The sequence below is a fragment of the Pleurodeles waltl genome, chromosome 3_1, assembly GCF_031143425.1.
Source record: "Pleurodeles waltl isolate 20211129_DDA chromosome 3_1, aPleWal1.hap1.20221129, whole genome shotgun sequence".
Taxonomy (NCBI): domain Eukaryota; kingdom Metazoa; phylum Chordata; class Amphibia; order Caudata; family Salamandridae; genus Pleurodeles; species Pleurodeles waltl.
In genome coordinates, this window is record NC_090440.1 from 979,632,626 (window position 1) to 979,776,804 (window position 144,179).

Genomic DNA, 144,179 nt, shown 5'->3' on the forward strand with positions numbered 1-144,179 from the left:
AAGGCTGTGATTATGCAACATGGCGTAATGGTGTCATTTTGGGAATTTAGCATAACAAGCACAACTTCTGAAATGACACAAATTACACCAACATAGTTTTCGCAAAATTCTCACCTGGGCCTAGAGTATAGTGCATCAAGAATTAAACTGTAATACTCTTCTAATATATATAACTATGTTCAGCCGGATTGAGGTTAAGTATGTGAAGTGAATATTCATTAATGCACACAGTTCATCATCTGCAACATAATGAATGCTTATTAATATTAGACTATCATTTCTGGCAATATGCATTCACTTCCCCATCACTGGTAATAGCTTAATGCCATATGTCTTTCAAGTGAAGTTAATGAAGTCTTACAATAGAGTTCATAACGTAGAAAGATGACCTCAGCACAGAATACGTATTCCCAAACAAGATGACTTCAGCACATACTGTGTATTTATATCCAAGATTACTCTGGTACATAGTTTGTGTTCCCAAACAAGTTGACTCCAGGATGCAGTTCAAATTCTAACAAGACCATTATAATATAGAGCTGAAAATCCTACACAAGAGGACCACAGCATTGAATTGCTATCACTGTCTAATCCTTAATCTCTAATGACAGCTAGTTTACTTTTCTGAGTATGAAGCTCTCAAGCACTCTGAAATGAAAGTTTAAAGAAATCCAAATCTTGGCAACAAGGTTTGAGCTGCAACAACTATTGTACTTAGTGCCTAGCACAGAATGTTCTGAAATAGGAGGGATTTCTACCAGTTGTATGTGGTTTAGTAGAAAGAGAATTTCATGGAATACCATTGCTTAGAAACCATTCCACCTAAACTGCTTAATGGAAATATGCAGGATGAATGGCATTTCATAAAAATAAATATATAGAATGTCTTTTTCTAAAATTATCTTTAACATGCTTATTTTTTAAGGTGAGAATGCAATGATTGTAGGTCGTAATTTCAGAAACATTTCTGTCAGTTATTTATTTCAGTGCTTTACATCAGGGGACATTATTTCAAATTTGTATATTTTACATTGTCAAGCAATTACTTCAGTTTTTAGTTCTCTGATCCCTCACCACCCCTACACACCATCCTTTCCTGCCCCATACACAACCCCTGGACACCTTTCATCACTGTACTCTAAAAACCCTTCACCACGCCTAATGCACCCATCCTTGACCACTTAATTCCACCCTCACCTGATCCCTAAAAGCCCTTTTTGCTCCTAAACCCCACCCATACCAGTACTCTAAAACGTATTTACTAACCCTAAACCCCGCCCATCCCTGAGCCATTAAAACCCTTGACCACCCTTGAACTTCACCCATCCTTGAAATCTAAAAAACCCTCACCACTTATAAATTCCACCCACCCCATAAGCCTAAACCCCTCTCTACATTTAAACTGCACCCAGTGGCGGCTCCTCCGTTAAGGAGGAGAAGCATAGCCCCACTGCTCTCTCAGTAATGAAAACATTGAAAAATAAAATCATAATAAGCATTTTATTTTTGCTTGCTGAGTTGAGTCAAGGGCAAGGCCTGATGTACAGCAGCTGCAGCAGGGGGAGGAGTGGTGGGCACTGTTGCAAGTGCGCATGTCAGTTTGGCTGGTCATCTTAGGACGGTCAAACAGACATGTGCACTTAGATCTCTCCACCTGAGCTGTGGTGCACAGCCGAGTGGAGACCAAGCACAAGCTCCCAGGCCCTAACTAAGCGCCAAAACAGCCCACTCAGGCCTATCACAGAATTGCTCTCATGCTGGTAAATAGTATCACCAGCATGAGAGCAGTGTCTGGATTGGCACAGGGGACTGGGAGCCTTGCATGGACTACCAGGAGTCGAGAGAAGAAGTGCAGAAGAGCATCGAGGCAGTGACCAGCAGGTAAGTGCTTTTTTTTGTTGTTGTATTTTTCTCCCCTCGCGCTGCCCCCATTTTCCCCCTGTGCTGCCCCACCACTTTTGTTTCACAGTGGCCGCCACTGACTCCACCTATCCCTGAACCCTTAAAGTTGCTCACCACCCTAAACTCCACCCATTCCTGAATTCTAAAACTCTAGCTTCCCATAAAGCCTACCATCCCCGACCCCTAAAACCTCTCACCACTTCTTTTTTTCCCAATATATTTTATTGCATTTCACAAAGACATTTGTATCCAACTGGCATCACATCGATAAACTTTTATCACATAAATTGAGAGGGTCAGTCTCACATATACAAAATTTGAATCACATAATTAAAATGGTCAACAATATTAAACCACAAGAACAAATTAACTCATCCCCCCAACCCGCCAACCCACAATCACAACACCAAGACAGTAAAATAGTCAGCCAAGCCTCTTAATACAGCAGGAGTATGCAAAATGTCCGTACCTATGCCAGATCTAACATTGTTCAAACAATTTAAATTATCATGGTCAGGGGAATAGCAGGAGTAAAAAGTCAAACATATAATGCCCAAAGTATCAAGACATATATTAGATGGGTGTCATCTCCTCTGCTTTAAACTGTTCCAGTAATGTGTTCCACGTCATGGGTACTTGCATAGCCCTCTATATTCTTCCCTCCTCAAAGACAAGCCTCTGCCGACCTCCAACGACAAACCTCCTCATACCAACTCTGTTCTGTAGGAGGAACAGGGGACTTCCAACAATGTGTTATTTGACGCATAGGAAGGAGGAGGACCAAATCCACAAAACAAGATTCTGACAAGGAAGATTTAGGCCGAGGATACAGCCTCATTCAAGCAGTGTACCATAGTATCCCAATGGGTGTGTTCAGTAAGGGAGCAGAGTGTGTCCCAGACTCTAGTCCAGTAACCAGCAGGCTTAGGGCATGTCCATATCATATGGATTAGATCAGCATCTGCTGAGTGGCATCTTGGACAGCTGGATATAGCCGTCTGAAAACTTTTGTGCAGTGCCAATGGAGTCAAATATGCTCCATGGAGAAGTGAATAATGAATTAACTTAAAGAGAGTGTTACAGGGTATTTTATTGGGTTCATCCAAAATAAACCACCACTCTTTATCGTGAAGTGTGCGACCCAAATCAGTCTTCCATCAGTCCCTCAGAGGTGTAAGGACAATACAGAGATGGGACCGTAGTCCTCTGGATAGCCACTTAATCAAATGCCTCCCCATGCCCATCTCATAAAGGGCCTGCACTAATGCATGTGTACTTGCTTCCATCCCATGTGGATCCCAATGTTGATGTATATAGTGCAGTATGATGGTACGTGTAAGAAATATAGCTTCAGCTAGATCATGAGATTGACTAAAGTCACAATGTTAAACCAGCTCACCATCTTCAAAAAGGTCTCCAGTCAATGAGATTCCTGCAGCCTCCCAGTATGCTAGCTAAGCAAACATAAGAGTACCCATAGGACTGGGAAGGCTGCATAGCAGAATGTTTGAGGCATAAGCAGGGGTGGTGCATGTGATACGTAGTGCAGTATTCCAATATCTGATGGCATTTTGGGGAAGTAGCGGTAAGTCGGGCAGAGGTTGTTTATGTCCCGGTAGGAGTATTGACTGCAGGCTCCCAGAATGGAGTGAGGGAAGTGTATAACCTATTTCTTGCAGATATATTCCGGACAGCCAGTGTGAAAGCCACTGTAACTGAGCTGCAAAACAATATGCACGAAAATCAGGAGCTCCCAACCCACCACTGTCTATTGGGAGCTGCAGCTTACGAAGATCAATTCGGTGACGGCCAGAGCCTTAAATGAGGTAGATCAAAAGAGAGTCCCGGAACCAGCCGATTGGCGAAGGAGGAATAAAACTAAATAGGTAAATCTTCGACGCCTAAAGTTTTATTACTTTAGGCATCGAATCGCAGTTCGCAATTCCTCTGGTATAATAGGGGATACTAAGGATGCGTATGCTGCATCTGAAACCCTAGGGAATCTCAAATGGCTAAAAAAAGTATCTCCCTCTGTTGGGAGTGGCTGTGGGCAAGCCCTGTAGATGTGCATAATAGGAACAGAAAGCTTCATTTATGTCGAATTGTGAAACACAACGTCTGTTGGCCAAAGTAATGATAGCTATAATCAGTGCGGGGTCAACTGTGGTTTAATCATTAGAGCGAGCAAAGTACCCGTCCTGTCAGCCACGGTATGTATCCTTTGCGTGTATGTTGTGCAGTCCGAAATATGCAGTTGTTCAAAGTGTTTGTCATGTTATATCCTAGTTTACTGTAAGGCTGGCTGGCGCGAGGGGTCATGTGTTATTTCCTGTTCAAAGGAACCTAGCAGGCCCTCTAAGTTTTGTGAGTTCCGGACAACAGTCTGTCGAACCAGTGTGGCACTTGCTATTGACACCCCCCTAATTACAACCCTGAATGCCTCCCATTCCAGTAGCTGTGTAGAGGCCGTACCTTCAGTAAAATAAGTGTTAGTGGCATTATTACCCAGTGTGCCTCTAAATACAGCATCTTCTAACATTATCGGTGGCATGCAGCATGTGGGTATAGGTGTAGGGACCCTGCCCCAGGACAGAAGAACCTCCATTGGGTTATGATCAGAGAAGGTTTTCCCCAAGTAAGTCTCATTAGTGAAAGATCTGGCCATATTGCCCGGGCAAAGTATACGGTACAACTGTGAATGTAGTCTATGTGGTGGAGAGAAGAAGGAATATTCTTGCACACCAACATTATGGGCCCTCCATATATCTATGGGGGACCAGTGTGACAGCTAGTTTGCAAGAGACATAGCTTGTTTTGCCGAAATAGTATTGGGCAGTGGGGGTGTGTGAGCGGTCCAAAGTGGTATAGAGGACAGCATTAAAATCACCACCAAGAAACCAGGGAAGGGGGGCCACTGAGACAAGGCAGCAGACACCCTCTGTCAAAAAAAACATCTTGTTCAGTGTTTGGTGCATATATACTACCCAAAACCACTGACCTCCCATCTAATAACCTATTCACAAGGACATAGCGACCTTGAGTATCTGTTTTAGTGATTTGCACTACAAATGGAATTCCCTGCCTTATCCAAAGTGCTGCACCCCGAGCGAATCCGGAGTATGTAGTTGTAAACAACTGCCCTCTCCATTTCATATGTAGTTTAATTGCTTCAGGGGCACAGATATGGGTCTCCTGTAGGCGTACTATAAGTGCTTTCCTACAGTAAAATTGTGCTAATATTCTATTTCGTTTATGAATCAACCCCTGTCCCCTGACATTCCATATCAGTACTTTGCATTGCTGTACAACAGTGGACGTCATATTATTTGAAGAGGAGCCTAAAGGTTTGGTGTCTTAGCCTGTGTAAGAAAGAACAGTTCCCCAATACTAGGTCCAGCATGAAAATCGTGTTCGACCAAACAAATGTAAACCATTGAAACATGCTAAACATGCTAAACAGATAAACTAGCTTGCACTCGCTTAACAGTGGGGGGAGGAGTTAGGGAAGGCCCTCTCTCTTACAGAGGACTAAAAAGCACAAACGTACTGACTAGGACACCTGCGAACCCCATTTAGAAAAAGACAAAGCCATCTATAAGGATATGTAAATGACATATGACAGTAGGCTGAGCATCTAAGGTATTGCATACATACCATCCCAGGGGTAGTCTCGTAGCCCTAGAAGAACAAACCTCAGACAAGAGGATTAGATATCAGGACAAAGCAGACAGTTAGATGTATAATCATAAACCAGTCATGGTGATGCTCTACATAATGATGAAATCATAGTATCTGCAGTTTGCGCTGTCACAGATGGAAAGAATGCTATACTGGCATTCGAAGCAGAGTCTGAATTAACACTTGTGGATGAGCTCGATGGGGAGGAACGGCGCTGCCGTAAGTCCAGGGATGCCGCCGTAGTCAACACTGCTACACTCCCCTCCAATGCCTGTTAGGGGGTAGCTGCAGCCCTCAGGAGAGATTGCTCTTCTGAGGGGCCTCCAAGGGCGGCAAGCGTGTGGGTATTGACACTCCAGCCAATCCCAGGCTGCATCTGAGGTATCTAAGAATAATAAGCGTTCATCATGTATGATCTTTAAGCAGGCAAGAAACATCAGAGCATGCGTGAGACTATCGGTCCTCAGCTGCTGCTTGACCACTTGAAAAGATGCCCTGCATCTCTGTACCTCCAGTGTGTAGTCTGAGAACAGAGACACCATAAGGTTATCCAGCTTGATGGGAATCATCTATCTAGCCTTCTGCAGGAGATAGTTGCAGTCCCTGAAATTGAGTATCCAAGCTACTATTGGCCAAGGAGTAGTTCCTGGAGGGGGGTGACGGGTTGGAACCCGGTGAGTTCTTTCCACTACAAATATTGGTAAAAGGCCCTGGGGGGGGGCTACTGTATTCTCAAGCCAGCGTTCAGTGAATAATGTTGGGTTAGGGCCCTCCGAGACACCCACTATATGGATATTATTACAGTAGGCACGACCCTCTGCATCCTCAGGCCTCTCATGCAGATAGTGGCACTGCTGCTGGAGATCCATTACAGCAGCCAAATAGATACCTGCTTAGGGACAAGTTCTGTCATAGCAATTTCTGCTGCATGCACTTTATTGGATAATTTGCAACGATCATCTCTCAACGTGCCAAGGTCTGCCGAGAGTCAAGGCGATGTTCAATTGCCGACCTGGAGTTGCGTATCTCCTGGAATATGACATACAGTTTGTCCTGTGGGGGAGCTCGGTTCGTGGGCAGAACACAATCCTCTGCCATGTAGGCGGGGGAACCATCAGAGCAGCTATGCGATGTGGCAACGTGTGCTGGGGCGAGGCACCCAGCTCGAAGTTAAGCTGCCCAGGCCGGTATCAGCTGACCACAGTACCAAACATACAGTCTTAAATATGGTAAGGCGCAGGTAGGTGTGATGGCAGTACAGTTCAGTAAAATCTGTGATACAGCAGCGCCGAGGGCTAAGACAGTCAGGGACCACTAGTAAAGGAGAAAGCAAGACAGGTCAGGTCTAAACAGCCAATACACACCCCAGTAATGCGTGAAAGAGAAAGGCAGCCTTTCTGTGTCCCAAAAGTACCGTATATACACTTCCCACAAAGCGTCACATCCGTGCATTAGTCAAGAGAAACAACACCTCATAAGTTATGGGACCATTTCAGTGGTGGTCACACAAAGTGAGAGCGACAGCGCCTGAGTATGTGCCTATGTAAAAGATAAAGTGAGATTACGAGGAGAGCCTTCCATATGCCTGGGTCGTGAGGCCCAGGGTGCTCACATCAGTGCTGTGCCTCATTAGCTCCAAACTTATTACTCCTTAGTGACAGCGTGTTGTACAATCAGGCCCCCAGACTTCCAGCACAAGCAACAGCCCTGCACTGTACCTGTATCCAATGATAACATCTAGGAGAGAGTGAAGAATGCCCTTCATAAGTACAGAAAACTCAGTACAGTTCTAAATGAAATTCTACAGAAATGTACATGTTTTTTATAGTACTGCAGGCAAAGACATTCATACATATATACGAGTACATGGTTATCAGAATATGCTCCAATAGGGAACAAGCAAGAAGAAACAATTTACTACTGAATATATTTGAAGATTTTTTAATGGTAGTAGCACAGTGGATTTCAGTCACTCACAGTTTATTTGAGTACCTCAATTGATACATTGCATAACAGCAGCCTGGTACAGATTAAATGTCCTTGGTTAGATACAGTGAGAGAAAATATCTGGGAACGCTCTCTATTTATTAGTGTGAGTCTTGCAATTCGAACAAGAATAACAGAAATAGTCACCACGTGATGTATTGTGATGTTGGTGCAAGATGGAGGACAGTGTAAACACAGCTTAAGTGGCGTTTAATGTGAAAAAGGAAAAAAAAGACTCCCACACTACGATGAATGCAGCTCTGCTAGGCCACTACATCATGCTGTGCTACAGTCACGTTCTACTAGAAGCCAGGCAGCATGAGGATGGAAACCAGACCAGAAAGCCATAATCTCAAAAGATGCAGCAATGCAGGACAAAAGCCAGGATTGACAGAGTAATTCTGGAACTGCTAAACATGAGAAGGTCTGATATCCTGAGCACATATAGGCTCAGTATGGCCACCATACAAAATATACTTGCATCATTAGAAATACCTAGAGCCCAACACAGAGATATACACAGCAAAGCCATCACACATTGAGTAGTAGGACTGCTGCCCGGCATTTCTCAGTCAACCTTCAGCAAAATACTCAACTAAGGGATGGATGCCTTGCTGAGAGTTAGTGGACAGCCTATACAGAACCCAATGGATACCCACCAACCGATGCCAGTAGAGCAAACATCACTGCCACAGTGGGATTTCCTGGGTTAGTTGACTGCACTCATGTACACTTAGTGCACCACGTGGACAGGAACAAGTGTACCACAACCATAAAATGTAGCACACTATCAGTGTGCAAAAGGTGTGTGAAGCAGACCTGTATATACTTACGTGCAATACTAGGTGTCCTGTGTCAAACCACAATGAAATCATCCTCCTGAGGAGCAACACTGGTTATACTTAGAGCTTACTGTTTTCAGTGTTTTTCTGTATCCCAGTGGGTATATTTCAGTGGTTTCCTAACTTCTGAAAATCAGTGTTCTTCAGTGTTTCAGCAACCCATAAAATTGCCAAAGGAGGTGTTTTTCATGTGTCTATAAAATACAATGTAGACTACTTCATTGGTAACATTTATACTGCACGGAGGGCATTTTTTAAGATAAAGAAGCACCTGCTGGTTACTGAATTGCAATAAAAAATAATCCTGGCCCTGGGAAATCAATGGTAAACAAGTGTCCTGTGCAGATACCAGCCAGTAATCTTGTACTGCCTTTGGATGGAGAAAAGGCCTTTCAATTGTCTTCTATTGTGACTTCCTTATCTCCAAACATTGGAAGGGCTTAGAAACAGCATCTTTGTGATGTACAGGCCAAATTGGAAACTGCAAACCTGGAAAAGTGTTTTTTTAATCCCATCCTCTCTGTGTGACTACCAGGGCATTCACCTTAGAAGATATTCCTCTACTACCCTTTTGCAAAGGACCACATAGTCCCTTTGTCTTTACATTCTGGAATTTGTAGTCCTATTTAGCACAATGTAAAATCAGGACCACAAGTTCCAGGATGCACAGAAAAAATGGAATTGACTAAATAGCCACACGCACCTGTGGAAATTGAGAGTTCTGCTGATCAATGACAGTGTGTAATACGAAAACTGGTTTAGACGAAAACAGGTATTGAAGGGGAGCCAACACATATTCACTACAACGTGGAAAGGTGCGAAAACTACAGGCTTTGAATCAAGTAGTACTGTGTTACTATTTTGGTTGTCTCACGTGACCCAAATGTTTTGATTCCTGAAAATAATATTCTTCCAACGTCCAGCTGACAGTTAACATTCCTTCTGGTCTGGCACATTGTGTGATAGATGAAACGTAATTTCTCTCTTTAAAAGAATATCTAAAAGCCCATTGTGCTGGCCCTACACTCAATTTAACATGTAAGCAGTTGTACTTCTCACAAGCCCCCCACTACCCCCAAAAAAAGTGAGGGTTGCCACTGGAACTCATTATCTGGTACTCTGGGTCCCACTGAAGCATTTGCTACGTTTGTTGCCCTCTCCCTTCTGTCAACAACAGCTCATAATCATGCTCTAAGGCAGGGGTGTAGGAAAGTACCATCTTGCCTGGCATGTTACCCCTATTTTTCACTGTATGTATGTTGTGTTAGCCCTTGTGTCACTGGGATCCTGCTAGGCAGGACCCCAGTGCTCATAGTATGTGCCCTGTATGGCTTCCCTGTGTGGTGCCTAACTGTATCACTGAGGCTCTGCTAACCAGAACCTCAGTGTTTATGCTCTCTCTGCTTTCTAAATTTGTCACTGCAGGCTAGTGACTAAATTTACCAATTCTCATTGGCACTCTGGTAAACCCATATAATCCCCTTGTATATGGTACTTAGGTACCCAGGGTATTGGGGTTCCAGGAGATCCCTATGGGCTGCAGCATTTCTTTTGCCACCCATAGGGAGCTCTGACAATTCTTACACAGGCCTGCCACTGCAGCCTGAGAGAAATAACATCCACGTTATTTCACAGCCATTTTTCACTGCACATAAGTAACTTATAAGTCACCTATATGTCTAACCTTCACTTAGTGAAGGTTGGGTGCGAAGTTACTTAGTGTGTGGGTGCCCTGGTACTAGCCAAAGTGCCCCCACATCGTTCAGGGCAAATTCCCCAGAATTTTTGAGTGCGGAGACACCATTACACGCGTGCACTATACATAGGTCACTACCTATGTATATCGTCACAATGGTAACTCCGAACATGGCCATGTAACATGTCTAAGATCATGGAATTGTTACCCCAATACCATTCTGGTGTTGGGGGGACAATTCCATGATCCCCCAGGTCTCAAGCACAGAACCCGGGTATTGCCAAACTGCCTTTCCGGGGTTTCCACTGCAGCTGCTGCCAATCCCTCAGACAGGTTTCTGCCCTCCTAGGGTCCAGGCAGCCCTGGCCCAGGAAGGCAGAACAAAGGATTTCCTCTGCGAGAGGGTGTTACACCCTCTCCCTTTGGAAATAGGTGTGAAGGGCTGGGAAGGAGTAGCCTCCCCCAGCCTCTGGAAATGCTTTGATGGGCACAGATGGTGCCCATCTCTGCATAAGCCAGTCTACATTGGTTCAGGGATCCCCCAGCCCTGCTACGGCGCGAAACTGGACAAAGGAAAGGGGAGTGACCACTACTCTGACCAGTACCTCCTAGGGGAGGTGCCCAGAGCTCCTCCAGTGTGTCCCAGACCTCTGCCATCTTGGAAACAGAGGTGTTGGGGGCACACTGGACTGCTCTGAGTGGCCAGCACCAGCAGGTGACGTCAGAGACCCCCTCTGATAGGCTCTTACCTCTCTTGGTAGCCAATCCTCCTTTCTTGGTAGCCAAACCTCCTTTTCTGGCTATTTAGGGTCTTTCCTCTGGGGAATTCTTCAGATAACGAATGCAAGAGCTCACCAGAGTTCCTCTGCATCTCCCTCTTCGACTTCTACCAAGGATCGACCGCTGACTGCTCCAGGACGCCTGCAAAACCGCAACAAAGTAGCAAGACGACTACCAGCAACATTGTAGCGCCTCATCCTGCCGGCTTTCTCGACTGTTTCCTGGTGGTGCATGCTCTGGGGGTCATTTGCCTTCACCCTGAACTGGAAGCCAAGAAGAAATCTCCTGTGGGTCAACGGAATATTCCCCCTGCTAACGCAGGCACCAAAAGACTGCAACACCGGTCCTTTGGGTCCCCTCTCATCCTGACAAGCGTGGTCCCTGGAACACAGAAACTCTATCCAAGTGACTCCCACAGTCCAGTGATCCTGCAGTCCAAGTTTGGTGGAGGTAAGTCCTTGCCTCCCCACGCCAGACTGCAAACGTGTGTACTGCGTGATTTGCAGCTGCTCCGACTCCTGTGCACTCTTCCAGGATTTCCTTTCGCACAGCCTAGCCTGGGTCCCCAGCACTCCGTCCTGCAGTGCTCAACCCTCTGAGTTGGCCTCCGGCGTCGTGGGACCCTCCTTTGTGACTCTGAGCCAGCTCTGGTTCACAAATCTTCCAAGTGCCTGTTCAGGTACTTCTGCGGGTGCTGCCTGCTGCTGTGGGGGCTCTCTGAGTTGCTGAGCGCCCCCTCTGTCTCCTCCTCCAAGGGGCAACATCCTGGTCCTTTCTGGTCCCCAGCAGCACCCAAAAACCTCTGCAGCGACCCTTGCAGCTAGCAAGGCTTGTTTGCGGTATTTCTGCATGGGAACACTTCTGCAACCTTCATCGCGACGTGGGACATCTTCCATCCAAAGGAGAAGTTCCTAGTCCTCTTCATTGTTGCAGAACTCCAAGCTTATTCCACCCAGAGGCAGCTTCCTTGCACCTTCATCCGGGGTTTTCTGGGCTCCTGCCCCCCCTGGACACTATCGCAACTCTTGGACTTGGTCCCCTTGCCTTGCAGGTCCTCAGGTCCAGGAATCCACCTTCAGTGCCTTGCTGGTGTTTGTTGTTCTTGCAGAATCCCCCTATCACAACTATTGTGCTCTTTTGGGGTAGTATGTGTACTTTACTCCTATTTTTCAGGGCCTTGGGGTGGGGTCTCTTGGACACCCTGACTGTTTTCTTACAGTCCCAGCGACCCTCTACAAGCTCCCATAGGTCTGGGGTCCATTCGTGATTCGCATTCCACTTTTGGAGTATATGGTTTGTGTTGCCCCTAGACCTATGTTCACCTATTGCATCCTATTATGATTCTACATTGTTTGCACTATTTTTCTTACTGTTACTTACCTGTTTTGGGTTTGTGTACATATAACTTGTGTATATTACTTACCTTCTTACTAAGGGTACTCACTGAGATACTTGTGGCATATTGTCATAAAAATAAAGTACCTTTATTGTTAGTAACTCTGTGTATTGTGTTTTCTTATGATATTGTGCATATGAAGATTGGTTATTCAAGAACTGATAGGTTCTCGGATTGACTATGGCAATGCCTTGTTTATAGGCTCACCAAGATATGTGATTCAAAGATTACAAAGGGTACAAAACGCAGCGGCTCGTCTGCTGTTAAATACTCCTAGACAGCACTCGATACGGACAGGAATCGCTTCCCTACACTGGCTCCCTGTTGCGGAAAGGATTCAGTTCAAGGCCCTTTGTCACATTCATAGATCCATATTTGATAATGGGCCTGAAATGTTGAAAACATTGGCACAGGTCTATATTCCAGCCAGGCCACTTAGATCCTCTTCAGCCAACCTGGCCATAGTCCCAATAGCGAGGAAAGCTAGATGGGGAGGAAGATCACTAGCATACCAAGGAGCTTTGCTTTGGAATAATCTCCCTTTCAAGATGAGATCAAATTCTCAAGAGATGTCTTTTAGGAAGGATCTGAAGACTTGGCTATTTAAAATTTAAATCTCATGTATGAACATAAACAGTATGTCTCCGCTATGGCAGTATAAGCGCTACGAGGCCGTTGGGCAGTTTAGGCGCTATATAAACCATTATAACATAACATAACATAACATAACATATGATATAAGTGGTATAGTAGGAGCTTTGCATGTCTCCTAGTTCAGCCTAAGCTGCTTTGCCATAGCTACCTTCTATCAGCCTAAGCTGCTAGAAACACCTCTATTCTACTAATAAGGGATAACTGGACCTGGCACAGGGTGTAAGTACCACAGGGTACCCACTATAAGCCAGGCCAGCCTCCTACAAGGGGTCTTCAAACTGTGGGGGCCCTCAAGTGATCCCAGGGGGGGGGGGGGGGGGGCAAGCTCTGGTCAAAACAGTCATTAGACAAATAACAGTGTTTTGTTTTAAGCGAAAACATGTTATTGCATTTTTAAAAAGGTAACAGTACTTAACCACAATGTTTAAATACATTTAGACATATTTAAACATTGCCATCTTTATAAAAGAATTGTGAAAAAATTCTGAAGGGGGGCCCCAATGATTTTTATTTTTTAACTGGGAGTGGGGCATTAAAAAGTTTGGAGACCACTGCTCTAAGGGTATATGAGGGCGTAGCTGAGGGGCAGAGGTTAGGGACTGCTAAGTAAATCTTTATTGAAGGAGATAAATAATCAAAAGAAGGGAAATGACAGAAAGAATATAAAAAAGATCAAGTGATAGACAGAAATGTAAGAAAGGAGACATAAGGTGAGGAAATTACAAAACGGAGGCTAGGGAGTAACCGGTAAGGCGGAAGGTAGGGAGCACGGGTAAGAGGAAGGACTAGTGAAAGGAATGAAGGAAACAAGCAGGGAGGAAGAAACGTTGCAAGGAAGGATGAAAAGAACAAAGGCAGAAAGGGTGCAAGGCTGGATAGGTAAAAATGTTAAATGATGGATAGAAGAGGAAAGGCTCACTTCTTGAAAGGACATAAGAAGGGGTGGATGGGTGAATAAATAGAAGGATGAATACAATAGAGGGGTGGATGTAAGGTTAAAAGGATGAATAGATAGAAGAGTGACGGGTAAAGGGATCAGTGTGTGAATGACAGGATGAATTTTGAAAAAAGGATGGATGAATGTATAACAGTAGGTGGATTGAATGGTGAAAGAAATGATGAGATGAAAAGATGGATGAAATGATAGAAGGACGGAAAGGTGGAAGTGGATGGGAGGATGAATGGACAGATATGTAAATGTAGGGATCAAAGTAACTATTCTAAAAGACAGGCATAATTATTTGGTCATTCTTTGTCATTAAATGTTATGTTAAAAGTGGAGTATACTTTTTCAGGCTACTCCCTTGTATGCAGACTTGCCCGAGGTGCATCCTGCCGCATGATAAATGCTAAATAATGGGCGCTCTGAGCACTGAGGTCAGGCAGAGGTAACGGACAACATGCGCAGAGCCTACGGCAGTGGTCTCCAAACTTTTTAATGCCGCGCCCCCCCAGTTGAAAAATAAAAATCATTGGGACCCCCTTCAGAATTATTCACAATTATTTGGATAAAGATGGCAATGTCTAAATATCTCTAGACCTATTTAAACATTGCAGTTAAGTACTGTTACCATTTTTAAAACGCGATAACATGCTTTAGCTTAGAACAAAGGCCTGTTATCTGTATAATGCTTCTTTTGGCCAGAGTCTGGTGCCCCCCTTGGGACCACTTGAAGCCCCCCTCGGGGGACCCACCCCCAGTTTGAAGACCTCTGGCCTACGGTAATGCGGGGCAAGCGAGTGATACATATATAGACTGACAAGCACAAACTTGCTTGATTACAATCAAAAATAGTCAAATCTAGAAACCTTGCACTTCATTCCATAATCCCCACTCCCAAAATAGTTAAATAAAGTTGACGCTAGACTTGTGTGAAAGTTCTTAGCCGGCTGGTAGACTGCAGAAGGTGGAAAAGAGGAGCTGAAAATAGAAAATGTGCGAATTCAGGAAAAGAAGGCAGCAGAGTCTGAGGCAAGAATCTTGGCGCTTCCAGGACTGTGGAAGTGCTGTGAAGAGGATTCTGTGAAACCAGATTATATACGTCTTTAGAAGAATGAATGGGCACACATGCCACCCTCACACAATGGGCTTACTCGATTTGAGCTACAGCCAAAAGTAAACAGTTTTGTGTATGCGCCTTTCTTGGTTTTGTGACCGGTTTTCTTCTACAATGCACGAGGGAAGAGTCAGCAGTAACAGAACCTGGGGGCATATTTAAACTTTTTGGTGCAAAACTGCGCTTACACCATTCCTGAGCACCAGCCGGGAGCCATATTTATGGAATAGCGCAAGCCGGTGCTAAGCTTGGGCTAGCATCAACAAAAATTACGCTAGCTGGGTGGGGGTAGCGGTATGGGAATAATAAGTTGTGCATAAAAAAATGATGTTAGGGTGGTTAGCAGCACAAAAAAAACAGCCTTGCGTCATCACGTTGCCACCTGAGAGATGTCAAGGACTGGAACTCCATGTGATAACACAGTTGTCGCAGTTGTAGCCTGAGTATAATGAGCACGCAAACCTTCATGTGGTTGCTTTTTGGTCAATTTATAGCAGATCTTAATGCATAGTAAGACCCATTTAGAAATGGTCTGCTTCTGCACTGCTCGACCTTTCTTCACACCCTACAAAGAACTGATCATCCACCCAAACTCTTTTGTACAATCAAGGTAGAACGCCAATGCTCTTTTTGTGTCTAGGCAGTGGAGTTTCTCCTATTCCTTGGAAGGATGTGGGGGTGTGTAAAAACTAGGCAAGGTGATGGATTGGTCTACATGAAAGGGCATGAACACTTTTGACAGAAAAGAATCCCTAATGCGAAGCACCTCTTTGTCAGGATCAATGGAAAGGTACGGTGGTTTAGATGTCAATACTTGCAGCTCACTCACCCTGCTGGCAGATGTAATGGCCACAAGGAAGGCTGTTTTCAAAGTGGGAAGCCTGAGAGGACAATTGTGGAGAGGCTCAAAAGGAGCGCATATACGAAGTTTCAAAACCAAATTCATGTCCCATTGGGGCATAATGAATAGGGATGGAGGGAAAAGGTGTGTAAAACCATTGTGTGTATGAACCCATGTACAATAGGGGACTTAAACAAAGAAGGTTGATCAGGCAAACTCAAAAAAGCTGATATAGCAGACAGATAACCTTTAAGGATGCCCATAGCAAAGCCCTGCTGGGCCAAGGAAAGGATAAACAACAGGACCTCAGAGAAAGGGCTGGGGGAGAGGGAGTCAACAGACTTGTCTGTGCACCATGCCACAAATTTCTTCCAACAACAGTATACCTTTTTGGTGGAGGGACGCTTGGCTGCCAAGATTACCTTATAGACTTCGAGAACAAGCCCAAAAGCTGCCAACTGTCGCCGCTCAATTTCCATGCAAGAAGCCAGAGAGTGGACTGGTTTGGGTGCAGAACCCAACCCTGCTGCTGGAACAGAAGATCCTTCCGAAGAGGCAGTCTGATCAGAGGATCAACCGGCATGCTCAGCAACTCGGGATACCAGACTCTCTGTGCCCAGTCGAGAGCCACAAGGATCACTTGGGCCCAATCTTTCTTGACCTTCTTGAGAACTCTAGGCAGAAAGGCGCACAGGAGTCCTGAGTTCCACTCGAGATGAAAAACATCTCTGAGTGACTGCCGCCTTGGGAAATTGACTGATATTGAGCGTTCTCAGCGGAAGCAAACAGATCTAACCAAGGATCTCTCCAATGCTGAAACAGACCTTGTGCCACTTCCAGATATAGACGCCACTCTTGATTTGCTAGGCATTTTCGGCTGAGTTTGTCTGCTCTGGCATTCAGAGAGCCAACAAGATGTTGAACCACTAGGCATATGCCCTGCTTTATCAGCCATGTCCAGACCCCACCCCTCCCTGTTTGTTGCAGTACCACATGGCAGTGGTGTTGTCCGTGAACACCTGCACCGTCTTGCCCTTGATAGAGGGAAGAAATGCCACCAGTGCTAGCTGAATCGCACGGAGCTCCAACAGGTTGATGTGGAGTCCGGATTCCACCAGAGACCACATGCCTCTGATCTCCACCTCTCTCACATGATCGCCCTATCCCAGGAGTGACACATCTGTCACTACTGTCAGATCTGGTCGGGAAGGGAGGGGGATCTGCCTCTGACCCAATTGTGGTTTGATAACCACCACTGCAGACATTCCCCAGATGCTGCTCCTTCTGGAACTTCAGGTCCTACTACACAGCTACCATATGCCATCTGGCATGTGTCACAAGCAGGATGCAGGAGGCCATGATGCCCAGCAGCCTCAGTGTCACTCTCACCAAAAACCAGAATGAAGGCCAAATCAGTCTCATAGCCTGAATATCCTGGACTCGCCGCTCGAGACGATAAGCCCAAAACTGCACTGTGCCCAGAACAGCTAAGATGAAAGAGCGCATCTGAGAGAGAGTCAGGTGTGTCTTCAGCATGTTTATAGTGAACCCCAATGAATGCAGGAGGTCTGCCGTAGTCTGGAAGTGGGAGATGACAGTCTGGGGTGAGTCTTCCTTCAACAGCCATTTATCGAGATAGGGGAAGACTGAAACCCCTGATCTGCACAGATTAGCTGCAACCACCGCCATCCCCTTGGTGAACACCCGAGGGGTGCTGGTAAGGCCAACGGGGAGCACACTAAACTGAAAGTGCTTGTGGCCCACCATGAACCGCAAGTAACGTTTGTGGGCAGGCAGGACAAGAATATGGAAATAAAGCGTCCTGCAAGTCCAAAGCTATCATCCAGTCTCCTGGGTTCAGGACAGATAGAACCTGAGACAGAGTGAGCATCTTGAACTTCTCCTTCTTGAGGAAGAGATTGAGAAACCGAAGGTCTAGGATAGGATGGAGGCCCTTGTCCTTTATAGGCACGATAAAGTAGTGGGAATAGCAACCACGACCCACTTCTGGCACGGGAACCCTCTTGATGGTTTCCTTGGCCAAGAGAGCTGTAACTTCCTCGTGGAGGAGGGATAGGTGATCCTCCATCAACCGATCGTAGGATGGTGGCATGGATGGGGGGTAGTCTCAAAGGGGAGAGACTAGCCCCTTCAGACTATCTGCAAAACCCACCTGTCTGACGTGATGGTTTGCCAGCAGAGCAGGTGATGGCAGATCGAGCCTCCATCTGGTCCTAGGTGGAGTGTCAGACTAGGAAGGCTTAGAGGATGCTGCAGGTATGGTGGGGGGCTGGTGATGGACTGGCCAGACCACTGGCTCCCTGATCTATGAGGTCGGTGGATCCCATGCTCTAAGCCACGCAGAGGATGGGCAGCATGCACACCATGGTAGCTGGATGGGAATGGGTGCAGTTGGAGGCACTCTTGTAGCCACCAAAGGGGCGAAAGGCTGCCTGAGGGTTGACGAGTGGCCACAGCACCGCCCAAGGACCTAGCCCTGGCTCGAGAATCCTTGAAGTGCTCAAGCGTCAAGTCTGCCTAGTCTCCAAAGAGTCGGGAGCCATCAAAGGGCATGTCCAGCAAAGTAGCCTGGACATCCCCTGAAAAGCCAGACGTCCTCAGCCAGGTGTGGCGCCTCAGGGCCACTATCAACAAAACAGCTCTGCCTAGCGAGTTGGTCGTCTCCAGTCTGCAATGGATGGTAAACTTAGTTGCGTCTCTCCCATTGGCAACTGCCTGCGAGAGTACAGCCCTGGCCTCCTCCGGGACCTGTGGCAGCAGTTGCACAATCGTATCCCACAGCAAGTAGGAGTAATGGCCCAAAAGGCATGCAGTGTTTACCTACCACAATGGTAAGCTGGAGGAAGAACAAATCTTCTTTCCAAGTGTATCCAGCCTTTTGGATTCTCTATCTGTTTTCCGGAAGGGAACATGTCCTGGGAAGTGGTGGCTTGGATTACCAAGCTTGCAGGGGTGGGGTGTTGCATCAGAAAACTTGGGGCCCCTGGAGCACGGCGATTGTGTCAGGCAATTGTCCTGTTCACTGGAGCCCCTGTGCTGAGTTTGGACCAGGTACCCAGTAAGACATTGGTAAGGGCCTCATTAACCTGGAGCATGGGTTCTAAGGAGGAAGCTCCAAGTTGAAGCACCTTTGTCAGGAGGTTAGTCCTGACTGCCACCGAAGACAACTCAAGGTCCAGGACCTCAGCTGCTGTTCTTACCACCACAGAATAGGAAGCTTCCCCCTCCGTATCCGTGGTAGCGGGAGAAAGCATGCCAGTATCTGGAGAGGTATCCAGTCTGCTGGATTCACCCAAGTCTGTACGGCAGTCCAAAGGTTCTTGGAGCTGGTATTCTAGAGGGTCCAGCGACCCCTCCCATTCTTTACTGTACCCTAGTCCATAAGAAAAGGGCTCAGGATTTGACATAGAAGGCAAAGCTCCTGCCGGCGTCAGAGTCGGTGTTGTACGACGCCCATCCAGTTCCGTGTTGGAGTCGGGAATAAGAATGGGGATGGGCCGCCTGTGGGAGGTGCCAGGAGCATTGGAGTCAAGACCGGAGTTGGAGAAGGTTAGAGTGGTATGACTAGTGTCAGTACTGATCCAGGATATGATCCGGCGTGCCAGAGCGGAACCCAAATGGGCCCCTTCTGACTCCGCAGGGTTTGAAGACGCTCCAGCGGTGTGGGGCTGCCCAAAAATGAGGTAAGGGGTGCCATAATAAGTTTATATTGTGTTCAGTTATAAATATATAAAATGATTAATGCAAATAATGTGTTGAATTAGCTGTTTCAAGTATAATGTTAACCATTTTACCTTGCTTTGTTAATAAACCTTATACACTTTACTTTTAATGGGACATATTTACTACTCATTTAGTCTATATACGCAAAGCACCTTTTATGAAAATAAAAAATGATAATTAATGAAAGCTCAATATGTACAACAACAACAATTGTGGTAAGACAAATATGATTTTTAATATAAAGGTATTAGACATTTCTGAGGTCAGCAAGGGAGAAAGACACAAACCGATGTGACAGATTCAAACATCCATAAACTACAAATCACGTTTGATGTATGTTAAATACAAATCAGATCATATATTCAAAATCATTACAGTTTGTGAAATTTACCATAAATAATAGCATCTGTGTTGGTTTTCTTATCTCTTTCTATGTAGGTCAGCCCCCCAAATGAAATAGATCTGGTTGGCTATTGCTAGGCAAGTGCGCCAACAGGGGTCTGCTGCAGCATTCACTGCCAGAAACATTAGAAGACCCTTTGGAAGTGGGTCCTCCTCAATGGTCTTACAAACTTGGAATGTCATCCCAGGTGCAGTGGTCAGTGACCCCCATGGTGTGGAACACTTGGCAGTCACCTGTCTAGACTTGGATGGGGAGCTGCGAGCCATGGATCTGCACACGAAGAGGGTAAGTTTATTCAAGTTAAAAAAGATGTATGTTGCATGTTGGTAAAAGTGTTAGCATTATGTTAATCTGACCATATACATTTCTAAAAAATGTACATTCACTTTGACCTTGAGGTGTGGGGATAGTAAGACTGTATTAGGTGAGTATATATATATATATATATATATATATATATATATATATATATATATATATATATATATATATATATATATATATATATATATATATGTAGTGTGAGAAATGTGGCCAGATAGGAGTCGGGGTAAGTTGTTGTTAGATATGGTTTGGTGTACATAAACTTTATTTTAGTGCCAATGGCAGTTAACAGGGCATTTCAAATCGTTTAAAAAGTTTTTCTTGCCTTCTATTTTATTGTACATTGCATTGTTGTTCATCCACCACTGCCATATAGAGTCCCAGGGCTTGGAATAGCAGGGGCAAGTTGACAAGGTATGTTTTGTGATTGATATGGGCAGGGTTTGGCGATTTGCTCTCAGGTTATCTGGCCTAAAAACAGTTCTCTGTCAGGAAAAATCGAATTCGATCCAGCCTGACTTTTACGAGTACAGATCACATTTTAGTGCCTTGTTCACAAACAGCTGTATGCCAGTACAGCTCATCTATAGCCCACCACGAAGTGTGAAATTAAAAATCTTATTTAGAACTGCTCCTTGACACACAGGACACTTTCCAGGGCCGGGTCCTACAAATTAAGTCCAGCTCCATGGCCAAAAAGTAGCTCTTTCTGAAAGAAAATGGTGCTCTTTCTCGCTGCATTGGGGAAAGGCTTGTCTCTGCATGGACAGGTAAAAATGCAGTCTGGCTCCATGTCAGAAGAACAAACTGTTGTTCTATAGATTATATTGAGTCATACTTGATAAGCAGCGCCACACACCACCTCCATGCCCAAAAGGCATCTCGACCTCAGGCTGAAAGACATCATACATGCCCAAAATGTCAGAATAACAAATTCTCCACAGCATATGTCCTGCGTGCTAAGGGTGAAAGGCCAATTTCTGTCTGATTCTGTTAATATTATCTTAATAAAAGTTACACATCTGGGTTGGCAGTCTCTTAACTGGATATGTGATGCCCTGAGTGGTTTCTATATCATTTTCCCACTCCAAGGTCACAAGAGTGAACTAGAAGACATATCCTGGGAAGGTGAAGGCTGACCCCCTGACAGAGGTGTAGCCAGTGATAGCACACCAGATGCCTTAAAGTCATTTAGGACACCCTAGTTGTAGCCTGCAGGGACTGTCAATATTTTCTGTTTATGGCAATGATGTGGGGAGGAAGATCACTAGTCACGTACTGAGTGACTCATTTCACTATTATTGGAGCACAGAACACACTGGTGCTAATGGAAGACCTTGGCAGTCCCTTACTGCACTGCCATACACCCTGCTATTGGCTTGGAGAAAACAAAAATTATAAAAATGATGCAATGGCTGTACAGTAGTTAAAGTAAACAAGCAAGCTGATTTTTTCATTCCAGTCTCATGCAAGCATGCACCTGCTACAAAATTGGAGATAGCTGTTCCTCTCTGACAGATTCAAGCTCCTTAAGTGATGAATGTCCCTCTAGAAAGAACAAAGGGAGAGCAGGAGGTGGGTTATGTGCAATGTACACATCATAAGCTGGATCTGCTCCTTCTTAACGTATGGGACACAAGCTGTCAGACTCCACTTCACTCCTGGGTAGCCCACAAACTCATCTGCTAAATACCTCAAGGCTCATGGTTCTGTCTCACCCTCTTCAACGCATACTTGATCCCTCTAGCCAGCATCATCCATGCACATGACACCAACATCCTCTCATATGCGGACGACACGCAACTCATACGCTCCCTATCAGACAAGACCCCCGACATTATAAAAAAGTTCACTGTCTGCATTACTGAAGTCGCTAACTGGATGACAACTGTTTCAAGATTACAAGACAGAAGCAGTGATCTTTGGCAAGAACACCTCACCAAGGGACTCCTATAAGTTGGTGGCTGGCCAAACTCTGACCTGCACCCAGAACCCACACCAGGAAAATCTAAATAATCATTGACAACAAACTGGACATGACCGCACAAGTCAATGCTGTCACTGTATCCTACTTCCACACCCTGAAGATGCTGAGGAAGATCTTCAAATGGCTACCAAACAACACCTGAAAAAGTGTCACTCACGCCCTAATACCCAGCAAGTTGGACTATGGGAACACCCTCTACACCAGGATTACCAAGCAACTCACTAGAAGACTACAAACCATCCAGAACTCAGCAGCCGGAAATCCTCACCCTCTCACACAGAACTCAAATCACATCTCTAGGAACTACACTGGCTCCCAATACACACACTTGATCGATTCAAACTGCTTACACAAACACCCAAGGCACTACACAACTCAGGTCCCGCCTATCCGAACAGTCACATCACGCTCCACCAACCACCCAGACATCCACAGAACCAGGACAAGAGAATGAGCGTTCTTTTTAATCACTCCTAAAGCATTGAACAACCTCCCACTCCACTTCAGAACCTTCTTCTCTTGTTGTATTCTGCAAAAAGCTAAAAAAACTATTTTTTCAATTAACCAACCTACCAAAAGCAGGGCACGGCACACACACCTGCTCAGTGCCAGGATACCCTTGCTGGTGATAGTGCGGTTTACAAATGTACATAACATAAACACCTATATGTCTGTTTTGTGCTTCTAGAACGCCAACAGTAGAGAGGTGCAGTCATTCTCATGCCAACCTTGATATATGATTGATTTTATCCCAGCCAAACCTGTTTTTCTAGGGGCACACCTTTTCTCACAATAGGCCAGTATGCTACTGCCTGAAGGTATGCAAGGCTAACATGGGCAAAAGCCTGGGGTGTCAGAATGAGCACTACAGAAAGGCAAATACCCAGCAGGGCAATCGGGGGATGTGGGGCTGATAAATTCAACTCGTTATCAGAAACGTGTCTTGTAAATGAGAACAAAGCCTGTGGTTTTCTCCATTTTCTCAGAATGAAGCCTCAGTTCTTCTTTAGCTTTTAATAGTCCTTTTTGTCAGTAAGCACCTTATACAGGACAGAGCTTCCACCAATGATGCCATTGAAGCACGAAACACCAGCTTTTGCACCTAACAAAACAAACGTTGCAAAATCAGAACCAGTTGATACACATAAATGAGCGACACCAAGGGGCGTATTGGGAAACAATAAACAATAATCATTTGTTTCATATTCACTTCAGACAACATTTATGACATTTCCAAGAGATGCACATAAAAGGTCACCAAATTTAACGATGCTCATTTCACCAACTAAAAGGGATGGGGGACAGCACTGGCGTTGCAAGAATTCAAACTTGTGACCTGCAAGTCTCAGCTCAGGCATGTTAGAAGTTTTGTAGAACGGCACAAACATTTTAGCGAGGCCCTTACTAGTTTTCCAATTCCAGTCAAGTCGCAATCCATAATTATGGAAATCAGTATGGTCACGAACGGATAACCGTATTTGGTATCATCTGGTGGTTTTACAGCCTTAGCTGCACCAGCGAGGAAGCAGACAGGCCTGCTTTTACAATGTATTTAACAGCATACGTGTAGTAAACATCTGCCATTCTAATGTGATGCAGATATAGTCACGGGGGGACTATCATTGATCTGAATTGGACCCCTTTTTAGGTTGAGCATAGCCGTGAGCAAGTCTGCTTTTCCGACATGTTCGTATGTATCTGGGCTTTTAACCACGCCCACTGCAGCCCATCACGCGTTCATGGGCTTGGCCTGCAAAAATCCTTTATTTATGTTGATAAATGCTTTACGTTTGTACCTCCTTGGGGCGGTTTATTTACCGCCTTGGAGATCGCCCCTATTACATGGCTAATTGCAGTTTTGCCAATACGTTTGACTGCAAGCAAACTTATTTTTCCTTTTGTGTGCTGCTTCACACTGATGCCATGGCGCTTTGAATCAGCTCGCTTATGTGAAACTGTATTACTTTTCATTTTCAATTTATGTGGCAAGAAAAGTCAGGTTAGGAGTTTACAACGCTAATAGCTCTGACTCCAGCAAATGTGAAACCCGTTGCATTGCAAATGCTTGTTATCTTTAGGCGGCATTCCAAAGAGCCTTGACAGCCCTCCCTCTGTTTTAACTTTCTCAGTTGTCAGCAATTACCTCAGCAAGCTAAGACAAAACAACAGATGCACAGTCAAACATCCCACAACAGTGCAATCATCCATGGGCCAGGAGAGATTTTTGGGTAATCCAAAACAACTACTGAAACTAAGTTTCATTTTAATTATTTTTCGGTCTCATATAACTAACTCACTCACTCACTCTCACTCACTCACTCTCTCTCTCTCTCTCTCTCTCTCTCTCTCTCTCTCTCTCTCTCTCTCTCTCTCTCAGCCATTGGTTTGTTGAAGTGTTATTCACACAACCGCATACCTAGAGTAGAGCAGTGCACCAATCATTCATTGATTGCTAACCTGGAGGTGCTATTCCCATTTTATATCAGATCACAGAACCGCCAGATGGATGTGTCAGTCATTCATCTAGAGTGACATTTTGCTCCATTACATCGGATTCCGCTTTGGTAGGGAAGTTTAATGCCCAGTGAGTGGCTTCATTCCCACAACGCTGCTACCCCAACAGATGGTCAGGAGTAAGGGATGCGTAGAGCAGGACCTTAAAGATGCCCTTCATGAGAGAAAGGTGGGATCCACATGTATTGTATGTGCATCACGAGTCTGGGATGTGAAGAGGCTCGTGGAAAGGCTTTGGTCAGCAGGTTGCCACTGGAACTTCTCTCTTTTTTTAAGGCAATCTATGCCCAGTTCCTAGAGTCCAACTGTCAATCAGTTATGCTGTCTCAAGCTCATGCTCACCTGATGCCAGAAAGAGTGTGTCATCTTAGAGTAATTCCGCAGAACAGTGTTGACTAGTCTCTGATCTTCTGTGCGAAAAGATGCACCAGGGGCCATCTGAGTCAACTAATGTGGCCACTCGCACAGCTCAGAGACGAAGACACACAAAAACACGCTCCTAGTACCCTCTCAAGTTATTAGTGTGCTATAGAAATCAATATAACATAACACATTGTGGCATAGCCCTAAGCAGGGAACATAAGGTACCGTTGTTCAATATTTCTCAGAGAGGTAACATTCAGTAATATATTTTTCAAACTAAACAAATCACCAATGTGGAACAAAACTCGAACACCTTGAAGTTCATCTAGTACTGCGACACATGATAGAGTCTCTTGCCAATGGAATAGTTCACTTGTATGGAGGTGACTCTTCGCAGGCAATAGTGTCAGGAGCAGTATACTGTAATACACAATTTGGTTTTGCACTCTCTTTGATGCAACACGAGGAAGACAGCAACAACAAGCACAGTAGCAGGGGTGCTTGGTGAGGAGGGTAGGGCAGACAAAAGACACACGGCAAACACTACACTCTCATGGAGTTCTTAAAAAAAAAGAACAAGCATTTGCAATGCAATGGGTCTCGCATTTGCTTAAGTTACAGCTGTTGGCATTGTAAATTCATAACTGGTTTTTCTTGCCACATAAATTGGTCAACCCTGCCTCATAATTTGGTCTTTTCCTGCCACATAATTACAGTGACCCGGCATACAGCTAAATCACTTCATTTAAGCTTCTTCCTCTATCAGCAGCCAAAAATGAAAATGTTGCCATTTAGCATCCTAATTTAAATCTGCCATGCTAATTCCAATAAAACACCACTTTCAGCACCCCACTATCGGAGTTGCTGGCTGGCTAACACAATTCCCCCCCAAAAAACCACACAAGATAGTCACGAGGAGTAACGAGAGAAATAAACTATAAGGGTCGCCCAAATATATAGTGTTCAAACACTTATAGTGTAGTAAGAATGTTAAGTTGGCCTGAATTATAGTCTTAATTACAATAAGAAGAATTTAATAAAACATATACAATTATCATATAAACCCAATAAAAACCTTTATGAGAAATACACTTTTTGGCATTAGACTGTAAAGCTCAGGACAGCCCCTAGAAAACACCATGATGAAAATAGCATTTGTAAGAAACATGGTCATATAACCATATAGTTAGCCCCTAAAGGACATAAACATACACAAAGAAAATTACCAAAAGTAATAGAGTATAACCATATATTTAGCCCCTAGAAGGCATAGCACATTATACATTTTCACAGCTAGTAGACCTACTGCAATGATATCACAAATCAGACTCTTAAAACACAAATCACTCTCAACTGTAAAACAAAAGTTCCAGGCATGAGAAAGATTATAAAGAAACTGAATGGTGGGAGGGGTTATTATTTTGGGATCCCACTAACCTAGTGTGGGCACCCACGGATGATCTACATGGAAAGAGCTGGTTGTGGGGAACATTTTGAAGGTGGTCCCATTGTCCCAGGACAACCACAGGCTGAGCTATGAGCAAAAATATTTTGTAAAAGAATGCCCTGTAAAGCATTATGAGTGAGTGCAGCAAATATTGTAGTATTTTGAGTGTAATGCTCATAACAGCCCCTAGAGGACACCATGGTCATGTAACCTTATAGTCAGCCCTTAGAGGGCATAACCACATGAAAACATAATGGAAGAAAGTAATGCAGTGCAACCATATATTTAGCCCCCAGAGGGCATAGATTTGTACACATGTTCAGGCCTAGCAGGCCTACTGCAATACTAAGGGGCATATTTATGCTCTGTTTGCCCTGAGTTTGCGTCAAAATATTTGACGCAAATTCGGTACAAACCTAACACCATATTTATACTTTGACGCCTAGGCCTGCGAATGTCAAAATTCATCAGTGTGTGTCATTTTCTGGATGCGGGAAACCGCCTTGCGTTAATGACATGCAAGGTAGGCGTTCCCGTCCAAAAAAATGATTGAAACACCCATGCGCCTTATTTATACTCCCGCGTCATTTTCACGCACAGGAGGGGGCGGGCCTTAAAAAATGGCGCACAGCCTGATGTGTGCCGTTTTTTAACGCCTGGGTCAGGGCAGGCGTTAAGGGACCTGTGGGCTCATGTCCACGGTCTCTGACCATGGAAGCAGTCCACAGATGCCTTTCCCTGCCCCCAGGGACACCCCCTGCCACCCCCACCCACCCCTGGAGGACACCCATGGATGGGGGGGACCCATCCCAGGTAAGTTCAGGTAAGTTGAGGTAAGTATTTTTTTATATTTTTTTTAAGTGGCATAGGGGGGCCTTACTTGGGCCCCCCAACATGTCAATGCTCCCAATGGCCATGCCCAGGGGACAGAAGTCCCCTGGGCATGGCCGTTGGGCAGGGGGGCATGACTCCTGATTTTGCTAAGATGGGAGTCATTTCTATGGGGTTTGTGCGTCAAAAAATGACGCAAGTCCGGTTAGAGCCATGATTTTTTACTCTAACCTGACTTGCACCATTTTTTGATGCACAACCCCCATTCTTCCCTACGCCTGCGCTGCCAGGGTAGAGTCTTTTTTTTTTTTACTCTAACCAGCCTGCAGCGCCGGCTACCATCAATCCATAAATAAGGCGCCCGCCTGGTGCGTTGGAATGGCGTCAGCCGGCGGTAATTTTTTTGACGCAAACCAGCGCCAGCGTTAGTTTGCGTCAAAAAGTATAAATATGGGCCTAAGATCCTTAGAACACAAATTACTTTCAGCTGTGAAACAAAAGTACCAACCATGATAGAGGTTAGAAAACACACTGAATGGTGGGAGGGGTTATTATTTTGGGGTTCCCACTAAGGTAGTGTGGGGACCCAGAAATGATCTAGACAGAAAGAGCAGGTTGTGGTGAACATTTTGAAGGTGGGTCCATTGTCCTAGGGCCACAACAGGCTGAGTTATGAGCATGTGCTGCGAATATTGTAGTACAGTAACTGTAATGCTCAGAACAACCCCTAGAAGACACCACAATAAAAATAGCATTTGTAAGAAACTTGGTCAAGTAACCATATAGTTAGCCCCTGGAGAGCATGACCATGTGAAAAAAGAATAGCAGAACGTAATGCAGTGCAACCATATATTTAGTCCTTAGAGGGTGTAGTACCTTACACAAGTCAGGCCTAGCAAGCCTTCTGCAATACTAAGGCCCTTAGAACACAAACTACTCCCAGCTGTAAAATAAAAGTTCTGTCTGTAAGAGGGGTTAAAAAGACATTGAATGGTGGAAGAGGTTATTGAGGGGTGTGGAATTTAATAAAATATCTACATGTCCATAGGACAGGTTGCTTCTTAAATCTACTTGTCCTGTAAAAATATCTATGGGTCCCTTTAGTACCATGTAGTGCGGCGAGAAATTATGGCAACAATCTCATTACATAAGAGCTCTGATAATATCCTCTCCGATTATGCCAGGGCTAATACTGTAGTAAGGCTTTAATACTAGCAATTTCAAGTCCTACTCTAGCAATTTGCTTATCTTGCCACATTTCCACAGATCTACATGCTGGGGCTGGAGGAAGCAGTAAGCAATAGTTCCAGGGCTGGAATGCCTTGGAGTCTGTGCAAACCTACGAACATGCATGTTTTAAGGATTTTCACCAGTTCTTTTCTAATCTTTTCCCATTCTGTGAAAGCTATGAAATGTATTTCTGACAAGGGCAGAAGTGAAAGTTATTCGAGGGTTGGGGAAAAAAGGGGTTGGAAGGAAAATTAACTTGTAAACCCCCAAAAGGTTTTCACATGAGCAAATATACACACACGCATATCTGCTTGTGCTAAAATACAGTTGACAAATATTTTCCAGGACTACAAATTCCTGGTCTATTTCTGTAAATTCTTCTGCATTCATGAAAGGTACTAATTCAAAGACATACCATGGGTGCACTTTTGTGACTTTCTATAAGAATTGGTCCCCTAATTAGGTCTGACGTTAACCAGGACATTTTGTTTTTATTAAAATACTATTCTTTCTGTATCTATCAGCTGGCTGTACTGCGAGTGATGCAATCTGCTCTTCGACAAGGAGCATAGGTTTGTTTAGTGCCAGGAACTGCTGTGGCAATGTGTGCTTTTTGAGACCAACATTTTTTTGTTTTTTTTGCCAATGTTTGTTACAATAGTGAGGGGCTGGCAGCTCCCACAACAATGAAGTGTCACAAAAGCTATGTCACAACAATTCATGCATTGACAAAACCAAAAGACTGACAACCAATGTTGGATCAGTTGGCTTTGCCAGTGCTTGTTTAGTTTCATGTTTCCCATAATCTTGTTGAAAATGGTTACACTGATTTTCCATTATGAATATTTTTTTTAGAAATAATACCATGCATCAACACATTTTACTAAATGATGCTGCAAAGAAATAATACCAAAAATGTCACAGTAATTTACAAACTCTTTTTTCCTACTTGCATTTTTTTCTGAACAAAAAGGTGGAGGTCATAGGACAATGGGACTGCTACCAAAACGTTCAACCTTACACACACCCTCTGATTAGGTCATCTCTGGGTCCCCACACTAGGTTAGTGGGAGCCCCAAAATAATAACAGGGGTGTGGAATTCCTATAGCCCGAAGACCAGGACATATTGTTTAGGGTCAAGGACAACAAGTTTTTATGTTTAGTTTGTCCTTAGGACAAGTAGGCCTGATCCCCTGCAGCGCAACCCTTTGGCTACCGATGTACAGGGAAGGGAACTGTATGCAGTAGAGGTAACATTTGTGTCCAATGTTGTTTGAACTTGTATGTATGGTTCATAAATGCAGAGTCCTCATTATTAGGGTGAGCGCTCTGAAACCACTGTCAGAATGTGATGATGCATGGAATGTTGGTGTCTGTATGCAGGTTGAAGCCAGGAAGTGAATATATAGCTGGAGAGAGAATGGAGCCCTAATAAGACATTCATGCTGTGAATGCAACCTACATGCCTAATGTGGAATGAATGGCTTATCTGCTACCTAAATGGCTCCTGACCCTGCCCACTAACTACAACAACTCAGTAGGTGAAAGATTCACAGAACCATTCTCTGGACCCGGTTCATGAGAAATCCATGAAACCCTTTTCTGGACTCAGTGTGTGAGAGGTCAATGGAATATTGCTATGCAAAAAGTCCAGCGATTCTTATATGGACTCATTTTACACAGACTACGGACTCCAGGGAATCGTTCTTCAGGCCCTCAGTATGCGACGGACAAGGAAACCTTTTTCTGGTCTCTGTCTATGAAAGGTATGAGAGGTTCATGTAATTCTTCTCTGGGCTATCAATGTAGATGAGAGATCCAGCAAATCTTTCTTTGGAGTCAGTGTTTGAAAGGTCCTTTGAATCTTTGCATGAAGTCATTACATGATAATGTCAGGGATTCTTTCTCCAGCCACTCAGTGTGTGAACAGTCCATGGGACCTTTCTCAGGAATCTATACATGGGACGTCAAAGGAATCTTTCTTCAGCTACGCAGAACGTCACTGATCTAGGAAGTATTTCTCTGGACTCATCATGTGAAATGTCCAGGGAACCTTCCTTTACAAACACAGAATGAGAAAAGGGCAGAGCTTTGTGCCTTTGGTGCTTTCATTTGGCCTAATTCTGGGTAATCAGCACTAATGGCATCAGGGTAATGCTTAATGATGGTTATTCATTGTATACACTCTATTTGTCATTCTATTACCCAATGTTATGGATTATTGCATTCCTTTAGGTATGAAAGGGTCACGTGGTCGTTTGCACAATTGTAACTGGGAACATCTGAAATGCATGTGTTGATATACTCAGATTGATTTGTAAAACCACAATTATAATACGAATCAAGAAATCTGGAAATGACCAATTAGAACCCATAAGAAGATCGTGTTGAATAGAACACAGTAGCTACACCTAAAATGTCTGAATGAATGAAACAATAAAGGTTGATTTGTAACAACCTACTTGGACTTATGAACACTGCACGTTAAGAATTGGACTGGAGCAAAGAATGTGCCGAGCAACATTACATCATAAATGCACAATGTAGGCAGAAAGAAATGCTGGAGTGCATCTGAAAGGGGAAAAGTGATGGAAAATCATATGAATCATCATTATGCAATGGAAATTGTGTGCATTCCCTACTTACTCGTGAAAGGCCAATGGCAGTAAACTCCTTTACAGGGTATGCAATAAATAATGGGCATAAACACTGGGGACAAAGGAGCTGCAGAACAAGAAATGTAACTTATCATTTCCATGCTGCAGAAGGAACTTTACCACTGTGCACGCTTCAAAATACATGTAATAGGATGTAAAGGATTGATAAAGTACCTCATGATGTACATTATAAGGATATTGCAAGTCACAGAGGAGTTCCATAACCATATAAAGGAAGGAAGCCACGTTCCTTTAAAAGGTTATGGAACTCCAAGGTGACTTGAAATATCATTATCATGTACACAAAAAGGTACTTTATCGCATATAAACCATGGTCATCCCATCACCTTTCCACCAAACCACTTAAAACCTTAGTGTCAGTTCTTTCATACGAAAGAGCAAGCATGTTTGCAAACATGAAAAATAAAAATAAAACCTCTAGTGCAAAATTAAACACATCAAAAACATGTTAGCCATTTGCTGCAAACAGATACTAGAAGCAGTTCAATACAAGTCTGTTTAAAAAAAAAAAAGCTGCAGTAGCTCGTAACCTGTGGAAACATGCAGAAAGGTTACTGGCTTTTCTCTGTCTAAGGAGTGCAGAAAATAAACACATTCCCATTTTAAAATAGAGCAGAAGAAAGAAAAGCAACATTCCATTGTTGCCTTAAACAGCTGATTTAATTATGCTTTGTGACCTGCCCTACCTTTCGCGTCAGCTGCGGGCTCTATGGCAACAGGCATTGTGAAATCAGAACTGACTGTAATAACCACATAAAAGTTCAGTTCTGACATATTTTCTTTCCAATCGGCGACTTGGTGCGTCACAAGTCACCGATTATAAAGAAATAAATCACTGCCCTTTATACACGGATTACGGAATCCCATATGTTACACACTACTTATATGATTGCATTGTTTTTTCACACAGCAAGGTGTTCCTAGCGTGAGAATGCTGAAAGGTCGGCCTACACTTCAACTCTTTTATGAGTTTATGTTCGATCACATGAGCAATTTCTTAAAACATTTAGGCCAGCTGAGTAAAATATTGCGTGATAAAACTGCCAATGAGTAAGAACGGCCTTAAAGGCACAGCGGCTATTTGTGCTTATTGTAACAAACCTGTATCAGTGCAATTAGAACAATGTGGCATTTATGATAAAATGTAACAAACATCACAAACGAATCAACAGTTCAAAACAATGTTAACAGACTGAACAGAATACGAGACCGTCCTCATAAAAATATTTTTTGGGTCCTCCCCCAGTTTCAGCAGTAAACAGCAATTTTTTAGGGAAATACATTTGTAATCAGAATTATGTTAGATACCTTGCAATGGAACTTTCAAAATACAACGTGCACCATGAAAATTCACCAATTCAGATTTAAAGTTGTTGAGATGTTTCTAAGCTATAAACACCTAAAATTATTTCTTCAAGAATTTTCTTGGATTGCTTATAATGGTAACAGAGTTTAAATAAATCAAAGATTTGAACAAATCACACATAAGAAACAACACATGATGATGATACACTCCTTTCTCTTCCTACCCACTTTTAATATCAACCTCCCAGCTCTTTGCAGCAAGGCATCTAACTTGGATTGGTATTCAGAAGGACCCGGAGTAAATTTTCTTATTTCGACATAATCTTACAAAGACTTCAGGTATTGGGCTACTTGTGACTCAAGTAATTTCCTGCTTACTTACACTTACCCCAGTTGGAAGGGTTTGCTGGAGAAGAAAATGTCTTGCAGCAACTGTTAATCTGGATGTGTTCTACTGATCTATACATCGTGCTAACAACATATACCGAGTGACTTTAGAAGCTGGATGGGCATACCTTGGAGCTCTTAACTTGGACCCTTTGTGCAGGAATTCTGAACCAGTACACGATTTTCATGCAAACAACTGTTCATGCACAGCTTGCATACAACTCATAATTCTAATGAGGTTTAAGTATGCTAATTGTGGAAACAAATTACACAAATTCCCTCACCCCTAGTATTCAACTGCTCTTCACCACAATGATGATTAAAAAATAGCCTTTCTTCCTATATATTCTTCCCGATAAATTTGAAGGTGGAGAAAACTAAAGGTAATTTGCCCAGCAGGCACGTTATCTGAGAAGAGTTAGCATTCTATGTTTTTTATTAGTAATATAACTCTCACCCTGTGTAATAATGTATCTCAATACAAAACAGCTACATATGCCAATGACAAACAGGGTGGAGGTGAAGCAAGCCTGAGTTCTTGGCTTGGAATTTTGCCAGTTTTTAGATACAAAATGAGTTCAACGATAATCCATCTCCCTCTCTGGCATGCACCTCCACACCCGCAGATAATATAAGGTAGAGGTAGTTCCTAAAGGCAAAGGGGAATGGATGAGAGAGACAAAAAGACAGAACAAGCCTTTGCAATGCAAGAGCTCTTGCATTTGCGAATGTTAGAGCTATTGGCGTTGTAAATGCATAACTGGACTTTTCGTGTCACATAAATTGGTCAACCCTGCTGCATAATTTGGTCCTCTCTGCCACATAATTCCAGTGGCCCTGAATATAACTAAAGCACTTCCATTTACCTTCTTCCTCTATCTGCAGCAAAAAATGAAAATATTGCCAATTAGCATCCTAATTTAAATTTGCCATGCTAATTAGGGTAGAATAGCACTTTAACATCCACACCATCAGAGTTGCTGGCTGACTAACAGAAATGCTGGTGGAAGGAGTAGGAATATTGAAAAGGATGTGTGAAGAGGTTCACAATGTAAACAAGTCTAACATAACATAGCATTGTGTTAGTTTTTGCCACTTGTGCGTAAGCTCTGACCTGGCCAATGTGCTGGCTAAAATCCCAGAAATAAAAAAAAAAAACATTATTTTGCACAAGATTCATTGCACTTTAACATTAGGCAACGTCCTTCTGTCCGGAAACCATGTTGCGTTAAAAGGGATGCAAAAATTGTTAAATAATTCTCTTTGTTTGCATTGAGCTCTTGGCGCCCTTGAAATGAGGGAGGAGTGAGCAGTCGGGGACCAGCCCCTTGTCTGCACCTATCACCATTCACTTTTTGTAGATTTTCTCCTTTGACACAATTGCAGACACGATTCCTGCAGGATATTGTGTGACTGCGCTCCTTCTTCACGCCAGGTAGCAGTCAGTATACAGCTCAAAACATTATTTTTATGCGTCAGTGTAAGGTGAACATGGATGGGCCTCGTCCTTGATGGCGGCCATGAGATTCAGGTGAACCACTCACCCACCTGCCCGATTTATAATCTCTAGAACAACAGAACAACAGAACAACAGAACCATCATGCAGTATTGTTCCCTCTCTGAAGGGTAGACAATTGAACAGAGATTTAGCAATTTAAATAAGCAGCTCCTGTTTGGTGGATGAACTCTCAGACACCTCGAAGCACTGTACTGGCGGCGCAGTCCTTCGAGATGAAGTGCAATGCTTGCCGGCTCCAACCACGAGAAAGAAACAAATAAATCCTGCACTTCTTTCCTGAAGAGAAGTAAAACATAGCACGTATGGTACCAGAGACACAGGATGTGTAACAAGAAGAAGCAGCCACCAGACAGGAGGAGGGGCCATCACAAGCTGTAACAGGAGGAAACGTGATGTAGTGTGATGGCCAACAAAAATGTTCTCTTTGGGAAATCGCTTGGGAGGGAACTAAGCACACAAAGGGAGGGACATTTAGAAAAACGCACCAATAAAAAAGCAGCATTTAAGATAAGCACAACAAAGAACGAATGGCAAGAGTGGGTGTGGTAGAAGCCCATAGATTGAATACAACATGTCTTGTAGACGGCGATGCGTGCTGCCTATGCTCGACTTAAAAACTGCACAGCTAATCCACACAGTTTTGGGTTTGCAGAAAATTTATTGGATAGTGCAAAATGTTACAGGGAATCAGCAACTACGTGTCTCCCACTTTTAACAACTATGATGATATCGGTTAGGTTGGATTTTAGTCCTGAAAAACAGAAAGCCCAATTTGTGCATTGAATATTTGTATTCACTGATTTCAATTAACTTAGGGACAGCTGAGGGAAGGCAAGGAGGGAAACCAGAATGCTGACTACACTAGTATCTGAGGAAATAATGATAAACAGGATCTGAAAGGCAATGAGGACAAAGGGAACAAGAAGAGCAAATGGAAGTGAAAACGGAGGGACTGACAAGGAGGAAAACAAAAAAGGTGCAGGACGAAGGCCAGTGAACAAACTACACAAAACTATACAAAAGCAGATAAGCTGCACAAAGTGAAGTGTTGTGAGGTATTGATAGATGCCATTCCTGTTACTTAATACTTGTCTGCCTATGATGAGTTGGAAGGTCCACACCTTGAGCAGGACACTTGACCAGACACCTTCCTTTGATCTGAAGTTCCACTCACCTAAGGACTGATCTGTAACAAATGTTCTATACACCCACATCTAAAATGAGTGACCGCACGCTTCTTATTCTATGACATCCTGACAGTAACCCCTTATCCCGAAAGAGCCCTCCTCCCCAAACTTTGTAGGTCCTGGTACAATATAAGGGGGAGGACCATGCACCCATATAATAAAACTGCCCCTTGACTCCTCTGGAAGTCACAACAGCCTCAACCTGAGTGTGGAGATGTAATAGCAGGTTTAATGCGTGACATATGAAATTCTGCTAGGATGTGTGAGTGATGAGGAAGTGCCAAATGGATGACCATTTTCCCTATCAAGTCAGTGATAAAAAATTATTCTACAAATCTGGGCAAAAACTTGGAGTGAAACCAGGTATGTCCAAAAAAACAGATAAAAAATGTATGGTGGAGAAACCTTGCGATAGGGATATAAAAATCTGTTATAATCAGCTTTTGTCTTGTGTAATGCAGTAATTAATCTGCCTGTATTGTTGCTCTTCACGTCAAAAGTCCTTATATAGAGGGAATCTGAGTGTGTTGAACAGAATCGGGTAAGAATTGCAGATGACAACCATATGTACAGATGCTGGAGGGCGTGGCCAAGACGGCATCTGAGATGGATGCTTAACAAAAAGCTCTGCTTCAAGCCCAACAGCAATCCTACTTAACCCATTCCATCCAGTCGCCAGACAGTGTTTGAGCCTATCCTGGTGTGCCCTGCAGGGTGTCACCGTTCAAGCGCACTCTTTTTCACCCACTGAAGGCAAAGTATTGGGGCTGGCCACGACTGGGCATTGGTCTGCTGGAGTGGCCGAGTTACCTGCTGGGGACCTGCCCTATGTAATGCTTGCTGCTGCTGCCTGCGCTGGTGGGGACGGGGGACCCGGCGACACTGACTGAGGCATGGAGACAGCAGTATGATCCCTGGACTGCTGACGGTCCCCAGAGTGGACCACACCTGACTGAGGAACGTGAGCTACTATGAGCCACTCGGGTCCTGTGGCCCTCCAGCGTTTGCTCTGGGTCTTCCTAAACCCCCACGCTCACCTGGCGTGGCCCTGAAGGATTCTAAGCTGAATGCAAGGGCTCTGTGCTCCTAGGGAAGCAGCCCCAGAGCTATGTGGGACTCGGCACACATCCCTGACCTGGCCTGCTCTTGCAACTTTTGGACCCCAGGCCTCTCCCCCAGCCAACAGCCTTAGCTGACCTCACCAGAGGGTGACAAGGCCTGTGTTTTTACACATGGAGGTGCGGGGCTCCTGCTGTCACGAGCAGCCCTGTCACATTAGCTTTATGAGGCTGCTCCCTGTCCTCCTGGGGGAGGCATTAAGACAACTTGCAAACTGGGAAAGGTCCACATGAAGGCATATTGAGGCGGCTATCATCCCCTTCACCACATGCCTTGAACGTAGCAGTGCTTTCACTGTCACATGGATGGGAGGTCCCCAACTACATGCACAACCATCTGAAAGGGAGAAAGGAGTTCCTCTGATTGTTTGCCGCAGTCCAGAGGCTCCTTAGGGCTCCAGCACACATACCTGTGAGACGCAGGCTCATGCCCCCAATTTGAACTGGATTGCCTATCACTGGACCTGAGATATTGTTGCTCTCTTGCGGTATCCGCTAGATATACCACCCAGGGCCAGTGGTGTTACTAGGCAGAAACACAAATGTGCTGTCATTGCAAGGTATAAAGTGTGGGTCATCCTGTGTGGGGGACCCCTCTACCTGACTCCTGGTGGCCACGACAACGAAGGAGGTACCTACCACCCTCTACACCTCCTGCTGCACTGCAGAACTCCACCTCACAGCAGGACAGTGAAACCTAAAATTGCAAAGCCCTCCCTACCTGAGCGCGAGTCATCAACGCCCTACCCGGCACTTACGGACTGCACAGCGAGTGCCCTTCAGCAATTGGAAGCCACTCTCCACATGCACTCCACCCAGTTTGAAAGGGTCCTACAGGCTATATTGGACACCAAGACATCATTAGAAGTCAAAATCAATATGATTTTGTAAGACATACATTTCCTGCGTGCTGACCATCGTAAACTGACTGACAGGGTGGAAGAAACGGAGTCATCCCTGGTCGCCTTATGACCTATTGTTCAGGAACTGCAGGCGCAAATTAAATTCCTGAACCCAGAAGTGGCGTCCTTGTACTGCAGGGTGGAAAATGCAGAGGGAGGCACAACAACATTTGTTTCATGGGCTTTCCTGAACTAGCAGTGGGCCCAAGTTTAGAACTTTTTAGAGAGAAATAGTTGATGGACACTGTGCTTGCTGATAAGGTGCCAAACTTTTTCTCGATTGAACCGGTGCACAGGATCCCAGCCAAACCACTTCCTTCTGGTCTCCCAGCAAGATCGCTTATTGTCCGCCTCCTCAAATCTCAGGACTGTGACTTGATACTTCAGCGTTTTTTAGCCCAGGGACCTTGGAGATTTGAGGATGCCTCCATCACTGCCTGTCCCTACTTTACAGCAGAGGTACAGCGGCTGCGGAGTTCTTATCACCAAGGTCAAGCAATGTCTTCAATATCAAAACATTAAATATGCTCTATTGTTCCCTGCAAAACTCCGAGTTGGGGATGGCGAGATTTCCCATATCTTTGCCTCACCTGAAGACGTCTGGACATGGCTACACACCAAGGGTATAGCCCAATCCCTGCAGGGGGAAGCTGTGACTGGAGAGGGGCTGACTCCTTGCCCCCGCCACCAACGGCATAACTTGTCCAAAACAAAACCCACCAGGTCCCCAGGTGGAGGGACGGGCTAAAGCACTGCAGGAGGCCACCCAATACGCTCTCTCTTTAGGGACATGTGGCAACAGTTAAGATGCTCATACTTCCTAGGCTGCTGTGCTTTCTTGTTACACTGCCAGTAGTGCTTCCCAGATTCTTCTTCCGTGAACTACATGGGCTCATGTTACAACTGTTGTGGGGAAGCAATCAGCGCCACATAGCCCGGACTATAGCACATCACTTGTCTCAGAGGGGTGGTTTAGGATTGCATAAATTCAAGTTATACTATGCTACTGCGCAATTACAATGGCCCTTGCGTTGGCTTAGTGACTCCCCCAGTGAAGAAGGAACATCTGTATTTGTGAGACTAGGCCTGATAACTGAATACACCTGGCTGTCAGACCGTGCGCTTCCGCCCACCGCCCCACTGAAGGGATCCTATCTGATAAGCACAGCCCACGTGTATTGGCATCAGTTTATGCAAGCCAAATCCCCTGTCCTGGCTCACTCTACACTAATCCCTGTGGCCCACATACCAGCCACCCGTGCACTAACTGAGTGCCACAATATGACCGATGGACCGCAACAGAGTTAGTGACAGTTGGGGATTTCTTTTATGTCCTATGATGACAATATGGAGACCTATGCTACGGCAATTCTTAACATATCATGTAATTCGTCAATTGGTGCATGGTAGCCGGAAAGCAGGCAAAGCAGAGCCACCACTCTCAGCTACCCACCATGCTCTATTAATGGGGGTATGTCAAATGCGAGCCATCTCCCTGTTGTACGGAACCTTAACCGCAAGTGCCCACACCGATATAGATGGAGTGCTTAATCGCTGGAATGCGGTCCTCCCATGAAGTCTTGTTTGTGAGCCCTTCAACAAGTAAAGGAGGTCTTGTATACCTTGGATTCTGATTCACCCGATTTAACTATTTACATCGAGCATATCTATCCCCCCAACGTATTAAGCAGATGTTCTACTTGAGGACACCAGAATGCCTGTGTTGTGGGCTGAAGGAGGCGGGGTTTTACCATAGGGTGTGAGACTGTCGCATCCTGCACCGCACCTGGCAAGAGATTACCACGATGACAACAGATTTGGCAGGCCACTTGTTAACCCCCACCCGAATCCTGCTTCTTCTGGCACCGCCCTAAAGCCAAATGAGAAAAACATCTCCATAGCTTTATTCACATGGCACTTGAGTTGTTTAAGCGGATCAAAGCAATGCAGTGGAAGGCGCCCACAACACGGGACACCACTAAATGGCTCCAAGCCCTGCTACAGTGGGCATGGGCAGAAGCAAGCGTGCTGCGCTTCATAAAAGGCACAGGCTTGACCCAGGTGGAGAGTAAGAAATTGGACTTATTTATGATCAATATAGAAGAAAAGATCGACACTCGTCCCCACTGAGAGGGAGGCTTACTATCATACCTAATCCTCCTACACATTGGTTTACCTATGGCATTGGTCTGTCTGAGGCACTGGGCTCCACACACCGCTCCATGCTTGAACTGCCCCTTGCACCACCACCCCCACTTCTCCACACACTACATAGTAAACTAAATCCACCCCACCCAGCCGTGCCGCCACCTTGCCCTCTCTCACTGTGCGAGATTAAGTGTTCAATATATATGCAGCAAACCATCAGTCAACTAAAGTAGAATATGCCTGCGATCCTCATTGTAATGTGGAAACTGTTTGTTGCTTTTCAGCAGAATATGAGGCTTTTCCTCGCTCTTCTCCCTCTTCTCTCCTTGGCTCTGCTAAAGTGGTTGTTACTGTAAAACAATATAAATAGATTTGCGAAATAACATGTACAAAAGCTACACAAAGGCTGCACGATTAAGGCCGGTGAATAAACCTGCATTGGCAGGTGCTAATAGGCGCCATTATTGTGACTAAATGTTTGTCTGCCTATGTTGACGTGGAAGACCCACACCTTTTATTTTTTGTTATTTAGGTTACCAAACCAAATTAAATAAACAGAGCATTCACAATTATCTGTTACAATATTCTGTTCATCACTTATGTTCAGGATCCAATATAAAGGGCCCTCTAGTTTTCCCTAGTATGTGTCAGGGATATATTGTCCCCATGACTATCTGCATCATAGATTCCTTCCCTCAATGGCTTCTCCCTTGTGTTGCTCATGGTGTGTTGCTTAGCTTACTCTCCCTTTGAGGATATATGGAGGTATATCTGTGTAATATTAACTGAACAAACTTTAATAACTAGCTACGCTTTGGGGGAGGGTTGGCACAGTTCCACTGGCAGTACATAGTCAGCAGTATAGATGTTGCGTCCATTATCAGGAGGGTGCATGGCAGGCAGTGCTACAAGCCCAGGGGTCCATCACCTAGTCTCCCCGGTCTCACCCCTCCTCTTGGTCGTCCTCTCAGGGGTATTGTTAGGCTCTGTCTCTGCCGGGTGTTCCCATTTGCCCATGATCTCCTTTCATAGGTCTGCAAATCTGCTCTCCACTCTTTTTGGCTTGGGCATAGTGAAGTTACCCAGCAGGCATGTCTCTACTATGTTCTCCAGTGAGTGGTTCAGGGCTGCATTAATTTTTGTCGGTATCTGCTCCCAATAGCCCCAGATGTGTGTGCACCCCCAGGTCGTGTGCAGGAAGTCTGCATCTGGTGTTGTACAGTGTTGTCACGATCTTGGCTCACTGCAATAAATTGTCCTTAGTCCTTAGTCTGTCAGGTATGTCCTGTGGGTGTAGTTGCATTGTATGTATTTCAGTCGGGTGCTGTGTGACAATTTTTGGGGATATGACAATAGCCTCCCCCATTCTGTATCGGAGAGATCCCAGCCCAAATCTGTTGCCGAGTGCTCCATGAGGGCCCTGTGACGGGTTGATTGGCGATCACCCGCACACTTCCGGGTCCTGTACTGACTGTGCCCCTGGGGACCGTTGCCTGACCTGCCTCCCGTCCCGTGATTGGTGGTACTCAGGATCGGCGGGCCTCCGCCAGGTTCAAATCGCCTCCTACAACACTGGTAGACATCAATGGTGTGGAGGAAGCGGACGGACGATCACAAGAGGAGGACAGAATCGGGCTACCGGAGGTCACCAAAGAAGAAGAAGGGCGGCGTTTCGAGACCCGGACCCAGCAACTGTCGAATGCAACTTGGAGAAACCAGCCGGAGACGTCTGACAGGTCCCGCGGGAGCAGGCAGCCGGGAGGACGAAACGCAAATGCCCGCCACGCTTCTGGAGAAGCGTGCCGAACCCAGGTGCGTGGGATTACATACCTGAGTGGGGAAAAGAAAGAGAAAGAGAGCGAGAGTGAGAGAGATGTATGAATGGGGGGGGGGGGGAGAAGAAAAGGTGGGGAGGAACGAGGGAATAAAAGGGGAGGGGGAAAACAGAGCACAGACACCCTCTCGCATTGAGCACACTGAAGCACTTTTGTATATAGACTAAGGAACTTTAAAGACACTGCACCTACGAAAATATAGAAGGCACAACGGAAGAAGGGGTAAAACATTAACACACTGAAAAGGCCAGAAGAGCGGTTTCAGAACAGACGTTCAAAGAGAGACAGCAAGCAAAAGAGAGACAGTGAGATCATAGCCGTTGTAAAACATGAAGTAAAACAGACAGAGACTAGAAAGAGAAAGGAAAGAGAAAAAAAAACAAAAGGGATCCCTCCACTTACCTTATGTCCTCTGTTCTCTTCACATGTACCTCCCGGGACACCTGTACACCAAGGAAATAAAAGAGAGAGAAGAGTGAGAGCGACCACAACAAGAAATCACCAAACCACCCAAAGGAGAAAAACCCTTTAAAACTTACCTGCACCATACCTCACCGACTATCCTCTTGTTCTAATAAAACACTGGTACACCTGACCAACGCGTTTGAGTATTCCTTCCACACGGGAACCGATCACAAGTGGTGTCAGAAGTGGGATGTAGATAGTATCCCCACCATGGAAGAAAAGGCAACCATGGCCGATGTAATCGCACAATTAGCTGAAGGACAACGCCACCTACAGTTAATATGGGAGCAGCAAATGAAAGAGGCAAAAGAAGAGCGGGAGGAATTACAAACTGCTCTTAAGAGTCAGGCCACAATTATGGCCAATAATCAGCTGGTGCATGAGACCGCATTGGGGAAGCTGACAGACACTATCGCCCATACTAAAGTACACCCTAATGTACCGAGCAGTGTGTTGCAGCGGTATCAGGAGCAGGAAGATCCCGACTCATTCTTCACAAACTTTGAGAGGGTAGCTAGCACAGCCAATTGGCCCGAGGATAAATGGGGCCAGTACATTGCCCCACTTCTCACTGGTCATCTGCAGTCTGCCTATCAAGCTATTAATCCGAGTGGGACTCTTCCCTACAGAGACATCAAGAAAGCCATTCTAGAAAGAGTGGGTCTCTACAGTGAAAGCTACCGGACCAGATTCAGACAAATGAAATGGCAGCATCAGGAGAACCCTCGCACTTTATACTACCGCGTGCAACACACAGCTGGCAGGTGGTTACATCCCTCTGAAAAGTCCAGGGAAGAAATGTTTGATATTATAGTCCTAGAGCAATACCTGGACGCATTACCTTCTACTACTCGCAATTGGGTACGGCAACATCCCGGTCTCACTAATGAAACGGCTATGGATCTAGCCTGTGCTTATCATAGGAGTCCGGACTTCAGCGCTACCGGAAGAAAAGCTTCTCCCCCTCCAATCCGACCAGGTGTATCTAGAACTGTTCCCCATCGACCTGTGGCGAGCCATGGATCTGACCGCCCTCAACATATGGGCCCAATCAGTTCCGGATACCCCGGCACAGGCCCACAATGTTACAACTGCTCTGAATGGGGCCACATAGCCAGGTACTGCCCTCAAAGAAAAGACGCAGAAGAACCCATGGAGATCGGCCTGACTAAAGGGAGAGTATTTTGGACGGGAGGGGGAAAACCCAAATATACCCTCCCTATCCTTGTCAATGGTATAGAAAGAATAGCGTTAATTGATTCAGGCTGCAGCCAGAGCGTTATCAGAGGAAATCTGGTATTACCAGGTCAGGAAGATCCGGAAACTCAAGTACTCATCGCCTGTGTACACGTGATCGACGATACTACCCCCTTGCCACGATCTGGTTGAAATGGAGTGAACAACCTGAGAAATTACAGGTCGGGGTACTCTCTAAGTTAGAGGAAGACATTATACTAGGGACTGACTATGAGGGATTTCCTTCTTTATTAGAGAAGGCTGGACAGGAGCATGTGTTTAGAGACTGGTGGAAGGAGGCACCCAGTGGGGTGGTTATAGAGGACCTAAAACCCGTGCAAGCTAATCTCAGTAGGAGACAAAAAAGGGAGCAACGGCGTTCTTATGGGCAGAATAACGCCTCCCCGGAGAAACTTAGAAATGCGGGAACAGTTTGTACGATCACTGGGGATTTCCGACGGAGTCAGAATGAAGACCCCACTTTGAAGCATGCATGGCAACAGGCAACAGTCGGGGCAGTACAAGGGGTAGGTCCCAGATTCCTGATCCAAAATAATCTATTGTATAGGAAACCCAACAACTCAAGAGGGAATGTCCTGCAATTAGTGGTTCCCCGTAGCCACCGCCAACAGGTATTACAGCTAGCACATGGGGATCATGGGGAAGGCCATTTAGGAAGAGAGAAAACAGAGGAAGCTGTACTGAAACGATTCTATTGGCCGGGTGTTTATGGAGAGGTTCGTAGGCATTGCTCCGAGTGTACAAAATGCCAGCTATACAATCCCTCTAATACAAGACCTGTTCCCTTACAACCACTTCCAGTCATAGATATTCCCTTTACCAGAGTTGGAATGGATATTATTGGTCCTCTCACCCCTTCTACCTGAGGTAGACAATATGTATTAGTATTAGTGGATTATGCCACGAGATATCCAGAAGCCATTGCCCTCCCCAGTATGCATACGAAAGCAGTTGCCCAGGCAATGATAGAGTTCTTTTCGAGGGTAGGATTCCTGAATGAAATATTAACGGATCAGGGGACTCCTTTTATGTCCAGACTAATGACTGAGGTTTGTCGATCACTAGGGGTGAAACAAATCCGTACTTCTGTATACCACCCGCAAACAGACGGACTAGTGGAAATATACAACAAAACCATTAAGTCTCTCCTACGGAAAAGTATATCTGAGGCGGGTAAGGATTGGGAAAAGAAACTTCCTCTGGTCCTATACGCTATCCGGACCCATATGCAATCCTCTTTAGGTCATAGCCCTTTTGAAATGTTGTTCGGCCGACAACCTCTTACGTTGCTAGATATGTTAGCGGAACAATGGGAAGACACTGAAGAAGAGGTCAAAGATTTGTTAACTTATACCCGAGATTTGCGAGAAAACCTCAATACCGTATGGGAAGAAGCCCACACTGCCTTACGTGCTGCCCAGCAGAAGCAAAAGCAGTCGTATGACACTCACAGTGTTGTTAGAACATTGGCAGTCGGTGATAAAGCACTGGTCTTACTCACAGCACTGATAATAAATTATTGGCCCGATGGCAAGGTCCCTTTGAAGTAACTGCCCAAATAAACCCCACCACATATAAGTTATCCATGTCCCAAAACGGCGGAAGAGAACAGATATATCATATCAACCTTCTTAAGAAATGGATAGAACCCACTGATGGACAGACCATCCACTATGTCACCGCCGAAGTAAATGAGGACATTCCGTATCCCATCCTTACACCCCACAATGTATCTAGTCCAGGAAAGCCCTGGATCAATCCTAATCTGACGCGGCAATATCTCAACCAGCTACAGCACGTGGTGACCCAAAATCAAGACGTATTTTCCAAATATCCGGGAAGAACCTCCCTAATACAACATCCCATTCGCCTTAAAGAAAATACAGTATCTCGACAGAGACCGTACCGCATCCCTGAAGCCAAACAGAAAATTATAGAGAAGGAAGTCCAGGCCATGTTAGCAGCCGGTATTATAGAGCCATCAGCCAGCCCTTGGTGCTCGCCAGTCGTGTTAGTTCCTAAACCCGACGGCAGCACCCGATTTTGTGTTGATTATAGGGGTGTCAATAACTTAACATACTTTGATGCATATCCTATGCCTAGAATTGACGAGCTGGTTGAAAGGTTGGGTCAAGCCAAATATCTAACCACACTGGACCTCACAAAGGGATATTGGCAAATACCCCTGAGAGAGGAGGATAAAGAAAAAACAGCCTTTTCCACCCCTTCAGGCTTATATCAATTCACTGTCTTGCCGTTTGGGATACATGGGGCCCCTGCCACCTTCCAAAGACTCATGGATGACATTTTATGACCATACAGGCAGTATGCAGCTGCCTATCTGGATGACATCGTTATCTATAGCAAAACATGGGCTGAACACATGTCCCACCTTGAGTCCGTTCTAAGTGTCCTTAGAAAAGCTCAGTTAACCGCCAATCCGGAGAAGTATAGATGGGGCAAACTAGTATTAAATATCTGGGTTACGTTGTAGGAGGGGGTAAAATAAGACCCCAAGTAGAGAAACTGGACGCTATTTCCCAGATGTCCTATCCGAAAAAGAAAAAAGATATTAGGGCGTTTTTGGGGCTTGTTGGCTATTACAGACGTTTTATCCTTCATTTTTCAACCATCACCGAACCCCTTTCTAACTTGTTGCGAAAGACATGTCCCAATACACTTAAACCTCCTTCGGATACCGAGTTAGGTAGTTTTGACAGACTCAAGACCGCTCTTATCTCTGCACCAGTCCTCTGCTGTCCAGATTTTGATAAACCTTTTGTGCTCTTAACTGATGCCTCGGAGGTAGGCCTTGGGGCTGTGCTAACGCAGCCTCAGGATGATGAGTCTCTCCACCACCTTCTGTACATCAGCCGGAAACTTCTCCCGCGTGAACGGCACTATCCGGCAATTGAAAAGGAGTGCTTGGCCATTAAATGGGCTATTGAATCTCTTCGATATTATCTGTCTGGCCGAACTTTTACCCTGATCACAGACCATGCCCCTCTCACCTGGCTCGCCCATCATAAGGACACTAATTCCCGGGTGCTGCGCTGGTTCCTTTCCTTACAGCCTTTTTCATTTCAGATCCGGCATCTCCCAGGTAGCCAAATGGTGACGGCTGATTTTCTATCTCGGTATCCTGCATCTCCGTGTCTCGACAGTCCACTCTCTAGGGGGAGTGTTTGTGACGGGTTAATTGGCGATCACCCGCACACTTCCGGGTCCTGTACTGACTCTGCCCCTGGGGACCGTTGCCTGACCCACCTCCCGTCCTGTGATTGGTGGGACTCTCAGGATCGGCGGGCCGCCGCCAGGTTAAAATCACCTCCGACAACACTGGAAGAGATCGATGGTGTGGAGGAAGCGGACGGACGATCACAAGAGGAGGACAGAATCGGGCTACCGGAGGTCACCAAAGAAGAAGAAGGGCGGCGTTTCGAGACCCGGACCCAGCAACTGCCGAATGCAACTTGGAGAAACCAGCCGGAGACGTCTGACAGGTCCCGCGGGAGCAGGCAGCCGGGAGGACGAAACGCTAATGCCCGCCACGCTTCTGGAGAAGCGTGGCGAACCCAGGTGTGTGGGATTACATACCTGAGTAGGGAAAAGAGAGGGAAAGAAAGCGAGAGTGAGAGAGACGTATGAATGGGGTGGGGGGGAGAAGAAAAGGTGGGGAGGAACGAGGGAATAAAAGGGGAGGGGGAAAACAGAGCACAGACACCCTCTCGCATGGAGCACACTGAAGCACTTTTGTATATAGACTAAGGCACTTTAAAGGCATTGCACCTACGAAACTATAGAAGGCACAACGGAAGAAGGGGAGAAACATTAACACACTTAAAAGGCCAGAAAAGCGGTTTCAGAACAGACGTACAAAGAGAGACAGCAAGCAAAAGAGAGACAGTGAGATCATAGCCGTTGTAAAACATGAAGTAAAACAGACAGAGACTAGAAAGAGAAAGGGAAGAGAAAAAAAAAACAAAAGTGATCCCTCCACTTACCTTATGTCCTCTGTTCTCTTCACATGTACCTCCCGGGACACCTGTACACCAAGGAAATAAAAGAGAGAGAAGAGTGAGAGCGACCACAACAAGAAATCACCAAACCACCCAAAGGAGAAAAACCCTTTAAAACCTACCTGCACCATACCTCACCGACTATCCTCTTGTTCTAATAAAACACTGGTACACCTGACCAACGCGTTCGAGTATTCCTTCCACACGGGAACCGATCACAGGCCCCTAATGGGTTCTCAGCAGCCATATTGAGTGCCTTGTGAAACCAGGTGATCAAGTGGCACCCTGTCCACATCGTCAGCAACAATTGCGAGACCGGGTGGGTCGGTGGGTCCGCATATCCCTGTCCCCAGAGATCGCTGTGCAAGCGCATGAGTGCTTCGTACATGAGGAATTGACCCGTCAGGTGATATGTCTGTTCCATCAGATCTTGCAGTGGGATAATTGTAGCCTCTGCCCAAGAGTCTAATTGATTAGCCTTAAAGTACGTGATCGGGTTGTCATGGGACAATCCCACCAGCGGTAGCTTGGGACATAAGGTATAGCATCCCTTGTCCATCTGCAGCTGCTGCACCAGCAACTCAGAGCCGTGGCCAGGAGTACTCCTGGCCTAGGAGTTCACATTGTAGGTCGTAGCTAGTTTTGCAAACAGTGCCCCTTGATTGGGTTCAGACCCAATCTAGCCGAGCTCTGACAACCCTGTTATGACCTGCTGGAGCTGCGCCACCAGGATATACAGCTCAAAGTATAGGAACCCAAGCCCTCCCTCTAGGGTACATCAGCGATGGGTTGTGAGAGAGACCCGCTGTCAGCCCCCATCCCAGACCAACTCGCTCACGAGACAATCCAGCTGCCAAAAACACGACACCGGCACCCCAGGGAGTGAATGTACCTATCTAGCCTGGTATGCAGTTTGCACATGCTGGAGTAGTCCCTGCCATGAATGTGCTGTGTACGCCACATGTCCTCCATGTCTCAGTGCGCCATCCATTCCCTCATGCCCTCCGCCGTCTTATGCGTCTGTGCCCTGGGTAATGGTGAGGTTCAGCGATCCATCAGTGTCCCGGACACAATTTAAGTCCCCCTATTAGCAGGACCTCCTCTGATAGCTGGCTTACCTGTGTCAAAAGAGATGCCAGGAAAGTGATGTCCTCCTGATTTGAGTCATTTATTCTTCCCAGTTCGACCAGCGTACCGCACAGTCTTCCTTCCACCAATCAATCAATTGTGAGCTTTTAGAGCGCACTACTCACCCATAGGGTCTCAAGGCGCTGAGGAGTGACCTCAGAGATTAGTCGAAGAGCCAGGTCTTGAGGTCCTTCCTCAACTGAGGCAGCGATGGATACTGTCTGAGGTGTGGTGGTAAGGTGTTTCAGCTTTTTGCCACTGGGTAAGAAAAAGATTTTCCTTCACCCGAGGACTTCTTTATGCGGAGTACGTTGGCGAGTGACTGTTGAGCAGAGTGGTCTGGAGGGGGAGTACCAGTTGATGCGGCTGTTGAGGTAGTTGGATCTGTTGTTGTGGAGGGCTCTGTAGACGTGTACGAGGAATTTGAAGTTGATCCTCTTTCCAATGGTGAGCCAGTGGAGGTTGTTCACATGTTCTGTTATGTGTTCCAGGCGAGGGATGTCCAGGACGAGTCTGGTGGCGGCGTTCTGAATCTATTGCGGCTTGTTCAGGTTCTTCATGGCGGTTCCAGCATAGAGGGCGTTGCCATAGTCAAATCTGCTTGTGATAAGGGTGTGTGTCACGGTTTTCCTGCAGTCGGTTGGTATCCATCTGTCGATCTTTCGTAGGAGTCGAAGGGTGAGGAAGCAGGTGGAGGCGACAGAGTTGACCTGCCTGGTCATGGTGAGCATTGAGTCGAGGATGACGCTGAGGTTGCGTGCGTGGTCTGTAGGGGTGGGGGGGTTTGCCGAGTGTTGAGGGCCACCAGGAGCCGTCCCAGGCTGACGGTGAGGGTCCTCGGTGTTCCAGCATGGTATGCCTCAATCAAAGCCAAAGCTTCTTCGGGGTCCTGGCAGAAGTGTGAGTTGCAATCTTCCAGGAGTTTCATTCAAGGGGAACATAAAGGAGTAGCATAGGCCATCTTCCCTCAGTGCCTTCTTGACTGCCAGCAAAGAGGCCCTTATGGCCTGGACTGCCACTTTATGATCTGGGAACATTGCCCCTTGGCTGTTGCCCAATCCAAATTGGACTGCCTCCCAGATCTGTTGTAAAATTGCATCTCTGTCCTTGTAATGTAGCAAGAGTGGTACCACCGGCCTGGGCGGCCTTTCGATTGCAAAGAATGGGGTGAGTTGGTTCGGGCCACCATGTCCCATAGCCAAGTCTGCAGGTACGTCTCCATGTCCGAATCCTCACTGCCCTCCGGGAGGCCCACCACTCGGATAGTATTCTGTGGTTTGAGGCCCTCCGCATTCTCTGCGCATTGTTCAAGTCTGCCAACATGTTCCATCAGGCCCCTCAGCTAGACGCCCATTGCTTTCTGTGCTGGTTGCAACTCGGGTAGGGCTGTTTCGGAGTTATTGACTCTGTCCCCCAGTTTACTGTGATTTGCTTGTTGCAAGCCCAGCTCTGTCACCAATGTATTTTGTAGCATGTTTTTTTTTATCTGCTAATGTGGCAGGGATTTTGTCCAGCATGTCCTGTACGGGATGTGGCAGTGTCTCCAACTTCATGCTTCTGTTTGAAGAGCCGGTTTCGCCATCCTGGGGCTCATGCGGAGGGCCCTGCAATTATGCCCTTGGTTTGCCCATTCACACCCTCTGGTGCCGGCGGCAGGCTAGCCCAAAGGGGCCTCACGACCAAGCAGGTATGATAAGACAGGATTCAATTCCAAGGGGCGACAGAAGTCTACCCCCGGTGTCACCCCACTGGTCCTTGGGGCCCTTGCGAGGCATTTTGACTGTTACCCCCAGGCAGTTAGATGGATCCTCCCTGTGGCCCACCACAGGGCACCAGTCCCATGAATGAGTCCTTTATTATCCAGGAAGTTGGGCAGGGGCCCCGGTTTGCCAGCCAAAAGCCGCAGCTGCTCCCCAGCCCCTCCTCTTCACTCTTCAGTTCTTTCCCAGCAGTGGGTCCCCATCAGGACCAGTGTGCCAGCCTGCACTGTAACCTCATGGGGCCAGGCGGAGAAAAGAGGGGGAGTGTGCCAAGAGCCTATTTTACTCCCTTCGACTTGCCTCCCCCAGGCTCCAGCAGACAGTGAACCCAGTGTTTAGAGCCCTACGCTAGACTGCAAAGCTGTGTACCGCGTGATTTGCAGCTGCTCTGGCTCCTGTGCACTCTTCCAGGATTTCCTTTGTGCACAGCCTAGCCTGGGTCCCCAGCACTCCATCCTGCAGTGCACAACCCTCTGAGTTAGCCTCTGACGTCGTGGGACCCTCTTTTGTAGCTTCGTGTGGACTCCAGTTCACTATTCTTCTAAGTGCCTGTTGGGGTACTTCTGCGGGTGCTGCCTGCTTCTGTGAGGGCTCTCTGAGTTGCTGAGCACCCACTCTGTCTTCTCCTCCAAAAGGTGACATCCTGGTTCTTCCTGGTCCTAAGCAGCATCCAAAAACCTCTACCGCAACCCTTGCAGCTAGCAAGGCTTGTTTGGGGTGTTTCTTCGTATGAACACCTCTGCAAGACATCTGTCTTCCAAAGGAGAAGTTCCTAGTCCTCTTCTTTCTTGCAGAATTCCAAGCGCCTGCTCCCCCTGGACACTGTCGCGACTATTGGACTTGGTCCCCTTGCCTTGCAGGTCCTCAGGTCCGGAAATCAGTTGTCAGTGCACTGCTGGTGTTTGTTGTTCTTGCAGAATCTCCCTATCACGACTTTTGTGCTCTTTTGGGGTAGTAGGTGCACTTTACTCCTACTTTTCAGGGTCTTGGGGTGGGGTATCTTGGACACCCTGACTGTTTTCTTACAGTCCCAGCAACCCTCTACAAGCTCCCATAGGTCTGGGGTCCAATCGTGATTCGCATTCCACTTTTGGAGTATATGGTTTGTGTTGCCCCTATACCTATGCTTGCCTATTGCAACCTATTGTAATTCTACACTGTTTGCATTATTTTTCTGACTCTTACTTACCTGATTTTGGTTTGTGTACATATAACTTGTGTATATTACTTACCTTCTTACTGAGGGTACTCACAGAGATACTTGTGGCATATTGTCATAAAAATAAAGTACCTTTATTTTTAGTAACTGTGTGTATTGTGTTTTCTTATGATATTGTGCATATGATAAAGGGGTATAGTAGGAGCTTTGCATGTCTCCTAGTTCAGCCTAAGCTGCTTTGCCATAGCTACCTTCTATCAGCCTAAGCTGCTAGAAACACCTCTATTCTACTAATAAGGGATAACTGGACCTGGCACAAGGTGTAAGTACCTTTGGTAACCCACTACAAGCCAGGCCAGCCTCCTACAATAATCCAAAGGCAATTTGTCCTTTACAGGAATTTATTATTCGTAGAAGGTTGCTTTCAAGATTATCTCAGGTGTAACAGTAGATATTGACTCCGAAATAGCGAAAGGTGTGAAGAGCAGCCTGTAAAGCCGTATCTCCAAACTGCAGGGTGGGGCCCACTGAAACTGATGTGAAAGAAAACATGCACAATTTTTTCACATTTATCAGGAGCCCGGAGAGTCATTCAAAAGTGGCTAGTGCTCATGTAATGTCACTCAAATCCCTCCGTAGATCTCTCAGATAGAGAACCATGTCATTGGTGTATAATGAGATTGAGTGAATCGCACAATGCAACAATGCATTTGGTTGGTCCTACGTTACAGCCATGACTGTACGTAACCTAATTAAAATAGACCAACCGCCCACACACAAAGCAAGAAATCCACAGTTTGCAGTTTAGATGAGGGTATTCACAAAGTACAGTTGCTCATATGGAGTCTACAGTATACTTCTACAACAATTATCCCCCCCTCTCCAACTACAAAAGTAATTTTTCTTACAAGCATTCCACTCCTAAAAAATTAAGACAATTTGAAATCTGTTTTCTCCAAGGTTTCCGATACACCCTGTCATCTGCACTGACTGCATATGATAAAATGTCTTTGAAATAAACGGACATCTTCAGAATAATGTATCTTCCTGGAATGGCAGTCTTTGCCAATGAGGTTGCTGATCTTTTTTTTACTTACCCATGCTCTGTAAGATAGCCACAGCACCCCCTGCTGGAACGCCGCCTCCGCAATGGAGGGCGGAGTACTTCATCATGTACGACGCCAGAGACTTGGCAGCAATGCCTGAGCTGGTGTACCCCACTGCCGTCAAAGCAATGGGGACAGCATATGCAGCAGCCCCTGAAGAAAGTAATGAGAAACAGGTGACATTCAGTAGAGGCTTTGGGTTCATAAAACAGACTGAATGTAAACATGCTCTTCCAACAGCCATTAACAGACCTAATCAATTTGGATTTTGTATAATGAAATATCTTTCTTAAGATTTAGAAAGAATAAGTACTCCCAAAAGCAGCAGCCCTGCAACCTCACCCAAAACCAGAGGGATAGAGGCAGCAACACTGCAAACTACCAAAACAAATCTTTGGCACAGCTTCTGTAGTGTATCTGAGAGATAGAATCCACCCTGCCTAGGGAACGGGAAGTCACTTGCAGGCCTCAAAGTGATGGGGCTCCACAAAGTTTGTAGTTACTTCAGCAGGGACCATCCCTTGCACCAGTTAGGATCCAACTGTACAGAAGGAGATTACCCAAAGAGCAAAAGAAAGACAAGCATCTAGAAGACAGGTCTAAAGAGGAGTAGAGGTAATCCGTGTGACAACTCGACATTTTCAGAAAAATTTCCCTAAAACTCAGTAGGTATTAGAAGTAGTTCAAAAAGTCTTGATGTGCGATTTCGCATGGCCTACTTGTTTTTAAATTGTATATCTCTTCTCCTGTCATGTCTACATTCCAGTTCCTTCCACTATTTATCCTACCTCTTCCCAGCCAAATGTTATGATGTCAATTTACTTGCTGACCCACACTTCTGCCCACTTCTCTTTCAATGTTCTTCCAACGTACTCGCAGATAGAACGCAATAAATAAGGAAGAAGGTAAGAGTTTTGGGGATGGCAATAGCTTTCTCTGTCCATTTGAGAATGCTTTAGTCGCTAATCTAAATTAATTTCAGGATACGCCGGTCTTCTGGCTTAAATGCACACATTAATAGAAGATAAGGGTTCTAATACACGTAGTGAGGTACGCAGCATGGGGGCAATATAATTTATAACTTACAATTTATAATTTGAGACACTTTACATATAATTAAATTATGAGGAAATATTAACAAGGAATTATATCTTTTAACATAGAAGAGTTACACAGCAGTATTTGGGACATAAGGATTATTTGAGGTAAAAGTTTTTATTATATCATTGTGTACCTTTGAAGGCATATGGGGTACTTATTATATGGTTAAAAATCTTTTTTCGAATGCTCTCCACCATTGTGCCGTTACGATTTCGTTATTGTTAAGGTTTGTGAGGGGTTACATAATATCCAGAATTGGGCATGAAGACTCAGACACTATCATACAAAAAGCACTATCATGTATATAGGAGATATGGGCATTTTTGGCTTGTATCACATAAATATAATGATGCACATGCAGAGATGAGCACGGTTTCCACATCACAACTATGTAGTAATTGTGTCACTTTGGAGGTTGAGGGATTTGCCAAGCAATGCATTACTTTGTGTTAATTATGTAAATAATGTAAATGTTTGTTGTAGGAAGTCCTGAAGAAGTCAAGGGGTATTCCCCAGACGAAACACGTTTTGATGGATGGAATTTGAACAATTATTTATGGTTGGAATTTTGAACAAGTATTGGAAGCCATTTTTTCAAGAGGAATAAAAGACAATTGGATTCAACTTATGAAGTCAGTTGGAGGAGGACTGGCTTTAATTATTGGCAAGGATATGAACTATTGAAAGTTTTGTAGCGTGTGCCATTGCAGTATGATTGTTGATTGACAATTTTCATTGTCAATTGGGACTTTATTTGGGGTGAGGTCCTAGCTATTGGCACCGCCAGATTTTTGTGAAAGGAAAATATTGGGGTTGAGCGCCGGATACTCATACATTCACCCTTAGGAAGTTGGTAGTCATTTTGAGTAGGCCGCCCTACACTCATCTAGTTTGGTGTGAATTAGGTTACAAGAATGAGTCTTTTAGATAGAGAAAAACTAGCAGAGGAGCTATTTAGAAGCTTGGATAGTGGACAAACAGTACGACAAGCTATTAGTAATGGAAACTGTGGGTTGAAAGAAGGTCTTAAAGACAAATTCATTAGACTTGAGAAATTAAAGCAAAATGAAATGTCTAGATGGTGGGATGCAATAACACTGAAACAGAATAAGAAATTGGATAGAATACCTAGGGGCTTAAGGTCACATGTTTTCCCCACAGATGATGATTTGGATGTGGATTTATTGAGGAGGTGGGAGGGAGAATTAAAATCTAATTCAATGAAATTTATGGATATTTTGATAGGAAATGCAGAGAGAAAAGTTTCAGAACTTCAATCATAGATTGAGGCATTAGAAACAGAGATAAGAGATTTAAATTTGAAGGATGCAACTGAAAAAAATTATGTTATTTTAAATGATGTGATAATAAAATTTCAGGATGAGATCAAACGTAGAAAAGCTAGGAAATTAAAGAGGGATGAGATGGGCTATTTGAATGGTAGAGTATTTACATTTTCAAGTAAGTATGATCATTTAGTAAGAGGTGTGCTACCTAGAGTACAATCCATGAACTCTATGGATTCGGTAACCACCTCAAGAAGTAGTTTAGCAACTAGTTCTAGTGATACGGAGGGAGTGGAGGCACACACATCCAATCAAGAGCTCAAGAGAATAAAACAGGGCAACTGGAAACTGAATCAAAAGAAAAGTCGGGGAGGAAGAGAAGAAGATGGAAAAGAGGAAAGAATAGACGAACCGCACTCAGGTATGAGGACAAGATCATGGGACAAAAAGAAATGAGTTCCCCTTTGGAGCTAGACAATAATGTGGTGAATATATCTACAAAAGATTTATCTCTAGATATGGTGCAACTTTTGAATAAGGGATTGGGGTTTTGTCCAACTATCAGAGGAGATATATGTAAGTCCAAGATAGCTTTATTTAAGTATATGAGAAAGTTAAAATTGAGGAAACACTTTGACATGCAAACAGCAAAGGTGGGGGTACCTCAGCAAGTAACATCAGTGCACAGCGGATTATCTATTCAAGACGTATATGATACAGTGGTGTTGATGTCCATCACACATTACGAGGAATATCCAACAACTATTTCTACAGTGTTGCAGGAGTTGAATGTGGTGTCAGATGTACTTGTTACAAGTGGACTAAAACAAAAATCTACTTGGATACCTAGACTAGCTATGGACAATAGTGTTCATGTATTTTTCAAATTGGTATGGTGGGATTTGGATAAAGAGGAAGCAAAATGCAAACGACCTATAAGATACAATCTTAAATTTGAAGAATATTCAGCATTGAAAAGCTTGCAGTCAGATGATGATGTGATCATTAAATGAGCAGATAAAGGTGGAAATATAGTAGTGGTGAATCGTGAAGATTATGAGAAGGAGATATATACGCAGCTTTATGATACGAACTGTTATGAAAGAGTATTGTATAATCCCATTACGTGGTTATCCTGAAAGATAAATGGTTTACTTAAAGGATGGTATGATAAGAATTTATTAGACGATGAAGAATATTCATACTTACTTGTGAATCGTCCTAAATTTCCTTGTCTCTATACATTGTCGAAAATACATAAACAATGTGAATTTCCACCAGGGAGACCGATAGTTTCAGGTATGGAGGGTCCTACTGAAAGATTATCTGAGTTCATAGACATATTTTTAAAACCTTTTGTTTGCAATCTCCCCTCATACATCAAGGATACAAAACATATATTGAGTTTACTATCGGATATACAGTGGGAGCCAGGTATGATTATGGTGACTTTGGATGTGGTAGCCCTGTAAACCAGTATACAACATGATTGTGGAGTGCAAGCCATACAATATATGCTCAATAGGAGATCAGCCAGCTTAATGGAACACACACAAATGATATTACAAATGATTGATCTTATCCTGAATCATAACTATTTTCTTTTAAAAAAAGATTGGTTTAAACAGAAACAGGGGGTGGCGATGGGGTCGAGATTCTCTCCCTCATATGCAAATGTATTCATGGGATGGTTTGAAGAGAAATGGGTGTGGGGTTCAGGAGCAGCTGAGTGGCAAACACACATTCTATATTGGGGGAGATACATTGATGATTGCTTTATGATTTGGACAGGCAAGGAAAAGACTTTGAAAGGATTTTGTGACTATCTTAATGACAATGAGGTGAACATCAAGTTTACGTATAAGTATAGTGAGACATGTATTGACTTTCTAGATGTGGAATTGTTTGTGGAAAACAATAAGATAGAAAGTAGGTTATACCGGAAATTGACATCATGCAATACAGTGTTACATGCTACTAGTGCACATCCGAAGTATCAAATAAATGCAATACCCTTTGGGGAAATGGTTAGAGCAAGACGCAATTGTAGCAAAAATAGTGATTTCCACAAGTGTATTGAAGATATGGGACAGAGATTTATTGCTAGGGGATACTCTAAGGACGTTGTGAAGAGGTCACAGCAGAAAGCATCTAAAATATCTCGATCTCATACACTAGCACACCACGAGTCTACAAGAGAAGAAAAATGGAGGAAGGATGGTAAGAAATTTAGGATAATATTAGACTATACGGATAGTTCATTTAGATTACTGAAAATTATGAAAAAACACTGGACCATCCTTACTCAAGATCAAACCTTGAAAAAATATATTGGCCAGAGACCAGAGGTATCGTACAGAAGAGGTAATACACTGAACAATTTGTTGAGTCCGAGCTATTTGGGAGTGAAAACAAAGCTGAATTGTCTGAATTCACAAAATGTGGGTTTCTTTAAATGAGGTAATTGTACAATGTGCAGGTGGGTGTGGCATGCCAAAAAGGACTTTTGTGGTATTGGAAACACTAAATATAATATCAAATCTTATATAGATTGCAATACCAAATATGTAGTATATATGCTTATTTGCAAATGTGGTAAGATATACGTGGGTAGTACTATTAGTCCCCTTAGAATAAGAATCTCGGAACATTGGAGAGCAATACGTCAGGAAGATGAGCGTTATCCTATAGCTTCCCATATGAAGGCTTGTGAGGTATTGGATTTGAGCGGTGTGAAAAAAATCCACGTGGCAGTAATAGAGAACTAAAGTTAAGAAGAAAGGAATCCGTTTGGATTATGCGTTTAGGGCCAGAAGAGCAGGGTTTAAATTCTGATTATGAGATGGAATATTTTCTTGGTGACAGATAAGGAGGCTAACTGATCAGACCTTGATATAAGGAGTGATTAAACCTGAATATCTTGATAACAATTATCAGATGTAAACATATGGATTTTCCAAGGGTTGTTAATACCAATAATGTCTTATAGATGTGATCTAATATTCTGATGATATTTTGATAGAACTGTTATTTTTGGTGTTTTAAACTTAGTCTTTTCCTCCTTTTTTCACTAATCATAGAAATATTCTGGTGGCATATTTTATTAGAATTGTTATGGTTTGGTGTTTTAAGCTTAGTTCCTCCTTCTTTAACTGTGAAATTATGGAGGTATATTCCATGCTATGATCGTGAGTATTTGTTGTGATCTATACACTGAGTACCTGTTTGTAGGGATTTTTAGGTGATTAATGTAGTGAAAAACGAGTATCTATTGGAAATGCAATTCTGAAACACGATGTGGCGCTGTGAATAAATATATCATTGAAGGGAGAGTAAATCTTCATGAAGACGAGTCAGTCTTCAATGTTTATGAAAGGCAAGAAGTCCTTTTATCTTTGTATGTGGTGATCAAGAGTTTTTGTAACCGAAGGGTAAATACTCGAAATGAAGACGAGTCCGTCTTCAGTGTTTATGAAAGACAAGAAGCCCTTTCTCTATTTTGATGTGCACAGGGGGCGGGCGTTAAAACGCTGATGCGGACACTTGGTTCCTCTTCCAATGTTCTTCCGACGTACTCGCGGTTAGAACGCAATAAATAAGGAAGAAGGTAAGAGTTTTGGGGATGGCAATAGCTTTCTCTGTCCATTTGAGAATGCTTTAGTCACTAATTGAAATTAATCATTTCAGGATACGCCGGTCTTTTGGCCTAAAGGCACACATTAATAGAAGATAAGGGTTCTAATACACGTAGTGAGGTAAGTAGCATGGGGGCAATATAATTTATAACTTACAATTTATAATTTGAGACACTTTACATATAATTAAATTATGAGGAAATGTTAACAAGAATTATATCTTTTAACATAGAAGAGTTACACGGCAGTATTTGGGACATAAGGATTATTTGAGGTATACGTTTTTATTATATCATTGTGTACCTTTGAAGGCATATAGGTGTACTTATTATTATATGGTTAAAAATCTTTTTTCGCATGCTCTCCACCATTCTGCGGTTACGATTTCGTTATTGTTATGGTTTGTGAGGACTGTCTTTAATTACTGGCAAGGATATGAACTATTGAAAGTTTTGTAGCATGTGCCATTGCAGTATGATTGTTGAGTGACAATTTTCACTGTCAATTGGGACTTTATTTGGGGTGAGGTCCTAGCTATTGGCACCGCCAGATTTTTGTGAAAGGAAAATATTGGGGTTGAGCGCCGGATACTCATACATTCACCCTTAGGAAGTTGTTAGTCAGGCCCACTCCTACTTTGGCCAGTCTATGCAACAAAAATCTCGTATTGACTAAACCAAATTTCTGGGTAATTTTGAGAAAGGTCACATTGAGAGCCTGTGTCTGATGTAGATTACGGCGGTCGAGTTACTCCGTCACAATGGTGGCAGATATCCTGTCCATAGGAAATAATGGGATTTATATTTTGGTGGACAGGATATCCGTCACCATTGTTACGGAGTAACCCGTCTGCCGAAATCTAAATCAGGCCTTCTGTTTTGAATATAGGTTATAGTTGACAACCAGCCCAAAATCTCCCTTGGTGGGGACCAACACAGTTATTTCTCAACCAGACCTGCGGCCCTATTACAGAAAGTGTCCCGGCGGGGCAAAGTGTGCCTGCTTTGTGCACCCCCGGGGCACTTTGGTAGTACAGAAGGGGCCGCAGATGCTTGTGGGCCCCCATCTGTAATACAGAAAGCGCTGGTGCACGTGGTACCAGCGCTATCATTAGAGGGTGCTCCCTCATTTGCTTGGGGGCGAGGCCCAATGCAAATGAGGGAATTACTTTGCCTCTGCGCCTGTACCATATTATGGACGCGGACGCAGAGACAAGCGTGCCTTTAGGAGATGCACTGGAAGTACGCTACAAAAAGGTGGTGCACTTTCAGTGCACCTCCTAAAGGCAGCCCTCTGGAAGGGAGAAAGGGGGTCCCATTGACCCCTTAAACATCCCCTTTCAGGCTGGTGTAGTCACTCACTGCACTCGTCTACAACGGGAATCTCCCCCCTCACACTTTTGAAAGTGCAGGCAGGTGCTGCCTGAACTGTGAAACACAGAGCGGCTTTGAAGCAGCAGCTATTCCAATTAAATGTGCTACCCCAGGATGGCATGATTTCACTGCTACCCTGAGTGCTGCACATTCAACATAATAGGGGGCACCTTCCCTGTTTGTGCCTGGCACACCTGTTTTAAGGAGCGCCATGGCGCAAACAGGGAAAGTGTGTCTGTATGGTAATATGGGACCCAGCATCCACTTTGGATAAAGCTTGTGTGGGATTTTCTTTCTGACATGTCACTCAAAGATACTCCTCACGTGGTTCCCAGAGGTAAGCCAGCACAAAACAGTTTGTGGCCCAGATCTACTGGCCTTTCACAGGCACTAGTCTGCCATGAATGATCCCACCACATCCCTTGAAGCCTTCCCAAAGAACTGCCACAGGCTCTTTCTCAGAATCAAAAATAAGTAATACACTGTTCCAACCATGTAAAACAGAAAGTAGTGACCGGGGTCCTAAATTCTAGGAGCAAGAGGCCTCACACACCCATAGGGTGTCATGCTTCATCATAGGCACTGCTCCTCGTCAGACCGGCGCTGCAATGTCTGACGGGCACCACCCCGTGAGGGGGGGCTCTTTGCCGGAGATCTTTTTATGTGGTGGTGCCGTGACCCCAAAGGTAATTGAAGTGTCAACGGAGATCAAAAAAGAATGTGATTTAAAATTGACTACCAAAACCGCCACTGAGACAATGGATTTTATTAGACCAGATGGACGGTCAGGGCCAAGGTTAAAAATATATAGTCAGAAGAGTGAATAGAGAAATTAAGATCAATCACTCTTATAGTGAAAAAATGTATCAAAAGGAGGGGTCTGGGAATTTTCCAAAATCTACCCTCTCATGGGTCAACATGTTTCGCATCCTGGTGGTCCAAACGGATCCAGTGATGCTTCATCAGGACCTTATATGACTATGTGTATCTCCTAAGTACTAAGGGTCACATATATTTCCGAACAAGGTATACAAGTTACTATCAGCCCGCAATTAGCTGGGGGGAGTAACAATCACTTACATGAACGTGGAACCAGTCGTTCCTAACTCGTGCCCGTCCTAAACTTGAAGACGCGCATCCTAGGAATACACAGACCAATGGTCCAGCGCTAAATGACGTTTTTGTCTGCTGCTGTAACCAGGACGTAACCTACCCCGGTCCGTGGTTCCCGAAGACTTTCTCAGAATCACCCTCCCGCCTCATGGCCTGGAAGAGTGTATAAGTGAAAGGCCTTAGCATTCAAAGCGGGCAGTGGTAGATCTAATAGGGGAACATAAAGGACAAGGCTCCCACCCACGGGTTGTATTTTTTTAATTTCAAATTTCCCTTTGCACCTTTGGAGTTTGGGCTGGCGCGCAGGTGAGAATTTAAACAAAATTAAATTGCAGTCATGTGAATCCAATGCATTACAATTTGATCTGTTTGTCGTCCTTTTCACCATCTGCATGGTTTGAACAAAGTGATGATCCAGGCAACAGATGGAGTTGGGGTGGCAGACTCAGGGAGAATGTTAGAGTGCAGCAGGTGCAGTGCTGTTGGGGCCGAGCTGCTGCTAGAAGGAAAGAGAGAACCTCAGATCCGCTGTCAGGTAGGTATACTTTCACTACAAGGTAAACAAATGAACCGAGGAGCCAAAGGAGTGGTCCTGGGTTTCCAGATACCTGAAGGCCTGGGAAATCTGTGGGGCTGTAGGAGCATGAGGGTGGATAACCAGGGGTTTCAGCGTGCAGGGAATAGACTTTTTGTGGTGGGGCGGGAGGGGAATGAGTCTGGGGACTCCGAGCACCAGGTGGCACAGTCTGAGAGAATTGTGTTAAACGTGCTGCCTGCTACACAGGATCTCTGGGCCAGGAAGAACTGGGGCTGATTCTTTCAATTCGGTTTCGACAGAGGAATGCAGCGAGGTACATCAAAGTGTGAGTGACAGGTAAGTTTGTACTGGTTCAGGTGGAACAGGGATCTGAGGTCTGATGGATGGTGGCATGGAGCAGAGCTGAGGGGTAGGCGGGTTGTGACAGAGTTGGAGGCAAAGGTGGGGGGCAGGATGCAGGCTGGTAATGACTGAGATGGGGACAGGGGTGTGGCATTCAGGGGAGTAGTAAAGTGGAAGGCAGGGGCGTGTGTGGGGGCAAGTGGCTTGGTAACGACTGATGTGGGGCAGGCGATTTACGACTGACAGGGAAGGCGTGTGATCAGGCAGGTAGTGGGAAGGAGAAAGGAGTTGGGAACAAGTGGGTAGTGACAGGTGGGGAAGATGAGTAGTGACTAAGGTGGGTCGGGTGTTCAGTGGTGGGAGTTGTACATGAGGTGTGGCGGGTGTGTGGACCAGACATGAGTGTCATTGTGTGGGCATGGGTAGCTTTCAGGTGGGGGTGCTTGGTGGGTTAGGGGTGTACAGAAGCTGGTGGTGACAGAGGTAGGGACAGGTAAGGCAAGGGCTGGGGTCTAGGAAATGGGCAGGAATAAATGAGCAGTGGGCAGAAGTGTGGGTCAGCAAGTAAATTGGCATCATAACGTTTGGCTGGGAAGATGTAGGATAAAAAGTGGAAGGAACTGGAATGTAGACATGACAGGAGAAGCAATGTACAATTTAAAAACAAGTAGACCATGCGAAATCGCACATCAAGACTTTTTGAACTACTTCTAATACGTACTGAGTGTTAGTGAAAAATTTCTGAAAATGTAGAGTTGTCACACGGCTTTTCAAAGTTTTCTGGCAAATGGAATCTTCACACCAAAAAAAAAAAAAAAAAAAAACTTTCAAAGGGTCAGGCTTGCTCGTTACCCAATGAAGGTACTGGACTATATCAGAACCTGCAGCTTTCTTATGAAAATTTAGGAGGCACAAATTTAAGCTATTTGAGGGGTCACCCACTACCTCTTTATGTCTTGCTCGCTCACTCGCTCTGTGATGAGTCCGGGAACCACTTTTCAATGCTACCCTTAATATCAAACCCATTTTGAAATTTCAGCATTGTGTTCCGTCAAGTGAATCGCCCCCTACTGGCACAAAATCCTGCCTCCACTGCTGATGGTGTGAACTATGCATGACATGTTAAAATACATTTTTGCATCCAAATTGTGCATGTACACTATATGTAATATCAGTACAGGTGCCTTTCAACAGTAGATTATCCTTTGTTTCCTCGAGTAACCTCAGTGAAATGAAAGCGGGCCACCAAAAATGAACGTAAAGCAGACAGGGTGTGCCAATAAGAGAACCTCTCTATCAAAATGGTACTGCAGCACCGCAAAGTGTAATTTCAGCCTGTCTGAAGGAGTGTTGGTTGTGACAAAAGCAAAGGTTATGAAAAACTTGGATTGTGGGTCGGTCAAATAAAAAGAAAAAAACAGAGGGGCCGGTAATAGGCGAATAGGGAACATAAAAATGTTTTGGAGGAGAGGAAGAAAAACTGGTGAAATGATAGGAAAATTAAGGGAGGACGAGGTGGAGGAGAAGGCAGGAAGGGGGTCACTAAAGGGTTTGGAAGGAAGTAGAGGTAACAGGGAATATGCCCTCCTACTTCAAACACAGGGTAAACACTAAGGTGAAGGTGCGAGCTATAGTTTCTTGAAATAACTAACTATAACTGCTGAATTTCTATGGTTTTGAGCAAGTAAATTCGGAACCTAACTGTAACGACCCTGTAATCTTTGTTTTTTAAGAGAACTTCTATATTTTTTAAATTATATTTCCTAACTATAATGACCCTTTGACCTTGTTTTTTCAGTGAATGTCCATTTTCTTTTTAACGTTAAGTAATTTTAATCACTTAACGTAAATGCAACCCCCACCGTGCATGGAGCCAACCCCTAATAGCCCATGTTTCCTACCCCCCAGCCGATGTGAGAGAGAAAATGGCGGCCGCAACTTTTCTGTCAGGTTGCGGGAGCCATTCAGGGCCTTGCTTTTCCCCTGGATCCGAGGAGGATCCCAGGATGATATGCGGATTGTCTAAAGGAAAAAAATGCCTATTTTATTGCCCATGAGGATTCCCTAATGGACTCCTCCATCTGTCCTATGGGATCATGTTACCTGTATCCTGACCCCTTATATGTTTTTACACTGCTTTTTTCCACACCCTCCAGCCAATGCAGAAAACAAAATGGTGGGCGCAACTTTTCTGCCAGGTTGAGGCCAGCCAATTTGGGCCTTGCTTTTCCCGCCAGATTCACGAAGGATCCCCGGAGGATCCCAGGAAGATCCGCGTCTCTAGATATACAAATTTAGTTTTCATTTAATATTTTAAAAACTACTGAATGGATTTACACCAAATAAAAAACAGCACTTTTTCTGGACCAAGGCCTACCTTCCTGCCAAATTTAGTACAAACCCATCCAGTAGTTTGGGCTGCGATTGTGTTAAAAATCCCCAAGGAAATTGACATGGGAAACACACTTTTTTTTACCCCTTCTTTTTCTCGGACCCCACTTGACGGATCATCCCGAAAAATACCATGCACAACAAGAACCTTGGGCACACCTTTATTGGAAAATTTCCTGAAGATTCGTCAAATAGTGCCAACAATAGAGCCAGGCCAAAAAACATTTTGTCAATGGAAACTAGGTCTTAACTATAACTAACTACTGGCAACTGCCAGTAGGGTATTTATGCATATTGATAGATAGAGCTAGATAGATAGATAGATAGATAGATAGATAGATAGATAGAAGAGATAGAAGAGATAGATAGATAGATAGATAGATAGATAGATAGATAGATAGATAGATAGATAGATAAATAGAACATTTCCCTCCTTGAACTTTTTTAAATAATGTTTCTTAGTGGTTAATTAGAAATGTATTAAAAAACAGAATACAAATGTGCCTCCTTCCAATTCATTCAGTCTAGAATAATATTTATTACATTTATGGTATCTAAATTTAAAATCATAGACAAAATCAGTGGCTTATTTGGGCAATTCATTAAGTGATGCAAAGAGATACTGCTGAGATATGTGATCGTAAGCTTTCGTTTTAGGCAGGTCAGTGATACACCACATCAAAATGTGCAGAAATGACATGAGTTGGAACTGCAGAGACAGCACCACCAACAGTCTGGAGGAGTACCGATTATGGGCATGGTGGCTAAATTAATGGAAGAAGATTACGTCTAATACAGATATACTTCAGGATTAGGATTAGGCAGCATAAAAAGCAATAGTATGCACGCATGATAAGAATGAACATTATGATACAAGCTAAAGATCATGTCAGATTTGTCAGCCTTTTTGCAGATCTATCAGCGGGAGCCGAATTTAATCGAACACCTGATATCAGAAGACACAACATATCATTCTCCTGAAAGGTCACATAACAGGACTCAGTCCAACAGACAGCACTCCTTAATCATGCACACAACAGTATCAGGAGCAATGATAAGAAGTCTACTATACCTGCTCCAAGCACAACGAAAGGAAGAGCCTTTAACAGCATGTACTGACTTTCCCCACCAGAAGCTAAACAAATATAAAATAAGAGGTTATATTTCTCATAGAAATAAACTGTATTTCCAAAATGTTCCGTCCTTTTTTGTGCTGCCTTCCCATGGTCCCCTTCTGATAAAGCATGAAAATAAAGCACATAGTTGACAATGATTTGTATTTTATGGAAACTCCAATTAATACATTTGTATCATAATAAGCATAATATGACACATCCATCACTCCACCTACTCCTTTCTTCCTCATCACCTCATGACAGGCACCTCAGGCACACCACTGCAAGATGGCGCATTGCTTGCAGGTATATATACAGTAAGTGGACTTTCTCTTCCCAATGCAGCGAAACCTCCTAGACCAAAAGGGTATGATGCAGATGTTACACGTTCCAAAAGTAAGGAAAAATCTAGGAGCCATTCACAATTCTTTACAGAGTCTGCTCAACCCAAACCATCATGGTGAAACTGCAAAGCTCAAGGAAGAAACACAAGCCAGTGTCCATAAAATTAGCAAACATTACTGCAATCACTGTAGAAAATGCTCCATGAAGGTGGAGCATGGCATGGCAGCGGAGCTGTAGAGCTCCGATACGGGCCATGGCTGTGGGGCCAGATATTCTGTATGACGGAGCCCCAAAGCTGGCCCGTGGACTCCCGACAGGGAGAGCTCCCCTGGCTGACATGGAGGTGAGCGGGACCCCCCTGGACTCCATGATTCAGGAGCGAGGCCAGTTGCAGCTGCTGCGGCCTGGCTTCCCAAAATGGCACAGCAGTGTTACCTGCCGCAGAGACTGTGTCCGTTCTGTGGCCCAGAGTGGGGTGAGCAGAGCGCTCAATCGGAGCAGCACTGCAGACCGAAGTCTGCCCGCATACCTGGTCAGTGGATCTCCTGGACATCGCCACGCTCCCCTGGGAACGCCGAAGTGTGTAGCTTCCTCCGAACTCTGCAGAGGAGGGCGGGTTGCCCACAGTGCTGCTTCTGAGGGGGAAGCACTGACGATTAAACACAATACGGCCCCTGCTCAGCTGCCACATGAGCGATTTGGCACTGTGATGCTCTTCAGTAGTGGGGGTGCAGCAGAGCCACCGCAAAGTGTTGAGTCTAAAGTTCGGGGCCTGAATGCCTGCATGCAAGGAACCTTCTTGCACCGGAGTTGCCCATTGAGAATTCCTGATCGGATGGCCCCGGGAGACATATGCTTGTGCTACCTGGCAGATTCTTCTCAGCACTTGGCTGAGGGCAGAGGATGACTGCGGCGTTGGGGATGTCTGATTCTGTATATCCTTCCACGCTTGCCCCGATAGCTCATCATCCTTACTCTTGATAGTCAGCTGCATGGATATGTTTACTGCTAGTGGAAGTACTCTCTCCATGGCTGCTAGGGAGACGAAGCATACTTAGACCTCTAGCTGGGTCTCTGCAGACTGATCCTGTATGCTGGCTGCAGCTACATGGTAGACAGTGGCTGTGCATATCTCTGTTGGTGATGCACAACTCTCATGGACGGGGCCACGGCTGGTCCAAAGGTAATTTTTGGGGTGCTCGTGCCCAGGGTGCGGTGGCCTGTGTAGCCTGCTGAGGTTTGAGGAGCTGCCACGGCCTGACGGCGACAGCCCTGGAACTGAATTACTTGGCTGAGTGAGACGGGGTTCAGAAGACTGCCTGATTGTTGCCAAAAGATACGCTGTCCCCGAATGCCTGGATTGGCAGGAGAAAAGCATTAGAGATGGTGTGCACTAAATCCTCACAACAAACCTGGGTGGCGTTAGCTAAGGGTGACAGAAATGTACCCATACCACCACAATGACTAGACAATAAAGGATTAGAATCGCATACAGCAACAATTTTATTGGCTATCATACTCTGCGAAAGGATGGAAGATGCGGAAGGCCGATCATGTAGGAATAATATAAGAGTGGTGGGTCTTACTGAGAAGGTCGATGGATGGTCCATGGGGTTATATATGAAAGACTGGCTGGCACATACAGTGTTGGAAGGGAAGACCTCCAAATAGTTCATGGAGGAAAGGGTGCATAGAGGGTGCATAGAGTGCCCGCCAAGGCCCCCACCTGAGTCATAATAGTGAGACTCCTAAACTGCAGAGATGTGTTGTTACAGAAAGCTAGAAAGCATGGTCTCTGGCAAGTGGAGGGAGCTAATGTGGCGCTATATCCTGACTTCACGATGGCGGTACAAACACAGAGAGCTACTTATCTGGCAGTCAAGCACCATCTCCAGTTGTTAGATATCCAATATGTGCTGTTCTTCCCAGTGAGGCTCCATGTTATTGTGGGAGGTGATTTGCACTTCTTCTTGACCCCGGGGTCTGGGAGTGGTTGGAAAAGCGGAGGTATCCACCCCCATGGAATGGATGAGAGGAAAGCACATAGGGTGGGTGGCTGGCAGCTAAGTGAAGACAGAAGCCACTTAAGCCGTGTGAACAGTTAGTGCAGAAACTTACTTGTGACCAGGCGGAAATTGAACAGGCAGAGGTAGTGAAAGCACTGCAGCACCAGCAGGAGGTATCGAGTGGTACACAAAGGGATGTGCTCCGGGAAGACTAGGAGGACTCAGTGCCAGGTGGCTCGAGGTCAACATCCTAAGAAACAAGAGCACCTCTCCAGGTCAACATCCTCCAAGATGGAGCTGCCACTGGCGGTGGGGACACCAATGACTTCAGAAGAAATCCTCTAAGTACCCGTAGTAAACTGGATGGACTCTAGAGTATGGGGAATGATGTGTATCCCTCACAGCCTCTGGGGTGCTGCCTAAGATTTCAGGTCCACGCTCCCAGCATAACTGGTTATTGTTTAATTGCTTTTCTTTACTTTGTTTTGTTTGTTCTTGAAGGGCAAATCGTGTACTGTGCATTTGGGAAGTGGCTAGTTAGATGTCTGGGGTGCAGTAAGGTAAGGTAGGGTGGGTGGGGAGTTGGGGTGAGGGGTTTTTGGTTTAAGGATCGGTAAATGAGAAAGTGGAGTTGTTGCCAAGCAGTTGACACTAGCCAGTTGGGATACTGTCTGAAGATGACTATAGATGCCTGTGAATAGTGTAAATGTATTGTCATGGAATGTTAATGGTTTGGGTCACAGAATGAAGCTGGGTCTTGTGCATAAAGTTATAGTACGCTATGCAGCCGATCTGGTGTTTCTAAAGGAGACACAAATGTGCAGTATTAATGCCCCGGTGCTGACTAGGGGTAAATTTTAAAAAAATTGACATGCTGGCTATACTAGGGAGTCTAGAGGAATGGCCATTTGGGAATGGAAATCTTTTTCCTTTGATGTCACTAAAATGTGGAGAGATGCCTTGGGCCATTATATAGTAATAGCGGGTAGGTGGGAGGGAGAGCTACTGGTACTTATTTGTGTTTGTGTTCTAACAGGCCTCTAATCAGATATGCTGCAGGTGTTAAGCAGAATAGTGATAGAGGTCCAACAAGCTTTGACGATCATGGGTGGAGATTTTAATATGCTAATAGACCCCACTGTAGATGGGACATATACGAAACAAGAATGAACACCTTACGAGGAGGGAAACTCAATGGTTTTGCTTGGGCCTAGAAGAAGTATGGAGATCCTTAAGTCCTCAGGATAAGGCATATTCCTACTACTCCGATAACACCCATTCCTGTATAGGCTACATGTTTACCTCTGCAGTATCATTACATAGATGAATGGGTGCACAATTTAAAGCTTGCTGAATTTCAGGTCATTCCCCTCTTGAGATCAGTCTACAGGCACATACCACGAGACAAAGGGCCACCTGGCGGATGGCAGCCTGACTCCTCACTTCCCCGCAGGAAGTGGAGAGACTATCCCAGGATAATTATTTTAAAGAGAATGAGGGGATGCATGTAGATGAGACAGTCCTGTGAGAGGCATATAAAATGACAATTAGGCGAGAGATTATAGCTGGAGAAGGAGCGGATAAAAGGAAGAGAAAACAAAAATGTGACGAGTTGGAGGAGGTGATACGTCGTCTAGAGGCTAGACATGCTCAGTCACCAGTGGATAATATAGCTCTACAACTAGATCACGGCTGAGCAGAATACAAGGCGGTGGCCACAAATGAGGTTAAATTGATGTATCAGGCCCATCAGTGCCAAATATATAAAGGCTGAGATAAGGCGGGGAAACTATTGGCATGGTTAGTGACAAGGGAAATTGCAAGATCCCATATAACAGAAATGACTGACCCTGAAGGGATAAAATACACACTAGTGCAACTATGACCGAGACCGTTGCAGGCTATTTGCAGGAGTTTTATAGGGGGACTCATGGCTATACTGATGCGAAACTACAGGTCTTTGTTAAAGATTGCCCTTGCAGAATTTTGAGAAAGACAACGGCTTTAGGACTAGAGGTGGATATAACGGTGGAGGAGATAGGGACAGTGCTTGTACAATTGCAATCTGGAAAGACCCCAAGCTCTAGTGGGCTTCCGGTGGAAGTCTTCCATCACATGGCGGAAAGGTTAGTGCCTCCCCTCCACATGATGTACGTTAAGGCCTATGAACAAGGGGTATTACCTGAGGATCTCAGGGCAGTGATGGGGATTCCTGTTCTGGAAACCAGCAGATAAGTGGGACTCATACAGACCTCTATGGATGCTAAATGTAGATGCTAAGATATTGGCAAAGGCTCTCACATACTAACTGCGGGGTGATAATAAATGTGATAAACCCAGACCAAAATGGCTTTATGCTGCATCGCTCCACCGCTTTAATCTCAGAAGGTTATCCAATAATTTTGTAATGGCCTTAGGTTTGCAGGTTCCGCTCGCTGTGGCCTCCCTGGACGCTCATAACCATTTGATTCAGTGGAATGGCCCTACATGTTTGCAATTTTAGCGAAAAGGGGATTCCGTCTGAAATGTTTACATTTCAACACGCCTCAAGCACAGGTGAATGGAGTGCTGTCTCATGTTTCCCTGATAGAAAGGGGACCGTGACAGGGTTGTCTTCTGTCACCTTTACTGTTCGCACTAGTTATAGAGCCACTAGCGGAAGGGGTGTGATGGGATGAACAGATGGAAGGTTAAAGGTGGGATTTGTCATTGGAAGAATGTATGTCACTGTATGCCGATGATCTACTGCTCTATTTGGCAGACCCGGATAATTATCTAGACTGAATTAGAGAAATGTTTGAGATCTTTGGAGAATATTCTGAACTCCAAATTAATTAGGATAAATCGTTCATCTTCCCAGTGGGGTGGGGAGAACCCTCTCTCCATGCCGCACAGGGTTGACAGGATGTATTTTAAAATATCTGGGATTCTGAATCTCCATGCCCCCTACCATACATTATGAGGACAATATAGCACCATTGATATGGGGTGGAGACGTCAAACACTGGGAGGGCCTGCCACTTTCTCTGTTGGGAAAAGTGGCAGTATTTAAAATAGGGACCCTCTCTAGTTTTCTCTATGTTTACAGAACACCCTCTATAGACTACCGCAACGATTCTTCACGGAGGTGGATGCACTACTACATGCCCTTCTGTGGCAGGGTGGTGCCCCAAGAATAGCCCTTGCCCACCTCCAGCGTTCCATGTATGAGAGAGATATAGCCCTCCTTAGTGTGCAGAGATATTATGAGGCAGCACACTTGTCTACAATTAATGATTGGGTATTTGCATCACAGTCTCACCCGCCATTTCGGATGGATAGGGAAATGATGGGAGGAAAAGCTTACCTACATGTCTACGATGGCGGGAAATTGAGAAATTATGCTCCCCCAGCTACAAAACTGACAGCGGAATTATGGCATGAGTTACACAAAGCGAGGGGGCTGCAAGGGTAGATTGGCCCCAAGGACCCCATTGTGGATGGGTACTAGATTGCCAGATGTTGCCGTACTGGAAAGTTTTAGACAACAATTGAGTTTAATAGGAATCCATACGTTGGCAGATGTGTGGGATGCCAACGGAATGGCATCATTCTCACACTTTCAAACAGTGTTGCATGCACCCCTCTCAAATGTTTAAATACCTCCAATTGCAAAACACTTTGAAAGTGCAAATAGCGGCAGGCGAAGAAACTATGGAGTCTGCTCTCCTAGAATTTAGGTTATTAGATGCTGCCCTGACATAGAAAATGATATTACATACACTCCAGACCCACATGCGAAATGCTCAGAAAGATTTAGGTTCACGAGACATAAATGGCAGATTGATGTTGGAGAACTGGACGATGATGACAGGATAAAGGTGTTATAATTCCTTAGCCGGGTACCGATTAAAGCTCGATACAGACTAATACAATTATAAGTCCCATCTAGAGAATTTTATATTAGAGCACATTTACACACAATTGGGAGTAATTCTGATCTCTTCTGTTTACGGCAATGTGGGTAACTGAGGAACTTATTCCATACTCTTTGCGACTGTCCAACACTGCCAGTTTTCTGGGAAAGGGTACATCAGCGGCTAGAGGAGGCCACTGTGGTTAAGATGGAGAGATCTGTCCCGCATGCCTTATTGGGAATATGGACAGCTTCTGATGCCATTTCATGCCAACGAATGCTTATTAATCTGGGGTTCGTATTGGCCAAGAGAGAAATGTGCAGGTGGGGTGTGGCTGGGACTCCTAAGTTAGCAGACTGGGAACGGGAAATGGAAAGGAGCTGCATAAAGGAAAAATAAATATATAAAGGCAGAGGATGCCCCAAAAAGTTTGATAAAGTATGGAAAGGATGGACTTGCGATTTATGAACCATTGAAGCACTGGTGACTTTGGGGCTTGGGGGGGAGAGAGACAATTGGTTTTGCATTGTTTTCTTTGTACACTTTGAGTTAAAAATCAAAGAAATACTATACAAAAAAAAGAAAATGTGCCATGAAGTTGCTAGTTAGGCTAGACGTAGTTAGTCAGTTTGTTGATGACTATTTTCTCGTGACCACGTTCTGCATGCCAGTGCCCCAGGGTTCACAGGAGGCTACTGGTTTGGTATGTTTCTGAGAGGGGGTGAGGATGCGGAAGGGGGGAGGCCATTCCTCAGAAGCTTGTCATCACCAGAGCACGTTAGTTGCATTCTGCACCATGTGCATACAGAGTGGGCCGCGGGCGCGTTAAAAGTGACGCACAATTAGTTGCCACTTTGGGTGTAACTCTCCACTTTTGTGTTTTTGCAGCTTTGTCCTGACGCAGTTTCTGTTCCTCCCTGTTTTTCTCATATAAGGGGGGAAAGGTGGAATAGTGCACGGTTTTGCATTTCTGTCCTCAGTAGTCTTGTGAACCCGAAGATCACCAAAAGCTCATGCCGCTGTAACTGAATTAAGACGAGTCTGACTAGTGCGCTCTTTGTCCAGCTGACCAAACACTGCTACAGTACGTTACATATGGGATCCCGTTGTATGACTGCTGCAATCTTATGAAATATGCCTTTGTTATTTGCATGCAGTTTGAATACTGCAACAAAATATTTTTAAAAAGCTAATGCCGCTGTAATTAGGCAGAATGCCCATAAACTGACCAGAAATGTCTGAAGCCTGATAAAGATACTATGGCAGCTCTGAACATAAAGTCAAGTGGGAGGAATGGGAGATGTTTGTAACGCTACACGAGTGCCCTGCATTTTTAGGAGACTTGCAATATGAAATGGCACGTGAACTAAATATTTGTGCATTAACTAAATATTTGTGCATCAAACTTGGCCTATGTACAATGTCTTACAACATATCTAACCAAGGATTCAGAAGAAGTAGAAGAATCTACGAAACTGTGATAGACACAGGGCATTATTTAGAGAGATTAGTGAATGGGATTCCCCACTAAATCGTGGTGGATAACCTGCCCCATATTACAAGCGCCAAAGACTATACTGAACTTCCATCATGGCAGACAGGACATCGCCACGTTGGTGACTGAGTATCTTGTCTGCCTAACTCTAAACAACCCTACATTTTAGTATATGAGGAAAGAGCAAGGGCCTGATTTATGAAAAGTTAGCACCGCGTTAGAAAAAATGACGTGAACGCGGCGCTAACTTTTCATAAATCAGCCCCTAAATATCTCACAGCGTGTATTCCTAGGACTGTGTACACACTAACACTGCCTCGGTCTATAATGGAATGAAATGTTAAATAAACATATCAGATAAAAAAAAAAAAAAGGGGAGCGAGGAAGAGGTTTACGATACCTGGACCTATTCTGCGGAAAGTATGCAATCCCGCTGGTTCGGTTTTCTAATCCGAAAGCGTTACTATTTAGAGGCTCCCATCATCAGTTTAGAAACTATATATTTTAATCCCCAACTGCTAACAAATGAAAACAATGCTACTGGCTGTATCGCGTTATGTTACTTTCTCTCGGTAGTTGGAATCCCACGGCCGAACGTAACCCTTCAACAATAATACACACTTTGACAACATGAAGATATCCCTCGGGGAATTTAGAAGCAAATAAATATACTTATCTGGGGGGCGTTCTTTTAATTATTGTTGGGAAATCGTTGGCACAACACCCAGAACCGCAAGAAAAAATTACACAAGATAGTCTAACAGTGAGAAATATTTCACAATAGCAAGAGTTCTACATTTTCAAAATGAAATGAGCTTTCCAAGTATCAAATAGCCAAATAAGTAGTGTTTTCTTGTTATTAAGTAGCCAGGTTGTCAACTACCTCTCGAACAGAAGAGGAGGCGTTAGGGGGGTGGGGGGGTGTGGGGGGGCGGGAAGGGCAAATAAAGCTGCTCTACAGACCATGAGGCATAGGCTGCTGAAAAACAGAAATGGTCGCTAAAATTGTAATTGTAAGTGTATTTATATAGCGCTTACTACCCCTGACGAGGCATCGAAGAGCTTAAGAGCAATTCAATGGAAGAGCAAAGGGGCATAAATTACTAAACAAACAGAAAGGTAAAGATTAGCATTTTTAGGCCGAAGGCTACCAGATAGCACATCTGTCTGATTTGCTAAAGACATCTTGGGGACATTTGAACAATTCAGAACAATTCTGCCCATTGCTTGCCATGGGTTCGTAACTCTCATTTTCTCGCTTTCTGTTTGCTGGCTTTATTTGTTTTAGGTTGCCCAGCTTGAGTTCGTCCCTTCGTGGAGCATATATAGGCTGTTAACAAGGGCCCCTTGTATTCTTCCACCAGTGCTCCTTTTTGTAACAGGCCTTTAAATCTTGTTATCTTGTCACATTTACTGTGCATTCAAAGATCAAGGCCAAATGTCAGGCTCTGTCTTTCAAGGGAGCCTGGTGTTTACTTTTCTTTCTCCGAGTTCAAAGTGAGAGGTTTTATGTGACAATCCTGCTGGAAACTGAGGATGTGTTCTGGAGGATGGCTTTACGATGTAATTTCTTTCTAGCACACTACAATATTCAAATATCTGTGAGTGTAGATATTTCAGAATGTACACCTGAATTAGGTAAGCAAAAATGTAACACAGTTTTGATAATTCTGAAGTGCGGTAGAAACAAATATTTTAATGTAATCAAATCAATACACTTGGTGATGATATTTCCCCATATTATTGTTTGCGCTCTGTATAGTTTTGTCTGTAAAACTGCAAATGTAATGGCCATCTCAATTGAAAATGTGCTGTCTGTAAAGGCAGTGCTCTACCACACCATACATACACCACTTTATGACATTCCACTATACTCTACACCACACTATCCCACTGCACTCCACTCTGCACACCTCCACTCCACCTTGCATCACTGCACTTTACTCCGCACCACTCCACTCTATGCCACTGCACTCTACACTACATTTTTTGTTACTGCACTTTACACCACTCCAGTTTAGGCCACTTCATTCTAGGCTGTACCACTCCGCTCTATGTCTCTCTACTCTGAAACACTCCACTCTATGCCAATGCATTCTACTCTGTACCCCTGCACTCTACGCCAATGTACTCTATACCAGTCCAATCTATGCCACTTTAATGTACTCTGCACCACTGTACTCTACGCCATTGCACACTACCCTGCACCGCTCTACACTCCGCCACTTCACCCTGCTCTGAAACAATCTACACTATGCCATTCTACTCAACCCTGCACCACTCTACTCTGGGCCATTGCACTCTACACCACTGCAATCAATGGTGCACCACTCTACACCACTGCACTCTATTCTAACCACTGCGCTCTACACTACTGCACACCATGCCAATCTACTCTACACCACTGCACGCTACGCCACTACACTCTACAACAGTCCGGGCCACTACATTCTATACCACTCAATTTTACTCTGCACCACTGTAGTCTACGCCACTGCTCTCTTTGCCACTCTATTTTAAACCAATGCAATCTGCAACACTCCATTCTATGCCAATGCACTTTACAATACTCCACTCTATACCACTCTACTCTGCACCACTGCACTCTATGCCACTCTACTCTGCATCACTCCACTCCACCCCATTGCACTCTAGGCCAATCCACTCTAATCTACTCTGCACCACTGCATCCTACGCCATTCTACTCTGTGACACTGCACTCTATGCTACTCACCACCACTGCACCACTCCTTTCTGAAACAATCTACTCTACAACACTGCACTCTATGCCACCCTACTCCACTCTATACTACTCCACTCTACACTACCCTTTTGCCACTTTACGCCACTCCAATCTATGCCACTGCAATCAGTGGTGCACCACTCCACTCTACGCAAATCTATTCTACTCCACTCTACACCTCTGCACTCTACTCTAACCACTGCGCTCTACAATACTGCACATCACGCCAATCTACTCTGCATCATTGCACTCTACGCCACTCTTTTCTACTCTTCACCATTGTACTCTACTGCTCTATATGCCACTCTATTCTACACCACTTTACTCTGCACAAATGCAATCTATAACACTCCACTCTGCAACACCCCACTCTCCACCACTAAACTCTATGCCACACTACTCTACACCACTGCACTCTACACCACTGCATTCTATCAAATCTACTCTGCAGCACTGCACTCTCTGACACTGAACTCTGCACCACTGCACTCTATGACTCTACACTCTACGCCACTGCACTCTACTCAAAACCACTCTATGCCATTAAAATCTACGCCACTCTGATCTTCTCTGCATCACTGTACTCTACGCCACTACACTCTATCCTGCCCCACTGCACTCTACGCCACTCTTCTCTATGCTACTGCACTCTAACCTGCACCATTCCACTCTATGCTACTGCACTCTACCCTGCACAACTCAACTCTAGGCCATTTCACTTTACTCTGAAACAATCTACTTTGCACCCCTCCACACAACACCCCTTTACTCTGCACCCCTCCACTCCATGCAATTCTATTCTGCACCACTCCACCTTTCACTACTTTACTCAAAACCAATGCACTCTACATCGGTGCACTTTACGCCAATCTACTCTGCACCACCTCACTCTACAACACTATACTCTACTCTGCAATCCTCTAAGCCACTGCACTGTACACCACGCCACTCTACACCCTTGCACTCTACGGCACTCTATTCTACTCTGCACCACTGTAGCTCCATGCTACTGTTCTCTATGCCACTCTACTCTATGCCACTGCACTCTACACTAATGAACTCTATGCCACTCTACTCTACTCCACTGCACTTTAGAATGCTCTACTATGGAACACTGCACTCTCCGCCACTCAACTTAATGCCACTCTACTCGGCATCACTGCACTCTACACCACTTTACTCAAAATCAATGTACGTAGTCTACGTCTGTGCACTTTGCACCAATCTTCTCTGCGCAACTGCACTATACTTTACTCTGCAATACTCTAAGCCACTGCACTGTACACCAGGCCACCCCACTCTACACCACTGCACTCTATGCCAATCTACTCTGCATCACTGCACTCCATCCCACTGCACTCTACTCCGCACCATTCTAGTCTACATCAATGCACTCTTTGCCAATACACTTCACACCACTGCACCATGTTAATCAACCCCATAAAAACTCTAATGCATTCTGCGCCACTTCACTCTACTTTACAACACTGCACTCAGCCCTGTACCACTCCATGCCACTTCATTCTACTCTGAAACAATCTACTTTACACCTTGGCACTCTATGACACTCTACCGCACTCTTCACCACTCCAGTCTACGCCACTCCATGCCACACTGCCCCACTGCAATCTATGCTGCGCCACTCCCTGACACTCTGCTCTGCAGTACTCAACTCTATGGCACTGCACTCTGTGCCACTCTACTGTACGTCAATGCAATGTATGTTATTTTACTCAAAACCAATGCTCTGTACGCCATTGCACTCTATGCCAGTCTACTATGCACCACTGCACTGTATGCTGCTATACTCCACTCTGCAACGCTCTATGCCACTTCACTCAAGGCCACTCCACTCCACTCCACTCATCAGGTAACTGACAGACAGCAGCTGTCAAGCATTTCACAATGTAGGTTTGTGATTAATGCCTCCTATGTAACCTGATGGACTCTTGCTGGTGGAAGTCATGCTATAGTTCATGCAATATTTTGTTGATAATTCCTTGTCTGTTCTACATCTACTGTCTTGTTCTTCATTTAAGAGAAACAATAAGGAATATTATAAAATGTGTTTCATACACCGGTGAATGTTTTGGCCTGATGGCAATGTTGTCTTAGTTTTAAGGGATAACCGGTGCAATACTCTGTTACTAAATTTTGTTTGTACCGGATATGCATAATCAACAAAATAGATATACTTAAAATTGACTGATTGGCTCAGACTGTCACCAGGGCACTGAATTTCATTGCCACTATGTTGACCGTAGATTTGAGTGTTTACATATGTGTTAGTTGCCTGCTGACTGCTGGCTCTTACTCATAACCCCACTTTGTCACAAATATGGTCGATCTAGACATCCTTGGGCAACATGTCAAATCGGCTCACTTCACCAGACCGTTGTAGAAGTGGGAAGGACAGAAAGAAAAAGGATGAATACCAGAAGTCATAGTGGTTTACATTAAAGTAAATTATGTCAACAAGAGGCGATGCCTAAGGGGGCGTACCATAAATAATTCTGCTTGAAAAGGCGAAGAGAAGCCACACAGTCATGACTTCTACTTGGATACCTCCATGCGGATCGCTAGTACAGTAAAACAGGAAGGGTTACTGTAATGGTCCCTTCAAAAAAGCCACCAGAAAAGGTGCTGGGAGAATCATCAGCATAGTTATGAGAATCATCAGGAGGGCAAGCGGAAGAGTAATTAAAAGGGCCCTCAAAAGGGTCACTGACGGCTCATCAGAAGGTGAAAGGATATGCTGTTAAGAGGTCATCGGAAAGGTCATCTGAATGATCAACAGAATGGTCACCAAAAAGGTCACCCATAGACATCGGGGAAAGAACATCCGAAGGACCAAAGGAAGGGTCTTCCACTGGGTCCTTTGGTTGGATCTTCAGAAGATCCATGGGAATTGTCAACCAATTAAACTTCCCCGGGGATTCAAATAGCATGTCTTCATTATCTAGACTAGACTAATGATGAATGTGTACTCACACAACTACAGAGTTAGTTACTTACTCTTTTCTCGTAGCCCTGACATAGATTTGTAAGAACAGGCCCAGGGAGAAGCAGAACAATGACAGACTCCTATTGTTTGCTGAAAGCAGTCACTATTATCATATGTCGTCCAAGTCAGCTATGTACATACGTGAAATTGCTGTTCATACACGCCATTAGAGCAGCTACGCTAACCAGAAAAACTGTGAAAAAAATGCTACATAACTGTATGAACTATACTAGTATGCAGCTGTACTTTTGTGTTTGTATCTATGGTGAATACACACACATACTTGACATTTAACTATACTAACTCTGCAACTTACTGGAATCCGCAGGTGTCGCTTGGTGCACCGTTTCCTGTTCTTCAAATGCCTGAGGAGGTAAAATAAGCAATTAGATGTCACACCCCGTTAACTGTCTAACTTCTTACCAGCATATCTGCAGGAAAAGAAACTACTCCTTCTCCAAGAAGAACTGTGCATGTGTTGGTGTGTATGTGAGGGGAATACTGCATTAGAAAAGAGGAAACAATGTGTAATGCTGCAGAGACGATACCTCTAGACCAGAGGTCTTCAAACTGGGGGGCGGGCCCCGCTAGGGGGGCCTGAAGTGATCCCAGGGGGGGGCCCCAGACTCTGGCCAAAATAAATATTATACAGATAACAGGCCTTTGTTTTAAGCAGAAGCATGTTATTGCAGTTTTAAAAAGGTAACAGTACTTAACTGCAATGTTTAAATAGGGTTAGACATATTTAAACATTGCCATGTTTATAAAATAATTGTGAAAAATTCTGAGGGGGGCCCAATGATTTTTATTTTTGAACTGGGGGGGTGCGGCATTAAAAAGTTTGGAGACCTCTGCTCTAGACTAACTCATAGGTTTGGACGCTAGCTTTCAAGATCATATCAGTACCTTCTTCAGGCAGTTACTGTGCAAATGAAACTGCCACCAAGACTTCAAAATATAGAGTTCATCACCTGCACATCAATCCATCTGACTCTATATGACTATATGCACACCATGTTCGGCTGCATTCTTTTCCAAGGCAGCGAAATGTCCTCAAAGGATTTATTGCTAGATTCAGAAAAAAGTCTCCCTAACGTAACCAAAAGCAACCATCACTTGAGCCTATGTCAGAGGTGCTGTAGATCTGGCAGTCTCTTAATGTTGCAATCAGTACATCAGTCAAGATTACATGCAGAGTCTGTGAAGACCATGTACTCATTCAGTTCAGAGCTAATACCAATAGTTTTTTGAGCCATGCGGTCACTGTAGGTCAAAGAGGGGCAAATGCATGCCAAATTTTCAGTATAGCAAATTGCTAAGTAAAGTATTTCCATTTTGATTTGTAACATATATACTACATATGTAAGTTAGTGGATAACTTGAAAACCTGAAACAGATTCGGTCCTTTTCTGGAGTTACTCCTGCTAGAATATAATTAACTTTTCTGCGAAAGTAATTATGTGTCTAGATTTACAATAACCATTTACTTGTACAGAGTAACTCTGTCTTACACGCACGCACATAGAGTAAAATCCACATACTGATGTGACAGTACTCAGAAGCTGTCTGCACTACCCATGTATTGCCTCAGATCACCCATGAATATGCAAGTTATCTGAGTGATAAACAGAAGGCACTGTTTGTGAAGGCTTGGATCTTTCTCAGAGTCCAGGTCTGTGCAGGGGCCCCTGCTCACTTGTCACACGTCACGACTCCTATTAATTTGGGGTCAGTGATATGTGCCTTCTCTAAGTCTGCTGGATCTTTCAGAATGGGGTGACTGCTTCTCCACTAATTCCCTCAGCACATTTTATTTACATTGTTGGTGACCACACTAAATATCTTGCTTCCCGCTGTCCTACCCCAGAGTCTGCTGCCCTAAGCACGTGCTGAATGTTCATGCAGTCACTGCACAGCCCAAGCCTTGTCATTTAAGTTTAGAGTTCCCACTTTCCTCAATTCAACCCCAAAAGAATGGGTGTCTGTTACTTACTCTATTCTGGATCAGTGCTGCAGTTAAGTCCTGGATGCGCTGCTCCTCCAATTCAGATTCCAGCTTATTTTGGTCCAGCTTCATCTTCTGTTCTGCTTCTTGTTTTTCCAAAAGTATTTTCAGCTGCAAGCCAATCTTTAGCATCTCCATCTGCTGCTGCATTTGGCACTTCCGCCAGTCAATGCCATCGTCTCCTGCAGGTGGACTGGATCGCTGTTCTAGAACCGGTTCTGTTCCACAGTCCTGGGCCACTGGTGGAGAAGGTCCTGGCATCAGTGTATCCATAGGAACATCCACAGCATTGAGGCATTCTGCATTTTGTGCCTCAGAAGGATTTCCATCAAGCCCACTTGACTCGGAGTCTGTGATTATGAGAGACTTTATGATTCTGTGACATGCTCTTCCATCACTTACAATGTTTTGGATTTTGCTAAGGTCTATAAACTGGCCGGTCATCTGCTTAGCAAATCGAGAAAACATGTCAGAGATGGGTCTTCTGGCTGATTTATCTACAACAAATAAAAGAATACATTATTAGAACCTATCACCTGCATCTATCTGATTTTTTTTTTATCTCCATCGCCTATTTGTAACACACACCCTGGCACCAAAGTCATTGCCCCTGGCTCCCCACTCACCCTATGTTCTCGGACACCCATAGATATCTGCCAAGGTCTCATTGGGAATAAATATCCACAAATCTTTATATGTGCAGAGAGTTTACTGAAAATTGTTGGGAGCATCTAAGAACCTGAGGACTGCAAGAGTTTCAATGCATTTGGAATTACAGACCCATCACCCTGGTGTAAAGATAAACTTGTACAACGTGACTGCTTTCAAACGTGAAAAAACATTTAGAAAACACACACTTACATATAAGGAGGAAGTAAAAGATATCATGTAAAAATGAGTTGAAAAGGAGAAGGAAAAATATGCTATGGACCGGCTGAGAACTTTGGAACCTTTAGTATAAAGTTGAAACATGTATTTATCGCAGAACAGTCCTAGTGAAACCATCAAAGTTTGAGAGTGATAAGGAGCACATGGTAAAGAAAGTGTCTTGAAAAAGGCTTTCTGCTAATTTCGATCTATGATGCAAATAATATCAACAAGAAGTTTAATGTCTGCTTAGCACGTGTTTTCCCAACATGGTGAGTGTGTCAAGTTAGTTTCTCCTGGGTTCCAAGCCTGAGAAAGAGGACCCACAGGTGTTCCTAATTCTAGTACAGAGATCAGGGCTACTCAACAGTGGCCTACAAAAAGCGTGAAGATAACCAAAAATGATGCAAACAATTCATATTTAGATTGATAGCATGCACATTTATTCCACATGGATACATTACAAATCTGATGGGCATTTGTTCCTCATGGACAAATGTTGGAACAACCCTGATGTAGATGATCTAATTAAATTGGCAGAACGTTTTCCTTGTGCAGTGTTAGATGTAGAATCTTCTGATTTGTCTTTACTGCATGTTAGGTTCTGTCCGCGATAGACTAGGTAGCTGGTACTGAAATCTGGGGGTGGGAGATCCCCAAATATGCCAAAACCTAATAAAGAAAGGTAGGAAAGGGAAGAATCAGTCACATGTCAGGCCCACTTTATTGTGCTCTGACACCTAAAGCCAACTAGACTGGCAGAAAACTGTTCTTATTTCCTTATTGACAGTCAAAAGAAACCATGCTTTGCAGTAGTCTTCTCTATTACCCAACTGACCAGTTGAATTTAGAAGGTAGACGCTGGTACTCTGGCACTATTCTCCCATTGTATGTACTACTGAAGTGCCACAGGGTCAGAAGAGGAGAGGCATGTCTCACTCACAAAAGGCAAAGAGACCCAAGTTCTTTGCTAACAAATGCCCACATAGTGCCAGTGCCCTGGGAACACACCACATATAAATATTTTACATCAAGCAATGTCATATAAATATAATAATAATAAGCAGAGCCTTTGCTCTACCTAAACGCATAAATGGAGGAAAGGCAGAGGCATCCCTTAGCATGATGAGAACAAGAAAGAAGTTCAGAAAGACTAATGGCTCAATTTAGATCTTGACGGTTATTTCCCCCAAGCTACGTCGGTGCCAAAAAGACCGTCACATCGGCAGTCTCCCACCTGCTGTATTTAGATGTATTGCGGCTGAGCCGCAGACCGCCACAATGGAGTGCTTTCCCTCGCCGCCTGGCAGGTGGGTTACCGCTGGCGGTATTTAGATGCTACAGTTGGACAGGCGATGTACACACAGCAGTTTGTTGACGGAGGGAAAACATCGCTGAACTAAATGGACATTGGATCCCCATATGTATCCCCCTACATCACACACAACACACCACATACACACGATTATCCACTACACCATAACACCTACATGCCGCAAACACATACATGTACATCCATCACACAACATACACACACTAGTGACACTGCACCCACACACAACATAAACACAACAACCAACACACTTAGGGCCAGGTGTAGGAAACGTTTTTACCCATTCTGTGTCTATGGGAAAATGCGTTTGTACATATGGCCCTTATCTACACAAACACACACAAGCACATCACAACAGCGACCACCGCATAACATCATGCACCTGAGTTCTGCACGCAGCAACACAACACATAACACAATATACACAACAACATCCACGCCATATGCAAGTGGCACACATAATGACACACCACATCGCCCACTACACTTCCCTCCACCTCGCCCATCCAATTGCACTGCACACACATATACATGTACTGACTCACCCTACAACACAAGTACAACATGACAGGTACATGTCCCCTTTCAATGTGCACACATTGGCATAGTTGACAAGTGTGAATATACTGTCCTGCTGATTGTCCTAACATAAATGCCGGTCTAAAAGATTCTGCGTGGAGCAGAGGCGTAGCTTCAGGGGGGTGTTTGGGGTGTTACACCCCTCTACAAATTGTATTATATAGTAAGTAATTGGGTACAGGTGCTTTCAGTCGGGTATATAGTACGGTGTCTGTCAGATTCCACCAGGAAATTTTACATGTCCACACTAACAAAAACAAGCACACACATACACTCTTGTCTTAGTTTTGGAGGCCTAAAAAATGATTAGTTTGAAAAATATTGTGTTTTAAGTATAGCTAACAATGCACTCCCTTTCCCCTTCACCTTAATCCCTTCTTATGTCTTGCTTCTCATATAATCAATTTTAATAAAAATACCCCAGAGTGATTGTTGGGAAATCAGAAGCTTGCACCCCCTCTATCTTATTGACCAAGGTATGCCACTGGTTTGGTGGGGTCTCAAGTAGAATGGGAGGTTAAGTTCTGGTTTAACCACAGCCAGCAGTTGAGGGGAGGGAGAAACACGAGGGCTGGTTATTGTGCAGGTTCAAAGTAGACAAAATGCTCTTTGAGTGGCCAGCGTTTGTTTACTTTACGCCATACTGCACAGCACCCCTGCTCTATGCATTCTATAACAGTGTTAAGATCTCATGTTGCACTATAAACCTCTTTTCTTTCACCAATGGCATGGCCCCCAAATATGTCTTAAACATAACTGTGACATAAGCATGTTTCTTACGTACTTTAAGTGCTGTTAATAGGCATGTACAAGAAATCTGCACTGTACTCACTGAGACTATTTTTTTATCTTATGAAAATTCAATAAAAAAACAATCCAAAGCGATCCCTACATTTTTATCAAACTGCAATTCAAACTTACCGACTTGCAAGTTACATTTTCAAAGCAACGTGAAAGCTACAGAGTACACAGAAGGAAAAGAAAGACTTCCTTGAACATCAAACCACTAGAGCGAGCTGCTGCTTTGTTTTGAGTCTCCCTTTTCCCTTACGTTTACTCTAGCTGTAACCTTTCCCATCCAAAATAAACAAGCATTTGGAATGCAACGGGTCTCGCATTTGCTCGAGTTAGAGCTATTAGCGTTGTAAACTCCCAACCGGACTTTTCTTGCCACACAAATTAAAAGAAAAAAAAAAGCGTGATTGCGCTATGTAAAACCCTGTGCAATTACACTGCGTGGGAAATAAAAAGATCAAGTAGTCCAGAAACAAGGCTGAAAGCAGGGAGCTTCGTATGTTTTCAGTAGTTGGCTGGTGCGCTCGATGAGGGCTAAACACCGGAAAAGGCATGACGTATGCATGCCTTTCACTAATGTAATCAAAAGGATTTTAAAAGGCAAGCCCACGAACCAATGAAAGTGACAGGCATGACATGGACGTGGTTAAAAGCCGAAAGAGAGATTACAACAGGGACGGAGCGCTTGTGCACTCGACCCTAAAAACAGATGTGCTCCAGGCCCAGAACCACCTTATTTCACTAAACTTCGCACTTATAAATACACACTCTCCAAAGCAGTTACTGCGGTCGTTGTTATCCATGCTTCAAGATTACGTTTGTGTTGTGTGCACCACAAATGCAAAAGAGCAGATGTTTACTGGTGGAATGCAACATTTCACAGAACTGCACCGGTATAACTGAAGGGAAAGATGGCTTCACTGTCTCTGAGGGAGCATGCAGCAGCACAGCTAGGTAGACTGAGGTATGTGGGGATTAAAAGCCCCACAGCACTGTCTGCCTAACCTGGTTTGACTAGATGAAGGAGGCGGAGCACATATCTAGCACAAGGGTGCAAGGTGGCTTCCCCCTTACCAAGGGGGCTTGCTGCAGTATACGACACACAGCCTGTCCTTATGAAAGAATGAGTTTTAAAGTCCTGCACTGTCTGCCCAGCCTAACAGCTGTCGGAGGCTGAGCAAAACCAGCCAACAGTCTGTGCACAACCAGTGTTTAAATCAGCTCTTAAAAGGGAGCTACCCAGCCTTTAGTAGCCGACCACTCTCATACGTTGTCTTCTATGCAACTCCTCCCACAGGCCGGCCTTAACACAAGATTTTGGTAACTCTCTAAAAGAGATAACAATAATTTCTGCTGGTATTTAAAATACATAACACCTGCGAGTAAAATGACACGCCTTCCTTAAATAAATAAAAACTCACAAAGGAATTCTGCAGATGGAGAAAATGTTGTATCTGCTGAGGTAAAATGTTGGTTGATAGTGATCGGAACGGCTTTCTCCCTATGTCGATCTGATTTAGCAGCACACCTCGTTCTGCAGCAGAATGGGATGGACCAAATGATGAAGCATGCTACCAAGTGGCAACCCTCGTGGTTGAGGATCATATAAGAAAACAAGTGTGCTTTCTTCACCTTGTGGAGGGTTGTTTCACAGCACTGATTTGTTCCCTGGGTTTGGTTACTTATCAGTAGGAGGATGAGCCCTTCTGTCTCTCTATCCCTCTCTCTTTTTTGATAGATCATCAGGTGTTGCCCCCTGTCAGTGGCAATTTTTTTGCCAACAATAATATTCTTTATCTCCTGGCTGAGCACCAAATGCATGAAGCACCCTTGACATCATCAATAATTTCACTATAATTGGTGGCTATAAAATAAATCATAGCAAATCTGTTTACATTTTTCGGCTACTCCCCTGCTTAGTACTAGCTACTTGTGGACTTTGCAGCCTTCATCCTCTGCCCTGCAAGACATGGGAGATCCAGATGCAAGTTGCAGTGGGGTGTCCAGCATCTGAAGAGATGTGTCGGGTTCAAAAGAGCAATCATAGGTTGACGTTGGACAGGTGTGTGTGTGTGCAGCTCTTGCCAAGGTGTGGCTTGAACTTTTCACTGTCTGGGTAGCCTTTATTCTGTTTTACGGCTCACTGTTCTATGCAGATTGCATAAATGTAAACATTGCATGCTGAAAAAGATTAGGATTTACGGATTTAGTTCTATTTGCAGCTTCATTTCTGTTGTTTGATGTTTATGTGACCCTATAAGCTTATTCATTAGTTACAGTTAATACAATTGGAACAAACTGATCATAACTGATCATAAGCAACACGTAAATGAAGGAAGTCCGACAACAATTATGATTAAAGGGCCAATCTGAGCATCTTGCTGACAGCATTAGCAGTTACTGCCAAAGTCCACATACTGTTATAAGATATTTAAATCTGTTCTTTGTGGGACGGCTCGAGGACAGGAGTGTGCAAAGCGAGTTAATCTGTAACAGAAGTTAAACTCAATAAAAGGTTTACAGGCTGTGCTAGAACTGGAAAAATTTACTCGGGGAACTCATAATTGTGGGAATCAAGGGGTGGCAATGGAAAGAAGGTGAAGATACGAGGGGTGGAGTCCTGTAAAGAAGAGTCTGACAGTCAACCTATAATGTTTTTTTTTTTTTTTTTAGATATTCTGCCACAAAGAATTTGGCAAACCGTGACAGCAAATCTGTTGTGGCTTAGTTAGTCAAATCTGCTTTTTAGGCATCAGGAGACAGCACATGCACTGCCACTTGTGAGATCTTTTGTTAACTTAAGTAACAGATATGCTGTAAGGCCCCGATAAGTTTACCATTAATTGGCTTTCTCAATACTTTTATTTACTTGCTTCTCATTGGTTAACATGCACCAGTTTCAGTCGTTCCCTTCATGTGTTTGTCCCTTCGATGGAACATGGACCAAGTACTGATTAATTCATTAGTGTTCTTCTGCTGCTCATGCTCCAATTGAGGTTCTTGTATTCAATGCTTCCTCCATCCACGTTGGTTCCTTGTTGTTGTTACTTCCCATCATTGCTCTTTGCTCCCTTGTTGCTATTGTGTCACTACCCCCGGTTTATGCAGAATCAAAGTTACTTTCTAGACTCCTATTTTATGTTCATCACCATGTCACACACCGAAAAGAGAACAATTTGCATTTAAATTATGCTTTTCAGTGACGCTGATCGGGAAGCTGTGGTCAAAGGCAGCACAGTTGGGGCAGCCAACATGTAATGTTTGTTTTTTCTATTTTTATGTAGCAAGGTTGCTGTAATAGTACTGCTGTGTGGACCAAGTAAGTGAACTACTGTGGTTGGTAATCTTTATTTTATTAGTGAACTTTAATTCAAAGCAAGCGAGTATGCCGCCACAATAAATTAAACAATAATATAAAATGTGGCTTAAAGCACTGATCTACTCTCAAATGGAAGTCTTTTTTTTTTCTTGCCATTCCCAGCTGTCAGTTTCCTTGTTTGAATTGCTTCCCGTCGTTGCATTTTTGCTTCATCAGCAGAATCGAGGTGACTTTCTAGACTCCTTTTATATTTTATGTTTATCATCATTTTGCACAGCAGAAAGATAATACATTGTATTTCAATGAGACGAAATGCGAGGCTTGTTTTAAAAACAGAACAGGAGGGGACAGTCTCCTTTTAATGTTTGTTTTTTTCTATTTTTATGTAGCAGGGCTGCTGTATTGCTATAAATACCATGACCATACCATATAATTCAGTGACAGACTATACCTTATTATAAAATGACAGGTCCTACCATTCCATACTATAAAATGACCGGTCCTACCATACCATACTATAAAAGGATAAGTCATACCATACCATACCATACTATAAAATGATAAGCCATATCATACTTTACAGACTGGCCATACCATCCTATAATAATCTAAACAGTGACAGGCGATGCCATGCCATACTGGACAAAGACAGGTCATACCATGCCATACCAACCATACAATGACAGACCATACCATACAAGGATAGACCATACCATACCATACCATACTGTTAGACCTGGCATCTTTTGGAGTGTTTCCCCTGTCTTTTTGCCTTCTGACCTCCTCTTTTTATGGTATGCTGGACTCTGTTTTTGCTCGATTATTATCTCTGCGCACTTTACCAGTGCTGACCAGTGGTAAAGTGCAAGTGCACCCTATGTAAATTGTACTGGTGATTGTTTTTTCTATGATTGGCATATCTGATTTACTCATAAATCCCTAGTAAAGTGCACTATGCGTGCCCAGGACCTGTAAATCAAATGCTACTAGTGGGCCTGCAGCACTGATTGTGCCACCCACATGAGTAGCCATTTATCTATGTTTCAGGTCTGCCACTGCAGTGTCTGTGTGTGCAGTCTTGCACTGTCAATTCGACCTGGCAAGTGTACCCACTAGCGAGGCCTAATCCTTCCTTTTTACTACATGTAAGGCACCCCTAAGGTAGGCCTAGGAAGGCCCATGGACAGGGTGCAGTGTATGTTAAAGGTAGGACATGCACTAATGTGTTTTATATGTCCTGACAGTGAAGTACTGCATAATTCGGTTTTCACTGTTGTAAGGCCTATCTCTCTCATAGGTTAACATGAGGACTGTCTTTAAATATTTTTAAGTGCAGTTTCCCATTGGGAGCAGATAGAAATATGGAGTTTGGGGCCCTTGAACTCACAATTTAAAAATGCAACTTTTGGTAAAATTGTTAGATTGTCAGTTTGAAAATGCCACTTTTAGAAAATGGGCATTTTCTTGCTTAAACCTTTCTGTGCCTCTGCCTGCTTGTGTATTCCACATCTGTGTCAAACTGACAGTTGGGCTGTTGTGAATTCCCTCTAGACAGTGACAAAAAGGGAGCTGGGGTGTAGCCTGCATATCCTGATGAGTCTCCTGGGCTAGAGTAGGGAGGGGGGAGCTGATACTTACACCTAAAAGGGCTGTGCCTGTCCTCATACAATGCAATCTCCAACCCCCTGGTGTGTGTCTGGGGCCAGGTCTGGGCAAGGCAAGATTTTGTCAACGACAGAGACTTTCCTGTGAAGTTTGCCTATTTCAAAGGCAGAAATGGGTATAAGTGTGGACCCAAAACCCCAGACTAGCAGAACACTTCTGGATCAAGAGGAACCCCTGCCAAGGAGAAGAGCTGAACAGCTGGTGGAGGAGTTCTGCCCCTTTGCTGTGTATGCTTTGCTGGGCTGGCCTGCTGTTGCTGCTCCTGTCTTAAAGAGGGCAAAGACTGGACTTTGCGGTTTATCCTGCTTGTGAAGTTTCTCCAAGGGCTTGGAATAGGAATAGAGCTTACCTCCTGTTGGAAGTCTCACGGATATCAAAGACTTCAGCTTCATCTGCCTACAGCACTGGGAACTGTGTGTTTTGTACTGCAACAGAAGAAAAACCACTGCAGCGGCATCAACAACGCCGCTGACTGCAGTGACCTGACAACGCCACACGGAGCCGTGCCCCACATCGCACCGCAACCCTGGTCTTACCGCCGAGGCCACCTGATGCCGTCACCGAGCCGCTTGCAAGGTGACCTTGGGCTCCACATCGTCTTGGTCACACCGCAGCCTTGGCATCCCCCCGACGCTGCTCCATGCTGTCACTGATGCCACTGTAGGAAAGTACCTACTTTTTGGCATGGTTAGTCCTAACTTTTGCCTGCTATCAGCGTGTTTTGACTGTGTTCACTGGGATCCTACTAACCAGGACCCCAGTGACTGTGCTCTCTCCCTCTAAATTTAGTTGCTCCTGACTTTGTACACCCCGCAACTGGCATACTGGTGCCCCAATGTAAGTCCCTAGGATATGGTACCTAGGTACCCAGGGCATGGGAGTACCAGGGGTTCCCCATGGGCTGCAACATGTTTTATCCCACCCATGGGAGCCCATGCAAAAAGTGTCTGCAGGCCTGCCATTGCAGCCTGCTTGAAAAGGTGCATGCACCCTTTCACTACAGGTCACTGCACCAGGTCACTGTCAGTCACCTCTATGGTAGGCCCTTCTAGCCCAGAGGGCTGGGTGCAAGTACTTGTGTGTGAGGACACCTCTGCATGAGCAGAGGTGCCCCTACGAACTCCAGCTCCATTTTCCTGGACTTCGTAGGTGCGGGGAATCCATTTTACCCGTGTACTGCTAGATAATGGTAACTCCAAACCTGGGCATGTTTGCCATCAAACATGTCGAAATCATGACCCAAAACTGTTGCCACTATTGGTTGTATGATTCCATGCACTCTGGGTGCTCCTCAGAGGACCCCCAGCTTTGCTCCTACCAGTTTGCAGCGTTTTCCTGGGCAGCCTGTGCTGCGGCCATTGTAAAGACACGTTTCTGCCCTCCTGCTGCTTAACCAGCTCAAGCCCAGGAAAGAAGAACAAAGGATTTCCTTGGGGAGTGGGAAGCAACACCCTCTCACTTTGGGAATAGGTATTACATGGCTTGGGAGGGGTAGCCTCCCCAGGCCACCGGTATGCTTTGAAGGGCACATTTGGTGCCTTCCTTGTATAAACCAGTTTGCACCAGCCCATGGGCCCCCAGTCACTGCTCTGGAGCGAAACTGGACAATGGAAAGGGGAGTGACCACTCCGCTGGCCATCACCACCCCAGGGGTGGTGCCCAGAGCTCCTCCAGGTGGCCACTAGATTCTGCCATCTTGAATACCAGGTGGACAGAGGCCCCTGGGAGCATCTGAGTGGCAAGGTCAGGTAGGTGACGGCACTGCCCCCTCCTGATAGGTGGTCACATTGCTAGGTGACCAATCCCCCTTGCTGGGCTATTAAGGGTCTCCCTCTTGGTGGGTCCTCAGATTCGATGTGTAAGATTCCAGCAGGACTCCTCTGCATTGTTTACTTCATCTTCTGGCCACTGGGACTGCAACTGGACCCTCCAGAAACTGACAATCTACAACTCCAGTCATGACTCAGCTTTGCAACATTGTTTCTCTGTCTCCTTCCAGCAACGGCAACATTTCCCTGGCTGTGCATCCTCTGAGGGTGATAAGTCTTCAGCCTGCACAAGAAGCAAGTAGGAATCTCCCTTGGAGTGAAGGAGTCACTCCCCTGCATCTGCAGGCACCAAATGTAATGACAACCGGCTGCATGGATCTTCTCTCCTGCAAAACTGCGTGGATCCTACAACAAAGGTGGTGGTCCTGAGTGGTCCCATTGCTCCTCTCTACCAGATGTCCAACTTGGGAGACGGTAAGTCACTGCCTCTCCTTGCAGGGCAGTGCCCCTGTGCACTGTTACTCTTGCAGCTACCAAGGCTTGTTGGCTCTTCTTCCACAGGATCTTCAGGCTCCGTGTAGCCCCGGCCTCCAGCACTCTTTCCTGAAAAGCACAGTCTCCTGCCTGCTGCTCCAGCAACATGGGACTCCTCTCCCGGTGTGCTGAGTGGGCCTCATTGAAACTCCTGTGCCTGCTGCCTGTGAGTTGCCTGTAGGGGCTGCATCCTCAATTTCTGACTCTCCTCACTGCTGAGGGTCACCTGGGACTCCCCTCCGTGGGTTGGGTCACCCTGGACCTTCCTGGTCCCCGCCAGCGCTGCAACTCTTCATCTGATCTTGCCTTTGCCAAGTCCTGTTGGTAGTTTTTCCACACCACTGACTGACTACAGCTCTTCTTCCGGCACAGGACATCAACTACATCACTTCTGGAACTCTTCTCCTGCTCCTGTGCTGCACTGCCGACTCCTGGTTTTCACTGTCGACCTGGTCCTGCATCTCCAGAAGGGTGGGTAGTGGCTCCTGCTCCAACTGGACATTCCAACCCAAACTGGACTTGTTCCCCTTCATTTGAAGGTCCTCTGCTGTCAGGATCCACCTTTGGTTTCTTCCAGTCTTGCACAGTCCTTTTACAAAGTTTACCTGTGGGTTTGGGGAGACACCAGATAATTACCTCTTCTCTCCTGGTCGCTGGGGGGAACTCTGGTACTTACCTTTTGGGGTCCCTACTACCTCCAGCTCCCCTCTACAGATTCCACTTCCTTGGGTGAGGGACTGACTTTCGCATTCCACTTACTTAGTATCTGGTTTGGTCTCCCCCTAGGGTCTCCATTATTTTCTGATATTGCACTGTTTTCTATTGCTTTCTATGCCACTTCCTGACTTCTAATGGTATATATCATAGTGTGTTTACTCACCTGATAGTAGAGTATTGCCTATACAGAATTTTAGTATTTGAGTTACCATAATAAAGTACCTTTTTTTGTAAAAATGTGTGGTTCTTTCGAGTGTCTAAGTGCTGTGTGACTATAGTGGTATTGCATAAGCTTTGTATGTCTCCTAGATAAGTCTTGGCTGCTCATCCATAGCTACCTCTAGAGAGCCCTAGCTTCCTAGACACGGTCTACACCTCACTAATACGGGATACGTGGACCTGGTCTATGGAGATAACACCATAGGTGCTCACCGCACACCAGGCCAGCTTTCTACAGCTGCTGCCTCCACTGTGGCCTGAGGACACCACTCTTGACGTACACGACGCACTGTCCCACACCACAGCCCCAGTCAACCAATGCCAGCGTCATCAACTCCAGTGTTGCCAACAGACACCCCTGTCTGCACCGCGACCCATGTGCGCCGCACAGAGCCTGCCCCACGTCGAACCGCCTCCTTGGGCCTATTGACAACAGTGCTTCAGCAACAAAGACGCCACTGCCTGCACCCTGACCTGGAGACACCGCATGTCGCACCGCCCCACATCACACCACAGGCATGGTCTCACAGACGCCGCAGGGAGCCCACACCGAGACACCTGTACTGTGACCTGTGGGCATCCACGCCAGTGCTCCTGACTTCGTCATCAGCCCGGATTTCAATCTGCAACGCGTGTGACTGCAAGGGCCCAACTGTCACGATTTACCTTTGATTTACCGCCCAGATCAGATGTGGGTGGCGTGCGGCCTTGGTTCTTGCAAGTCCTACTCTGGCTGAGGTAAGGGAGACCCCTTCCGGTAGCCACGGTGCTGCTGACAGTAGTACGCCACCACAGTCCGTGTCCTCCAGAAGGAGTCCCAGAGGAAAAACCCCGAAGGGAAAAAACCTCTAGACAGGAACTCCCTGGAACAGAAAGGAGGACACAAGAGAATCAGAACTTCGATGCCTAGAAAATCACTGGAAAGACAGAGGAAAAACAGGAGCAAAAACTGGAGTCAAATAGAAGACCAGCTGGAGTGTGACCACCACAGGATAAGTGTTGCAACGCAAAGCGAAGAAGAATCTATCCCCTTATATACCCCTTGACAGGAAGTGGCATGCAGGAAGAAGTAGGACTGCTATCTTGGACTGGGAAAGGGGCTAGAGAACAAGATAAGAAAAGACAACACCCGCGCCGCTCATTATACGCTGCGAGGACCGATGCCCAATCCAAGGCCTCCAGCCTCGCTGCGGTAAAGGGAACAGAGCGCAGCCAGAAAAAAGGGCTGTGGCGGGCCCCGCGATCCAGAAAACAGACCGCGGCCTGGGAGGGAGAGGCCGTGGAAGCCCGCGGCATGACACCAACGACCCCCCCGCCGACCTATGGAACCGACGCCTGCGATGCCAGCAACGCTGCACTTCGGATCTCATTGCGAGGATCACGATGCCCTACATTTCCAAGGTACTGTTTGCAGGTCTTCCCGACACCGTAGCTGGCCCACGACGCAGAGGCCGGCCTGAACTGCTGGATTTGTTGTTCATGATGCCATGATAACCCCAGACGGAGCTATTGTCTTCAAGGAACTGTATTTTTAAGTTAGTTCCTGCAAGAATCATATCTTTATTGCTGTATGATGGATTTTTCTCATTTTGATCTTGTTTTACAGAGATAAATATTTAATATTTTTCTACAACTGGCGTGGTGTCCTTTTGTAGTGTTTTCACTGTATTACTGTGTGTTATGTGCAAATGCTTTACACATTGCTTCTGAGATAAGCCTAACTGCTCCTGCCAAGCTACCAAGGGGGTGAGCATGGGTTATCTGAGCTGGGTATTTCCCTTAACCTGACTAGAGTGAGGGTCCCTACTTGGACAGGGTGTAAACTGACTGCCAACTAAAGACCCCATTTTAACTTATACCATACAAATGACAGACCATACCATACTATACAATGACAGCCTATCATACCATGCCATACAACAACGGGCCATACCATATTATACAATCACAACCCATATCATACCGGTTCAATGACAGGCCATTCCACACCATACGATACAATGCATAGCAGCCGCACTGTTGTACAATTTCTCTCTAAAATCAAGCAAAGGACGATGTGTAATCTGGATCAGAGATTTTAATTTTATGTAGATAGCTAAGTGGGTTACTTCTTACTTCATAAATTGTAATCCTTCTAATATACAACAGTGTGCTATGAATCAGCATAAAATAACTGCATAAAAACTGCAAGGCATGGGTTGAGGACCTGGTTGTTTTTTTTCTCAATCTGTCACTGTAAGGCTGATAAAAGGGTTTCTTTGGTTAATAATAAAATCTTATTACTACAGATCCCAAGCCCCTCGTTACGTTTTTAAACACCGACTTTGTGTTTCTCCCGAGCATGTACTCTTTACATATAATGCTCATAAGTAAAGGCAGTTTGTGGCTTCTACAACCTTGTAACCTTCATTTTCTTATCTAACATATCCTGTACTTTTATTTTCACACGTTTGATTTACTATTAGTGTATAATGTGTGTGAGTAAAGTAAAGCTATTTCTTACACCCTACATTGTGATGAGTAATGCTAATAAAGAATTTAATAAAGAAATTAGAAGGTACTATTTAAATTGGTATTTGTGTAACTACTCAGAGAGATGATACATTTGACATTCTAACTATGCATGCATGTCTCTTATTAATAAGGGATGAGAAAAGTACTTGTGATACTGTACGACAATAACAAGCAGTGTGCCTTTGTTTCCCCTCCATTGCTTTGGCAACTACATGGGAGACTCCACGTATCTCCCAGCTAAGATCAAACTAGAACAAAAGGAGGGCTGATGTACCCTTTAATTTTGCCTTTGTTTTGGGCCTAACTGGATTAGAAACTAAGAAACTCTCTCACCTCAGAACGTTATTGCTCTGAACAGAAAGCAGGCAACATGCAGATGCTGCTGAATGTGCCCTGCTATTGGTAAATTACACCAGTACAAATTCAACATATTTCATTGGGTCCAACCTGGATCTCGCTTCCAGCTCAATAACAGCTACCAGATCCAGGATCCGTCTTAATCCCACTCATTTACTTCACTGCTTGATAGCAAACTAATAATTCTTGTTCACTTTGTGGTACATCTGAAATATTCAAAATACTCAAAGTACACTGCAGCTGGAGCATTAAATACTGACAATATACTGAAGATATAGCAAAATATTACTCATTTTCCATTTTAGGCAAAGCAGAGATTACACTATGCTGTAGATAGTGCAGGAACACAAGGAGGAAAGTGGGTGATGATGGAGGGCCAGCAGCCAGCTAGTCAGGCTGATAAGTTTTCTAACAGAGGCTGGCTTCCTAGACCCCGTGGCCGCAAGGGCTTAGACAATGTGCCAACCTGAATAAGACATCCAGTTTTACTGCAATCACACCCCACAACTCACTGAGCAATATTTGAGCGAGATGTGTTTCAGGTAACGATCAATCCAATGAGACATTTTAAGCACAGTTAGTGGAACACCAAATCCTCTTATATCAAAGAAGTACACACTCAAGAGCACTAAAACAAAATAGATACATTTTAAATATTTACTTAAAATACGAATCCTAGTCTAGTCCACTCAATATGAATTGTAACCACACTGAAGACAATTAAAACGCCAGCAGCGTTTCTCAAAAGTGTAAATAAAAGGAACAACTCCAACATGATTGCTGTTACAAATTTAAAGCAGTCCAACCCGTCTTCAATACTTCTAAGTGGTAATCTAATTTTAGCACAGCAGAAACTACAGCCTACTTCGAGTTTCAGAGATAAAACATACCTGCATAGCTGTTTGAACAATAGAACTTATGTTCAGTTCAATTTCAAGGTCTGCTATTCTCGTCTCTCAAGACAAGAAATAAATGCCCCAACACGCGAAAATAATTTGATGGTGGATGGGTCCCGATAGCTGCTACCACTCACACAGCAAGCCAGTAAGAGAGAAGCCGGTGTTCTGACGCTTGACGCTCCCCTGTCCGAATCTGCACCCCCTACGTCAGAGGGTGCTTGTTCAGTCAGCTCCTTCCTGAATGTTTCAGCTCGGGTGCCCGTCTCCGCTCCCCCAGCGCGATGTTGCGCATGCGCGAGCGCTCACAGCAACACAGATTCAAACGAGGTGTTTAACCCCGTCGCTGCCAATGTTTAACCCCTTCGCTGCCAGGACTTTTCCTTCTCAGGCGCCAGTGATTTTTTTGTCTATTTGGGGATCTTCGCTTTTAGGCCCTCATAACTTTTTGTCTATATAAGCTACGCAAGCCAAATTTTAGTCCTTTTTTCCCCACATCCCAGGGATTCTACAGGTACCCAGACTTTGTCGGTTCCCCTGAAGGAGACAAAGAAATTTGCCAAAATGCAGCAAAAATTTCGTTTTTTCAAACAAGGGAAAAAAGGGCTGAAGATGAGGGCTCGTGTTTTTTCCTTGAAAATGGCATCAACAAAGGGTTCGCGGTGCTAAAATAACCATCTTCCCAGCTTTCAGGAACGGGCAGACTTGAATCAGAAAACGCAGTTTTTCAACCCAATTTTGGCATTTTACTGGGACATACCCCATTTTAATGTAGACAACATTTATAATTCACCAAGGGGTCATTTGTGTAGATCCTACAGTGTTTTCCTACTGAAATAACAACATAAATAAAAAATAATAAAATTGATGTAAAAAAAAACCAACTGTTTTTCTCCATGTTTTACTCTGTAACTTTTTTCTGCGAAGTTAGATTTTTTAAAGCAATATACTGTTACGTCTGCTGGACTCTTCTGGTTGCGGGGATATATTGGGCTTGTCGGTTCATCAATAACCCTAGGTACCCAGAGCCAATAAATGAGCTGCACCTTGCAATGGGTTTTCATTCTATTCCGGTCGAACATCAATTCATTTGCTGAAATATAAAGATTGAAAGATAGGATTCAAGAAAACCTTTGTATTTCCAAAATGGCCACAAGATAAGGTGTTGAGAAGCAGTGGTTATTTGCACATCTCTGAATTCCGGGGTCCCATACTAGCATGTGAATTACAGGTCATTTCTCAAATAGATGTCTTTTTTACACACTGTCTTACATTTGGAAAGAAAAAATGTTGAATAAGACAAAGGCCAATAACACTTGTTCTTCTATTCTGTTTTCCCACAAGTCTCCTGATAAAAATGGTACCTCACTTGCGTGGGTAGGCCAAGTGCCTGCGACAGGAAACGTAACATGGACACATCACATTTTTACATTGAAATTTGACGTGTTTTTTGCAAAGTGCCTACTTGTGGATTTGGGCCCCTAGCTCATTCAGCACCTAAGAAAACCTAGCAAACCAGGACATTTCTTAAAACTAGACACCTATGGGATTACAGAATGGGTTGGCTTGTGGGGCACTCACCAAGTTCCTTTACCCAGAATCCTTTGCAAACCTCACAATTTGTCCCAAAAAAAACATTTTCCTCTCATTTCAGTGACAGAAAGTTCTGTAATCTGAGAGGAGACACAAATTTCCTTGCACCCAGCATTCCCCCAAGTGTCCTGATAAAAATGGTACTTCACTTGTGTGAGTAGGCCTAGCACCTGCAACAGGAAATGCCCCAAAACACAACGTGGACACTTCACATTTTCCTAAAGCAAACAGAGCTGTTTTTAGCAAAGTGCCTAGCTGTGGATTTTGTCTTCAAGCTCAGCCGGCACCTAGGGAAACCTACCAAACCTGTGCATTTCCCCCAAGTCTCCCGATAAAAATGGTACCTCACTTGTGTGGGTACTCCTAGGTCTTGCGACAGAAAAAGCCCCAAAACACTATCTGGACACATCAAAATTATTAAATACAAAACTACCTGTTTTGGTGGGGAGGGGGGCACCTGCGTTTTTGTTCCTGGATTCAGCAGCCATCTAGGAAAACCTACCAAACCCAGACATTTCTGAAAAATAGACACTAGAGGGAGTGCAGGGTGGTTTGACTTGCGTGGATCCTCCAATGTTTTCTTATCCAGAATCCTCAGCAAACCTCACATTTAGCTAAAAAATCTAAATTTTCCAACATTTCTGTTTGGGATCACCCCACCGGGACAAATTTCCTACCACCCAATGTTCCCCTCAGTCTCTCGTTAAAAATGATACCTCACTTGTGTAGGTGGGCCAAGTGCCTGTGATAGGGAAGAGCCAAAAACATGTGGAAATCGAGGGGGAAACAAAGCGGGTCCAAAAAGGCAGATTGAAATAAAAAAAATGTTGTCTGACAAATGCAGCATAATCTTTATCGGTATAGATGAGACAATGTTGAGAGGTAGGATGTTTGTGTATTCCTGCAGATTCCGGAAGGTTCCATCACAAAAATGTAGTAGAAATGTGTGATTCCCAGCAAAGTTGGAGGTTTGCAAGGCATTGTGGGAAAGAAAATGGTGTGGGGTGTATGTGAAGCACACTATCCTGGAATCAACTAGATGTTAAGTTTTCAGATGTGTCTAGGTGTTGTGGATGTTTCTAAATGGCAGCGTCCCAAAGTCCAAAAAGCGCAGCCCTCAACATTCCAAGTGGCACACTTTTGAGAGTTACCAAGCTCTCATGGCCCAAACGTAAAACCAAGACCCAAAATAATTGGGGGGGGGGCAGGAATGGCCTAAAAGTAATTAGGCCCCACCGGGAGTGACCCTTGACTAAGGGGTGGCTCCCCACATATAAAAAATAAAAAAGAAACAAAAAAATAAGTTATCCCTGGTCTCTAGGGGTTTTCTGCCCACCCTGGGGGCAGATCGTCCTAATTATATTAGGCCGATCTGCCACAGTGGGGGCAGAAATGGCCTACAAATGTTTTGCCCCTCCTTGAGAGCGGCTCTTGCCCAAGGGGCCACTCCCCTTCTGAGTAACTATAAAAACAATAAAAATTCCCTGGTGTCTAGTGGTTTCTGCCTCCCTGTGGGCAGTAATGGCCTAAAAATAATTTGCCCCCCCCAGGGGGTGACCCTTGCCTAAGGAGTCACTCCCCACATATAAAAAAATATATATATATATATCCCTGGTGTCTAGGGGCTCATATTAGGCCGATCTGCCCCCTGGGTTGGTGGGACTGGGCAGAAATGGCCTAAAAATATTACGGGCCCCTAGGGAGCGACCCTTGCCCAAGGGGCCGCTCCCCTTATGTGTCAGCATGCTAAAAAAATAAAATTCCCTGGTGTCTAGTGGTTTCTGCCCCCAGGTGGGGCAGAATTGGCCTAAAAATAATTTGGCTCCCGGGGAGTGACCCTTGCCTAAGGGGTTGCTCCCCACACATAAAAAAAATAAATAAACAAAAAAAAAATTATCCCTGGTGTCTAGGGGCTTTCTGCCCCCGGGGGCAGATCGGCCTAATTATATTAGATCTGTCTGCCACCAGGGGCGGCAGAAATGGCCTAAAAATAATATGGACCCCTAGGGAGCGATCCTTTCCCAAGGGGCTGCTCCCCTTATTGACAGTACCTAAAATAAAAATTCCCTGGTGTCTAGTGGTTATTTCGGCTGCCCAATCGCATTGCGATCAAACAGCAGAAATGCTGTGAGAGACAAGAAAGGTAAGGTCTTTCCTTTCCTTTCATGTCCCTCCCGCCCCACCTCCCGGTCGGAAGAGAAATGCAAAAGCATTTCTCTTCCGGTGTTCTAGCTGTCTGCGCATTCCCGTCTGTCTGCGCATCCCCGTCTGTCTTCGCTCCCCCTGATGTCAGAGGGTGCTCAGGAATACCGCTGCTGCCTGTATGTTTGAGTTTGTACGTCTGTCGGTGCCTCCCCAAACGTGATGTTATACAGGCATATCGCTGGATGAAATACTTATCCTTGCAAGGTCACACAATCTGTCCAATAGTCGCAGAGGACATGGATGCTGCCCTAGCGCGATCTGCTCCGGCACCAGGCCAGGCCAAATTGGGCCCAGTAAAGGAAGAAGGGGTTGACGCCGTCCAAGGATGCTACAATCAGCCGCATGTGGCTCGACCACCGAGACTGGAGAAAAAGAGGTACGGTAGCTGTGGTCTAGAGCACAGGATACCAGGAATATGCCCTGCCAAGGGAAAGAACTTCTCCAAATGTGATAAGCCCAACGATTTTGCCAAAGTTTTCCGAGGGAGGTGGCCCAGATCCGTGACCATGTTGGCCCGGAAGGCGGCAATAAAGCAAGTTATGCCAGACGATGGCACTGGGATGGTGGCGGTTGACGCATACCCAGGCAACAAACCCTACGAGGATGATGAAGATAAGGAGATATTTGTTGTTTCGTTTGCTGACAGGTTGGACCAGAGGTGGAGACCACCACCCATGTGTACCATAACGGTAAATGGCACGACAGTGCTCATAGACACTGGGGCGTCAGTAAACGTTATGGATGTGGAACAATACAGCAAGATATCTCCCCCACCAGAGCTCACACCATGCTGGACCAAGATATATGCCCATAGGGGCGTGGACCCTTTACCCCGGCGAGGGGCGATAGAGGTTACTGTTGGTAGTGAGCGCGGTTCGACACATGCCAAATGCCATGTGTTGGAAGGCAAGAAAGGAACCCTTCTCCGATGCCACACGGTGGAAGACCTGGAGCTAGTGTTTTTCGCCTGGCAAGTCCACGACTCCCTGGCTGAGGCGGTGCTGGCCCATTTCCCGGAGTTGTTTCAGGGGCTAGGAAAACTGAAAGGAAAGTAGTTCCAGTTACATGTTGATCCTGCAGTACGACCCATTGCCCTAAAGCACCGGCGGGTGACTTTTCACTTACGAGCCCAGGTGGAGAGTGAACTACAGACAATTGAGGAGTGGGGGTCATAGAGAAGGTGACCGGCCCGACGCCCTGGGTGTCGCCACTCGTCATCGTCCCAAAGCCTAAGCAGCCTGACACCATTCGCCTGTGTGTGGGCATGCGCCTTCCCAACATTGCCATAAATTGAGAACGCCACATCACACCCACCATGGATGATATTGTTGTGGATCTTAACAGGGCCCAGTGGTTCTCTACGTTGGACCTATACTCGGGATACCATCAGCGGGAGCTAACCCCAGAAAGCCGTAATGTCACCACATTCTCAAACCAGGTGGTGCTGCGACGTTACAAGTGCCTTAGCTTTGGGGGCTCTTCGGCCGTGCATATCTTCCACAATGCCATACGGGAGACACTGTCCGGTTTGACCGGTGTCATTAATCGACATCTTAATTTTCTCCAACACGTTAGAGGAACATCAAAAACAGCTGAGAGCCACTCTCCAGAGGTTAGCAGAAGCAGGACTAACGTTGCACCGGAAGAAATGTGCCTTGTACCACAACTCCATTGAATTTTTCTGGTTACATCTTTGCAAGGGAACTTCTGAAGGTTGACCCCAAGAAAGTAGAGGCCATCCAAGGAGCAGCCTTACCTCGCAACGCCACTGAAGTCAGGAGCTTCCTCGGTATGGCAACGTACTTTGGGAGGTTCATCCCCAATCTGGCCACACTTTCCGAACCTCTTCGACAGCTCACGAAGGCCAACACCCCGTGGGAGTGGGGCATAGAAGTGGACAAGGCGTTCCAAGCAGTCAAAAGTTCACTGTTGGACTCTGTGGTCATGGCATACTTCCACCCGCACAAGAAAACGGAAGTCATGGTGGACTACAGCCCCATTGGGCTCGGAGCCGTATTGCTGCAGGACAGAGCCAACAGCAGTGGACGCCAGTGGCCTATGCCAACATGGCCCTCTCGGCAACGGATGCCCGGTATGCGCAAATTGAGCTGGAAGCGCTGGCCATACGACAGGCCTGTCAGCAATTCAACTTGTATTTTTGAGGGCACAAATTTATGATGGTTACCAACCACAAACCACTGGTATCCCTCTTTGCGGGCACGGCCCGAATTGCCCCGCCAAGAATTGAAAGGTGGGCGGTGCTCCTCCAGCCCTACCGGTTTTACATTGTCTACTGGCCTGTAGTCAACAATCCTGCAGATTACTTATCACGCCATCCGTTGCGGCCACGCTCGCAGGTAGAAGAAGAGGAGGAGGATGGACGGACAGAGAGTTTCGTAAACATGATTGTGAACCTAGCATGTCCCACAGCGCTGATGGTGACGGAGATCATTGATGCCTCAATCCGAGATGCAGTCATCGGCTGAGCCAATCGGTCATGGAAATGTTTCCTTGACAAGAAGTACGATTTTGACTCTGAGGAGCGCAAGACGATGCAGTGGATTTTGAATGTGAGGGCTGGAGCTCTCTGTGAGTCCAGAAGGTCTTCCTCTCCAGGGCCAGCGCTTAGTAATACCCCGCAGTCTACACCTTAGAGTTGTAGAATTAGCTTACCAGGGTCATCAGGGGACAGCGAAGACTGTTTGCGTGAGAAGGTGTGGTTCCCCAGGATGAACGCCATGGTAGATGACCTGATACCAACAGGTGATCCCTGTGCGATCACCGCTCGAGATCCCGTCCTTGCTCCAGTGATGACCAAACCTCCCAGCACTCGACCATGGCAACGGGTAAGCCTGGATTTTGGTAGTTTTCCTGATGGATGGCTGACGGCTGTCATGACTGACTTGTGCGCCCGGTTCCCGATGGTGGAACTGGTGACGTCCACGGCATTTGAGCATGTCCATCCTGTCTTGGAGAAGGTTTTCGCTCTCCTGGGTCTGCTGGAGGACATAACAATGGACAATGGTCCTCCATTTCACGGCCAGGAGTTTCAGGTTTTGTTCGCCATATCACACTGGTGAATTACCCCTCAATATCCCCAGGCAAACGGGGATGTTGAGCACTTCATGTGGACCTTGAACCCTGCTTTACGAACTGGAGTAAGTCAACAAGAGAATGCCAAGATATGCCTGCATGCGTTCCTGAGGGCATACCGGCAGACACCCCATAGCACGACTGGGTGTGCCCCGGCAGCGTTGATGTTTCTTTCGCCACCACAGGACTGCAGATACGCTGATGAGCAGTGGAAACCTACTGAATTGGATATACTCAAGACGCAGGAGAAGCGAAAACAGACCAATGTCTAGTCCAGCAAGAGGAGAAGGGCGAAACATTCTGACCTAAAAGTGGGGGAATCCGTCATTCTGAAGGATCGCCACCCAGGTTGGAAGTTCCGTACCCCTTTTGAACCTGACATCTAGATAGTCGAGAAGAACGCTGGGACCATCGCTGCTGCCACAAAAGTGGGGCGTCAGGTGACCCGGAATGTGTCTTGGTTCTTGAGGGTGGAGCCTCGGGATGGCGATTCAGGAGCTGACCCGCTGGAGGAGAGTGGCGAAGAGCTTGAAGGAGGCTACGTTTCACAGCCAAGTTCTCCAGATGAATGCTGACCAGGAAGTGACGGAAGTCCCAGCAGAGATCTCGAAGGGTCCTGTTCCCCATATCGGGGACCCGCACGAGGGCTGAAGCAGAGCAGGAGAAGTGAAAGGTACGACCTGCTGCCCAACCCTGAACCCAGCCAAAGTCTTAAGAGACTTCATGTGTTTAAAAGAAAAGTGACTGGTGTGCATGTACAGCCAATAACTCCTGCTGTTATCTTCTTTTCCTTTCTCTCTCTTTTCTTTTGTATCTCTGGTTGTTATTGTTATTCATATGCCTTGTTCGAGGGTGAATGTTTTTGTAGTAGTTCACTAAAACATGTGGGGGAAGTAGACAATCACCCGGGCTCTCCCCTACATTGTTGCCTGCTCTGTGACACCATACGTTGTCCGGGGCGGAGGTTATAAAATAAAGAGGTGCCCGGCCTGCGCGGTATTGGCACACTAGTTAACTGTACAGCTTGCTCCAACGAGGTTTTGTTCCCCCATTAGGCCGTACAGTCCACAGTCAGCGCGACGCACCCAGCCGTGCTACAGTAACTAGAACCTCCGCCCCGCCATGCAGTTATGTAATCGAACATTTTCCTACAAATGTTATGGCCACAAATCAATTTTGTTATAACAGATGTAATGAGTGCTGTAATATATGGGTTAATTATCAGCGCACGGCGAGTGCACAAGTTATATTTAACCTCTATCATATTATTTTACTTTTAGCCCTGCGGAAGTGGTGGTCTCCAGGGTGTGGGGGCTAGGCGCAGCCCTTGCATAGTTACTAAGCTTAGCCCTGGGGAGGTGGTGGTCTCTGGGGCTTCTAAAAGCACTAGTAGGGGGGATCCTGCGTGCCCCCATCCTATTTTTAAGCCATAATGCCCTGAGGACCTGGCCAACCCTGGGGAAAAATAACTGTGAAACTTGGGAGACCATTTTTTTAAACCTCTGCAAAATCTACAGATCCAGCCGCAGATTTTGCAGATATTTAAGAACAAAATACCTTTAAGCCCTGGTGGGGTCCCAGGGGGACCCCTGGACCAAAGCTAGTCTGTTAGACTATACATATCCCGTTACATTTTCTTTTTATGTTTTTATTGGGACTCTGGGAAGCTGAATTCCACAGGTGCCTGGAAGAATGTATGGGATTTAGGAGTGTACGTACGTCTGATGTCTTAGGGGGTCACCTCCTCTCCATTCTTAGGTCTGCACTACCCACAGTGCATTTACTGCCTCTGCAATATATACAGCATACCTTTTGGGGTTTGTAGCCTATTCATTGCTTGCTGTTGGACCGGATGCAAAAACAACAAGGTGATGGATGGAATGCTTGAATTAATCCCGGCCCATGGAAATTGCTCGGGCAGCATCCCATTACAACATTTCTTTTGCCCACCATGCCACCATATCACCCCAGTTTGGAACCTGCCATATGCAAAGCAGTTTTTACCCTACTGCTCAAGGAACAGTCCAGCCTGAAATGCCAGGCCAGATCCTCCCTGGACCATAAACAAGCATTCTGGGACCGTTTTTAGGGTATCACCACCTATGGGCCAGGCTAGCTTGAATTCAGTGGCACAGTGACCACAGGATAAACATCTGGGCATAAGCTTCCTACGTAGGGCAACACCACACCACTCCACTTTACACTACTCCTCCCTACAACACTCTACATCACTTCACTCTGCAACACTCTGCTCCACTCTATGCCCTTCTACTCCATGCAAGCCTCACTTCATACCGTGCTACTCCACTCCAAGACACTCCACTGTAAGACTTTCTATGACACGGCTCGCCACTCCACTCCACACCACTATACTCAATTCTACCCCACTCCACTCCAATTCAATACAACCCAATCTACCCCACTCCACTGCACTACAATCTATGCCACTCCACTCAAACCTTCCATTTCAATCTACCATACTCTAAATTACCCAATCTACTCTGCTCCAGTGTATCACACTCCATGTTAACCTACCCCCACTCTACTTCAGTCCAATCCACCCCACTGTACTCCACTACAGTTTAGCCCACTCCACTCTAATCCCCTTTACCACTCTGTATTTAACCCCAATCTACCCCACTTCACTCCAATCAATCCCACTAAAAATGTACCACACACCACTGCAATCTAACCCACTCCACCCCAATCTACGGCATTACAGTCTAGTGCAGTATACTCCACTACAATCTACTTCACCTCAATCTACTCCACTATACCCTATTCTTATCCACTCCAACCTACACTATTCCACTATAATCTAACCCACTTCAAACTACTCCACTCCAATCTACTCCAGTATACCCCAATCCACTATTCCCCAATTTACCCCATTCCAGTGTATCTCAGTCCACTCTACTGCAGCCTACCCGGATATACCTCAATCCTATCTACCGCAATCAACACAGACTTATTCCTTTGAGACGTGCATCAGCTGCAAGGTGCTTCATTTGCATCTATCTTTACTTATATAGCTGAGCTGTTGTCTTAATGTATCAATGCTCATGCTGTATGACAGTTTATTCACACCTCATGATAGTATATTTCATTAGTGTGTAGCTCACTCTTGCAGGGATGCATTTCTTGCACTTACCTTGTTGGAGACTCAATAGTAGCCAAGCCTGGTTTGTGTTTATGTAACTTTCTTGACATAGAGAGGTAGGCCTCTTTTTGCCCTTGGTTGTGTGACCTTAGCTGTTCTTGCTAGTCCAGTTGATGCCTTGTTATTTGTTGTTTAGCAGGGCTCCTTCTCTGCCCCACCATCTCCTAGCACCGTTTTTGGTCTGCAGTTGCTCTTTTCATTGCTCAGCTCTGCCCCTAGGCACTGTTACTCGATGCTTGTTGTCGGTTATGTCTTGGCTGGTGGGTCTGTGTGTTTCTTTTGTACTCTTTGCATTTTATTTTGCCCTTTTATTGTTGTCCTACTGCTACTGCATTGACTTAATAGTGTCTTATTCAAATTCCAACATGTAGTCCTCTTTTGTACTTGGTGTACTCCTCTGTGTCTATGGCCGGAATATTGCTATTCCTCTTTTTCTCATAAGTCCATGTATATCTGTGGGTTCCAGTATGGCTCCACTCCACTCAATGCAACTGCAAGCCACACAGTGCCACTTCACTATACTCAGTGCCTCACCACTTCACACCTCACACCACATAATGACTACACTCCATGCCACTATACTCCAAGCCACACAATGCCACCCTACACCACACAATTACACCACTCTTAATACCACACCACACAATACCAACTCCACTCCACCAGCACTAAGCCACTCCACCCTACACCACTGATCTTCAAACTTTTTAACCCCAAGCCCACACAGACACATACACCCACACAGACACACACACCCACACCAACTTTTTCACAATTATTCTATTAAATGTGCAATGTTTAAACTTTTTTAAATATTGCAGATAACTTGTGTTACTGTTATAAAAAATGCAATCAAATACATGATGCCAACCATACTATTCTGGTCAGGCATGTACTGTTCATTTTCTTCAGCTTAAGACACAGCACGGTTCTCACCATAATGCTTCTCTTGGCCATAGCCTGGTGCCTCACCTCCCTGGGATCATTTGAGGCCCCCCCAGGGGAACCCACCTCCCAGTTTGAAGGCCCCCTGTTCTACACAATGGCACCGTACTTCACTTCTCTAAGTGCAACTCCACACTACTTAATGCCACTCCAGTACACTCCAAGCCACACAGTGCCACTCCATCCCACAATGTACCACACTACTCTAATCCACACAATGCTACTCTTTTACATGTTGCACAATGCTACTTCAAACCATGCCAGTCCACTAAATGACAATACACTACACTCCAGGCCACAAAATGACACTTCCCCCAAGCCAAGGCACTCCACTTCAGTCAGTGCACTATACTTATTGCAACATAACATAAGTCCACTTAATAACATTTCACTCCTCTACACTCCACTCCACACAGTGCCATGCAACACAATGCCACTCCACTCCTTCTAAATCAATATAGTTTACATATGTGCAGGAGCAGTGCGTGGTGGGGGCGGCTGGTGCAGGGGTGAAGAAAAATTAATAATTGAAGAAAAAAAACTTACCTGAATGCGCTGCCGCCATCACCACCACCAAGCATCACCTCTTTCCTTGGCAACAGGCACAGGCTCCCAGCCTGCCCTGCGGCCAATTTAAATGTTACCATCATGACACAAGTGTTCAGATTTGGGGGAGTGCCAAGCCAGGGTGCTCCTAGGCAGACTGTGAGAGTATGCCTGTTCTCTCCAACCCAGCACTGCATTGCTGGATTGGACAGAGCTTAGTGCGCATGTATGTTTGCCCAGCCTGAGACGGCCGGCTAACATACATGCGTACTGAGGGGGAGTACTAAGTATTCCCCCTCTGTGCTCGTCAGGGCCCGTGGCCCCACCCCTTCTACAATACAACAATAATAAACATAGTTCATTATTGCTGTATTGTAGAGGTTTGGCAGCTGCCGCTGCTGGCGGGGGCGATGCTCCTCCGACCTAACGGAGGTTCCACCCCTGCATATGTGAGATCTATTGATTTTGCAAATGCTTGTTTTGCAACATCTTTGGCGTTCCGTAATCTTTGTGTTCCCTGGAGGTATAATGAGGGCAGATCTTCCAGTCTTTCCCACGGGTGAGTGAGAAGGACCATTAGAGTCCAAGGGGCTGGAATTCTGGTCTGAGGCTGGCGGTCTCCAAACATATTTTACTTTCATATTTGTAGATACATCTTTGAGTGCAATGGGTTTTTAACCACCCCTCATGCCCCCACCTCCAGAGATCATGACGGTTGGACTGTGGGTAATCCTCCAATATCATTGATAACTGTATTCGCAGCAACTGATGCTGTGACTGTTTGTTATGCGTCATATCATTTTAAATGTTTTTATTTGTTCTCTTTTTAAGTTAAATCAGAGTTTAACTTGTTGTGGAGCAAAATATACATGACAGATTAGAGGCTAACCGTAAACTTTCATACGTCAATACAGGTGTTGGAAATATGGCTGAAGGTGGTCTAGTCTTTTCAAGGGCAGAAACAGACACACTTGCCACGATTCTTAAGGAAGTTAATTATATATGAAGATCTCAACCTTTAACACTACTCTACTAGACATGGCACCCAATGTAAAATATTTCATATTAGAACTGATTTTTATTCATCAACATGTAGATAACACTAATAAAAGTATAGATGAAATATATCATGTCTATGGTCAACCGCCTGATTGGGGTACAGATATTGCCAGGTTACAGTAGAAGTTAACCAATTTGAAAGTCCGTGGAGATATACATATTATGTCCATCCCATATTAATAGGCCTCACTTTTTCGGGCAATCTGTAAAATATTTCCGACATGATGATGTCATGTCAGATGGCTATTTTGTTCTTCGGTGAGTCTGACTGCCAGGGTACATTACAGAGCCTTATTGTGTGAGCCCTCTGAAATTCTAAATCTGCAATACTCAAACGTCCTATTACCTAACATTACATGGACGCTCTGGCAGAAAAGGTCTAGGTTGAGTTTTTGATGCCCTGTTGCTAGAACATGGCAAAGAGAAATCAAGACCGCCCCCCTCCCCCCGGAAAGAATAACTCATGGAAGGATTATAAAAATTACCTTTTCATCAAGGTTCAGTTATGTCCATGGTATGCTGTGGCTTACAATTGCTAAATCTTTATCGACGAGTGTTGAAAGAATGATAAAACAATTCGTATTGGGGGTCAACTAAACCTAGGACCCGGAGGACTAAACTGTAGGCTCACACAGAGGCTGAAGGCCTGCGTCTCCTAAAATGTGTTTTTATTATAGGGCTAGTCATCTGTCACAGATTGTATCTGATAAGTGCAAAATGAGATTGCAGAATGAATCCTATGTGCAGACAACTGGAGTTTTTTATGTTGCTAAGAAACTCTGCACTGGACTTGTTTCACTCAACTAAGGGCCCGGTTTAATTAGTGGCCAACCCATCATTGAGTAAATTATGAGAACACGGAGTCTTGCGTATATGGAGGGGGGCTGGATCCATGCACACGCCCCTACATGGAATACTGCTCAATTTAACTATACCCAAGGACCTCCCTGATATGCAAGCCCTAGTAGATCCAATGGGCTCTTAACACAATAAGATATTGGGGTATTAACCTAACTCCCACACTGCCACCTTGGACGCAGGCCAGTTGGCCGCAACACTGGTTCCACATGGATCTGTCAGTGGACTGCTAGCCCCTCTTGGTTCTAGGCTGGCTACCCAAGCACGTTTCATTGTTCAGCACCTACATAGCTACCCCCCATTAGGACGGCACTTGACATATGAGACAGATTGGGAATCAGGTGAGGGCTTACTACCTTCCCCTCCTCCAACAATTGCACGCAACCCGGATTTCACTCTTGTGCTACTGCCTCCATTATTTACTAGCTTGGAGGCAGAGGAGTTTAGGAAATTAACAGACCTCTTTGCGGGAGCCTCCATTAAGTCATTTGAACAGTGTAAGGCTTATTACTCTCTCCCTGAAACAACAAGGCTACAGTACTGCCAGCTGCATCATTGGGCATTGCACCCCTCCAATTATTCTGGGGCTACCATATCCTATACTGACTTGAAAAATTAGTGAGCGCATATGACGGGTCTAAAGGACTACTCTCCAATACATACCGGACCATTCAACACTCTACACCTCTTCAAACCCACACATTTCAAACTTTCAGGCAGACTACCACTGCAGATGGCATTTTGTCTAAGCAATTGGAACCCCTTTGGCGAGACATACCTAAAACTTAAGAAAGCTTATCCCACTGTAAAATAGCTTATATGATCATTTTTCAATGGTATTATACACTGGCTTACCTCTCCACCATATACCCCTCCACATCTTTTTTCTGCTGGTAAAGCAGACTAGTTGTGGGAGATTATTGACAAATCCGCTGTTGACCCCCAAGCAGGAATTGGAATGTTTGGGGATCAGAGTGTGCTGGTGTCATGCTAACTGACCAAGCAGGCCGCATCCCTTTTGCGACCCACCCGCCACCACAAAACTCTTGGCCACAGAAAGGCCTGATACCGGGGGAGTTCAGGGCATAGGCGACCTTAGATAGCATCTTACATTGAACTGCCGTAGCATAGGAGCTTGCACCACACATCAGTGAACAGACTTTGGTTGATACCAGTTACTGAGAATCCCGGCGACCCAGTGGGCCTGAACTTCGACCAACAACCCCACTGCGGGCTTCACGAAGGAGTGCAGACTGAAAGTGGGTGTGGGCTACCACCCATTTTTTCCCCAGGGCCTATAGTGACCACACTTGAGTATTTGCCAGTGCAGCACTGGGACTGCCTGTCCCCTTCTGCTACGTGGGGTAATTCGGGTCTTACAACATATATTACTGGGTGTAGAGTGCAGCAGGGGCTGACATTGCTGCTGGTCAAGTGGTGTGCACAGGCTCTCAGCTAGAACAGCAAAGCCATTCCGTTACAAAAATGCCAGTATTCCTCTTCCCGGATTATATCAGTGCAGTGCCGCAGGGCTCCCTTTTTGGGGGTGACGTGCAGATTGAGACAGGCTGATCTCCACTATTCCCTCCTTTTTCAAGTTAAACTGAAGGACATGGTTTGAATTAAAAGTTAATGCTTTACCAAGCCCATGGATGCCTGGGACTGGGTTGAGACATCCGCTTTCCCTTCACTGCCATGCCGACAACATGAGGCACAAACATCGCATCGCCAGAAGCACTGGGCACGCAAACATGGTGGTGCTGGATTCAAAGGGGCATCTACCCCAGAACAGGCAAAGGAGGGACAAACCCAGACTTGAGGTTGGAGGTTACATTGTGGGCAGACTGCATTCACCCCTTGTTTACTGTTTAGACGATGGCATAGCCGATGTCAAAGCATGGTCTCAGCAACCCTGCAGGAGCTGACAAGGGAAACAGCAGAGGAGCTTATATCACAACAAGAACCTCAGGTGAAGTAATCTGTATTCATCAGATTGTAGTAACAGGTCGTCCCAACTGACCCAGAGAGAGTAGAACTGCAGACTGCTTACACACTGTGGAAACTGAAGACAGCCTGGCTACCCCCCTTGCCTAGCAAACATGATGCATGCTGGTAACATGCAGGACCTTTTCAGCCATGGGCCTTTTTTTTTTTTTTTTTTACTGTTTAGGTGATCATAATGTTTGAGGGCTGTCCACGGTAGGATTTTTTTTTTTTACAGTTTTGTATAACTGTGATGATGTGGCTTATGATCCGCTACAGAGCCCACACTCTCCCCACTTAGGATACTGACATGTCTAAACTTAGCATAATCTGGTAGAATGTCCATGGTATGGGCTCCACACGTAACAGACATGCGGTTCAGCAGTATCTTAGGTGATGGGGTGTTCAAATTGCACTGCTATAAGAGACTCATATCATGGGAGGGGAGGGTTCCCGTTTAAAAAAATGCTTTAAGGAAATGTTTTGTACCACATAGTCTGGCTTTGCTTGCAGAGCCATTATCTTGCTTAGACCAGGTGTTCTCTTCAGGCTCACAGTAATCAAAATTGACCTGAAGGGCGGTCCCATGCTGGTCGAGGGGCAACTAGATGGGAGGACGGTCTTGTTTTTAGGGCCCTCCATTCAACATAGCAGGCCTACTTCTCACGTTTGTTCTCCATATTCACTAAATGGGCCCGCATCCCCTGTATCATTGACTCTAGGTGTTTAGTTGACCCACAGCGTGATTGATCCCACCTACAACTCCCATACTCCCCGGTGTAGGCTTCAACACTGGACTTTGTTGGACTGAAGGAGATTGCTGAACTCACTCTAGGGAATGTTCCTTTAATTCTCCCGCCCCCCCCCCCACCACCACCACCACCACCACCACATGCTTTGCGTATCTGATTCGATTGGATACTCTGTGTCACAGCTACTAGGCTATTGGCATCAAGGGCAGAATATCTGGGGGAAGACCTATTCCAACCTTAATCCCCTCCAGGTACAGTTTTAGTGGGGTGTGTCATAGTCACAGGTTCCCACTAGGCATTTACAGCCCACCATGCTTGTAGATAAGGTATTCTGTGACACAACAGCAGAGACACTCTCCCATAGCCTACTCGACAACTGGGGAACATCTGTGTCTAAGGTAATTGACTGGGAAGCGATGAAAGTTATCCACAGAGGTCACTGCATCCATGCGGTTGTAGGGGTGAAGGCAGGCCCACACAGTGACATGTCCTGTATTTAGACATCCCTGGGTGCACTGCAAACTACGGCCCAAGCTGACTGTACAATGCTGGGTGCAATGATTAAGGCACTGCATAGACATGCTCAAATGAGTGAGCAACTACAACACCTCAACATCCGTGCGTACCATGCGAAGCAGTATGCAGATGTTTATTGTCCTGGCTCCTGCGCAGCATGAACCTGCCCACACAGATCACGATAATCAGGGATTCACCAGCAATTGTCACAAATCAGTCAGATTCACAAGGCATTTACTATGCATTATCAGACCGCATATGACCCTCTATTATGGACAGTCAGGTTGCAATATGTCACTTTCTTGCGTCTGTCAACTTAGTAGTCCGTCGTCCACTAGATAGGGAAGATCTTAACGCACCCCTTTCATGAGAGAAAGAGACGGTGTCAGGCGGGGCACAGCAACTCATAAAACACTGGGTATGAATTCCAAATCTAATTCTACAAGGCCTACAAGCACCTTTTAGCCCTGAAACTCCTCAAACCTTAACAAGAGTTCCAAACGGACGGTTGACTTCTGCCCACCCTCTGCAAATCTTAGTATCCTTTTCCAAGCCTGTGAAAGACCCCATGGAGCTTGCCTCTTAATACCCGCATTCTATGTTGAGGTCTGATTATAAAATCCTGAACAAGGTTATAACGGGCAGGCTGTGTGAACACATGCCACGTCTGGTGCACACAGGTAGGTCCACCACCACTTTAAATATACACCTTCTGCACAGGGTAATGAAGCTTCCTCTGGTCCAGTTGCCATTTGCTGCATGCTTGGTGCTGGACTTGCATGAAGCATTTGATATAGTGGATTGAAATTGCCCGTTTTTGACCATGACCACTTTTGGCATCAAGGGATGACTAGATGCGTTAATTTTACTCATATACATTGAACGCACAGTGCGGGTGAATATTGGCCAGTGTATCTTCCCCTGTTTCTGAGTGAGCAGAGGAATGTGGCAAGTCTGTCCGCTGTCCCCTCTGCTCTTTGGCCTCGCAATGGAGCCCTTATCCCTGAGGCTCCAACAGCAGGGGCGTTCCTGGAGTATCCCATTGTCTGAGGAGATCCATGTAGTCTTGTTATATGCAGATGATGCATTATTCTACATCCGAAACATACAGTAGGGTATAGCTGATATCCAAGACATACCCCTGGAGTTTCATGTTGCTTCTGGCCTGGGGGTGACCTGTGCCAAATCATGCCTGTTTATGCTGCACCTGAACTGTCCCCAGCAGCATTTCATTGTGGATTCCAATCCTTTGTGTTAGGAGCCCCGCACGTTTTGATACCTTGGCATAAACATCTATCACGAGACAAAGTATCTAATAGATGACAACCTTATAAGAAGCATAGCAACCCACATCCCCACATGGCTTTTTGCAGCACTTTGCAAGGTAGAGTGTCCCTATCGAAGATGGTAATGCTCCCTCTGCTACTTTACTTTTCCTATAACCTCCTGGTCTGTCACCCAGAGGCACATCCCATCCATTACACTTGGCCATAAGGAGTTTCATTCAAAACAAGGGGAGTTGCCACATTGCACTCCGTAAACTACAGTTGTCCCTAGACTAAGGGGTATTTGGGGCTCCAGATTTTGAACATTACTAGTTGGCGGCCCAGGTGCATTGGTCGGCAAGTTGTTTGTCAGGTCATCACACAGAAGAACTTGAATCTCCCACAGCAGCCCGAGCACACTTTGTGGTCTAGCGGATCTTCCTCCCCCAGGACAAGGTTTCACAGTATGGTAATGGATTATTGCTGATCACATGAGAGTTTTAATCAGAGCTTGCGATACATCACGCAGATTCTTTGCTTGAGATACCACTGAGCTACATAACCTCATTCAGCAAAATGTTTGGTAGCGTGGGGACGAGGGCCTGGGTAGAGGCAGGCATAAGTACACTAGTTGCTTTGTATCAGGGGGGTACATTATTTTCTTATAAATGCTTACAGGACGAACATGCCCTTCCAGCAGGTCATTTCTTGGCATACGGGCGCTTGCTGGGCCACCGTAGAAATACTCTGGGCCATCACAGACAATATGCCAGTACAGCGACAAACAACACATTACACATAGTTTATACAGTGGAAAAGGAAATTTGGCAGTGAATTACATCATGCAATACATAGCTATCAGCTATGTAGGTACCTACAATCTCGTGTGCATGGGAACGTCACTCGAGGGTGGCCGTACTCCAGCTTGGGGTATCATGTGCACTGCATTGTGAGGGCTGTCTGGTTGGGGCAGTGGAAATTGCCTGGTACTATTTGCAATTTGAGGGCGGCTAACTATGGTGGAAGGCTGCTGGTCAAGGAATTCAGGAGCACTCAGAGTTACGCTGTATGTAATAAGTGCTGTGTTGGGAAATAAATAATTATTTTGAAAAGAGCTGAACTCTCTAATTGGGAGCAGAAAGGCAAACTTTGGCCATGTGTCGGTTGTCCTTCAGGCCTCTTAATTGTATGAAGTTCCTTGTGACAGTGAGCACATAAAGGGTAGTTACATGAGAGGTTTCTTTAACAGGAGGGGATGGGTGGATTGAGGAGAAAGGTGGCGGTACTCCTTTGTGATGTGTACACCTGCATAGGGGCATTGCAAGAGAAGTTCTCATCTGACTGGAGAATTGAGAGGTGTTGTGTGGGTAAACTGATGAAATCGTGATGCCTTCATCAATATGGGGCCTCCCGTTGGCATGGGTAAGGTTCCACTTTGTCATTGGGTAAGGCTGTGGTTTAGTGAGTTATGGGTTTTTCAAGGGGAAGCACCTGCTGTAAGGGCCTTATATTGTAGCAACATCACATCCCATGCTGCTGCGATAGGGCACTGTCTGATACAGCCGGCCTACAACCAGTGTAGTGCAAGCCTATCTGCCTCATCCTAGCAGGACACTGCCAATTGCCATGGGCCTGCGACGCGGTTGCGGGGCCTTTCAATACAAAGAGAGGAGGCATTTGGCCAATAAGAGGGCCAGCTTAGCAAATTTGGCTTGTACTTTGTGTTGGTTCCATCAATGGGAATAATCCTAGTGCGGTGGCATTAAGTTATGGGACTGTGGCCAAAGTGCTATGCAGCTTGTCCCAAAAGTGTGCCAATGTGGAGCAGGACTAGAGCATGTGTTGAAGGTGCACCACTGGGAAAGAGCATCTCAGGCAGGTGAGGTGTGCCACTAGGAATATTCTGTTAAGGGGGGGGGGGGGGGGAGGGGTTGAGGTAGCCCTTATGTAGAAGCACTTATTGGTTATTCTTGTAGCATGCTTTATGTCTTACCATCTTATGTGATTCCAGGGCCCTGGCATATTGATGATCATGAAAATGCCTCCTGTGGTTCTCCGTACAGAACTGCCTAAGTTGCATCAGGGGTATGTCGAAGTGTTCCAATGGCTTTACAAAGCCAAATGATAAGATGTCACCCGTGTACCATTTGATATATTATACAAACAACTTTGTGTCTAGTTTTTTCTGTAAGGATTTACCATAGGGAGTCCACTGAGGTAGCAGGCATCAGTATGTGATGAATTGTCCTGGGAGATGGCATAGTCCTGGTCAAAAGCTGGCCGTCCCGGAAGAGGTCTTCCACTGTGTCAAATGAGTGTGCCTGCCAGTCTGGTAGCTGCTCTCTTGTCAATGAGCCCTACACGCTGGTGAGGCCCTGTATTGCAATGTTAGGGGCATATGGAACAATCTGGTTTGTTTGTTAGGCGAAAGTTTCTGGTTAGACATTTCCACGACAACCATCCAGGAAAGGAGCAGGGCATCATCAGTGGTGATCTTGAATGTGTTTTTGCCCACCAGCCATCGAGCCAATCAAGCTGTGCCACCAGGTAGTAAGACTCGAAACATGGGTCCCCTCAAACCTCCCTGAACCACTATCAACCCATCATTCCAAATTGTATCCCCCATCAAATGATCTAGATCACAGAAGTGGTATAGTGGAAAGGCTGGTACGTTGACAAAATACTGCAATTGGGGAAGGATTATCATCTTTGAGAATGCAATCTTGCCGGTGAGGGCTCTGGGGAGCTGCTGACAGAGTTGCCCTCAAATTTGTCTTCCTGCAAGTGGTGAAGTGGAACCCCAGGTAACGGAAGGCTGTGGACTTCCAAGCTAAGAGTGTAGGGGCAATGTTGGCGGTGTGGGGTTTCACATCGGAACAAGTATAGAATTTTCCCTAGTTAACTTGGAGCCCAGTCACCGCTTCGAAGTCCTGAAAGGCAGATGTCGAACAGGAGGTGTCGATTTTCATATCTCAGATGTAAAGTAGAACATAATTTGCGTAAAGGAACACTAAGTTCCTCCGTGCAGCTGTATTCCCCCCCCCCCACAAACGGGGCTCTTCCAACTGAGGCAGTGCGCCATTGGCTACATGGATATGGAGAACAGGATTGGGGAGATGGGACAACCCTGTTTAACCACGACCAACAGGAAAGGGGGGCAATATTAGGCAGCCCTCTTGGACCCTTGAAGAGAGGTTTATGTTTAGTAGTTTGTTGTAAGCTAGGAGGCATGGACCTAGAACGAAGGATGATAGGGTCGCAAACAGGTGCTCCATAAGAGTCAATCAATACAGACTATTAGGCTGATCTAGTATATAATGGGGATGCCTGGTCTATTACACTGAATAGGCGACGGATATTATAGGGGTGGCCAGTTAGCTGTGTAGGTCAGAGTGATACATACTGAAGAATGGCAGATTGCAATTGTAATATCCAGCCTGTAGGCAGGGTCATTTCTGTTCTTGTAGGGGACCACCACACCAGCAGTTATCAAGGTTTGTCCCCTTATGAGTGGATTTGAGCTGTGTATTTGCTAGAGTTAGGCTGGCAATCCGAGAGATACTGCAGTACGGTGCCTCAGGAAGCCCTCGTTAATAGTGTGGAGCAGACTGATTAAAAAGCCGCCTACAGTGTTGAAGAAAGAAGTGGATGGGCTGGCCCGTGGTCTTTGGTTTTTACAGGTAGTCTGCTAATGGCAGGGTCACAACCTGGTCCTGAGTTTCATTGGCATGCTTCACTTGGCGTTAGCCTGGCATGACTCAGCATGTACCTAACAAGTGCACTTTGTCCAGAAGGTCTTGGGTGGTCTGTTTTTGGGTCTTCAGCTGTGGTACCATCTCTGTGATATTACGTTCTGTGTTGGTGAACCGGGAAGTCATTTTTCGCAGGTCCTTCTGAAGGAGACCAAATTCCACACATATCTCCTTTATGTGCGCTTTTACTGATGAGCAAGAGGATTTATTGGTAAGTAGGATGGTGGCCTGTTTTTCACCCAAGTCCTGTGGAGAGCTGGAGGTCTTTGCCCGTGTCAAGGCTCCTCCCCATGATGGAGTGTGGGATAGGGTGGACGGGGGTGAGGTTTTGGTGATGCTGGATCACTGTATGCAGGATGACTAAAATCATGTTCCGTGGGGTAAAAGTCTGCTAGTGTCAGCTGTGGTCTTTGTAGTAGCCAGCTCCCTACACCCTCCCCCTGTGCCGGGCATGCCCGGTATGGTATGCAAGGTTGGTTCTGGCCAGTCGACAGTCTGATGCAGCATTGTGTCTGTCTCTGTGTGTGTGTGTGTGTGATGACAGGATTAATGTTGATTGCGGCATTCAGGTCCTGGAGCAAAGTTACTCCATGGCTGCCATCTTTGGCTCCATGGCAACCCCATAAACACCCTCTCATACACACACTGTATATAATGGGTTGAGGCTGTAGACTTGTCACCTGGTTTGTTTGTGCACTAGCATACACCGCACACAACCTGTTAAATGTAGTCCTTAGGGAGTGGGGCTCAGGTGGCGAGTCGACAAGGAAATACTGGAAACAGTATTTACATACCCCAGGATGATGCAGAATACCCAGTTCAGTAGATCCTGCATAATATATTTCATATAGCTTACCTCACTCCTGCAACTCTGTCCTAAATGTTTGGGTCCTCCTCTGTTTGCCCGAGATGCCAACATGCAGGTGCTGACACGATGCACGTATTCTGGAGTTGCTCAGTCTGTAACCTTATGGGTGTCAGTGTCCAACTTGCTGAGAGGTGACTGGATGTGTTCACAATGGAAGTTGCACTGTTGGGATTGTTGGGATTGTTCAGGTGCTCAAAAACAGATAAAGCTGCGAACCGGTTTATAAACCAAGCATTGCTGATAGCATGCAGACTAATTGCCATGCACTGGAAAGCCCAGGTATTGTTAGATATAGCCCACTGGTGTGCGGCAATACTGAAGTGGGGACAGGGAGAGGAGCTCAGGAGGCAAGAAATATGAGGACTACGCAAATACCCCAGAAATGTGGAATGGGAAGCACTATTACTTGACTTGCACACATTCAAGAGTTGGTGGCCCGTACTTAAACCTACTCTGGCGGGGACATAACCCCCTCCTCCCCCATCCCCTTTTATCCACATTCCCACACCTCCATCATAACCCCTTCCAGCCTGTCCATAGGTGAGTGACAACACCCTTCTGTTACACCCTTTGATGTCCCCGAATAGCTTCCTAGTGGCCATTATAGCTTCATGGATGTCACTGTTGATTTTCAATGTTTGCAGTACCTGCTTGAGATAGGAAGATTGAATAGCACTTATGGTAATGGCAGAATGTGAGTTAACATCAACACATGACTTGTTTTTTCCAATGTTGCTGTTTAAGGACTGAACCAAGGACTCCTGCCGATACTGATGTGAAACTATTTTATTAATGACGATGTAGCTGGATTGCGGATTTTACTAATGATAATGTAACTTTCATAGATGTAATTTATTCAAGATTGTGATATTGAAAATGCAATTTAAAACTGGTTAAAAAAAAGTTATTGGAGATGCAGTTGGGTAGTTAGCTTTCACTAAAAAATACTAATGGTAGGTCAGCACTAATGAGGGACACATTAGCAAAGCACATTTACTTTTGATAATTATTGAAAATATGAACTATGATTCAATCTCAAAACCGGAGCCATGGATTATGCATTTCCTTTGTCCATTTTATTAATCAGCAGCCTTTACAATTAGAAAAATAAACCTTTATTTCACAGAAATCTTAGGGAAGGGGTATTCCACATAACCTATCAAACTCTAAATTAATAACATAGTCCATGTTTATGTCCCCTCTTTCTTCGTGAGATAAAAATGGTCAGTTCCTTCTTGTTCATTCCCGTTTGGAGCCGTCATTCCCTAGAAGAGAAAATACACCTTGTAACTATTCCATGCAGAACCAATATGACGTTCAAGTGGAGGGCACGCAAATAGCAATGTCACCTTAAATCTCAAATACAGTATTCAAAAGCATGATAATGGCAAAATAGTCATACTACTACCATAGGAAAGTCCCAAATGTATCCTGCATCAACTTTGTCACCGGGTCAACAGAAACCTCTTGCTAAAGCGGGTGTTGTCTTCATGTCCTTAACCCCTTCACTGCCATGGACATAATGCTATTAAAGAACGAGTTACTTACCTTCGGTAGCGACTTTTCTGGTGGATACATTAGCTTCCTGTGGATTCCTCACCTAATGAATACTCCCATTGCGCCAGCATTCAACGGAAATCTTCTTCCTAGCTTCTGCACGTCGACGAGCAGTTGCCAACGCGATGCCGTCAGACGTCATACAGGCAATAAGAGGTCCTCGCCGACTTGAGTACCAACATTTTTTTACGTACCTGAGAATAATAGGCCATTGAGATGAAAGAACAATAGTAATATTTAATGATATTCCAAACAAACACATCATTCTGAGAATTCAACCTACCATTTTTTTTTTTTAAAGTAAATAAATATATTAACTATATATATATAGATATAAACATATATACATAATATATACAAATCCTCAAAACCAAGAGGAGCACACTCAAGAATTACTTGGTTAGACCAAACAGGCAACGGGGAGGCGGGTGGGACCGCGAGGAATCCACAGGTAGCTAATGTATCCACCAGAAAAGTCGCTACCGAAGGTAAGTAACTCATTCTTCTGATGGATACAACTACCTGGGGATTCCTCAACTAATGAATAGAGTCCCAAAGCAGTACCGCACTCGGTGGTGGGTGCCTGAATGGTCAAACCAAGAAATCCTGCAGCACTGACCGTGCAAAATGGCCATCCCTTCTGACCTCAGAGTCCAAGCAGTAATGCTTCGCAAAAGTATGAAGGGATGACCAAGTTGCGGCCTTGCAGATGTCGACCACAGGAACACCCCTAGCCAAGGTCGAAGAGGCCGACTTAGCTCTGGTGGAATGAGCTCTTATACCATCAGAAGGATCCTTCTTTGCTAAAGAGCAACACATTTTAATGCAAAGAGCAACCCACCTGGAGAGTGTTCTCTTGTGGACTGCCTTTCCTCTCCTCTTTCCCACGTATCCGATGAAAAGCTGATCCTCCAGCCTGAAATCCTTTGTCCTGTCTATATAAAAGCTTAGCGCCCTCTTTGGGTCCAAGCGGTGTAGTCTCTCTTCTTCCTTTGACGGATGAGGCGGAGGATAAAACGTGGATAGAGTAATTGTCTGGGCCAAATGAAAGGGTGAAACAACCTTCGGAAGGAAAGCAGCCTTCGTCCTCAACACCACCTTATCCCCATAAAAAGATGTATAAGGGGGTTTTACCAATAGAGCCTGCAACTCACTCACTCTCCTTGCAGAGGTAATTACAACCAGGAAAACCGTTTTAAGAACCAATAATCTTATGGGGCAAGAATGCATAGGCTCAAAAGGGGACCCCCATAAGGAAAGTTAGAACCACAGTCAAATCCCATTGAGCCATAACGAAAGGAGTTGGAGGGATTTTATTCATAAGGCCCTTCAAGAATCTAAGTACTATTGGTGATTTAAATAAAGAAGGCTGGTCTGGAAGACAAAGAAAGGCTGACAAGGCAAACAAGTAACCCTTAACAGTAGCCACTGCACAACCCCTCTGTGCTAAAGACAAAGCAAAAGATAAAACATCTGACAAATGAGCACGTAAGGGATCAATCTGCCTCTCTCCACACCAAACCACAAATTTAGACCACCTATTAGCATAGATAGATTTAGTGGAGTGTCGCCTGGCCGATAAGATAACATCCACTACATCAGGCAGGAGAGAGAAAGAACTCAGGTTGCCCCGTTCAATCTCCAGGCATGAAGGTGCAGGCTCTGGAGGTGGGGGTGTAAAACCTGCCCCTGCGACTGCGAGAGGAGGTCTGCCCTGAGAGGGAGACGGAGCGGAGGGCACAGTGAGAGTTGGAGAAGGTCCGAGTACCACACCCTCCTTGGCCAATCCGGAGCAATTAAGATGACTTGAGCCCGGTCTTGGCGAATTTTACTCAACACACAAGGAATCAAGGGTATGGGGGGAAACGCGTAAAGCAACTGGTCGCACCAGGTCATCTGAAACGCATCCCCCAAAGCTCCTTGTACCGGATACTGGAGGCTGCAGAATAAACGGGCAGTGCGAGTTCTCCCGGGTGGCAAACAGATCTATCCGAGGAAACCCCCACATCTGGAAGATTAACTGGACTTGATCTGGATGGAGACGCCACTCGTGATCGGCCGAGAAATGGCGACTGAGATTGTCCGCGCGTACGTTCAAGACTCCGGCCAGATGATTTGCTACCAAGCAAATCTGATGGTCCTTTGCCCAGGACCATAGCCGTAGAGCTTCTCTGCAGAGAAGGTACGACCCTACCCCTCCCTGTTTGTTTATATACCACATCGCAGTAGTGTTGTCCGTCAGGACCTGAACCGACTGACCAAGAAGGGACGGGAGGAAGGCCTTGAGAGCCAGACGTACAGCCCGTAACTCCAACAGATTGATATGAAACACCTGTTCTACTGGAGACCAAAGTCCCTTGATCTCCAGGTCCCACAGATGAGCTCCCCACCCTAGAGTGGAAGCATCCGTTATTACTGTGGCCACAGGCGTAGCTTGCAAGAACGGCCTTCCTCTGGAAAGATTGCCGTCCGCAATCCACCATTTCAAATCCATGGCAGCATCTCTGGAGATTCTCACCGAGCCTTCGAGATCTCCTTTGTGTTGAGATCACTGCCTTCGGAGGCACCACTGAAGAGCCCTCATGTGCCAGCGAGCATGCATGACCAACAGTATGCAAGAAGCAAACAGACCGAGCAGAATTAGGACCTTGAGGACTGGAATGACTGCTCCACTTTGAAACATTGGAACCAACGCCTGAATGTCCTGAATCCGCTGAGGCGGAGGAAAGGCTCGGTTCAATGTTGTATCCAGTACTGCCCCTATGAACAGGGGGCGCTGAGAGGGCTCTAGGTGAGATTTGGGCATGTTCACCCAAAAGCCCAGGTCGAACAACAACTGGATTGTCGACTGCAGGTGATGCAACACGAGCTCCGGAGACCTGGCTTGGATCAACCAGTCGTCTAGATAAGGAAATACTGCTATCCCATTCCTTCTGAGCTCTGCCGCAACCACCGACATCACCTTCGTGAAGACGCAAGGTGCTGAAGTAAGACCAAATGGGAGGACCGCAAACTGATAGTGCTGCGACCCCACCACAAAACGGAGATACTTCCTGTGTGACCTGAGTATCGGGATATGAAAGTAAGCATCCTGCAAGTCGACAGACACCATCCAATCTCCATTGTTCAGTGCCAAAAGCACCTGAGCTAGGGTCAGCATCTTGAACTTTTCCTGTTTGAGGAACCAATTCAAGATCCTTAGGTCCAGGATTGGTCTCAAACGACCATCCTTCTTGGGAATCAGGAAGTACCTTGAATAACAACCTTGACCCCTTTATTGCTCTGGAACCAACTCCACCGAGCCCTTTGAAAGGAGGACTTGAACCTCCTGTTCCAACAACAGGAGGTGTTCTTCTGAACAAGAAGATGGGCGGGGCGGGATGGGGGGCGGAAAGTCCCAAAAGGGAAGGGTGTAGCCTTTTCTCACAATGCTGGTAACCCAGGAGTCTGAAGTTATGACCTCCCACTTGTGGAGAAAATTCAGTAACCTCCCCCCTACAGGAGTGGAGTGAGTGGGAATTGGTGGAAGCCTAAGGCTGCTTCCCCTGCTGCACCCCTCCAGAGGAAGAGGAAAAGGCAGAGTGCTGCTGAGAGGCTCCCCTGGTACGGACCCTACCCCTCCCTCTAAAAGATCTATAGGAGAGAGCAGAGGTAGGCTTCTGGAATTTCCCTCGAAAGGAGGAGGAGGAGGAGCCACAATCAAATCCTCCTAAAAAATCTGGAGGAGGCAGAAGAAGTGGCTTGCAAGCCCAGCGACTTGGCCGTGGCCCTGCTCTCCTTGAACCTCTCTAAGGCCGAATCCGCCTTGGCACCAAAGAGCTTGTTCCCAACAAAAGGACGGTCCAGTAGGGTTGACTGCACATCAGAGGAAAATCATGAGTTACGAAGCCAAGCCTGCCTCCTCGTAACTACAGCAGTGCCCATTGCCCTAGCAATGGAGTCAGTTGTATCCAACCCAGATTGGATAACCAGAGTTGCAGCTGCCTGAGCGTCCAATACTAGATTTAACAGCCCCTGAGGGACCTCCGTATGCGTTGATGCAATCTCGTCCATCAGGGCATAAATGTATCTTCCTAAAATACATGTAGCATTGTTGGACTTCAATGCCATGCTACATGAAGAGAACACCTTCTTGGATGCCATGTCCATCTTCTTGGAGTCTCTATCCGAGGGCACAGATGGAAAAGAGCCAGGAGCAGACCTTGCCGAGCAGGAAGCCTGGACCACCAAGTTTTCAGGTGTTGGATGTCTGGTAAGAAAACCAGGGTCAGCCGGTGCAGCCCGATACCTCCTAGCCACAGATCTATTGACAGCTGAAGAAGACCCCGGCTTCTTCCAGTCTTCCAAAACAGGGTCCAGCAAAGCCTCATTGAACGGCAAAAGTGGTTCTGCCGATGTAGAGGCCGGGTGCAACACCTCTGTCAACAAATTCTGCTTGGCTTCAGTTACCAGCAAAGGAAGATCCAAGAAGCTAGCTGCCTTCCTGATAACAGAATAAAAAGTGGCCGCCTCTTCTGTATACTCCCCAGGAGATGACAAGTCCCACTCGGGGGAAGTATCTAGGCCACTAGCAGTGTCCAGCCCATGGAGACCCTCACGAGAGTCCTCAATCTCTCCTTCCTCCATGTTTTGTCTCTGGTACTCCTGCTCTTCAAGGAGGTGGAGAGCAAGCCTCCTCGAGTGCAGCCTCTCCTCTATCCTCGGCGTCGACATGGCGTCAGCTGATGTTGAAGAACGACTCCGATCGAGGAGTCGCATGGAGAGAAGACTGCTTCGGAGTTGCAGGAGGTCTAGACGGCGCCACTGGTTGAAACATCGAAGCCACCGGAGCCGAAGTCTCAGGAGCCACCGGAGCCGATACCAGCGCCGAGCCCACGTTCCCCAGGGGGAGAAAGGGCATAAAGGGTGCCGGTCGAAGCGGAGCCGGAGCACCCATGTTGAAGGCCAAAGGGCCCGAAGGACCAGCCGGTCCACCACCTGGAGCCATCTGCTGGAAGATGGAAAACATTGCATTTAAAAATGCGGTACTATCAGCTCCAGGGGCCGGGAAAGCCGGGTACTTGGGTGCTTGGTTCGAAGGCGACACCGACCTCGACGTCTGCAACGACGGAGAAAATATTTGAGGCTGCGGAACCTCAAACACTGAAGGTGGTTGGCCCGATGACCCGGGCGAAGTCGGTGAGGCTGGAGAAGGCAACGGCGTCGCCGGATGGGGAGTGACAGTGGGACTGACCTCCCAAGTCTTCAGACGTCGAGTTGATAGTGACCTCGACCTCTCTTTACTCGACCGGCGCCGTGATTCTCGATGACGCCGGGAGTCCCGATGACGCCGATGAGACTTCGGTGACGAGGATTTTCGATGACATCTCTTTTCCTTCCTTTTCGACTTCGCCAGAAAAAGCTTAGCCTCGCGCTCTTTCAGGGCCTTAGGATTCATATGTTGACACGAATCGCACTTGTCAACATCATGATCGGAACTAAGACACCACAAACAGTCTTAGTTAGTTACCGACATTTTGCCCCCACACTCACGGCAGGGCTTGAATCCTGACTTTCTTTGCGACATTGTAATCTCAAAGAAAAAAATAGATCCAAAAAACACACTGTAACTGTCGAACAGCAACAGTAGCTCCCTCTAAGATAACCGTTTCGAATGGCACGGAAAAAAGTGAACTGACGTCGGCGAGGACCTCTTATTGCCTGTATGACGTCAGACAGCATCGCGTGGGCAACTGTGACGTCCTCGTCGACGTGCAGAAGCTAGGAAGAAGATTTCCGTCGAACGCTGGCGCAATGGGAGTATTCATTAGGTGAGGAATCCACAGGTAGTTGTATCCATCAGAAATAGGCTGATCTGCCCCCAGGGAGGGCAGAAGCCATTAGGCACCAGGGATGCTTTTATTTATATTGAGAACAGGAGTGACCCCTTAGGCAAGGGTTGTTCCCCCCCCAAGCAATTTTTTTAAAAGATCATTTCTGCCCCCCCCCCCCCCCAGGGGGCAGATTGGCCTTTATTAATTAGGCCGATCTGCCCCTTTTGGCAGGGGGTGGGGTGCAGAAGCCACTAGAAACCAGGGTTTTTTAAACATTTTTTTAAAAACTTTATACTGATAAGGGGTGCGACCCCTTATGCAAGCTCACAAATGGCCTAAAGTACAAATTACTTACCTTCGGTAATGAAATATCTGGTAGAGACATATTCTAGTTGCAGATTCCTTACCTTAGAATTTCCCCCCAGGCGTTAGACTGTATCTGGAGATTTTTCTTCGAGCAATACCCTTGGGGGTCTGTAGGTGGCGTTGTTCGACTCCGCAGGCATCGACTGATGCCTTGATGACGTCTGGAGTAGTACACTGATGCCGCCCTCCCGCAGTGATGTCAGTTTCTTTTAACAACTTTCCACGCCAGAGCGCAGAGCCGCTAAGAACACTGAGATTGGTGTGACAGAGCTAAGGACCTGAAAGGGTGGAACACCTGTCCCCAGAAATAATTTCGCAAAGCGGGGAGGATGGACGGGCGGTAAGGAAGCTGCAACTAGAATGTGTCTCCCACCAGATATTTCAAATACCGAAGGCAACTAACCTGTACATCTGATAGAGACTTCTAGTTGCAGATTCCTTACCTTAGAATTGATACCCAAGCAATGCCATCCTATGTGGTGGGCGAACAAAGATAAGATCATACTAGAAAGTCTTGCAGGACTGAACGACCAAAGTAGCCGCCTCGACGGACCCGACTATCCAGGCAGTAATGCTTATCAAACGTGTGCAGGGATGCCCATGTAGCTGCCCGACAGATATTCAGGACAGGAACTCCGCGTGCTAACGCAGTGGAAGCCGCAATTTCTCTGTTGGAATGAGCACGCAAGCCTTCAGGAGGTTGCTTTTTAGCCAAAGTGTAGCACATTTTGATGCAAAGAAGCACCCATCGAGAGATGATATGCTTTTGCACCACCTTCCCTTTCTTAGCACCCACATAGCCAAAGAGTTGATTGTCCACCTGGAAATCTTTAGTACAATGGAGGTAGAACACTCTTTTTGGGTCCAGACAGTGGAGTCTCTCCCCTTCTCATGGGAAGGGTGTGGGAGTGAGTAGAAGGTAGGCAAAGTGATGGACTGGCCTACATAAAATGGTGTAAATACCTTAGGAAGGAATGAAGCTCTAATGCGTAACACCACTTTGTCAGGGTGTACAGACAAGTTTGGAGGCATTGAAGAAAGCACCTGGAGCTCACTCACCCTGCAAGCAGAGGTTATAGCGACAAAGAAAGACTGTTTGAATGCGAGGATCCGCAAGGGACAATTATGCATTGGCTCAAAGGGGGTACACATTAAATAAGTAAGTACAAGATTAAGATCCCACTGAGGCATAATAAATGGAGTGGGAGATAATAAGTGGGTGAGCCCTTTTAAGAACCTACTGACAATAGGAGATTTAAAGAGTGAGGGCTGATCGGGTAACCTTTAAGGGTGCCCAAAGCAGAGCCCTGCTGGGCTAAATAATGAACAGAAGAACCTCTGACAGAGGGGCACAAATGTGATCAACAGATTTGTTGGTACACCATGCCACAAGATATATTCCAACGACAGGCATATACAGTTTTAGTCGATGGATGCCTGGCTGCCAAGAAACATTGCAGACTTTGGGTGGAAGGGCAAATGCATTCAACTGTTGCAGCTCAATCTCCACGCATGAAGGTGGAGGTTGGACAGGTGCCGGTGGAGAACCGTCTCCTGCTGCTGTGACAGAAGATCCGCCCAAAGAGGCAGTCTGAGTGGAGGATGGATGGACATGCTCAATAGCTCTGGATACCACACTCTTCAAGCCCAGTCCGGAGCCACCAAGATAACTTGGGCCCGGTCGTACTTGATTTTCTTGAGAACTCTGGGTAGAAGAGGGCTAGACGGGAAGGCGTACAGGAGGCTGGAGCTCCACTCGAGATGAAAAGCGTCTCCGAGTGAGTGCCGTCTTCGAAAATTCCAACGTGCAAAACAGCTGACATTGCGTGTTCTCTGCGGAGGCAAACAGATCTAACCAAGGCTCTCCCCACTTGAGACCTTGCGTCACCTCCAGATAGAGACGCCATTCGTGATCGACTGTGCGTCGGCGGCTGAGTTTGTCTGCTCTGGCGTTGAGAGCCAGCCAGATGTTCAACCATCAGCGTAATGCCCTGATATTCCAGCCATGTCCAGAGGCGTAGTGCTTCCTGACAAAGGGTCCAGGACCGAGTTGTCTGTTGGAGTACCACATGGCGGTAGTGTTGTCTGTGAACACCTGCACCACTTTCCCTTAGAGAGGGAAGGAATGTTTTTGACCTAAGCCTGATTGCCCGGAGCTCCAGCATTTTTATGTGGAGCCCGACTCCGCCGGAAACCAGAGGCCTCTGATCTCTGCTTCTCCCATGTGGCCACACCAACCCACAAGTGACGCATCTGTCACTATAGAGATATCTGGTTGGGGAAGGGAGAGGGATCTGCTGTTGACACAATTTGGATTCTAAAGCCACCACTGCAGGTCTTTCGCAGTCCCCTCCGAGATATGGACCATGTCTGAGCGATTTCCCTGATGCTGCGCCCACTGGAACTTTAGGTCCCACTGCAGAGTGCGCATATGCCATCTGGCATGTGTACTAGCAGGAGACAGGAGGCCATGAGGCCCAGCAGGCTCACACTCACCGAAACCCAAGACCGAGGCTGAAAGAAAGATCTGAATCATAGCCTGAAGGTCTCAGACTCGCTTGTCTGGAGAATAAGCGAGAAATCGCACTGTATCCAGAACAGCTCCAATGAAAGTGAGCGTCTGAGAGGGAGTCAGGTGTGACTTCGGCACGTTTATAGTGAACCCCAGCTTGTGCAGGAGGTTCGCCATAGTCTGAAGGTGAGAGACGACTGTCTGGGGAGAAGGCGCCTTCAACAGCCAGTCATTGAGGTAGAGGAAAACTGAGACCCCTAACCTGCACAGATGAGCTGCAACCACCGCCATCATTTTTGTGAACACCAGAGGGGCGGTGGTAAGGCCGAAAAGGAGCATGGTAAACTGAAAGTGCTCGTGACCTACCATGAATCGTAGGTAACGTCTGTGGGCAGGCAGGATGGGGATGTGAAAATAAGCGTCCTGCAAGTCCAACGCTACCATCCAGTCTCATGGGTCTAAGGCAGAAAGAACCTGAGCCAGGGTGACCATTTTTAATTTCTCCTTCTTGAGGAAGTAGTTCAGGACCCGAAAGTCTAGGATTGGATGTAAGCCCTTGTCCTTCGTTGGTATAAGAAAGTAGCAGGAATAACAACCACGACCCACTTCTGGCACAGGGACTCTTTCTATAGCTCCCTTGGCCAAGAGAGCCATGACTTCCTGGTGGAGAAGCACAAAATGATCCTCCGGAAGATGATGGGAGGATGGTGGCATGTGTGGTGCTGCAGATTCCAAAGGAGGGTGGGGAGGAGTAGCCCTTCCGAATGATCTGCAAAACCCACCCATCAGTGGTGATAAGTTCCCAGAGGGGCAGGTGATGGCGGATCCTGCCCCTAACTGGGTAGGAGTGACGGGACTAGGAGGGTTTGGAGACTGCAGCGGGGGGGCAGAGGTGGAATGGACAGACCTATGGTTCCCCGTCTCACAGCCACGTGGAATTCCGCGACCTCGGCCATGCATAGGCTGCCCAGCGTGCGTGGCACGATGGCTGGGTTGAGGACATGACAGGGTGCCCCTTCCGTGTTCCACGAAATGGATGAAAAGCTGAATGCGGTGGGCGAGTGGCAGAGGAAAGACCAAGGGTCCGAGCCGTAGACTGGGAATCATTGAATCTCTCCAAGGCAGAGTCCGCTTTGTCTCCAAAGAGACGGGTGCCATCAAAGGGCATGTCCATGAGTGACTGTTTGACATCCCCCGAGAAGCCACAAGTGCATAACCAGGCATGGCGCCGTAAGACCACTGTTGTTGCAACCGATCTGCCCAGAAAGTCTCTCGTATCCCGCCCACAACGGATAGTGAACTTTTCTGCATCTCTCCCATCTTTCACTGCTTGGGAGACGATAGCACGGGCCTCCTCCGGTATCTGCGGCAGGACTTGCGCAACTGTAACCCACAGGGAGTGGGTATAACGTCACAAAAAACATGCAGTGTTCACAGACCGCAGTGCGAGGCTGCAGGAAGAAAACAACTTCTTGGCAAATTGTTCCAGCCTTTTGGATTCACTATCCTGGGGTACGGAAGGGAATGCGCCTGAAGAAGTGGAAGCCTGGATAACACGACTCTCAGGAGTGGGGTGTTGGGACAGGAATTTTGGGTCGGTCGGTGCAGGCCAATGGCGGCTAGCAATAGTCCTGTTCACAGGAGCCCCTGTGTTGGGTTTGGACCATGTACCCAAAAGGACATCGGTGAGGGCCTCATTGAATGAGAGAAGGGGTTCTGAAGTAGAAGCCCCAGGCTGAAGCACCTCAGCTGCCCTACTGACCACCATACTGTAAGTTGCTTCCTTCGCCGTAGCCACACTAGGAGGAGACAGCATGCCAGCGTCAGGAGAAGTATCCAGACCACTGGCTTCACCCAAATCCTGTTCCCAGTCCACAGCATGGTCATCCTGGTATTCATAATGGTGCAGGGATCCATCCAATTCCTCCCCATAGGAAAAAGGGTCCGAATCAGACCTTGGGTGAATAGGCCCCACTGAAGCCGATGGTGCAGTCGACCGATGCTTCTCCGAGTCGTCTGGGATAAATTCTTGTTCTCCTCCAGGGGAACCCACAAACTATGGGTACCTCTCGAATCCCTATGAAGTTGGCAAAAATATAAATAAAAATAAATACGTATTTGAAAAAAAAAAAAAAAATTCTTAGCCAAAGCGTAGCACTTTTTGATGCAAAGAAGCACCCATCGTGAGATGTTACACTTCTGCACCGCCTTCCCTTTCTTCGTCTCTTCACACCCATGCCGATCCTGGTATGACCAGACAGACAACTGGGAGGCGGGAGGGACCGTGAGGAATCCACAGGTAGCTAATATATCCACCAGAAAAAGCGTTACCGAAGGTAAGTAACTTGCTCTTCTGATGGATACAACTACCTGTGGATTCCTCACCTAATGAATAGAGTCCCAAAGCAGTACCACCTCGGAGGGTGTCTGTCTGGTCAAACCAGGAAATCCTGCAGCACCGACCGCGCAAAATTACCATCCATTCGCACCTCTGCATCCAAACAATAATGCTTCACAAAGGTGTAGAGGGAAGACCAAGTCACAGCCTTGCAGATGTCCACCATCAGAACACCTCTGGCCAAAGCCGATGAGGTTGACTTGGCCCTGGTGGAATGAGCCCTGATCCCCTCAGGAGGATCCTTCTTTGCCAATGAGTAACATATTTTAATACAAAGAACGGCCCACCTGGAGATCGCTCTCTTGTGGACGGCCTTTCCCTTCCTCATGTATCCAATAAAGAGTTGTTCATCCAACCGGAACTCTCTCGTCCTGTCGACATAAAAACTGAGAGCCCTCTTAGGGTCCAGACGATGGAGTCTTTCCTCCTCCTTAGATGGATGAGGAGGAGGGTAGAACGTCAAGAGAGTTATTGATTGTCCCAAGTGAAATGGAGACAACACCTTGGGGAGGAAAGCCACCCTGGTCCTCAAAACCACCTAATCCTTATAAAAAGTGGTGAAAGGCGGGTGAGCAGAAAGAGCCTGCAGTTTGCTAACACGTCTAGCCGAAGTGATGGCCACCGTTTTGAAAAACAAATATCCTAGTAGCCTTTTCCCACAACACTGAGAACCCAAGTGTCCGATGTAACAGTCTTCCATTTGGTGAGAAAATGCTGTAATCTTCCCCCTACAGGAGAGGAGTGAGTGGGAAATGGTGGAAGCCTAAGGCTGCTTCCCCTGCTGCACCCCGCCAGAGGATGAGGAAGAGGCAGAGTGCTGCTGAGAGGCTCCTCTGGTGCGGACCCTACCTCTCCCCCTGAAAGATCTATAGGGATGGGAAGAAGCAGGTTGCTGATATCTCCCCCGAAAGGAAGAGGAGGAAGAGCCACGCCCAAATCCACGAAACCTCCTGAAGAATCTGGAAGAGGCCGTGGAAGAAGGAGCTTGGAGCCCTAACGACTTAGCCGTGGCCCTGCTTTCTTTAAAACGTTCCAAGGCCGAATCAGCCTTAGCTTCAAACAGTTTGTCCCCATCAAACGGGAGATCCAACAATGTGGACTGTACATCTGTCGAAAAGCCCGAGTTACGGAGCCAGGCCTGTCTCCTTGCCACCACAGTTGTGCCCATTGCCCTGGCTACCGAGTCGGTGGTATCCAGTCCCGTCTGGATAATTTGGGTCGCAGCAGCCTGGGCATTTGAGACAAGATCCAAAAGACCCTGGGGAAGCTCTGTAAACGAAGAGGAAATGTCATCCATCAGAGCATGAATATACCTCCCCAGGATACAGGTTGCATTGGTGGCTTTTAACGCCAGACTGCAGGATGAAAAAATCTTCTTCGACTGCGCCTCTAGCTTCTTTGAATCTCTGTCCCCAGGCACCGTCGGAAAAGAACCAGGCGCTGACTTGGACGAACAGGAGGCCTGCACCACCAAGCTCTCCGGCGTAGGGTGCCTAGATAGGAAACCAGGGTCAGTTGGAGCCGTCCGATACCTCCTGGCCACGGCTCTGTGAGCTGCTGGGGAAGATGCCGGCCTCTTCCACACCTCTAACACCGGATCCAGCAGAGCGTCATTAAATGGTAACAGAGGCTCCGCCGCGGCTGAGGCCGGATGTAACACCTCTGTCAAAAGGTTTTGTTTTGCCTCCACCACCGGCAAAGGCAGGTCCAAAAAACTAGCTGCCTTCCGTACCACTGCATGAAAGGAAGCAGCCTCCTCAGTATATTCCCCCGGGGACGAAAGGTCCCACTCAGGGGAAGTGTCCAGCCCACTGGCCGACTCCAGTCCACGCAGCCCATCACCCGAGTCCTCTAGCTCTCCTTCCTCTAGGGCTCGTTGGTACTCCTGCTCTTCTAATACACGGAGAGCACGTCTCCTTGAATGAAGTCGTTGCTCAATACGCGGAGTCGACAATGCCTCCGCCGAAGTCGAAGATCGGCGCCGATCTTCAGAAGCCACCGACGCCGCATCCGGCGCCACAGGTAACTTCGGCGCCGACGGAAGAGCAACTGCCGCAGATGGACCCACCGGAGTCACAGGCCGAAATCCCGACGTCGACGGGATGGAAATCCCCGGGGCCAATCCTTCTGAAGCCACCGAGCGGCCACCGGCGCCGACAGTGGCGCCGAGCCCACGTTCCCAAACGGGAGAAAGGGCATAAAGGGTGCCGGCCGAAGAGGCGCAGGATCACCCAAAGAAAAGGCCAAAGGCCCAGCCGGAGCACCCCCTGGAGCCATCTGTTGGAAGATGGCATACATCGCATTCAAGAATGCGGAACTATCGGCTCCAGGGGTGGGAAAAGCCGGATACTGGGGTGCCTGTCTCGGAGGCGACCCCGACGCCGGCCTCGGCGTCTGCGCCGGAGAAAACACTTGAGGCTCCAATACCTCAATCACCGACGCCTGTCCAGGTGAAGTTGGAGACGCCGGAGAGGGCAACGGCGTCGAAGGATGCGGCGTAACCGTGGGACTGACCTCCCATGTCCTTCGGCGCCGATCCGGAGACCTGGAGCGAGTCTCCTTTGAATGACGCCGAGATTCTCTACGGCGCCGTGAGTCTCGATGACGCCGATGTCTTGGGGAAGAAGACTTCTTGTGATGTTTCCCCTTTGACTTGGCCATAAACAGCTTCGCCTCACGTTCCTTGAGGGCCTTCGGATTCATGTGCTGACATGAATCACAAGTCGAGACGTCGTGGTCGGAGCTCAAACACCAAAGGCAATCGGAATGAGGATCCGTCACCGACATCTTGCCTCCACACTCACGACAAGGCTTAAATCCAGACTTCCTCTGCGACATTATTTCCACAGCGAAAGACTACGCAGCAAGATATACACTGTAACCGCAAGAGTAACAGTTGCTCCCTCGAAGATAACCATTTCGAATGCACGGAAAAAAGGGAACTGACGTCTGCACGTCGTCGAGGACCTCTTATTGCCTGTATGACGTCAGACGGCGTCGCGTGGGCTAGAGTGACGTCCTCGTCGACGTGCAGAGACTAGTAAGAAGATTTCCGTCGAATGCTGGCGCCATGGGAGTATTCATGAGGTGAGGAATCCACAGGTAGTTGTATCCATCAGAAATGGGGTAGCAGCAGCCTGCAGACCCAAAGATCTAGCTGTGGCCCTACATTCTTTAAAGCGCTCTAGCGAAGAGTCCGCTTTTGAACCAAACAGTTTTGCCCCATCAAAGGGCAGATCCAGCAACATAGACTGGACGTCTGTCGAAAATCCGGAAGTGCGTAACCACGCATGCCGTCTGGAGGCAACGGAAGTCCCCATGGCTCTTGCAATAGAGTCCGTGGTATCCAGCCCTGTCTGAATAACCTGTGTAGCCGCCACCCGAGCGTCCGAAAGAAGACTACACAAATCCTGGCACATGTCCGGAAGTACAGTCTTCGTCGCATCCATTATGGCATGGATATACCTGCCCAGAATACATGTTGCATTGGCAATTTTAGAGCCATGCTGCAAAAAGAACACACCTTCCTGGCCGATTGGTCCATCCATTTGGATTCCCGGTCCGAGGGTACTCCCGGAAACGAACCAGGGGCCGACCTCAAAGAGCAGGATGCTTGCACCACCAAGCTCTCTGGTGAAGGGTGTTTGGATAAAAACTCCGGGTCCCCAGGCGCAGATCTATAATGCCTGGCCACCGACCTACTATCAGACAAAGAAAAAAACAGGCTTCTTCCAAACCTCTTCGATCGGATCCATCAGGGCTTCATTAAATGGTAAAAGAGGATCCACCACGGCTGTAGCAGAATGCAAATCCTCAGTCGAAAGGTTGGTCTTCACCTGCGCCGTCGGTAAAGGAAGATCCATAAATGCTGCGGCCTTCCTAATAACATTGGTAAGAGGCTGCCTCCTCTGTATATTCATCAGGGGATGGCAGATCATATTTGAGAGGTTTCAAGACCACTTGCTGTGTCCAACCCAGGGAAATCACCCTGGGGGTCAGTGATCTCCCCTTCTTCGAGGAATTGCTGTTGATATTCCCTCTCCTCTAAAAGTCTAAGTCATGGAGCAGAGCAACGTCGGTGAATGGCGCCGGGAAGGCGTCATGACAGGTTCTCCGGATCCACCGCCGCCGCAGATGGATCCATAAGCGCCATGGAGAAGGCACCCGCATCCGATGCCGACATCCGACCCCATCACCTCCAACACCAGCATCAAAGGTCTCTCCCTCGACGTCGAGGGCTGCACTGTTGGCAGAGGGGCCTGACTTGAATCTCCAGCCAAACAAAATGGTATAAACGGCGTCGGTTTATATGGAGCTGGAATGAGATTGAAAGCCAGGGGACCAGTGGGGCCAGCCGGCGCACCACCTCCCGGAGCCATATTTTGAAAAATCTGGAACATGGCATTAAGGAATGCCGCAGGATCCGTACCCGGAGCCGGGAACGAAGGATAAGCCTGTGGAGCCGGTGCCGGGCTGGACTCTTCAGGTTCAGGATGCACCGGCGAAGCCAGATGACTGAGGATCCACAACTTCAAAGACTGACGGGGCCGGGGACGTTTGCGGCGTCGCAGGTTGAGGGGGACACAGTCGGACTCACTTCCCAAGACCTTTGGTGCCGGGACGATGGAGACCTCGACCGACTTCTGGACTGACGTTGGGAGTCACGATGACGTCACTTCTTATGGGATGACTTTCCAGAAGAGGACCGATGGTGCTGCTTCCTCTCCTTCTTGGACCTTGCCAAGAAAAGCTTTGCCTCGCGTTCCTTCAATGCCTTCGTATTCATCTTTTGGCAGGATCCGCCTTCTTGGAAGTCGTGATCGGAACTGAGGCACCAAAGACAATCGTTGTGCGGATCAGTCACAGACATGCAACCTCCACATTCCCTGCAAGGCTTCAACCCCGACTTTTTCGGAGCCGACATCCTGGGAATACATACCTTCCGAAGAGCTAATGATACAGGTAACAGAAAAGGGTCGGTGGAGGAAATCAAGAGACTTGTTTCTACACCATGACACAAATTGATGCCGACAAGCGTATACCATTTTGGTGGAGGGACTCCTGGTTGCCAAGATAAACTCACAGACTTCGTGTGGAAGGTCAAAAGCCGTCAACTGCCGCCGCTCTAAAGCCACATGGAAAGCGAAGATTGGACAGCTTCAGATGGAGAACCATCCCCTGCTGCTGCACCAGAAGTGCCTCCCTAATTTGCAGTCTGACTGGAAGATCGGTGGCCATGCTCAATAGCTCTGGATACCGTACTCTCCGTGCCCAGTCTGGAGCCACAAAGATTACTTGGGCCAGAAGTGGTATTGGCAGGAAGGCGTAAAGGAAGCCCAAGATCCACTCAAGACTAAAAGCGTTGCAGAGCGAGTGCAGTCATGAAAACTTCAACATGCAAAACAGCTGACATTGAGTGCTCTCTACAGAGCCGAACAGATAACCAAAACTCTCCCCATTTGTGAAAGAGACCTTGCACCTTTTCTAGATGTAGACGCCATTCTAGATCGAGTGACTCAATGACTGCATTTGTCTGCTCTGACGCTTGGGGATCACACCAGATGTTAAACCACCAGCGATATGCCCTGATGTGCCAGCCATGTCCAGAATCACAGAGCCTCTTTATAAAGTGTCCAGGACCCTACTCCACCCTGTTTGTTGCAGTACCACATGCCAGTAGTGCCGTCTGTGAACACTTGCACTACTTTCCCTTTGAGAGAGGGAAGTATTTCAATGCAAGCGTGATTCCCTGGAGCTCCAGAAGGTTGATGTTGGGCCCAGAATCCGCATGAGACCAGAGGCCTATGATCTACGCCTCTCCTATGTGGCCGCCCAATCCCAGTAGTGAGGCATCTGTCACTACTGAGATATCTGGTTGGGGGAAGCAAGAGATCCAGATTCCAAAGCCACCACAGCAGATCTTTCACAGTCCCCTCCGAGATCTAGACCATGTCGGAGAGATTACACTGATGCTGTGCCCACTGGAACTTAAGTCCCATTGAAAAGCCCACATATGCCATCTGGCATGTGTCACTAGCAGGATGCAGGACGCCATGAGGCCCTGCAACCTCTGAGTTGTTTTCACCGAAAGCCAGGATAGAGGCTGAAACATCAGAATCATAGCATGAATATTCTTGATTCGCTTTTTGGGAGGATAGGTCCGAAACTGCACTGTGTCCAGAACAGCCCCGATTAAACGGAGCATCTGATAGGAAGTCAAGTGAGACTTTGGCATGTTTATAGTGAACCTCAATGTATGCAGGAGGTTCGCCTTAGTCTGAAGGTGGGAGACAACTTTCTGGGGCGTGTCTACCTTCAACAGCCAGTCATCGAGATAGGGGAAGACCGAAACCCCTAACCTGCACAGATGAGCTGCAACCACCGCCATCACTTTCGTAAACACCCGAGGGGTGCTGGTAAGGCCCAAAGGGATCACAGTAAATTGAAAGTGCTCGTGATCTACTAGGAATCGTAGACAGTACTCGTGGGCAGGCAGGATGGGAATATGGAAACAAGCACCCTGCAAGTATAACGCTACCATCCAGTCTCCTGGGTCTAAGGCAGACAAGACTTGAGCCAGAGTGATCATTTTGAACTTCTTCTTGCAGAACAGAATGAGGGCCCGAAGGTCTAGGATAGGACATAAGTCTTTGCCTTTTTTGGGCACCAGAAAGTAGCAGGAATAACAACTACAACCTACTTCTGGCACAGGGACACTCTCTATGGCATCTTTGGCGAAGAGAGCCGTGACTTTCTAGCAGAGAATTGCCAGATGATCATCTGGTAAGGGGCCGTAAGATGGAGGCATGGCCGGTGGGGATTACCCCCTTTGTATGATATGCAAAACCCACCTGTCTGTCGTGATGGTCTCCTAGTGGGGCAGGTGAATGCGAATCCTGCCACCATTATGAGGGTGGGTACTGACTAGGAAGGTTTGGAGGCTGCACCAGGGTGGAGTGGGCAAACCTGTGTTTTCCTGTCCCATGGGCCTGCAGGATTCTGCATCCCCGGTGGCTGTAAAAGGGACCCAACAGGAAGCCCGTTCCGTTGCCACGAAAGGGGCAAAATATGGACTGTTGGTGGTGAGGTGAAACAGAGAGGCCAAGGGATCGAGCCATAGCCCGGCACTCAAACCTCTCATGCGCTGAGTCCGCCTTGTCCCCAAAGAGACAGGTGCCATCAAAGGGCATGTCCATGAGGGTCTGTTGGACATTTCCTGGAAAAACAGATGCCCTCAACCAGGCATGGCTCCTCAAGGCCACCGTCAATGCATCTCATTTACCTGTAGAATTGGTTGTGTCCATTTCACAGGGAATGGTGAACTTAGCTGCATCTCTCCCATCAGCAAAGGCTTGGGAGATGTTAGCCCGGGTCTTCTCCAGGATCTGCGGCAGAACTTGCACAACCGTATCCCACAAGCAGTGGTTAAAGCAGCACAAAAGGCATGCAGTGCTCACCGACCGCAACGCCAGACTGGAGGAAGAAAACCTCATCTTCTTACCAAGTTCGTCTTTGATTCTCTATCCGGGGGAGTGGAAAGTAATGCACCAGATGACAATGATGCCTGGATGAAAAGGCTCTCAGGTGAGGGGTGTTGGTCCAGGAATTTAGGGTCGTTTGGAGCAGGCTGATGGGGGCGAGCAATTCTACTGTTTACAGGAGCCCATGTTCTGGGTCTGGACCAAGTACCCGGAAGGACATCAATAAGGGCTTAATTGAAGGGGAGGCTCGGCGGTAGAATCCCCAGCTTGAAGCACCTCCGTCAGGAGATTCGTCCTGACCGCTACAGTGGACAGCTCCATGTCAATGACCTCAGCCACCCTACTGACCACAACAGAATAAGAGGTTCCCTCCACCGTAGCCACGGTAGGAGGAGAATGCATGCCAGCATCTGGAGAAGTATCCAGAACATTAGCTTCACCCTATTTCTGTGCCCAGTCCAAATCAGGGTTATCTAGCTGGTATTCTAAAGGGTCCAGCGTCCCCTCCTATCCTTCCTTGTATTTGTACCCATAGTAATAAGGGTCCAAACCCAATCTGGGGTGAGAACCACATCGAAGTCAGAAGCAGCGTCGGCAGGTGCCGTTCTTTCTCCGGGTCATCGTGGGTAAGAATTGGGTCAACATTGATCGTGTGCACCACCAATGTCAGAAGCACTGATGACCTAGCTGGTGTCGGGGAAGGTCGCGATGGCACGACCAGGGTCAGCAAGGATCCGGAGGGACCACTGGGGGCAGAGGCCAAAGACGCTGGCGTGGAACCAAAAGGGCCCTCATATGAACCCCTAGGCCTCGAAGGTGCCACAGAAGGGTCAGAATGACCAAATATGAGGCGCATGGCCTCAAAACACATTGAGTTTGGCAAGGGTCGCCCTGGCTCACGGAAAACTGGGGAGGTGCGGAGCACAGCAAGGACACTCCTCCCACGTCGCATCGGCTGAGCGATGCGGTGAAGTTGGAAAACGCCTGGCCTTCTTTGACGACTTCTTTCTCTGACCTGAATGACACGAATATTATGATGATGAGTGGTGGTGACTCCGCGAACAGTCTCAAGACACTCCTCATGAGTGACACCATGAACGATGCAGAGTCGAGCGTCGGGCCTTCATGAGCTTTAGGGACCGCTCCCTCAAAGCCTTCGGGTGCATGGCCTGGCACTCAAAGCACAACTTCGGGTTGCACTACAAACACAAACGGACCGGATGCCGATCTGTCCCAGACATCATATGGGGACAGGCCTCGCAAGGCTTGAACCCGTTCTTCGGGGACATCATGAGGCGCCAAGGGTCAACACAAAAAACAGACAAAAGGGTCCAATACACTTAAAAAATTAACAGGGTATCTCTTCTCCACATCAGCGTGTGGCACAGAAAAGAACAGACGTCACTACGCCGATTTCCTCAAGTAGTGGAACTAAAATGTTGTGGATGATTGCAATTTCGAAGTACTTAACTTTTGTATGATACAACAAGATACAAGTAGGAAAATACAGGTCTGGTTGAGATGGGAACTGGTGGCAGCAAACAACACTCTACAGCCTTTTCCCCTGCTTAGGTCAGACTTTAGAAGGACAACATGGTTGAGCCTTTTTTGGGCGTTTCAGGTATGAAATCACTAAGGCCCTCATTCTGATTCTGGCGGGCGGCGGAGGCCGCCCGCCAGAATTCAGCCCTCCATAATACCGCTCCGCGGTCAAAAGACCGCAGAGGGTATTATGAGTTTTTCCCTGGGCTGGCGGACGGTCTCCAAAAGACCGCCCGCCAGCCCAGGGAAAAACTCCCTTCCCACGAGGATGCCGGCTCGTAATCGAGCCGGCGGAGTGGGAAGGTGCGACGGGTGCTACTGCACCCGTCGCGTATTTCACTGTCTGCTACGCAGACAGTGAAATACTAGCGGGGCCCTCTTACGGGGGCCCCTGCAGTGCCCATGCCATTGGCATGGGCACTGCAGGGGCCCCCAGGGGCCCCACGACAATCCTTACCGCCATCCTGTTCCTGGCGGGCGAGCCGCCAGGAACAGGATGGCGGGAAGGATTGTCAGAATCCCCTCGGCGGCGCAGCGAGCTGCGCCGCCTTGGAGGATTCTTAGGGGCAGTGGAAAACCGGCGGGAGACCGCCGGTTTTCCCTTTCTGACCGCGGCCAAAGCGCCGCGGTCAGAATGCCCAAGGGAGCACCGCCGGCCTGTCGGCGGTGCTCCCGCCCCCGTTGGCCCTGGCGGTTCTCTACCGCCAGGGTCATAATGAGGCCCTAAGTGTCCTTTTCACCCTTGCTACGTTCTCCAGAACATATGAAGTGGAGGCTGCCGCTTCTGTAACAGTAAGACTTTCAATAACAGGCAAAAGAAAGTGAAGGAAAAACACAAGACTTCATGTGGTTGTCTGATGAGGAACAAAATACGCAATGTACTTTACCCTCTGGATTTGGAGGATAAACAATTTCTAGTACCAAGAAGTTTTATGACTCACATTGTATGGATGAAAAAACTGGTTCTTATCCAGTCCGTCCCAATGAAATCAGGTGATCAGAAGATGAGCTGGAATCCAAAGGCACCTAACAGTGAGCTGTAGCCTCGGAGTTCTGAGCAGTATCCACCAACTGATAGGGAGTAAGAACCGCAAGTCCTTAGGAGTCACAAAACCTATTAGTCCTTGAGGTGGGCAGAAGACTTTAGTAGGAGTGTGAACCTCTGGGGCCATGTGTAGGAAGTTGGCTCTGTGTATACTATTTCAAAGTATGAAATAGTCTGCACAAATCCCAAGGTTTCCCCTTACAGGTAAGAAGGTGGCAAAATCAGATAATACTAATGCACTATTTGTGGGAGTGTGGTCGAGCAGTAGGCTTATCAGAGAGTACTCTTAAGCATTTGTTGTACACACACAGGCAATAAATGAGGAACAAAGACTTACTCCGGTCCAATAGGTTTTTATATTGAAAAATATTTTCATAGTTTATTTTAAGAACCACAGGTTCAAGATTTACAGTTAACACTTTAAATGTAAGGTACTTCACTTAGATACTTTAGGAACTTTGAATAAAAGCACTATCATATACAGTGTTTGCAAAAATGGCAATAAGCTATTTTCAAAATGGACAGTGCAAAAATCAACAGTTCCTGGGGGAGGTAAGTAAAGGTTAGATTAGGAGGAAAGTAAAACACTTTCAAGTCTCAGTTCTGGGGCATAGGCAGCCCACCGTTGGGGGGTTCAAGGCAACCCCAAAGTTACCACACCAGCAGCTCAGGGCCAGTCAGGTGCAGATGTCAAAGTGGTGCCCAAAACACATAGGTGCCTATGGAGAACAGGGGTGCTCTGGTTCCAGTCTGCCAGCAATTTAGTACCTGCGTCCTTAGGGGCAGACTGGGGGGGGGGAATGGAGGGGGGGGGAAGGGAGGGAGGATTGGGCGCACAAGTAGGCATACAAAATACACCCTCGGCAGCACAGGGCCAGCCGGGTGCAGTGTGCAAAGCAGGCGTCTGGTTTCAATGGAGGGACCTGGGGGTCACTCTAGTGGTGCAGGCAGGCACAGGGGGTGGTTCTTGGGACAGCCACCACCTGGACAAGGGAGAGGGTCACCTGGGGGTCACTCCTGCGCTGAAGTTTGGTTCCTTCAGGTCCTGGGTGCTGAGGGTGCAGTGTTGGTTCCAGGCGCCGGACCCTTGTTGGAGGTCGCGGTCAGGGGGCGCTTCTGGATTCTCTGCAGGCATCGCTGTGGGGGCTCAGGGAGGGGTCGTCTCTTGTCACTCACTGGCTCGCAGACACCAGGTAGTCCTCCCTGTAGTTTTTGTTCTCTGGATCTTGAGCCGGGGGCGTCGGGTGCAGAGTGTGAAGTCTCACACTTCCGGCGGGAAACGTGAAGTCTTTGAAAGTTGCTTCTTTGTTGCAAAGAAGTAGCTGGTTTTGAACAGGGCCGTTGTTCAAGGGAGTTTCTTGGTCCTTTAATCCAGGGCAGTCCTTTGAGGCTTCAGAGGTCGCTGTTCCCTGATGGATGCGCCGCTGGTTGTAGGTTTTCAAAGTTGGAGACAGGCCGGTAGGGCTGGGGATAAAGCAGTTGTGGTCGCCAGTCTTCTCTGCAGGCTTGTAGGTCAGCGGTCCTCCTCGTTTCTTCAGGTTGCAGGAATCTAGTTTCCTAGGTTCTGGAGTGCCCCTAAATACTAAATTTAGGGGTGTGTTTAGGTCTGGGAGGGCAGTAGACGATGGCTACTGTCCTGGAGGGTGGCTACACCCTCTTTGTGCCTCTTCCCTGTGGGGAGGAGGGCACATCCCTAATTCTATTGCCCCTAATGCCCATTGCTTCACAGCTTGTGTGCTGGTGGGGAGAAAATGACTAAGTCGACATAGGACTCCCCTCAGAGTGCCATGCCTACCTCCCACTGCCTGTGGCATAGGTAAGTCACCCCTCTATCAGGCCTTACAGCCCTAAGGCAGGGTGCACTCTACCACAGGTGAGGGCATAAGTACTATGCCCATACAGTGGCCAAGCAAAACCTTAGACATTGTAAGTGCAGGGTAGCCATAAGAGTATATGGTCTGGGAGTTGGTCAAACATGAACTCCACAGTTCCATAATGGTAACACTGAAATCTGGGAAGTTTGGTATCAAACTTATCAGCACAATAAATGCACACTGATGCCAGTGTGCAATTTATTGTAACATACACCCAGAGGGCATCTTAGAGATGCCCCCTGAATGCCAACCAGAATTCTAGTGTAGGCGGACTAGTTTTTGCCAGCCTGCGACAGACCAGACAGGTTGCTGGCCAGGAACAAAGCCTGTACTGGGTGGAAGTGCTTCTCACCTCCCCCTGCAGGAACTGTTAACACCTGGAGGTGAGCCTCAA

General features: G+C 46.2%; 1 protein-coding gene across 1 annotated transcript; it reads right to left on the reverse strand.

The window, feature by feature from the left end:
* Positions 1-19,786: 19,786 nt before the first annotated feature.
* Positions 19,787-96,898, reverse strand: LOC138284871 (uncharacterized). Its single transcript, XM_069224096.1, has 6 exons — positions 96,597-96,898; positions 81,027-81,535; positions 79,350-79,398; positions 65,502-65,564; positions 52,642-52,803; positions 19,787-23,392 (listed from the first exon to the last, which is right to left on the reverse strand). Exons 2-6 carry the CDS (start codon positions 81,504-81,506, stop codon positions 23,304-23,306), a joined length of 843 nt encoding a protein of 280 aa, XP_069080197.1. The 5' UTR covers positions 81,507-81,535; positions 96,597-96,898; the 3' UTR covers positions 19,787-23,303.
* Between the last annotated feature and the right edge of the window lie 47,281 nt (positions 96,899-144,179).

Bases quoted from the DNA above. Each gene is read 5' to 3' on its own strand.
- LOC138284871 (XM_069224096.1), bottom strand. From the start codon at position 81,506: ATGTTTTCTCGATTTGCTAAGCAGATGACCGGCCAGTTTATAGACCTT. The intron at 65,565-79,349 runs GTAAGTTGCAGA...ATATTTGTTTAG, and splicing joins AGCGACACCTGCGGATTCCA to CTTCTGGTGGGGAAAGTCAG. The intron at 23,393-52,641 runs GTAAGTAAAAAA...TTGTTTTGTTAG, and splicing joins GGCTATCTTACAGAGCATGG to GTGCAAAAGCTGGTGTTTCG.